The sequence below is a fragment of the Balaenoptera ricei genome, chromosome 3 (genome assembly GCF_028023285.1).
Source record: "Balaenoptera ricei isolate mBalRic1 chromosome 3, mBalRic1.hap2, whole genome shotgun sequence".
Taxonomy (NCBI): domain Eukaryota; kingdom Metazoa; phylum Chordata; class Mammalia; order Artiodactyla; family Balaenopteridae; genus Balaenoptera; species Balaenoptera ricei.
Window position 1 is genome coordinate 44,489,403 of NC_082641.1, and position 144,179 is coordinate 44,633,581.

Genomic DNA, 144,179 nt, shown 5'->3' on the forward strand with positions numbered 1-144,179 from the left:
GACTAAAGTGTGTACAGCTTGCCAAAGGTCACACAACTAATAATGGAAGAGCTGAGATTCAAACAGAGACCTGGCTAATACCAGAGCCCTCTTGTCTCTATGTCATGCTGCTTCTCCTATAGAAAGCTGTAAGTATTACAATGCATTAGTGAACAAAGAAAATTATACTGTGTTACTTAGGGTAGATTAAACTGCTATAACAAATAGATCTAAACAAGTAATGGTACAAGACACTAGAATTCTATTCCTTGGTCAGCAAAATAGATTTTTTTTCCTGGGGAGGAATTCAGGAGGTTGTCTAATGGGGCTGTCCTCTACCTAATCATTTGGGGACCCTTTTACTCTGTTGCTCTGCCATCCCATGGGGCATTATAGTCATCTGTATCCAGATAGTGCCATGGCGCATATCCTATTGGTGAGAACCAGTTGCATGGCCATACCTAGCTGCAAGGCAGGCTGGGAAACATAGTCCCTGGCTGGGCAGCTGCTTCCCAACTACAACTATACGCTAATGGATGGAGAGAGGGAATTTGGTGGGCAGCTAACTGTCTCTAACACATCTTTCCAGAGAATATTTAGGCTAGATATTAATTTCCATTTCTTTGTATAATAAATTTAAAGATCTATAGTAATTCAAAGGTAATTTTTATGTTTGATAGACAATGATTTTTTTCAAATATAAGATTTGAAACAGCTTGGAACTTTGGGTTAAAAAATAATACAGAGTATAATATCCTTTTTCCCATTCAAAGGGATGTGTTAGTAAAGATCCCCATGGTAAAATTTTCACTTGAGATGCTTAAATTATTGGGGAACAAAATTTCCCCATTCTCATTGAGGCAAGAACTCTGCAAGATCTCATGAATATTTTTATGGTCACTAAGAGAATGATATCTAACCAGTGAAAATCAACAAATATATTTAATATGTTATATTAGTATATATATCCAATATCTATAATGGATATAGATTGCATTTTTAAGATTTGAAGAACAGGCTGTGCAGCCAGAGCATGTAAGTTCAAACCCCACCTCCACCACTTCCTGGCTGAGTAACCTTGGTTAAGTTACTTAACCTCTCCGTGCTTCAGTTTCATCTGTAAAATGGAAATGATGATAGTGCCTACTTCATAGGGTTATTGTGTAGATTAAATAAGTTAACATATATGAAGCACTTATCACCATACTGGCATATAGTAAATGCTCAATAAATCATTTATAACTATAAACTTTCTAGGATCCTGTTACTACAAACTTTCAGATTTGTTTCATGTGTTACAGATATGGCTCCTTTTCTGCCATTCTCTTCTTCTGCATTTTAGATTCCCACTCCTCAGTTCGCTCTCATTTTCTCTCTGTTTCTCCCTTCTCTCCTTATGTCCCTCCTTCTCTCTCTCCCTCCCTCCCTCTCAATTATCCCCAATAAGAGACAATTAGAATGCATATAGAAATAAATTCTCACCTTCTTCTAAAGAAAGTGCAAAATTATATTTGCAGATGCATTCGTATCCTTTTAAGGAAAGAGAACTTCTCCCCCATTAGGGATGGAATGTTGTGATTGAAGCTCAAATCCTAAGGAGTCTTGGACAGTTGGTGTTTTGTAACAACTGGAGTCAACTCTTTTTAATTGAGCATCTACTACATGAAAGGCACTGCGCTAGGGGCTCTGGGGAGACAAGGATGATGAAGAGGAGATGGTTCCTCTCTCCAGGGTCTCATGAGCTGGTGGAAAATGCAGACACGGACAAAAGTGGCTCTCCCACAAGGGCAGGCTCTGGAAGTTCTCTGAGGGAAAGGGCATCATCTCACTTTCTCTACTCCCAGCACCTGGTACAGGGCCTGCTCATTAGCAGGTGCTTAGCAGTACCTCCCTCAGACCTGGGCAGGAGGATACAGTGCACCATGCATCACAAATCTGGAAAAACAAATTTATTGAAGAACACACAGCTGCCCTGGTCACTCAGGTCTGGTGTGCAGTGCTGGCTTAGCATGACCCATAACCCTAAACATCTGCTCTAGAGACCAGTGCCCTTCAGGCCCCAGGGAAACACTGCTTCACATGTCTTGTCCCATGACCTTGACATGTCAAGAAAGTCTGTGGCTGTGCTCCTGCCGATGTTGGACATCAACATTAATTTGCAGTCGGGGAGAATTTCACTAGTTGAAGTGTTCAGTAAGAGAAGAGATAAATAAGCTAACTTGTCAAATCTGCCCCTCTGATAACAGGAATGCAATGGATTCCTGAATAACAACGTGTCATATCCTCTTTGTCTGAGTGCTCATGTTCTTTCTTCTCTTTTTGACCTATTTCATAGGTCCTGAGCTACTCACCCATTAGGCCAGTATTCACAACAGTTGCTCACAAACGCTGAGAAAAATTTTGCAGTATTAAGCAATATGTATGACTTAGATTTGTATTTATGGAGGTATAAACAAAACGTGTGAAATATGTTGCTATTCCTTACATTGGCAACTGTATGGATGTTGAATGCTAGGATTGCAAACAGTTTTATCCTAATAAAATATTTGATGACATTTAATTCAATTTTCAAAGAGTTAAAGATTCAGCTTTATTTGAATAATTTTTATTTAAAATTTTGATATTCATCAAGTTTGTAGTTTAAAATAGAATTTTGCCTTTCAATAATAACAGATAATTGGATTGTCTCAAGTGATCAAATGCCAATTATGCGAAAATCCCAATTATAACAACATAATTAGTAATTTTCTTGAAATAAAAGTAGGAAGTTAATGTATGTCTTTATTTCAGTCCTCATCCAAACACTCTCGGCCCATCAATGGAACACCAGATATAAATACAATTGTTTTTAATATTTTGTTGCCAGTCATATAAAAATCACAACTTTACATGTAACATTCAAATTTGTCTTTATATATATCCAGGTGGAAGCCTAGAACATATTTTATTTGCTGTTGGTTTACAATTTGACTTTTAACTAATTTAAAATGTTGTATGGGGCCTTCATGTGTACTCACCCTGGCCCTCCAAATGTTAGGAATGGGCCAGGCCCAGGGGTAGTGGTGTCCAGACTTTGGGGGTGGGGTGGATTTAAGGAAGTGTTTTCAGAAGAAGAGGGCTCATGGGTGAAAGCATGGAGGAAAGAGAGCATGATCTGTTCCCAATCTGTGGCTGGAGCCCAGGTGCAGGACATGGTGAGCTGTGTTGAGAACTGAACAGTCAGTGGTGGAGGCAGAGGGACGTGGTAGACTGGGAGTGTGATGAGGGCAGATGGTAGGTCTACTCTGATCTCTGTGACATCCCTTGGCCTTGCATGGTGCCCAGCACATAGGAGCTAATGCATTTAATACTCACTGAATGAATGAAAGAAGGAATTTGGACCCTATACTCTATGTAATGTAGAACCACTAAAGAGTTTGAGGAGATGGGACAGAATCAGAACCGTAGTTTAGAAAGATAGCCAACAATGGTGCCTGAAATTTGTTTGAAAGTTTAGCTGCTGGAAGTAGAAAGACTAATATACTTAGTTATATGTTACCAATTTATATCTATTGTGATTCTTTATTTCCTGAACATACAAATGTGGATATTTAAAATTATACACTATTCTGGCCTAACCAGACATTTAATGGTCCATAAAACTCCTAAGTCTTAGGTACAACGGCTCTAGGGCTGTGCTGTCTGATAACACTGGCCATTATCTACATGTGCCCTTTTGAGCACCTGAAATGTGGCTCAAATGATGTTCAAGATGTTCTGAAGAGTAAAAAACACACCAGATTTCAAAGATCTAGTACAAAAAGAAATGGTAAAAGATCTCATTAGTAATATTTTACAATGTTGATTACATATTGAAATAGTAATATTTTAGATATATTGTGTAAAATAAAATATATTATTGAAATTAATTTCACTTGTTTCTTTTTAGTTTTTTTTAATGTGGCTACTAGAAAATTTTAAATTACACATGTGCCTTGCATTTGTAGCTTGCGTTATATTTTATCAGGCGGCACTGCTCTAGTGGATGCCAATTCTGTATACATTTTTGGAAGTTTGGACCCCAAAACAATGCAAGTTGATTGCAAAGTGAAGGTGCAAATGTTGCAAAGGATGCAGAAGTTGACTAAGCCACTGGAAGTGGTACTAAACTTCCCAGATTACATGTAAAGTCTTGTCAGCGTAGGATTTAGCAGAGTTGGATCAGTGGACCACAAAGGAAAAGAAAACCAACAAGGACACTGATTCAAAGAAAGAAATTGAATATTACAGGAGGACCTTGGGGAAACACAGGAAGTCTTCAAATATTTTTTTGCAAAAATGATAGTCATGATTAAGCCACAAAAGTTAAATGGGAAAAGAATATCTCATCATACATCAAAAAAAAAAAAAGCAAGCAACAGGGCTCATGCAAAGAATTCAAAGAATCAGTGCAGAGCTGTAAACGTAAGCAGAATTTTGCTAACTGTGAGATAAATCAAATTTCATTAGTTGTAGTTGTATTTTTAAATATAAAAATCCCAATTCAACTGACTTTCATTATTTACCATATAATTAGTTTCTGATTTTAAATACATGTAAATACATGCAAAATGTTTAGATGGCTGGTTAATAAAAAGGAATCTCATATATATGCATATATGTATATATAATAATAAAATATTTTCTTTTGGCTTAAAACATAAATAACAGGGTTTTGTTTTGTATAGTTGGGGGGTTTTAACCAATATTGGGCTGTAAGGCCTAGGTCTTTTGAGTGTGGGTCCACTATTCAGAGCCCTATGTATCTTTCTCCCATATCTCATTGTCGACAATTTTCACTTTTAATCTCTTTCAAGCAAAGTGAAAACTGATAGATACGTGCAAAGTTCTTACAGATTTGAATGCTTTTTTCCCCAATCTTTCACAATCATCATACCCACAACTAATTTGACAGAGATTCTTCTGTATCTCACCTTCATTCATTCTTTCAAAGCATTTAACTTAGTTTTCATTGGAACAACTTTCATTTTGCACTTACATACTCATGTTTAATAGTATTTAATTAAATTCCATAAGGATAGTTATAACAGGTATAGTCAGATTTGGGAACAAATATGATGGATTCTCTTGGGGTCCATAACTCACCTGGTGGGAGCAAAAGTGTGCAGGTGTCATGAGCATTCATTGTGCTGTGGCATCCCTCTGCCTGCTGCACACCACACCAGGAATGACAGGTATCTGTTACTGGATGAGTCAGCCAAGTGGAGGCTTGTTAAGAAACTTTTTACTATAATGTCACCTACAGTGTACTTGTAGAGGGCCAAGTATCCCATAAATGACAAGATTTCCTGACTTAGGACATCTGGAAATACCTGGGAATTATGGTGTCTGGAAAGAGCACAGAGAAACCAAGTTCCAGCCCCAATTCTCCTGCAAGTATTCCATAATAATATTGATAACTCTGATAGGACACCAGCTTTTACTCTCTTCTCAAGGTTATCTTCTTACTCTCTATGTCTACCTAAGACATAGATCTCACAGAGGAGTGAAACCACACACATTGATGGATCTGAAATTCTATCAGTCAGCCTGATAAATACCCACCAATAAAAATATTTGCAGACGGGAATGTTTTATTTATTTACTTTTATAAATATGAAAAACAACCAACAATATCCCCAGAGAAGAAGAAAACTTCTTGCATGTGCATAGTGGGTGTTTAATAAACACATGATGAATGATACATGGGCTGAAATATTTCTGCCAGTGCATATTAACTCCGTTCATTCTAATATCAGTGATGTTTATGCACCATGAGGAAACGCACCAATATTAAACTGGATCCTCCAAATGAATGTGATGTAGGAACTGAAGTGTGACTTAGGGATCCCCAGAAGCACCATGTGGAAGCAGTGATCTGTAAAGCACTGGCGTAAAGGTTACCATAGTTGTCATGGCATAAATGAAATCACTGCAACATGTGTACCTGAGTGAGGATAGAAATAAAGAGCTTGGACATAGGAACTGGAATTTTCAGTGTACGAGCAACCTTGGAAGAGACCCAAGTCTCCATTATGTCATTAAAGAAATCAAATTAAGGCAATTTGACATATGCCTTTATGCAGTAATATAAAGCAGGCTCCTACAGCACCAAACTAGAACTAGAATCTTAACCATGCTTAAGCTGCAAAAACTATGGTAGCAATTCCATGGGTTAAAATCTCTTCAAAAAGACTTTGTATCAACATATGGCAGAGGAAGAACACCCTTTTCAGTCAAGCATGTCCTTTGATTATTTTTCTATCTTAAAAAAATGTTTGTCCGTGTATAGATGCATGATGACAACATGAATATTTACCTAAAAGATTAAGGGGAAGGGCTTCCCTGGTGGCCCAGTGGTTAAGAACCTGCCTGCCAGTGCAAGGGACACGGGCTCCAGCCCTGGTCGGGGAAGGTCCCACATGCCGCGGAGCAACTACTGAGCCAGCGCTCTAGAGCCCGCGAGCCACAACTACTGAAGCCCTCGCGCCTAGAGCCCGTGCTCCGCAACAAGGAGAAGCTGCCGCAATGAGAAGCCCACGCACCACAATGAAGAGTAGACCCCGCTCGCCACAGCTAGGGAAAGCCCGCTCGCAGCAACGAAGACCCAACGCAGCCAGAAATAAATTAATAAATACATAAATTAATTACAAAAAAGATTAAGGGGAAAATGACTCAAAGTACCAAAAACTAGGTGAAAGACCAGCACTTAAGGTTTCTTCATGGTGGTGTGATGGATGGAGGTCAGAGAACTGTGGGTCGTTGATAGTGTTGTATTTGGTGCTCCTCTCACTTGGTTCCATTTTCATCACTGTACGAATGAAGAGGCAAAAGTAAATGTTTTGCTGGAATCCCATTCCACTTTTCTACCCTGGCCAAACTTCAAAACTGGAACAATTTTGAAAAGCTGAAGGCGTCTACTTACTTTTCTCATTTACAGTTACCTAAGTATGTGTGTGTAAATTTAAAGGTTTTCTGATCTAAATAGGAAAGAAAAAAGTTTATCCTTTCCAATGTAGGATTTGGTGGGTGTGGCAATCCGGGAAGACCTGGAAAATAACTACTGTTTTCTTTGGATGATACACTTGGCTACCGTTAACAGAGTGTATAATTATAGCCTAAATGTAGACTTAAACTTTTAACAGATTTATCTAAAGTTTCAAAATTTGTACCGTTGGATGTAATTATCTAAAACTATCTTATGGCAGATGTTGCAGTACTCAAAACACTGAGCTAATATGAAATCTGAACCCGCTTTAAAAATCCCTCGGATATCACCATCCTCCTCAGTTACCATTTATAGCCAGGAAGGAGGTTTTCATTTTATCTATTTCCAAAAAAAATCAAAGTAATTATTTTGTAGACAGTTTAGACTCCTGTCGAAATACTGAATACTGACAGGATAGCGCTCTCCTTTCTGTTCCTGAGGAGCCCTCTGCCTCCCCGCCCCCGCCCAGCCCCCGCCTTAATTCCTGTTTCACAAAATAAATCTAGGGACTCTGCTCCCTGGTTGTGGGAGATTTCTCATCACAGACAAACCGGCTGGAGGAAGAGAAGGGAGGGGAGAAATAAACGCGACACGGAAGCCTGAAGAAAGGTCGAAAATCATTAACATGTAAATGGTGCTTTTTCCATTCCAAAGCACCTTATCGCCAGACGTCCCCAGGGACTGGAAGGGTTCGGAACTCCGCGTTAGGCAGCTCGGGCCCTGCAGGGGCGGGGGCGGAGGGAACCCGGACGGTGGCCCGACCCTGCTGGGAAGAGGGACGTGCAGCTAGAGGCATAGGATTCGGGGAGGGCCAGAACCTGGCCGAGGATGACAATATCAAGCACTTCCTGGTTCCTTCCCCAAACGTGCTCTCTGTGGTCCTGTATATCGCTGCCTTCCCCAAACACAGCGGAGGACAAAATAGAAACCTATAGAGATACCCCGGACCCCGCCGCCCGCTCCTGTCTCCCTCTAGCCGGGGGCGGGGTAGAGGGTGAGAAGAGTGTCCCAAATCGGTGACTTCAGGTTTTGAACAAGATATTCCAGGAAACTTTTATTTGTAGCATGATTTTTGGGGGTGGGGGGGTGGGCAAAAGATGAGGAAAGCTTTTATAAAACTTGATTTTTTTGGTGCGCGGCACCACGGCCGCTGAACGTTGGTTTTCTTTCGCTTTGCAGCAGGCGACAGCCCTGGGCGCCACCTGCGCGCCCCGTGCGGCGTGGAGGCGGGGTCGGAGGGTGGGTTGGTCCGCGCCCGGGTTCCCCGATGCCCACTGCAACGGGCAATGCGAATGACAGACTGCAGACCCTCTCGCCTGCGTCCCCTTCAACGCCCCATACATCGAAGTTCGAACTGCAGCTCCCGTGAGGCGAGCCCCGGCCGAGCCGGGTCGAGATTGCGGCGGAGAGGAAGCGGCGCTCCTCCGCCGAAGCTCCTCCTCTCGCCGGTGTAGACCGGGACTACCTGGCGGCGCGGCGGGTGAGGCGCGCAAACCGCAGCGCGCCCCCGCGGCGGCCACCTCGGATCCCACCTTGCCGGCCGGCGCGCGGGACGGAGCGCACAGCCGGCTCTCCACCAACCTGCGGCCGGCTGTCCTTCCTCTACCGAACCCCGCGCGCCCGCGCGTCAGTCCCTGCCGGGAGCCCAGAGGGCCGCGCTCACGCAGTTGGCGCAGGCGGCCTTACGCTAGAGGCGCAGTGCCCGCCCGTCCGCCCGCCCCCTGCACTCTCCCCGCCCTCTCCCTCCCTCGCGGGGGCCGAGCGAATGTAGCCCGCGAGAGAAAATGGCGGCGGCGGCGGGGAATCGCGCCTCGTCCTCGGGATTCCCGGGCGCCGGGGCGGCGAGCCCCGAAGCGGGCGGCGGCGGAGGGGCCCTCAAGGCGAGCAGCACGCCCGCGGCAGCCGCGGGGCTGCTGCGGGAGGCGGGCAGTGGGGGCCGCGAGCGGGCGGACTGGCGGCGGCGGCAGCTGCGCAAAGTGCGGAGTGTGGAGCTGGACCAGCTGCCCGAGCCGCCGCTTTTCCTCACCGCCTCGCCGCCGTCCTCCTCCACTTCCCCGTCGCCGGAGCCCGCGGACGCGGCCGCTGGCGGGAGCGGTTTCCAGCCTGTGGCTGTACCGCCGCCCCACGGAGCCGCGAGCCGCAGCGGCGCCCACCCTGCAGAGCCGGCGGCCGCACCGGACAGCGGCGCCCCGAGCCCCGCGGGGGCCGAGCCCGGGGAGAAGCGGACGCCCGCCGCCGAGCCGCCTCTTGCGGCGGCCCCAGCCGGGTGAGCAGCGCGGCCGGGGGCGCGGCGGGGACTTGGGGGGCGGGCGGGCGAGGGCAATGAATGAACCCCGGGCACCGCGCAGGGCGTCCCGGGGCTCCGCGCAGCGAGGCTGCACGCCGCTCCCTGGGAGCCCTCGGGCACCCCCTTTGACCCTTCCGGCGTCGGGCGGCGCCCCGGACCTGGCCTGGGGTACGGGACGGGACGGGGACCCGGGGCGGGGACATGCGGGAGAGTTTGTTATTGTTTGCAGACATGTGACAGGCGTGCGAGCCGCGCTGCGGGGACCGGTTGAGATAAGGTGTGGGGGCCCGGGCTGGCTTTTGGGGGCTCCCGGAATCGGAGCTCTCCGAGGAGCCCCGGAGCGGGACCCTGGCGTTGCCCTCCGGGCCGGGCTGGGAGGCGGGCAGCAGTGCAGCGGCGGCGACCCCGGACGAGAGTCGCCGGGGGCGCCGGGGTGAGGCCCGAGCCTGCGGGCGGGCGGTGTAGGTGGGCGGGGTAGGTGGGGAGCCCTGCCCGAGGCCGGGGTGGGGGGGCCGGAGCGCGGCGGAGAAAGCGGTAGGGTCCCCGCGGCTGTGACAGGCAGAGTCTCTCGGCAGGTACCGGGGGCCGGGCCGGGACGAAGGCGGCGCGCCCGGAGCGCGGCCGCAGGGGGCTCCGGGTGGACGGCTCCGTAACGCCTGTCAAAGCGGTGTGGGCTGACCGGCTGCAAATGCACGGGGGCTTGCGGTCTTTTAGGACGTGGGGTTTTCTGATTGCGTCCCCCAGTGTCCTTGGGAATGAAGACTGCACCACTAGGACTTGAGTGACTTCTGTTTGGAGTTTGAATTTGGCCTTTGAGGTTTGCATTTGGCGGAGTGGTGTAAGAGCCAGGACCGGATGTGTCAGCCATTCAGTTTCAAAGCGGTGGTGACTGCTCCCCGCAGCCTCTCCAGCGTGGTTGGGGACCGCGGCGCGGGTGCGGTACTTCCTGCTCCGTGCAGCTGCGCGGGCCGCCGCCGACTGCCGGCTTCCAGGGGACGCAGTGCTGTGGCTCCGGCTCCGATAGAACCGTATTGCTTGTGCGCTACGGTGTGTGTAAGGTAACTCAGACCAACCGTTCCTGGCCTGACGCTTTTTGGCAACTGGAAATTTTTATGTTTAAGGAAATTCTTTTGAGTGTGACAGCCATCATCCTTGTTTTTAAAAGAATCTGACTAGTGTATGCAAAGCACAGGCTTGAGAGGTATTTTGAGTTGCTGGAAATGTTTTTGTGATAGTCACCCGTTTCCCTATAGGGTTTCCTGACCTTTATTCTAAAGACTGCCTTAGGTTTGTTTCCCCTGTGAAACGAATTTGACAGTAGGACTCATTGGCTTTGGTTAATTATCTAAAGTGTTTTTGGGGGGAACTTGGTTGTTTGTTTAAAACCACAGTTCGTTGATTCCTTGGAAGTTGCCCCTTTCCCTCTCCCCGCCTCAAATCCCCCCCCCCCCGCCCAAAAAAACAACTAAAAATATGGTCAGCACTGTGCCATGGCAATATTGAGAGGAAAGATTTGTGACTGTGGTAGCTTTCTGTGTGCTCTTGTCCATGTAACTTAGTCTTACAGGGTTATGTTCCCCTACACTACTGGTCCTGGGCAGATTGGATTAAAACTTGACTAGAATAATTCGTTGTAGGCAATTGTTACTACAAGTGAGCGCCAGATAAAAATATTAAACCCTAAATTTGAGAGATTAATTTTGTCTGTTCTCATGAGACCGAATTTTTGGATGCAGTAAATAGTTTAGCACGTGTCAGCATTCTAGTCATCTTAACGAGCTATTGAATATAGCAGAAGAGGAACTACTGTAAAATTAACATATAGATGTTGTTTAGTGTTGTCTCCACACAAAATAAGAGGACGAAGGTGTAAGCAGATAGAATTCAGGGGCTGAGTAATCCATGCTTAATTTTTGCATTTTGTAACCTAGGTTTCCCCACCTCTTTGTTTAAGGGGTGGATAATAATTGCACAGTATATGAAATAATGGGCTAATCAGCATAATCATTTTTTAAAATGAATTTCACTAGCCAGAATGCTGTTTGTTTATCCCAAATCTTATACCTAAACATTTCATTTATAGTAAAATGTTGAGTCCCTCTCCTTTTGAAATAGTGATTTTTTTTTTTTTTTTTTTTACAATTTCCTTGTTAATGGGGTTGAAATTCATTTGATTCTATATAAACACTGGTATAAACACTTTGTAAGCAGTTAGTAAAATCTCAATTGAACTTTACTTTTTTGACAGTAGTTACATTCATACTTTCAGGAGGAAAATCTAACATTGAGATTTTGAAATATTTTTGTTTCAGTGGTACTATAGGTCTGGAGACCCTTTCTGTTTAAAGACTTATTGTATTCTTTTAAAGAGAATTCTGTGAGTTTTTTAATTTCATAATTTCCTCCAGTTTTGATCTTTGGATGTAGAAATTTAAATTGTAGAAAATATACTTTTGTAGTATAAATTATATAAAGAATACACATATTAAAACAGAAGATTTTAAGTCCATCTCTTTTTTTCAGGTTAGTAACTGAAATCAGTGGAAGTTTTTTGCCTGTAAGTGGCGCCCAAGGGTTTGGGATTTTTCCTTATATTACAGAATTAGGGGCTTTTTCTTCCTATCTACTGTCTTTGAAGAGAAATTACAGTGTTACTCTCCATTGAACAGGCTATTGTGAGTTTGGTAGATATAATTACTCCATTCTATTTTTGTAACTTAAAAAAACCCAACTATCAATTTGCTGGCCCCATGAAAGAACAAGATATGCTGTACTTGTTAATGTTAGTTTTTGTTTAAAACTAAAGCTATTTCATAGGCTGCTTTTATATCCTCATAGAGCCCTCAGCTTTCAGTTCCTTTTAGAAGCTGCTAGACTATAAATATAATCTAGTGAATTTTTACTAGAGGAGGTATAGGAACATTATTACCCAAAAATAAGTTTAAAAAAAAATTAAGTTGGTGATTTTATAAAACAATAGAGGTAGTTACATAAGTTAGTCTTACATGAATTTGTAAGTTTTGTAGTTATGAATTGTCTCCAAGTTCTGTTTTAAATTAGGTAAGAAAATTAATGCATTCTTCAAAGACTAACCTTATTAAATATAATTCTGAAAAAGAAATATCAGAACTAGAATTGTTGCCAGCTTTTGTTGTCTTTTCATATCTGATTTTGGCAAGGGTGACTGGTTAACCAACATTCCTTAATATATTATCCCCAATACACTATAATAACTCCATTTTGTTAGATACAAAAAACAGGAAGTAGCTCTGTTCATTTATATTCTTTCACATCTCCTATAGCACCTTAAGCATATGTTGCATGTTTTAGAAATGGTCGCTGACTTATTGACATAAAGATTCCAAAATATGGAATGAAAGGAGTGTTCTTTGCTTTCAACAAGAACAGAAGAACCAGCTACAGCTTGCCTTGGCTGTCTGCTGATCAGCCCTTGACAGTTGCTGTGAGCATTCCAGAAGAAGAAATGATGGGGTGGCAAGGCAGTTAATGGGGAGTGGATTCCCCTGAGGAAAAATGTAGGGCATTCAGAAGTGCTCTGAGTTAGAAGGCACAACTTTTGCATTTTGTACCCAATTTTCTTGGGTTGAGAGTTATTTCTGTATGAAGAAGGCAATAGAAGAACGTGGCATGGAAAAGTAATAGTCTCCAGAGGCTACTTAAGAGCTGCAGTATATTGCACTTCTAACCTTGAAATGCCTTGCTATATCAGATATACCAAGTATATTCCTTAGACTTGGTTGTTTTCCTCAGTCTTGGCCTCTTTTTATATCCTAAGTCAAAAATTAGAGCTCCTTTAAAATGTAAACGGGTAAAAGATTAATGTGAGGAAATGTGCAGTATTAGGAATCAACCCAAGTTGTTTTTAAGAAATAAATTAAGAACATTTTTAAACGCGAAAGAAATAATCAGGAAGAGAATTAAATGTTCATTTACAAATGCTCATTGCAAAGCAGTGAGATGAGTCGGGGCTTCTTTTTTTATTTTTAAAGATTGATTGATTGATTGATTGATTGCTATGTTGGGTCTTCGTTTCTGTGCGAGGGCTTTCTCTAGTTGCGGCAAGCGGGGGCCGCTCTTCATCGCGGTGCGCGGGCCTCTCACTGTTGCGGCCTCTCTTGTTGCGGAGCACAGGCTCCAGACGCGCAGGCTCAGTAATTGTGGCTCACGGGCCCAGTTGCTCCGCGGCATATGGGATCTTCCCAGACCAGGGCTCGAACCCGTGTCCCCTGCATTGGCAGGCGGATTCTCAACCACTGCGCCACCAGGGAAGCCCGAGTCAGGTGTTCTTATTGCAAGAATATAAGAGGTTTTTTGCTGTGGCTAAACACGTTCATTGAGCATAGAGATATGTTTAGATACCTTTTATGTAGTCACTTTTCTTGCCTTCTGTGTGTCAGGCAAGTTATATATATTATCTCATTTCATCATCGCTGCAGCCTTGCAGTGCATTGTAATTTCTGTTTTCAAGAGGTGGAAACTCATGTGCAATGCCAAGGCCCCATTATCACACAACTAGAAGACAGGCTAGGATTCAAACCCAAGTTAGTCCCACTCCACAGTCCATTTCTTTTCACCACTCTCTGCTGTCTCCATTTTCTTTTTAAAGTTAATAATCAGATTAACTAATGATTTTGAAGGAGAAAGTTGTTCTTCAAGAGTCAATAAGCGATTGATAGGTTTCTACCCAGTGCCATTGCCAATACATTTGTCTCCTGATGTGTATATAATGGATAGCTTTCTGTAACCTGGCCTCATCCATGTAATACAAGTAAGCTGTGCTTAGATCACCTTATCATGTTAGGGAGAATAATTGATTAGTGTTGAGTGTTTTTTAGGTTTCTTGATTTGTGCTGTTTACATCGTAAGTGGAAGGAAATAAAGAAGCTGAAATAATATCACATATTTATTTTTAATCATCACACATGGAGAGAAACTGTTCCAGTATAGCTAGACCCTATCCCTTTGTACTTGTTTTAGATTTCATGCATCCAACATTTATGAACCTCTGCAAGGTGATGTTCTGGGTGGTAGAGAAAAATATCATCAATGCACAGCCTGTGTTTCTGTTGGCAGATTGTAGTATGAACATGTTTCACACTACCATGTTAAGCGTTGGTAAGAGAGATAGGAATAGAGGGGGGCATCCAGATTAAAGAGTAGTGCTATGAATCTCACCCACGACATTCCACACTGTATTCCTGCAGTGAATACAGTAGCACCTCACTAACTTTCTGAGGAATTAATTGATCTTCTAGGTTTGTAGTTAAGGGTGGTAGCTTTGTTCTGCTTTCTGCTTGTACATTAGGTCTGCTAGTTTTTGCTCTTTCCCTTTGGTCTCTTTCCCTTTTCTTAGGATAGATATATGCTGTAGCTTTTCCATTTCCACAGTAATGGCAAAAGGAATTTAGATACAGATTAGTTTCAAACTATTTCTGCCTACTCTTAAGAGGTATATGTACGGAACTGCAAGTTCAGACATGATTTTTTTTCTTTCTTGAAAGAGAAAATTAAAATGGGGGTATAGGAGCAAGAAACCGAGTATCTACCAATGCTGGCTTTAAAATTCAGACTTTATTATTAGTAATGGCGACTCTGCTAGTTAAGAAAACAACATTGGGAAATGTAAAATATGCTCTAGGATGTAAGATAATCAAGAAGATATCCTTGTCTTCATTTACTCTATGACGTGTCATGGTTGGTTTAGGTATGTTTGGTATGGAGAGGAGCTCTGTACTGTTAGTGATTGAATCCTTTGAAATACTAGTCTGGTTAGTTTTGGTTTAATAGATTGAGATGTTGTAGAGTGCCAAGAACTGTTCAAGTTCTTAAGACCCACCAAGCATGTATTTCTGTAAGTACAGTCTGTCACCTGGGAATTATTAATGAGACAGTCAGAATTCTTGAAGACTGGAGGAAGTGCCTGGCGCTCACACAGTGCTGTAGTTAGTGTGTTTACTAAGTTTATCACATGTAAGCATGACGGTGATGAGTATATGTGGAGTAAGGAGAGGGTGGATACTGGACGGTGGGTGGAGGTTGTACTCTTGACAGATAAGATGTGATTATTACCTTTCTTTATTGCTAAATAGCCATTCGACTGATGTAGCATCAAATAATCTTCAAACTGGTCTTACAGCATTCTGAATACTAAATATCAACTGCTAACAGACAAGGAACTCTGTCTTATTCTTTGTCATTGCTCAGCACCTAGGCTAATGTCTGGCACCCATGAATATTGGATGCACATGAGTGTTAGGATGAATTCATTTTCCCAAAGTGGTTATTTTTAAATAAGTGTATAAGAAGATACACTAACTCATGACTTACTGTGATGTGATTTTAATCATAATCTAGCTTGAGGCAAGTTTTGAAGGCAGGAACTATTTCTTATGAGTTTTTGTGCATTGCTTGGTATTTTGTAGCAGTAGTTGGTATTTAGCAAGCAGTAGTTAATAATAATGACCAATTTTATAGAATGTAAACCAAACAATAATTAGTTTAATAACTAAGTGTAGTTACAAAATAATTGGAGCCATGTATAAACTGTCAAATATTGAGAAAATTGAGTTTCTGGTATTTGAGTGTCTAGTTATTTGGGCTGATAGGTAAGCCCTCCTGATTTTCTTCTTAGCCCTGTGGCAACCCTTCCTGAATGGCTCCTCCTCATCTTTTTGAACATTAATATTAGAACATACTCAGGCCCAGGCCTTCTGTCATTTGCACTCTTCCACCCCCACCCCAGGCTCATTAATGCATTTAGATCAATTTTTGGCCATTCATGAATGATTGCAGAGTTTATTTTTCTAGCCATGATCTCTCCTAAATGCCACACCTGTCTACATGACACGTCCATACTCAGATATCTAAAACCAAATTTAGGATTTTCCCTGTACCTTGCCCTAGTAATACATTCCCTGCTCATGAAATGGCAGAACCAGAACCTAGGAGTTATCCTTGACAACTCCTAGTCTTCAGGTGATTTCATCTGTTATCACATCCCTAGTCCAAGCTTCCGTGATCTCTCATTTGGACTAATGTAATAGTAAGTAGCCTTCTAACTTGCTCACTCTCTCCTCCTTTCTCCCTTCCAGTTGGTTCTCCATATTATGTGGCCAGAGTGATCATTTTACAATGTAAATCTTACTATAACAATTTTCCTCTAGAAAAGTAAATTAAATTGAATTTTAAAACTTTCAGATGCTTTCCATTTGGATAAAGACCACAGAATCCTTAACATGCCCCACGGAGTCCCTGCCTGGCTTAGCCCCTGCCCGCCTCTCCAGGCGCGCCCTTGTTCTCTGAAGGATGGCCTTCACGTCCTCAGACTCAGCACACCACCTCCTGCCGTAGGGCCTTTGCACGCACCGCACACGCCCTCTGCCAGGAGCACTTTCCCCAGTCCCGAGTCAGCTCCTGAGTGTTCAGATCGTAGCTCACTGATGCTTCCTCAGGGAAGCCTTCCTTCCCTGATCTCCCAGACTGGCTTTGTAGCTCAGTGTCCCTACTGTCAACGTTGTGATTTTATATTTGTTATGTCATTTGGTGAATGGCTGCCTTCCCTGGAAGACTGTAAAAGCTGAGTGGGCAGAGCCTTTGGCTGGGTAGCAACCCAGCACCTAGCAAAATGCCTGGCACAGAGTAGACCGTCGATAAATATTTGTTGAATAAATGGATGAGGGTAATAATGACATGGCAAGTTCAACCTAGTGGATTATCTGTTCTTCCCCTTTGTCAGGTGTAGTCTGGGACCCAGCTAAGACGGGGTTAAATGGCAAAAGCCTTGTCGGTTTGTGATAGATTCATTAGGCCGTATCTGGACTATTAAACACACCAAGTGCCTCAAGTGGAGTAGGACAGCTTAGTGTGGTACAGAGGAAATAGCTATATGGCATGATTATATGCCGTAGGAAGAAGTGTTTGCTATGTGTATTTAGTTCTCCTGCTCTTACCAGGGAGTAGAGAGAGAGTATGTGTGTGGGCTCATGTGTGTGTGCATATATATGAATAAATATACACCTGAAGGTGTTATGCATTAATATAATGATTCCTTTTTCCGAGTTCTCAGTGTTATCTAAACTTAGGATACCACTTTTGGGATTTTTGTCCCAATAACCCTGCTTCATCCAAAATTTAATTTGTTATTGATAATAATTCAACTTGGGATAAGTAGTTCACATTTGCATTAAAGAGGAGGTTTGCTAGACAAGTACTATATGAGATTTCAGGAGCCAAGAACCCACGTAACAGAAAACCATTTACCGGTGGTAACTAAACCTGGCAGCCTCCCTTATCTAGAACATGGTTTAGCACTAAGAAGTAAGTAAAAAAGGCTCGGAGCTGCCAAAGGGCCTGTAACAAAATCTGCGCTTTGAAGTTCTTTGATTTTACACTTAGAAGAGTTCCAAGGGCATTCACTCAGAATTCGCTGACATTTATTTAAGTTATTATTCTTGCAGTCTTGTCCATTTGGCGTCCCTAACATGCAGCAATTAAAAGCAGCCAATTAGAAGGTGAGTCGTGTGAGCAAGCGACAGGTTCCCTGAAGGCAGCATATAAGCAAAGACCTGACAGGTGAGGAGGAGAGAGAAGGGAGGAGAAAGGGAGAGATAAGAGGACATTAAAACATTGCAGTTGGGGCCACCTGGTGTTCGAACGTTAGGTTCCACATACCTGGATTGCCTCTAAGATTTTAAATTTATTAAATCACAGCACTTTGCAACATTACTTTTCGGGCATCAGCTTCCTTATTTGTAAAATGAGAGCGATCAAGGTTATATGATTGGTTTTGTTTTTTGTAATGATGATTACTGTGGCTCATTATTGCAAGGTTGTTGTGTTTATAGTTGTAGAGAGTATTTTGATCCTGAGTGGTAAACATCTAAATTATCTGTAAGGGGTGGTCCTGTAGCCTTGATGATGCTGAATAAATACAGTGCTGTTTGGAATTACATAAAATTGGATGCTGCTCATTACAAATGTCTTGTGGATTGGCTTTGTGGGAAAATCATTTTGCTTTATTTGTTGGCCTGAGTCATTTTATATCCTGCAATTTTTAAAAAATGCTCGATAGTTAATCACCACCACCAGTATGTACTGCCCTTTCTCCTAGCTAGACTTTGAGAAGTCAGGCAGTAAGCGCCAGCTTTGCAATGTTGACCAAGTTATTTAATTACTGCAAGGACTTTGGTTTAATAAGATGGCTACTTGTGAAAGGATTCTTGATGTTCACGTGCTCTTAAGATGCTTAGTGTTTTGAAAAAGACATTTCACAATTCTTTTTTTCTCTTTCAAAATAATTAATTGGCTCTACCTGTTATTTATTGTCTGGATTTTATTGGTATTCTTAAATTCTTCTTGGGTAATAAATCAAATTATTTTCACTGAACCTTAGATTTTAAAAAAGATGTGACATACTAATGTAGATATTAATATTCCTGGAGAAGGTTTAGTGTCTTAATATAAATTTATTTTGAATTTTGAAAATATATTTCAATTATTCTGGTACACTGGCACCTCCACACTGTTATACAAGGTCCTTATGATTTCTCTGGGATTCAGAATTTATAGAATTAAACTTCATTAATAAAATGATTAGACAGTCCTTTTGAAAGCAGCAGAAAAATTTATTTTTTTAATTTATTTATCTTTTAACAAAAGAACAGTACTATGTAGACCGCTATACAGTTTGCTTTTTTCTTAATAGTATTTTGTTCGTTATCTTAATGATGAACGTAGAGCTGTCATTTTCCATGACTGCATAGCGTTCTATCATTTGGCTGTCTCATTAACCAGTTTCCTAATTTTAGACATTTATATTGTTTTGTTGTTATATCAAGCTGTAGTGACTACCATTGTGCCTACATTTTCATATGTTTGTGCATTTGGTTTTGTAAAATAAATATTCAGAAGTGAAATTGCTGAGTCAAAGGACATGTATATTTAAAAATTTCATCATATAGCCAAATTGCCCTGTAAAACACTGTGCCAGTTTACATTTTTCTCATGGTGAGAGTGCGCATTGCCCCACATTCTTGCCAGCGTTGGGTATTATCAGTCTTTCATTTTTGCCAATGTGGTGGATGAAAGATTTTTTTTTATTTTAATTTGCATTTCTTAGCTTTTTAGCATCATAGTACAACTTGTGTTTATTAACAATTTCCTACTTCTTTTGTGTATTTCCTTTCACACATGGGAGAGAATGGTTTGTTTTTTCTTATTGATTTTTAAGCATCCTTTGTATATTAGAATTATTAGCTCTGACATTTATTGGAATTGTTTTCTTCTACTTTTGTGTTACGAATTTCAATTATAGCATTTTTCCATAAAGAAGCTTTAAATATTCCTTCAAATTTCAATCCCTTCCTTCCTTCCTCCCTCCCCCCTCCTCTCCTCCCTCCCCCCTCCTCTCCTCCCTCCCCCCTCCCTCCCTTCCTTCCTCCCTCCCTCCCTCCCTTCCTTGCCTTCTAGAGAGGGTAGGCTGTGTAGTGGTTCAGAGTACAGATGCCTGAGTTCTAGTCAGAGTTTCACCACTATCAAGTAGTGTACCTGGGAAGTTACTTAACTTCTTTGCACTTAAGTTTCCTCAACTATAAAATGAAGATACTACTTCAGAGTTGTTGTGAGGACAAAGTGTTTCTGTAGTTCTTAAAACAGTGCTTGGTGCATGGCAAACACTGTATAGGTAATAGCTATTATTATTCCCTACTGCAAGATTTTAAAAATTCACCAGTCTTTTCTAACACTATTTTTCTAGGTTTTTTTAAAAAAAAAATCTCTGATCTGTATGAAGTTTAAGGGGTGACACAGGGCCCTAACTTTATTTTCTCCAAATGATTGGCTGGGTGTCCCAGCACTGCTTATTGATTAAAAGTTTCCCCTTTATCATATACTAAATTTTCAAATATTTTGAAGTTCCCAAATACATTTCTTTAGTTTAAGATCTTATTCTTGCACCAAGGGCCTAAATTCCTATATAACCACATTTCAAGTTTTGTACAGAGATTCTAAAAGAATGTCATTGACTAGAGAGAAGAAGATCTATCAGAAGACTATTAGCTGTGTATCTTTGCTGAATCGTTCTTATGAATATTTTGGTGCCTAAAATATCTTGGCTTCAATGACAGAGCCTCTGGGATCGCTTCCCCAGGAGGTACAGCTCTGCCAGGCACTGCAGCCAAGCGCAGTGTCCGAATTGAATCCCTGTCTTCCGCAGCCTGTCTGTCTTCCCCTTCGGCTCTCCTGGTCCTTTGGGGTGCCGTTGGTAATGCCTGTCACCGTCTCCCTCATCGCCGGGCTCTTACTCCTCTGGCTTTCTCACCCTCAGCTTCCGGCCAGTGTCCAGTTCCGTTGTTGCCAGCTGTCTGCTAGCCCTGGAATCCACCCGCGCAGCTGCTAACCCAGGGTCAGGCCTCTGTCACCTCGTCCCAGTTCTTGCAAACCTTCTTCCTAACCAGCCTCTGGCTTTTGGACATGTTCTCCTCAGTCGTTTCTCTACACTGCAGTTAGAGTGAGGCCTCTATGATGCAAGTCTGATCTTGACACTTCAGTAGACAAAAATCTAATCTAGTCTTCTCATTTTAAAAATGAGGAAACTGAAACACAGGCTTAAGCAGTTCAGATAGCTAATCAGTGGTAAAGCTGGGAAATCCCAAGTCTGTCAAAAATAATTGGCACTTTTTCTGGCATTCAAGAATAATTTCTATTCAAATATATGCATAATAGATTTTGCACCTTGTGAGTGGTGGATAATTTGTGTGATTTGAATTGCTGGTGGTCAGCATGCCTTCTACACACAAACTGAGGCCAGGAGAATGATGAAATGCTGTAGAATGAACTCCTGCTTACAGTATACTATACAGTTCAAAAGATGCTTTTGTATTTGCTGCCATCTAATTGAAATATATAGTTTATTATAATCTTTCAACCTGAAAATCAAGCAGTATCACTCAGCTTAGATACTGTTAGTTACTTGTGTCATTAGTGTCTTAATAAATCTTAAAATCTGCAGTTGTTTCTCTTAAGATACTTATTCATGTAAAGGAAATGTAACAATTCAATTTAATTCCCCAGCTTTATTCTGTGTTGATATTGTGTTCCACACTTTCGAATGGCTGTGTTCTATCTTTAGATAAATGAATTCAGGAGAAAAAAAAAAAAGCAACTTTTCTTCGTCCTGAGAATAAAGTCCAGACTCCTTAATGTAGTTCAGAAGCTCTGGTAATTGGCTCTGCTCCCCTCTCAGCTCCCCCTTCCAGAACACCCTGCTCCAGTCATTCAGTGCTATGTTCACATTTTTGTTTCCCCGGCTAACTCTTCTTTTCTCTCAATGTGCTAAATGTTGTTTCTTCTGTCTGGAACACTCATTTTGTCTCTGCTGTGAGATACTTTTTAATATGTTTTTAGTCCCTCTGCAATAAAGAATTATTGGTATCCTACTAAATATAAATGTGTCTATTTACAGAAGTCAGTACTGTATTGTGAATTTTGCTGAACTCTTTGATTTAAAGTTCCTTGGTATCTGAGTTAGATTTGCCACTTTTAAAACTTTTTAGTTTTTCCTCTGTCATTGCATACATCGTCATGTCTGACTGAACAAGTGTTTACGAAAAGTTCTTTTAAAATTATACATTATTGTAAAGTGAATCAGATTTTGCTGTTAATTTGTGTTAAAATTTCAGAGGTACAGTCTCAGGAAAATATTTTGGTGCCAAGCAGTGTACAGTCAGCCCTCCATATCTGAGGTTGCAGAACTCGCAGGTACCGAGAGCCGACTGTACTAAACAGTTTTATAGTATAAGGGCTTGAGCATCTGTGGATTTTGGTACCCGCAGGGGGTCCTGGAACCAGTGTTCCGTGGCTACTAGGGGACGACTGTATTGCTGTCATCCAGAATAGTCCAAGACCATCTCAAGTCAGAGAACAAATGTGCTCAAATGCTTCAGGCACGGAGCTTGATTGTGGCCTAGGCACATCCATCACAAGGTTTATATCAGCTGCCCAGCCTCCATGGGCAAGGTGCCGGGGAGCTGATAGGTTATAGGAAAACAAGCACGTCAGATGTAGGGTCATTCCAAATCTTTTTGTCTGGCCCGTGGGTGCTCTTTCTAGAAAAACGAAAGGGCAGAGTAGTAAACACCCCAGGATGAATGCCCATGGTCAGTGCTGTCATCGCCCCTGACACGGGCGGGGTCATGCCTTCATGAACACTCGTGGGGTGACTGCTGTGAGCCAGGCACCAAGGCGCTGGGGACCCAGCAGTGGGGAAGCCCATGAAGGAGTTTAACAAGGTAGCAGACTGCCTGGTGGCAAGGGTGGTGCTGACCTCAGTCAGCTGGGAATGAGGAGGGTACAGGGAGGGTTTTCTGGGAAATGCGAGGTCCACCAAGTCGTGAAGGATGCCGAGGAGTTAAACAAGTGAAAGGGACTTGGAGGGAGACTGTGGCCTGCGGGTGGGGTTGTGTGGAGAACACACACAGGCCCGGAAGTCCATGGTAGGCTTGTGCGCTGGTATGGAGAACTGCGAGTGTCGTTCAGGTAGCCCTGTCTGCGTGGGAGCAGGGCGCAGACAAGGCTCAGCAGCCAAGCCTGCGACAAGATTCCTGGCTCTGGCCAGAGAACCGTGCAGAGCTCTCTGCCTCCTCATTGCTGCCACTGGGCAATCCTTAGATCGCCATGCTTGGGACAAAATAAAAAGCCTTTGTAGTTTGGTAAGTAACTACAGTGCCCTAAGGGGGCCCAAAGGGGGAGTTACATCAAAGCTGGTGCAAGACAGTCTGAGTCTGAGATCACAGTCTGGGAGCTGTGTGGCTCTTGCATTTCCAATAGCTCCCCGTAGTTTCAGAGGCTCACAGATTGGGAAATGTACTCAGGCAAATGAATTCCATCCACGCTGGTCATGAATGTGGTTTTGGAACTGCACGATTACGTTTCAGGGGCAGCACAGGGTAGTGATGAGGGTGCGTTACCCGAGGAGTCAGATCCTCTTAGTCACAATCGCTGGACTCCAAAGAAGTCACTTAGCTTCTCTGAACCTCAGATTTCTCATCTTGAAAATGGGGTGAGTGGGGGTGATTAGACAGGATAATGAAGTGCGGTTCTTAACCCAGAAAAGCACTCAGTAAATATTGACTGTCTATAATATAACTGCAAGTAACTATGAAGACTCACTGCTTAAACCTTGACTGTACAGATGAGGATGAGGTAAAGAGACTCACGGTTCCCTTACTAGTTACCATTAATTTAACAAAGGCAGTTTGTATAGATTATGCATCATCTTGGGAGCAATATATTTTCCTTATTTTGAAATTATTAACGAGAATAATGGAAAATGCAACTTTCAATATTATGTGATGTGGGATAAAGCATGTCATCGGTAGGACGTAATGAGGGTTCTCATCACTTTGTGAGGACCTAAGGCTGGTCCCCTGGGTCTCTTTCTCATCTGTGAAAAGAAGAGGTTGGCTTACATAATTTTTTTATTTCCTTCAAGCTCTAGCAAATTATATTCCAAAATTTTAATTTGAAAATTATTTCTTGTGGCTAAATTTAGTTCTAATTATTGAAACAAGTAGATTTTTGAACTTATAAACTCTTGAAATTTTAAAGCTGGGTACCAACTATAAAAAGAAATGCAAATGAAAAGCAATGAAGGCTTAGAAAAGAGATAATCATATTTATTACCTGACATTATATGATGAGAAGTATTTATTTTTTAAAAAGCATATTAACTGTTGGGAGAACAGTATTTTGCAAAATGGAGAAAATAAATTAGGGCAAGGTCGTTTGCATGTTTGTGTTTAGCAAATATGCTTAGAGAGTAGTTTTGAAAATAACTTTTTACACCTAATTTTTAGTAACTTTACTGCTGTTAAAAGCTATCTTTTTTTCCTCAACTTTAATTATATAAGGAATGGACATTCCCTAGGGATAACCTGTAATAAGCAAAGCAATCCTTTGACTTTTTCCTGTGTTTATAAAGACCTTTTTGTAAACATGCATATGTATACATACTCTTTTGTTTAACTAAAACTTTTAAAAGACAGTTGTATTGTTTCCTAATTGTGAAAATTCAGATTTCATTCTGTTTCAGGAGTTCTTTTCACATGATTTGTATAGAGTTGGCAGTTGCTGGAAAGTATGAATTTCACTATGATTTTTTTTTTCGTTTTAATCTAGTAATTTGGGGCTCAAGTGGTAGAAAATCTTGAGTTTCAAATAGTTTTCGAATTGAACTTTTTAACTGATTTAATCATTGTGGTTACACCAATTTGAAGCATATTCACACAAAACTCTTGGCCGTCACTATTCTTCATATATAGAACTGAAGCTGCTTATAATTCATTGCAGAGCACCCGGACATCCAACAGCAATTACTGTTTGTCTTAGATTCCTGGTAGTGAAGAACACTTGACCCTTCCTCCTTCCATTAAAACCCACACAGCTCTCTAATTCTGATTGTTGTGATCAGTTATTCAGATATTTGGGAGCACTTACTGTATGCTACCAGCACATGATTTCCAGACAAGGCTGTGATAAGAAACAGAGCAAAGTCCTTTTGAGCCTTGGTTGCCTTAGCACCATTCTTCCAGCCTATTGTGACTGATTATGGTAACTGGCTATAGGTTTTGTCACCAATAAATAAGGCAGCTAGACTGTCATTCACACAATGCAAACTGAAATCATCCTGCAGTTTTATAAGTGGATAGTAGAACATTCCCTCCACTGCAGGATTTGCTAGGAGAGTCTTAAATAATGCCCAAAACACATGAGAACAAAACCTTCCCTTTTGGCACTTAGGTCCATAAAGGCAGTTTTGGCATCAAAGAGAAAAGGTTTATGTTCAAGAACTTCTTGATTTCTATTCTCCCTCATACTTCCTAGGCCAAGTTTTGGTGACAACATATAAAACCATTAGTGTGTAAAGTCAGCTTATCTCTAAATACAGCAACTTGAAAAAGAAATGTGTTCAGAATTACATTGTATAATATAATGCTTTACTTTTGTTGAAGATTCACCAAAATACTGAATGTATTTTAATTACTAAAAACAAATTAGTAGAAATTTCTTATCTAAGTAGAAAATATGGTCAGCCATGCACTGAGCCAAGATGAAATTGTTTTTTCTGAGTTGTGTCTTTCTTATTCCCCCAGTCCCCGACACATAGACTTGCCACCTCCCCCATACACACACACACACACACACACACACACACACACGTCTTGCTAAAGTACTGACTTTTCATTCCATGCTGACAAGTTGTGCTGGAACTTGCCATTACAGGGTCTTCAGTGAGCAACTTACACTGAATTCTGTGCTGTAGCAAGGCTCGTGTAGTGCCCGTGCATTCACACTTTTCCTTGTATTTCTCTGTTCTTTATTAAAAAAAAATCTCATTTTATAAATTATGTATTGAACATTTATAGGGTTTGCATTTTTTATCAAATCTGCTTTACACTTTAGATGACCTATACCATACTTTTACTCCTAGGCTGACTTCCTGTCCTTATACTGTTGGGTTACCCCTGCCCTAGTATATCATTTTGTGTGAATGTAGGGCATATACCCTGAGAAAACCATAATTCAAAAAGAGACATGTACCACAATGTTCATTGCAGCCAATTTACAATAGCCAGGACATGGAACCAACCTAAATGTCCATCGACAGATGAATGGATAAAGAAAATGTCGCGGAAAGATAGAGAAGATGAAAAGGCAGAGGGCTATGTACCAGATGAAGGAACAAGAAAAAACCCCAGAAAAACAACTAAATGAAGTGGAGATAGGCAACCTTCCAGAAAAAGAATTCAGAATAATGATAGTGAAGATGATCCAGGACCTTGGAATAAGAATGGAGGCAAAGATTGAGAAGATGCAAGAAATGATTAACAAAGACCTAGAAGAATTAAAGAACAAACAAACAGAGATGACCAATACAATAACTGAAATGAAAACTACACTAGAAGGAATCAATAGCAGAATAACTGAGGCAGAAGAACGGATAAGTGACCTGGAAGACAGAATGATGGAATTCACTGCTGCGGAACAGACTAAAGAAAAAAGAATGAAAAGAAATGAAGACAGCCTAAGAGACCTCTGGGATAACATTAAACGCAACAACATTCGCATTATAGGGGTCCCAGAAGGAGAAGAGAGAGAGAAAGGACCAGAGAAAATATTTGAAGAGATTATAGTCGAAAACTTCCCTAACATGGGAAAGGAAATAGCCACCCAAGTCCAGGAAGCGCAGAGAGTCCCATACAGGATAAACCCAAGGAGAAACACGCCGAGACACATAGTAATCAAAGTGGCAAAAATTAAAGACAAAGAAAAATTATTGAAAGCAGCAAGGGAAAAACGACAAATAACATACAAGGGAACTCCCATAAGGTTAACAGCTGATTTCTCAGCAGAAACTCTGCAAGCCAGAAGGGAGTGGCATGATATACTTAAAGTGATGAAAGGGAAGAACCTACAACCAAGATTACTCTACCCGGCAAGGATCTCATTTAGATTTGATGGAGAAATCAAAAGCTTTACAGACAAGCAAAAGCTAAGAGAATTCAGCACCACCAAACCAGCTCTACAACAAATGCTAAAGGAACTTCTCTAAGTGGGAAACACAAGAGAAGAAAAGGACCTACAAAAACAAACACAAAACAATTAAGAAAATGGTCATAGGAACATACATATCGATAATTACCTTAAACGTGAATGGATTAAATGCCCCAACCAAAAGACATAGACTGGCTGAATGGATACAAAAACAAGACCCATATATATGCTGTCTACAAGAGACCCACTTTAGACCTAGGGACACATACAGACTGAAAGTGAGGGGATGGAAAAAGATATTCCATGCAAATGGAAATCAAAAGAAAGCTGGAGTAGCTATACTCATATCAGATAAAATAGACTTTAAAATAAAGAATGTTACAAGAGACAAGGAAGGACACTACATAATGATCCAGGGATCAATCCAAGAAGAAGATATAACAATTATAAATATATATGCACCCAACATAGGAGCACCTCAATACATAAGGCAACTGCTAACAGCTATAAAAGAGGAAATCGACAGTAACACAATAATAGTGGGGGACTTTAACACCTCACTTACACCAATGGACAGATCATCCAAAATGAAAATAAATAAGGAAACAGAAGCTTTAAATGACACAATAGACCAGATAGATTTAATTGATATATATCGGACATTCCATCCAAAAACAGCAGATTACACGTTCTTCTCAAGTGCGCACGGAACATTCTCCAAGATAGATCACATCTTGGGTCACAAATCAAGCCTCAGTAAATTTAAGAAAATTGAAATCATATCAAGCATCTTTTCTGACCACAACGCTATGAGATTAGAAATGAATTACAGGGAAAAAAACGTAAAAAGGACAAACACATGGAGGCTAAACAATACGTTACTAAATAACCAAGAGATCACTGAAGAAATCAAAGAGGAAATCAAAAAATACCTAGAGACAAATGACAATGAAAACACGACGACCCAAAACCTATGGGATGCAGCAAAAGCAGTTCTAAGAGGGAAGTTTATAGCTATACAAGCCTACCTAAAGAAACAAGAAAAAGCTCAAGTAAACAATCTAACCTTACACTTAAAGAAACTAGAGAAAGAAGAACAAACAAAACCCAAAGTTAGCAGAAGGAAAGAAATCATAAAGATCAGAGCAGAAATAAATGAAATAGAAACAAAGAAAACAATAGCAAAGATCAATAAAACTAAAAGTTGGTTCTTTGAGAAGATAAACAAAATTGATAAGCCATTAGCCAGACTCATCAAGAAAAAGAGGGAGAGGACTCAAATCAATAAAATCAGAAATGAAAAAGGAGAAGTTACAACAGACACTGCAGAAATACAAAGCATCCTAAGAGACTACTACAAGCAACTTTATGCCAATAAAATGGACAACCTGGAAGAAATGGACAAATTCTTAGAAAGGTATAACCTTCCAAGACTGAACCAGGAAGAAATAGAAAATATGAACAGACCAATCACAAGTAATGAAATTGAAACTGTGATTAAAAATCTTCCAACAAACAAAAGTCCAGGACCAGATGGCTTCACAGGTGAATTCTATCAAACATTTAGAGAAGAGCTAACACCCATCCTTCTCAAACTCTTCCAAAAAATTGCAGAGGAAGGAACACTCCCAAACTCATTCTATGAGGCCACCATCACCCTGATACCAAAACCAGACAAAGACACTACAAAAAAAGAAAATTACAGACCAATATCACTGATGAATATAGATGCAAAAATCCTCAACAAAATACTAGCAAACAGAATCCAACAACACATTAAAAGGATCATACACCACGATCAAGTGGGATTTATCCCAGGGATGCAAGGATTCTTCAATATATGCAAATCAATCAATGTGATACACCATATTAACAAATTGAAGAATAAAAACCATATGATCATCTCAATAGATGCAGAAAAAGCTTTTGACAAAATTCAACACCCATTTCTGATAAAAACTCTCCAGAAAGTGGGCATAGAGGGAACCTACCTCAACATAATAAAGGCCATATATGACAAACCCACAGCAAACATCATTCTCAATGGTGAAAAACTGAAAGCATTTCCTCTAAGATCAGGAACGAGACAAGGATGTCCACTCTCACCACTATTATTCAACATAGTTTTGGAAGTCCTAGCCACGGCAATCAGAGAAGAAAAAGAAATAAAAGGAATACAAATTGGAAAAGAAGAAGTAAAACTGTCACTGTTTGCGGATGACATGATACTATACATAGAGAATCCTAAAACTGCCACCAGAAAACTGCTAGAGCTAATTAATGAATATGGTAAAGTTGCAGGATACAAAATTAATGCACAGAAATCTCTCGCATTCCTATACACTAATGATGAAAAATCTGAAAGAGAAATTATGGAAACACTCCCATTTACCATTGCAACAAAAAGAATAAAATACCTAGGAATAAACCTACCTAGGGAGACAAAAGACCTGTATGCAGAAAACTATAAGACACTGATGAAAGAAATTAAAGATGATACCAACAGATGGAGAGATATACCATGTTCTTGGATTGGAAGAATCAACATTGTGAAAATGAGTATACTACCCAAAGCAATCTACAGATTCAATGCAATCCCTATCAAATTACCAATGGCATTTTTTACGGAGCTAGAACAAATCATCTTAAAATTTGTATGGAGACACAAAAGACCCCGAATAGGCAAAGCAGTCTTGAGGCAAAAAAATGGAGCTGGAGGAATCAGACTCCCTGACTTCAGACTATACTACAAAGCTACAGTAATCAAGACAATATGGTACTGGCACAAAAACAGAAACATAGATCAATGGAACAAGATAGAAAGCCCAGACATTAACCCACGCACCTATGGTCAACTAATCTATGACAAAGGAGGCAAAGATATACAATGGAGAAAAGACAGTCTCTTCAATAAGTGGTGCTGGGAAAACTGGACAGCTACATGTAAAAGAATGAAATTAGAATACTCCCTAACACCATACACAAAAATAAACTCAAAATGGATTAGAGACCTAAATATAAGACTGGACACTATAAAACTCTTAGAGGAAAACATAGGAAGAACACTCTTTGACATAAATCACAGCAAGATCTTTTTTGATCCACCTCCTAGAGTAATGGAAATAAAAACAAAAATAAACAAGTGGGACCTAATGAAACTTCAAAGCTTTTGCACAGCAAAGGAAACCATAAACAAGACGAAAAGACAACCCTCAGAATGGGAGAAAATATTTGCAAATGAATCAACGGACAAAGGATTAATCTCCAAAATATATAAACAGCATATTCAGCTCAATATCAAAGAAACAAACACCCCAATACAAAAATGGGCAGAAGACCTAAATAGACATTTCTCCAAAGAAGACATACAGACGGCCACGAAGCACATGAAAAGATGCTCAACATCACTAATTATTAGAGAAATGCAAATCAAAACTACAATGAGGTATCACCTCACTCCTGTTAGAATGGGCATCATCAGAAAATCTACAAACAACAAATGCTGGAGAGGGTGTGGTGAAAAGGGAACCCTCTTGCACTGTTGGTGGGAATGTAAATTGATACAGCCACTATGGAGAACAATATGGAGGTTCCTTAAAAAACTAAAAATAGAATTACCATATGACCCAGCAATCCCACTACTGGGCATATACCCAGAGAAAACCGTAATTCAAAAAGACACATGCACCCGAATGTTCATTGCAGCACTATTTACAATAGCCAGGTCATGGAAGCAACCTAAATGCCCATCAACAGACAAATGGATAAAGAAGATGTGGTACATATATACAATGGAATATTACTCAGCCATAAAAAGGAACGAAATTGAGTCATTTGTTGAGACGTGGATGGATCTAGAGACTGTCATACAGAGTGAAGTAAGTCAGAAAGAGAAAAACAAATATCGTATATTAATGCATGTATGCGGAACCTAGAAAAATGGTACAGATGAGCCAGTTTGCAGGGCAGAAGTTGAGACACAGATGTAGAGAATGGACATATGGACACCAAGGGGGGAAAACTGCGGTGGGGTGGGGATGGTGGTGTGCTGAATTGGGCAATTGGGATTGACATGTATACACTGATGTGTATAAAACTGATGCCTAATAAGAACCTGCAGTATAAAAAAACAAACAAAACAACTAATACTAAACTTTCATTGGGTTATTTGTATGGAAACATGTTAATATAAATGTTTCAGACATTACATGAAATTTCTAAAAATCTTATATTTGTATTTGTATGGAAATATGTATGGAAATATGTTAATATAAATGTTTCAGACATTACATGAAATTTCTAAAAATCATATTTGTATTTGTATGGAAATATGTATGGAAATATGTTAATATAAATGTTTCAGACATTAAAAAAAAAAAAGAAAAAAAAAAAAAAAAGAAAATGTCGCACATACATACAATGGAATATTAGTCGGCCATAAAAAGAAACGAAATTGAGTTATTTGTAGTGAGGTAGATGGACTTAGGGTCTGTCATACAGAGTGAAGTAAGTCAGAAAGAGAAAAACAAATACTGTATGCTAACGCATATATATGGAATCTAAAAAAACAACAACAAAAAAATGGTACTGGTGAACCTAGTTGCAGGGCAGGAATAAAGATGTAGACATAGAGAATGGACCTGAGGACATGGGTGGGAGGGGGAAGCTGGGGCGAAGGGAGAGTAGCATCGACATATATACACTACCAAATGTAAAATAGCTAGTGGGAAGCAGCCGCATAGCACAGGGAGATCAGCTCGGTGCTCTGTGACCACCTAGAGGGGTGGGATAGGGAGGAGGGGAGGGAGACGCAAGAGGGACCGGATATGGGGATGTATGTATATGCATAAGGCTGATTCACTTTGGTGTACAACAGGAACTAACACAGTATTGTGAAGCAATTATACTCCAGTAAAGGTACATTTTAAAAAATACATTTTATTTAAAAGCCAGAGAGTTTTTAAATCTGTGGCAAAGGTTAGCCCAAAGACATAGAATATTGCATGCTATTAATTATTCATTTTTTAGATACCTAATCTAGGAATTTTTTTTTCAGTGTGCTGTGGATATTGCCTATGTTAAAAACATTGATAATAACACACAAGTTTTGTAAAAAGTTTTTACTTAAGGAATAACATATTTAAAATGTTGATTCATTCTTTACCATATGCTTAGGCAGCCATGTGTCAAATCTTTTTAAATACAATACTGTCTTCTTTCCATAAACCATTAAAACTTCAGCATTCCAGCTCTGTCTTCCACAACTCTTTTACCCATGAAAATAGGATAAATTTTTGGTTTGTTAGGATTATGTGTGTGAATTTGAGGTTCAGAGACTGTGGTCACTATGGTGATCTGACAGCCATCACCAGCTCTCCTCCAGGAGTATGTCACCTGTAATTGTCATGGGGGAAATGGTGACATCAGCACTCATAGCTGCTATAATTTCAGAATCTGCCTCACAGCCCAGTAACTATTTTGGAGTCTCTCCTATAGGTCTGGTCAGTGAAACATCACTAGTCTCATGTTGGATCCTGGGCAGCAGAGGAATCAGCTGCCGTGGTGCAGCTGAAGCCAGGGTGAATTCCTTGGTAGGGCTCATTTCAGATGTCTCTGAGAGCTGCACCTCCTGAACCAGGCTGGCTCAACAGGATGCCGAACTGTTCTTGCCTGCTGGAGCGTAGAAGCAGCCACCGGGACGTTTTTTAGGAGACAGGTCAGGAATGGGATGGAGAGCAGCAAGGGCAGGTTGTGGCGGCGGCTAGAGATCAGTCTCTAGAAGCAGTGAGCTCCGAAACCTCATCAGGCTGCTTCCAAGGCAGTTAGACTCTGAGAGAGGAAGGTGGGCCACAAAGACCTAGGCCTAAATTAGCTTTAACCCCTGATTTGTAACTTAAGTTTTCCTAATTGTTCATTTTGTAATTCAAGTTTAATCCGACTAACCACCAAGTGGGCCTTTAGACTGCCGTTTCAAAAAATTGGTAGCATGCTAACTTCCACACTTATTAAATATTTAGAATCATAGACCGTTTGTTTCCCTTAGAACTTTAAATATTAAAAAAAAAACTTTTGAACATTCTAGTCTATTCAAAATATCTATGATTGCTTATGTAGGACTAATAAAAAAATTAGAAACAAATGAATTCCACGATAATTCTTTTTTTTTTTTAATAACCATGTGGATAATACTTTAAAAACCAAAATTATTCTGATGCAAAACTTCTGTCTTTACTGTCTCAGGTAAAATGAAAAGCCTACTCAAATCGCAGTTCAAATTCAAGAGTTCCTTATGGACATATCTGATTCCTTCTTTCTCCCTTGTAACTATTGGATAGGGAATTGCCAGGTGTCTTTAGTTGAAAGGTACTTAACCTGCTTTCCAACTGCTTATTGTGGTGGACTAAGTGTTGGCATTGGCTCAGGCCCATCAGGCCCGTCTCCAGTATTGTCTTACCACTTCTGCAGGACATTGAGTAAAGTTATTGAACTGCTTTGAATCTGACTGTCCTCATCTGTGAATTAGAAATAATGATACTTTTCCTACTACCAGAATTTGAAAAGATCGAATGAGATGGTGGATACGAAATTACTTTAAAAGGGTGAAAATAAAGCCCTAAGGGACTTCCCTGGTGGTCCAGAGGTTAAGACTCCACGCTTCCAGTGCAGGGGGTACAGGTTCGATCCCTGGTCGGGGAACTAAGATCCCACATGCCACGTGGCACGGCCAAAAAATTAAATTAAAAAAAAAAAAAAGCCCTAGGATTTATGGTCACAGTATTTTAGAATTCAAGAGTACAACCTCCTGACTCTTAGAGTGGCATTAGAGAGGTTCCGTCATTGTCAGGAGGTTGAGCGGTGAAGTGCAGTGCGGGGCTAGGGTGCCCCCCTTCCTAGCTCACCTTAGTCCATCCTAGTTGAGCTGCATTCTCCTGCTGTGCTTGTCTTATTGGAAATATCAATAGTAGTTAATTTCCTCTGTGCCTGGTACACTGGTACATTATATAGCTTGTCTCATTTTAAGCCTTGTACTATCCTTGTGAAGTAAGTGCGGTTTTTATTCCTATTTTACAGATGAGAAAACAGAGACCCTGAGAGGTGAGGTAACCTGGCACCTAGTGGGTGGGTGAAGCCTGGGTGTGAAGCCTGGGTGTGAACCCTGGCAGTGTGACTCCAAGACTGTGCTCTTTAACCTTATGGTAATCTTTTATGCATATTTTAATATTTTTTTTAAATCAGGAGATGGGTTTGAGTTACATCAGAGAACACATTTCATTGTCTATTACTCATTTCCCTGTCTTGGCTGTTTAGGTCCTCCAAAATATGCATGAAGCATCAGTGAAATGTTTTAACATTTTTCGTTGTTATGTGAAGTTCTTATAAAATAAGACCAGTTGTAAACACACATTTATACTTCAGTGTGTTTACTGTACCAGAAAAGAGAGTAGGCTCAGGGTGCAGATGTGGCTGAACTTCCTTCACGCGCACACCTTTGCCAGCAGAATGGGAGACGTGCTTGGAGCGCGTGGCCCATGTTAACACTCTGGAGCCTTCACCCTTTACAGAGTGCTTGCCCAGACTGTCTCATCCTCGCCCTGCAACACAGGCATCTTCCTACTTTACAGCTGGTGGGAATACCTCAGAAAAGTTAGGGGGCAAGAGGCAGAGTGAAAACTCCTGACCCTCTGCTCTGTATATACACACGCTCCCTCCTCTGGGCTTCTCCTAGGCTCACACCTGCGTGCCCTAGTGCATGCTCTGAGGTAGCTGCCTTGGGTAGCTCAGGTATTTAAAATGTATTTGTTCACAACTAAACATAGCTGTTAGAGCTCTTTATAAATGGGTCATGAAAATAATAGCTAGTTTTCATTTCCAGTGGTTTTAAATTAAAGCTCAATTTAGACTTCGGCATTCTTTTAATTGGTGCGTTTTGAATGTCGGTTGTGCCTGTTTACTCATTTGAGTGAAGATACTAATTTCTAAGGCACACATCCAATATAGAGTTATGCCTAAATGGGCTTCAGTTCATTTATTCTCTTACTGTTACTTGTACTCTACTAGTAATATAAGTTAACGAATGCCTGCCTATCAAGTATTTTGTCTTCAGCAGGCATCTTCTATAATTAAAAGAGCTTAGTGGCTCTGAGAGAATTCAGTAATCTCCCTGACCCTATGCCTCCACAACAAACAAAGGAGATTATCTTTGAGTTTAACTAGAGAAAGGTCACTCAGGTAAAACTGAAATCTCCTTTAAGGCAAGATAAATATCTTTGCCCTTAACTGGGTCTCTAATATTCCATTATTTTGTTTCTTAAATAACAGTAGTAATGTGTTTGCAGTCCCAGAAATCTTATATATGTGCTGCTTCTGGAAACTTTCACTATCATTCCAAACTCAGTAATGTTTACTGATATACCATGCGGCTACTACTGTTCTAGGAACTGAGTTATCCCCAGATAAGAGCTGGTAGGTAACAAGATAATTCAGTTCTTGTGTTCTCTAGCTAGTTACTGATTACCAGTAGCTAGTTTCATGAGAAGCTCTTGGAGAAAACTGAGGAGTAGTTGTAGGTTCTACCTGGGTTTGACCATTTTCATGTACACACTGGATACGAGACAACTTCATGAATGCTGCCTGTTGATTGTCCTTTTAGGGTACAAATGATGTAGGCAATGAAGAAAAAAGATGAAGAAAGAAATACTGTTGCACTTTAAGAAAGCCCTCTTAATAAAAACGTGAGTTGACACCCCCCCCAAAAAAAAAAAATCAAGAATGATTGTGTCAGACTCCTGAAAATGATTTTATTATGTGTATTGTATTTATATACAGCTTTTAAGAAAACAATTTGTAGAAAGTAAAATATGCTTAGCTTTATATCTTATTACATTGATAGTAATTCCACCTCTGGGATTGAAGTTTCCTGGCTGAGACGCTTCTCTTTAATGGTACCTTTGCTCAGTTCAGTCTTGGGTTTCTCAGAATCTCTCACAATGGCCAAGGATTGAGGAATGAATGGGGACTTCCTATGGGCAATTTTGATTTCTTGATAGGTAGGCCCCGGCTTATATCCATACCTCTGAAAGGATAGTGGGGAATTCTAGCTCAGATTCCTCCGAGCAGTGCCAGGATTTCCTGGAAGAGAGCAGAGAAGAACCTGCAGGAAAATGATACCTGAGAGGCAGAGGAGATGATTTTACCCAAGGAGAAAATGGTCAGCAGTAGTAATGCCACTGGGCAGGATGCAAGGGTAGCTGTGACTGTCTCAAGGCCAGAATTTAGTGGAGTATTGAGCTTTGGAGCCACTGAGCTTCCTTAAGGGATGACAGGGCAGTGAGGAAGCCCAGGCTCCTCTTGAGAAGCTGGAGGAGGACGGAGTGGGAGAGAGGCAGAAGCCTAAAGATTTGCAAAAGCGGGGAAGCATTTTGGGGTTGGGTGGGTTGGGTTTTGCTTTAAGGCAAGAAGAAGGGAGAATGCTTATAGGCTGAAGAGACGGAGCAAAGAGGGGAGGTTTGTTGTTAAAGTAGTGAGTGTGCTTTCCTCAAACACTGACATTTCCTTAAGGAAGGGGCTTGGAGGGCACTTGACTGCATAGTGAATAGGAGGCCAGTCTGTGATTAAGTTTGCCATGGTTATGAAATATGTTGGTAGGAGTTTTCTCTGTGTTTAAATTATTATTGCTCATGGTGTAACAAAACATTCATCCACCTGACAAATTTACTAAGAATTGGCTACGTGCCAGGCACTAGGAATACAGCAGTGATGAAACAAGACAAAAATCCCTGCCCCCCATAGAGATTATGTGTTTACAAAAACATGGTTGTAAGTATTCTTGGAATCCATTTCATGGTTTCTACTTGCACTTTTTTTCATGTTTTGTGGCCTTCCCTTAGAATGACGTGAACACTAAAGTGACCTTCCTGCCCCGGATGTTCAGAGGATTGCTTTCTGTCCAAGCCTTCCTGGTGGCTCTTGCATTTTTCTACCCTCTTCCTAATTGCTGTTAGTAGTTACCTTACAGAAATACTGTCCAGGATAGTGGGGAATTCTAGCTCAGATTCCTCCGAGCAGTGTACTGTCCCATTTTAACTTGGGCAGCATGTGTACCTGACTGGTAGCCAGTCAGATTTTGATGTCGAAGGTGTGGGTGTGGCGATAGTCTGGGGAGGTAACCCAAGAATACTTTCTTAGTAATAATAAAATATCAAAGTTTTAAAATGATTTCTTTTTAGAAAAATAATTTAGGACATATTTAGCAATATCCTTGTAAATATTGCTTATTATCTTGCTTAACTGATAGACTTTCTTGGATGGAAAGTGGTAGAGACATGGCTGATACTTTGGCACTCAGGCAGTTTATCTTTGCTTCAGGTAGAGGGTGACTTGTTACTTACATGTCGCTAGTGGTTGTGCCATTGATAAACATTTGTTTATGTCCCCTGAACAGATCTGCGAAGTTTTGTCATATATGTGTGGTTGTCAAATTGTGGGAAGGCTGTTGAGAACAGCTGCTTTAGCTTATCGGTGAACATCCACTCGGCAAACTTCTGCTGAAGAGACAGGACCTGGGAGCGTGCTCTGCAGCCTGCCATTCTGGGAGTGCTTACTTGGAACCCTGAACAGAACTGATTCAAGTTCCTAGTCTCATAGTTTACCTTAATTCATTTGAATTTTATGTTTTAGTCATATTTGTATTTTTAACACAGAACTGTCACTGCACCCCTCTCCCAAATCTTGGAATAAAATTGACATTCTAGAAGCAGATGCTCTACTTTTTCATGCTTATGCTGTGGTTTCAAATGCATCCTGCTAGCCGTATCCCCCCCAAACTAGGAGAATCCAGGTTTGAGGAGTCTGGATTGGGGGTTCTAGCGCTGTCCCTTCCCTGGAGACACCCCATTCATTGACCTCCTCAGCTAGTTCCCTTTCTTCCACTCAGGTTTCTTCCTAATAGGGTGTAGTCTTGTGGCTTCTGCCTCTTCCCTCCCAGGCACAAAATCTTTTGGGATTTTCTTCAGAATTCTTTCTTCCTGTTAACTACAGGAAAATCAACAGATAGTAACAAAATTAGAGATATGGACAAGTTCCAGAGTTATGGAAAAGTTTTTTCCACTGAAATACATGTGTCTAGGCTTATGGTTTTGGGCTTCTTTTACTGACCATCTCAGTGTTTTACTGGGGGTGAAATCTGTCACTCTTACTACAACTGGTATTCCCAGCTCTTCTCTCTTTCTGCAGTGTTCCTAAAACTAGTGGTGGGGAGTTGGTTTACACAAAGGCCTCAGTGAAGCTTATTTACATCTTAGAGATCTTTCGTATTGGAAAGGTGTTATTTCCTCATAGCCTGCTGTGTACAAGTACCAGGCATTTGAGAGTCAGTACTGTTAGAGTGGTGGATGAGTAGGACATAGGCCTTGCCATCAAGAAAAAACACAGCCCGAGGGCAAAGATCAGTCTCTTCCTTTATTCAGCACATATTTATCGAGTGTCTGCCATATGCCAAGCTTTCTGCTAGGGCACGGAGCATAAAGTTAAGACTCATTTCTGCTCTCAAGGATCTCACAGTCAAACGTTGGAGACAGACAAGTAAGAAGCCATTATAACAGAGTGCTATTTGCTGAGTTGGGACCGAGGAAGGACTGCCCCCCCCTCCCCGACTGAGTTAGAGGGGCTGTGACCAGTGGGGAAGGCTGAAGGCAGCTTCTGGGATAGCTTCTCCAAGGAAGGGAGGACCCTAGAACTTGAGTGATGAGGTGGGAACTACAGGATATACCTAAGGAAAATTAGACAAATTTTATTTTTATTTTTTGCTTCTTCTGTATACTAGATAAACTCACATTTTATTAATTGTCAACACTGTTTCTGTTTTTCAACTTAAAAGTTTTGAGTTTGAGTATCAGCCAGAATGATAATGAATTTAGTCAGTTATTTTAATTAAAAAGAATATTAATATGCATGCTTATGAAAGAGTTGCTGTCATGTTTTAAAACAAAAAACAATAATACAATTTATAAAGTACAAGTATAGTTCTTTGCCCCATTTGCATTCAGGTTATTCTTTTATAATTGAATTCTTTAAAATTAGAAAACGGTTAGGAAGAATGGCTTTTGAAGCATATATCAGGCTAAATTATAAGTCCAAACCTGCCAGTTTAAAATGAATGCAATTCTTTGGTTCTCCTAAATTGTAGCTTTTGCTACAGTGAAAAGAAATTAGCATATTTATGAACACCTACAAAATTCCATTGAAATGAGAAGACATTATTTAGGTAGACAGAATGTAATGATTCAGACTATATTTGGGACAGGATATCGGAATTTATGTGGCTTCTCTTTCAAGTTATTTGTGGGCAGATGACATCTTTAATATTAATAATTGCCTGTTACATTTTTAAGGAAAGAGTGCCACCTATTGAATGAAGGTTTTTTTTCTCTCCTCCCATTCCATTCCTAGAATGTTGTTTCACTGTGAATCCTTGGTTTCTCCAACTGTGCACTATAATTAATTCCAATAGGTAATTTATGCCAGACAGTGAACAAAGAAGTTAGATTCACTCTTGATCCTATCTTCCAATGGATTAACTAGGGTGGCCAGTATTCTTAGAGGGAGTTTGTGCCTCCAAAACCAACTGTAGAAACAAAACCTAAATATAGGCATGATTCAGCACTTTGCAAGTTTCAAAACCTTCCCATTATTTTAATGTATTCTCTAGCTGAAGGGTTTTTTGTTTGTTTTAAGATGGGTGTATGGACACTCAGTGAATAGGAATTATTCCGGAATAATTGAAAGGGATTGAGGAATTTATGACATTGGTCAAGATCTACTGGGGAGACCTCAGTCTCCCAGGGGTATTAGTAGAGAGACTGTTGGATCTCACAACTTGGCCATAGGTCACTCTGAGAGATTCCTGAGGTTCAAATCCAAATACCTACTTCAAAATAAACCACGTGGTACTTTTCGGTAGTTCTTATCTGTGAAAGGTTGAGAACGTGAACACTAGCAAACACACCAGTATCAGAAGTAAAAGATTTCATTTGAGAATTTACGTGGCCATTATTTGTAGTTTATTGGCATGTTTGTGGTGTATTGGCTTAATACATTGCTAGCCATCAATTGTCTCCAGCTTTTCCACTTGTTTGTTGGACTGTGCAAGTAGGGAGTGATTTTTTTTAAAGGAGGTGAACTGTATGCTAAATTGATTTATACTTGCTGATGTAGACAGATTAATCGTACAACCCACTGAGGGATGATATTTTGTATTAAAATCCTAAAGTCAAAAACAAAAAAATATATTGCGTAAGGTATTAAAATTCATTCCATATAAAATGTTTAAGTTGTCTAACCCAAATATGTCAAGCTTATGTCCTAAATACCAGATGTAATTAACCAAAGATGAGTCACTTTTTTTTTCAGTTTAAAGAATAAATTGCATCTGAGAGAGTAGATCTTAAAAGTAAAATAAATAAGTAAATAAATTGCAGTGACATCTATTCATGTTACTTAAATAAGGAGTATTAATTGGCTGAATGGCAAGCATTCTCTGAAAATATTATGGTTTTTTAATAATACAAAAGCAAAAAAATTTTAGCAGTAATTGTGTTTTCAGATTAGCAGTCAGAATGACTCATTAAATGTTAACACTGTATCCCAGCTTTTCTCCATTTAAAAAACGCAAACTCTCACCTCTCTGACTTGACACAGATTAAGCATTTCTGAAATGATGATACCACATTATGGGAAAAGCAGGCTTTGTGGCTGCAGAGAGCCCTGGACTCGGGAGTTAGAATTCGGATTGGAACATTGCCACAACTGAAGCTGAGACTTGGCCAGAAAGCCACCATGCTTCATTTCTCATTTCAGGCTACTACTTCATATCTTTTTGACTCAGAGCACTTAAATATGCAAAATGGTTATGTGTCTTTTAAGGAAGAGAAATTTGTGGTTCTTTCATTTAAAAAAAACCCAAAAACTAGAAAAGTTAATGTTTTCAGTGTTTAAAAAAAAACCCTTGAAATCCATGTTTTGTGCTCTCTCCTTTCTTGAATGTTTCTCCTAACGGTTGTTTTATCTTTCTGAGAGAGCTTTGATAGAGTCCCTTGTACATAATACGTACCCTTTTTAGTAATTAGATTTGAATTGCTTTTATCATAGTGCCTATCAGGGGTACTGAGTCTAAAAGTTTAGTAATTTCTAGCCTGAGTTTTCACAGGGTCTGTGATTCCGTATTTGTTCTATGGTGTTGGTAATGTTGAGAAAGGATTCTCACATTTTAAAACACCAGGAGCCACTGGATTATAGATGTACAAAGAATATTTTATGCAAATAAACTATTGGGAGGTATTCTCCAGATATAACAATTAGAGGGAGTTTGTGGATCCTGCTGAGCTTTATATTTTTTGATATTATTTCTCCCTCACAGAACTATAGCATTTACATAGTGGCATTAATAAATGAATCATGTTCATTCTGGATGGCCCTGAATCTTGTAGTCTGATCTGATTTGGTAAATTCTTGAATTACAGAAAGGTTGTGAATTACTTAAGATTATGTAGCTGGCTAATGGCCTAGTTATGACTTGGCCCTTAATCTCAAGACTCCCCAATCCTGTTATTTTTCTTTGGTTCTGTGAAGCCTCCCACAATGTAGAGAAGAGTAATTCAGTAGCACATGTTTATTTTTAAGGAAATATATCAACCATACAGAGGGAAAATATTAGAGCATAATATAATGAACAGCCATAAAACCGTTGCCTGTATTTAATAAATGTTAATATTTTATCATATTTGCTGCAATTGGGTATCTGTGCTTTAAAGAAACGAATATTAAAGACACAGTTGGAGCCTCCTTTGTCTTCTTACCTCCCTCCTTGCACCCCACGGGTAGTGGGCCATGTAGTAGCCTTGTTTGGCAGTCTTCACATTCCAGATGTCTCTAATCAACATTGTTACCTCCTGAAACTAGAAAAAAATAGTTGTATTTTGCTATTTTCGTCTGTTTTTCAACTAACATATTGTTAAAAAAAATTATGTGTAACATAGACTAGAAGGAAGAGCACAGGGCTTTGAAGCCAGAGAGACCTGGTTTTGAAACAAAGAATTCCCACTTACTGTGGATCCTTAGTCAAGTTACTTATCTTTCTGTAAGAGTTTCTTTGTCTGCACAAGGGAGACAATGTGTCTTACATTGTAGCCTCGTGTGAGAGTTGGAGCCCCTGTAAGGATAGCACCTAGCATGATACCCAGTACAGAGGAGGTGCTCCGTAAAGAGTAGCAGATCATAAATAATGGTCATAGTAATAGTTGTAGTAGTTGCATTTATTGTGTGCTTACCATATACTTGGCACTATTTTAAGTGCTTCATCCATGTTCATTCATTTTAAAACTGTGAGATGAGAACTGTGTGCTAAGGGCCTAAAACAGTGAAAGGCACGTAGGAAGTACATCATAAATATTGGCTATTATCTCCATTTTACAGAAAAAAGAAATTAATGGAAGAAAATTAGGGAGGTGAACTTTCTTTTAAGCACTTTACCTATAAACTTATTTAATCCTAGTAGCCACTCTACATGGTAGGTATTATTATCCTTTTTACAGTGAGGAATTGAGGTACAGAGAGGTTAAATAACTTGGGCCAAAGGCATACAGCAAGTAGGTGTCAGACCTTGGATTTTAACTCAGGCATTCTAGCTCCAGAGCTCATGCCACTGATCACCATGCCATACGTCTTGATGATGTTTGTGGTATGACTTCTTTATCTACCCTATCCTAGGAACATGTCCTTCAAGTTATGTCATTTCTGTTGAATAAGAAGCCCTTTTGATTTTGCTATGTGTACAACCAAGATTTTACTGGTTTGGGTGGCTATTGCCCCATCAATGCCCCTAACAAACACGCCCGCCGTACTTTCTAAACTCCCCAGTGTGGGCCTGGCATGATTAGTGAACGAATTTGGTCAGTTCCCTGTAGCCATCTCTGGACAGCTCTGCCTCCTCGGCCATCGCCCTCACCTCTTTCAGCCACACTGGTCTCACTGCCTCTGCTGAGCACTGATGCTGCTTCTGCCCTGATCTGCTTCCCACCAGTCACTGCCAGGAGTGCTGTCATCAGTGCTGAAGACACACGAGTGCTTCCACTGTGCCAGAGCTCCAGGGGTTTGCAGTGAAGTGAGGACCGTGCCCCAGGCCACTTTTTTATTTCAGATTCTGGGGCTTTCCTCTAGGCATATAGAGATATTTAGAGCAAATTGCTTATCAGGGGTTTTTGGCTTTGTTTTTTTGGCTGATACCTTCTTCGTCTTCACCCCAGACCTAAGTCCTTGGCAGAGAGTGAGCAGACTGGGCCTGGGGCAAATCTTAATGACAAACTCTGGCCTCTGCTAGTGGTTAGATTGGGCCACGTTTGTATGTCTGACATCCACTTCTCTTAAGATGAGTTTGTACCAGGTGAATTTACTCATCTCAAGCTGGCTGTCAGATAATCTTTTTCCCACATATTTTGATTCTTGGAGACTTAGTTGCACTAAAGACAATTGCTGAATTTTATGATAGCTCGTGAAGCCTTATATTAAGACATTAAAACAGCTGGTGTTAGTTTCTTCTCTGGATTTTTCTTCTTAGACCTATTGACTCATTTGAGCCAGAAAGGATATAGAGATGATCCCGTACAGATTTCTCACAGTATATTCTAAGGACCACTACTCTGTCAAAGGTGTTTTGCTTAAAGGACTTCTGTGCCAAATAAGTGCAAGGAATACTGCGTTACCTTCTTTTTTTTTCCCTCTTGGAAAAATATGATGCACATAGGTCTTTAAATGAACGTGTTTATTTTATCTAGTGTTTCCTAAACAGCAGAATCATGAACTGTTTAATATTCTATAGAACATTATTTTCACCAGAGCTGTTTCTTTTGTCAGGAAAATCTTTCAGCCTTCATTGGCTCCAAGCCTGCCAGCCCTGTTCTTTCGCTGAATATTATTCAGGCATCACCTCCTCTGTAGATCTTTCTAGGACTCTCCTAGATAAAATTAAGATGGAGATCCACTCCATCCTTGCAACTATTTATGATATATTAAAATACTTCTATTATAGCAGGGTTGGCATCTGTTTTCTCTGTTCTGCTAGACTAAGCGCCTAGAGGGATAGAGATCCTGTCTTACTTTTCTTTATCCCACTTTGTATTTGTATCTCTGTTGCCTAGCCCAGAGCTTACACGTAGTAGGCGTGCCAACATTCATTGAACAGAGTGGTTTTCTAGCATTAAAAGCATAGAGAAGAAAAGCTACATTTGTCAGGAAGTCATTCTTCCTCAGTCTGAGCATCCCAGCTAACATGCCTTTCCACCAGCTAGGAGGAAGTACTGTAGAAATAGCGCTAGCTGTTCCACGGGGTTTGAAAGAAATCATTCTCCTAGCAAAAAGGCTGTAAGAGGGCTTTGTGCTCTACTTCAGCACTATATGCCTTCTCATCCACTAATCTGGGAATGTTAAAAACAGTCCAAGGGTTTTTATTAACACAGAAGGTACTCAAAATATTACATTTTAAACTTTAAACCACTTTTCTTAAACTGTGGGAGGGAAAATGTGCAGTAACATACCACTTTTGCAATTATTAGTTTTGTTCATTTGATCTTTTAGAATATTCAAACTGAAGCTGCCACATTTCTTTCAAGATAATTGACTTAGTAAAAATGTAATCACACACTCATTGGAGAAGGTTCCAAAGAAAAACATACATCAGAGCCCCCCAAAACACTGACTTGGGAGCTTTTTGATGAAAACAAAAATGGTGAAAGAGCAGCCATCTTTTCCCCCTGGAATACCTGCTTTGTCTCATAGATTATGTACCAGTGCCCTTAGATGGAGGACAGGACACATTGCTTTTCTGAAAACTGCCCCAATAGTAGTAGTGTAGGGAGTTCCGATATACTTCTGTAATGTAGTATAAAAGCTCACTTACATTTATGCTTCAGTTGTCTTTTACACATTCCCAACCCTAGATTTGTCAAGTAGCCTGAAAGGGGAATTCTTGAAAGGAAATACACATTTAGCCAAATACTGTAAAAAATTAGCATCCTTTTCCTTGCTTACTGATCTATATTCAACAATTAAAAGAAGAGGATGTTCATACGTCCCATTTTTTTCCCCAGAGGTTTCTAAAGGTTCTTCGCCAGTTATCAAGGACACAACAAAGGAAGGAATAAACAGTGGAATTTTTAGCACTGAATACTAAAAGAATACAGGCTTACAGAGTAAAAAGTATTTGAAGCTTTCATGGGTTTTTATTGGAAAGGAACAAATGAGAAATGCAACCATATTCGTCTTAAACTCCCCCTGTAAACAGTGACTCTTAAAAAATAGTTTACATTAAACCTGTAGATTTTCTTGAGTTCATGAGTGAGAAGAAAAGAATAGTGTGAATCTTATCCCATAGGAAGATGGGTAGAAGAACAGTAGTACTTAGAAATTTTGTTACAGAAGTGATTACTTTGATGAGTAAATAAAGTATTTTTGTAAAATATTTAGTTTAAGTAATAAACGTTCCAGGGACACCTAGCAACTTTTCAGTCCATTTGTTTTATCATTGGTAACAGAACTGCATTCAGTTTTTCTGTCACTAAGATATTCATATATTTTGTGACATGATGAATCTGACAAAATCACAAAATTCATTTCTGTCCAGTTCTGACTATTTTTACAATTTTCACTTGTCTGCATAAATATTGCCATCAAATTTCAGCTCATAATTTGTGACAAGTCAGTGAATTTCATTGAACTTGAATCATAAGACATTATAGAACTGACAACGTGTTGGTTTCACTTTAGTCTGATTTGTTTTCTTTTATGCCCACACATGAGGGGTGTTCACTTGAAGAGACACCTGCCCTCACCTTCTCTGGTTTTTCTCCTTGACTGCTTTTTTAAAAATAATTTTTTTTTATTTCAAATTGCTAAATCTTCTAGGATATTCATTTCCTTACTAACCTAACTTGATTACTGACTTGATTCATCTTGTTTCCTTTAATTTTCTTTATAATTCTTATCAATTTTAATAGTCATTGCATATACTTGATTGTCTCTACATAACTACTTCCCCCCTGAATTTGCTGTATGTTTGAGCTGTCTGAATTATCTTTTCCTCCTGACGAGTTGGTTTTTTTTTTATTAATTTATTTATTTAATTTATTTTTTGTCTGGGTTGGGTCTCCGTTGCTGCCCGCGGGCTTTCTCTAGTTGTGGCGAGCGGGGGCTACTCTTCATTGCGGTGCGCGGGCTTCTCTTTGTGGTGGCTTCTCTTGTTGTGGAGCACAGGCTCTGGGCGCGCGGAGCCTAGTTGTGGTGCACGGGCTTCAGTAGTTGTGGCTCATAGGCTCTAGAGTGCAGGCTCAGTAGTTGTGGCGCACGGGCTTAGTTGCCCTGTGGCATGTGGGATCTTCCCGGACCAGGACTTGAACCCGTGTCCCCTGCATTGGCAGGCAGATTCTTAACCACTGTGCCACCAGGGAAGCCCCCCTCCTCATGAGTTTTAACTTCTATTGCAGTTTGACATTTTTCTTGACTGGTCACCTGTACACTTGTCAATACATATGATTGTTATCTTATATATCCCCCAGCTTGATAAAGTATACATAATTAGTTTCATACTTATATTAATTTGATGATTTTTATATTCATCTGTTAACACATTCAGAAGGAAGAATGATTCTTTTTTTCAGATTTTGATAAAACATCCTGGTTCCATTATTGAGTGACATCACTGGGAATGCATATTAAACTGATTTGTTTGTGGTACATTAATAACTTGAATATAGTGACTTTTAATGGAATCTTCTAGCTACATTTCTGAGAGACACGGATGTCCCAAGGAAACATCTTAACCAAGTTTTTGCATTGCTGCTTTATATTCTTTCTGGGACTAGGCAGGTGTTGAGATGATTTGGAAAATCGTTTTGCATTGTATGTTTTTGTTTGTTTATCTGGGTTCTCAGCCACAAGAAACATAGCCCTTTTAGTTTAATAATATTTATTCATATATAAGCATGTCTACCTGAAAGTCTAGCCTTGATGTTTTACCTTAAATGTATCAATAACTTTTTTTTTTTTTTTAATTTATTTATTTTATTATTTTATTTTATTTATTTATTGTTTCTGGCTGCATTGGGTCTTCGTTGCTGCACAGGCTTTCTCGAGTTGCGGCGAACGGGGGCCACTCTTCGTTGTGGTGCGCGGGCCTCCCACTGCGGTGGCTTCTCTTGTTGTGGAGCACAGGCCCCAGAGCTCGCGGGCTTCAGTAGTTGTGGCACACGGGCTCAGTAGCTGTGGCTCACGGGCTCCAGAGCGCAGCCTCAGCAGCTGTGGCGCACGGGCTCAGTTGCTCCATGGCATGCGGGATCTTCCCGGACCAGGGCTCGAACCCGTGTCCCCTGCATTGGCAGGCAGATTCTCAACCACTGTGCCACGAGGGAAGCCTGTATCAATAACTTTGAAGGCTGTTGAAATCCATCCGAAATGTTTATATGTTAATTTTACAAGATTTACTTTTCCTGCAAGGCAGTTTTATCAAATTCATTTGAATATTCCTATGAATATTTGTGATCAAGAAAGGTGTCTTTTAGTCATTAAGTAGTCTTGAGTAGAATTAAACAAAAAAATTAAACAAATATGATTCATAAAATAAAAACTAGAATCTTTTTTCTTTCTTCACTTAATATATCCTCTTAATCATAATAGTGTCCTAATTGGTAGTTATCAATATTTTATGTACATTAAAAAATACATATTTTAATGGTGTCTGACTGAATTTGTAGCACACTGAGTTGTAATTACCAGAAGTAATTTACGTATCAATCTGTAGAGTTTACTCATTATTCTGTAGAATATCAGTTGCTTTAAATATATTCATACATTTCTAGCATACATATAAAAACATACAGTATAGAAGAACTATACAGTTAAAATACAGTTTTCTTTTTGATTCACTTGTCTTCTTTAAAGGGAGACTTTGAGGCATGTAGTTTACTCCATAGACTTGGTCAAAGGTAATTGACTGCAAAAAATACTTCCATAGAGTTGCTGCTTTTAAGAATGGTTTAATACTGTCTAGTAGCTCTCTGCATTTTGTAAATTCCCTGTTACTATATTTGTACAATGATTGTTAAACCAGTCTTTTATGAATTACTAATTTAGAAGTAGGAAGACCTTTCAACTATTCTTCCTGTTCTCTTTGAAATTGTTTATATGTCCCAAAGGCACTCATTTGTGGTAGAAGTTACAGGTTAAGCAGGCTGTGTGTGTCCATTACATGTGCTGGAATGACATCTGCAGTGTTATTTCCCAGGTCCTTTTTTTTTAATGTATAAATTTATTTTTTTTAAATTTATTTTTATTTTTGGCTGCGTTGGGTCTTCGTTGCTGCACACAGGCTTTCTTTTAGTTGCAGCAAGCGGGGTCTACTCTTCGCTGCGGTGCGCAGGCTTCTCATTGTGGTGGCTTGTCCTGTTGCAGGGCATGGGTTCTAGGCGCACGGGCTTCAGTAGTTGTGGCTTGTGGGCTCTAGAGCGCAGGCTCAGTAGTTGTGACGCACGGGCTTAGTTGCTCCGTGGCATGTGGGATCTTCCCGGACCAGGGCTTGAACCCATGTCCCCTGCATTGGCAGGCGGATTCTTAACTACTGCGCCACCAGGGAAGTCCTCCCAGATGTTTGTTGATTTGAAGTGATAACCAGCTGCTCTGACTCCAAATCATTGGTTGCTTATCAAGTCCGTGGCATCTGTTGCTCTGGGTGCTTTGTTTGTGGCGGCAGGGCATGCCAGGGGAAAGGACCTGCCCTCAAAGAACTTGCACTTTCCTTGTCTAGGCTGACCTAGGTCAGCTAGAGAGCGAGTATTTGCAGTATGATTATCCACTAATTTTTTGGTTTAATTTTGGTTAATTTCAAACATACTTATCACGATTCTATACCATGTTCTACTTTTCAGAATCCTGTAATTTTTAGTGGAGAATAATTATAATCTTAAAACTCAAATGGGGTGATATTTTAATAGAAAGGAATCCTTGATATCAGATAAGTTGATTTTTAGTATGTGCAAGACAATTTAGAATAATTTATAAATATGAATCAATCAGAATAACTAAGGTGGTATTAAGCTGCTTGTAATCATTGTTGATAGTAAGCTATATTGTCATCTTTGTTATTTGACCTCCATATTATTTAACTTTTGATGTAGTTAACCAGAACATGAGCTTTTTGAGGATGAAATTCTGTGCGTGTATCCTTCAAAGGACTAAATAGGAAGGTTTGCACACAATACTAGAAATAGTTTTTCTCACCCTGATGAAGATTTCTGATAGAGATTCAACATATTATAAAACTGATTATACCATGACCATACCCATATTAAGAAATCAACAGTCCTTTGCTGTGCTAAAGAGAGGATATTTACTCTGTACTGAGGGGAAAAAAAAAAGTAGTTGCCTGTTTCTTGGTATAAATAAATAGGAGTTGTGCCATCTTTAGTTCTTAGGGCCAAACATTACCGAGCACAACCTGGAATGAAATGTTCTGGGGACTAATTTTCATAATGTGAGCCACTTTTATATATTATTTCTTATGTAAAATTAGACATGTTGTAAATGTTGCATTACATAAAGATGGAAGGGTTGGCCTTACCAATGATTTTATCTAATCCTTCTTACTCAGAAGAGGGGAAAGGCCAACAGTTGCCAATGACAGTATATCTCTGGAGAAATTATCTTAAGGAAAAACAGAGTTGTTCCATCACTGAGATACAGATTTTTTGGCCTCAGATATAGGTGTATGAATTTTAAGCACTTGTAAATACTAAGTTTGCTTTTGCCCTGGAAATCATTCATATCCGAGTTAAATCCGGTATTTTTCACATACAGACTTTATCACCTTGGACACATAACCTCCCTGCTTTTTTTCTTATCTGCCAGTGGGATAGTTACGAGTCCCATTCTCACGAGAATTGACTGAGCTGACCCACTGTTAGACAGTGCCCTGTCGATGGTAAGGGATGGTTAGCCTCTGTTGTTAGCCTTTATGCTTCACCACATTCTCGTCGTCCTTTCCGAAGTCATTCCTTCTTTTGCCTTTTGCCTGACAACTTAAATTTTAAGGTTCCCAGAGTGGTCTAGTTTTCTTTTGGGAGATAGTTCCTCCCTTGCTCTCTCTCCTCTTGGTAACAAAGCTTGTGGGTTTTAGTATGTGAATTCCTGCTGCTAAGATAACTTCACAAGCAGACCTCAGTTGCGTGGCTCTGAACTGTGCCTGTCCCAAATAATTCAGTGCATTTTCCAGGGTTCTTTGAGATTGCTTGGACACTGAGAGAATTGAGATTCTCTCTAAATAAAGTTATCCATAATCTAAACTATTCTGGAAGTCTCTATGTATACTAAGGTTAAACCCCATTAATTTCCAGAAAGGTTTCATATAATCATTATAGTCTTTGTTACTCCTATTACAGTGACGTACTCTACTAATGAATAAAATTAATGTGCTTCTATAATTCTTATAACGAAAGTCATCATTTAAAAAACTTGTTTAAACTTCTTTGAATCCTCATCAAGTAGATATCAACTTAGATATCTGATGCTGACTCGCTGTAAAAACAAAATCAGATTTGACAGTGACCTGCTAGACCAGTGAAGAGCACGGGCTTCAGAGTCAGATCGAGTGGGGTTTGAAGCCTGTTCCTACCACTTAAAACTGTGTGACCCTGGGCTTGTGACCCAGCCTCTCCAGACCTCAGATGGTAAAGACCTGAGAGGGCTGTCGGGAAGATGAAGTGAGTTAATACTCGTGAAGCACCTAACACCTTGCCTGACACATAACATTCACTTTTTCTGTTATGACATAAGTCTGGCAGTTACTTCTCCGATCACTAGTTGTTGACTAGTATTATATTTTCATGCTAAAGATGAACCATTTAAGAAATACCTTAAAGAAATTATAGTAAACTTGTAGGATTCTGTTTTTCAGTGTTTATCGAATGTCCTCTGTGTGCCAGGGAATGTGCTGAGTTAGTGTTTTCATCCGGCTCTTCGGGGTTGCAGGGAAGAGAGACATGTTAGGGTTTATTTCAGTGCAAAATAAAGGACCCGTGAAGTTTCTCCGCATACATGTGGCCTCTGGAGAACATGATGATTCACCACCTGGGGAGGTATATATAAAAGTAGCTCCAGTTGGTTGACATCATGGACAGGGGACCCAGGTACAACTCTTATGTTTATTTTATTGCTTATTCCCTTCTCCCTGTCTCTAACTACATCTTCCTTCTGACTAATTTCTCTCTCTTCTGCCTTATTTCTGTCTCATTGCTCCTATTTACTACTTTGCTCTTTTTCTCTATTTTGATGCCATTCTTCCTGCCATGACACTCTCCATGTATCTTGTACTCAAACTCCCATAGAGAGAAGGTCTGGTTAAGATGTATAGCACCATCCAGTGTAGAGGGTGTTTGGATCAGGGCACATTCTTACACCAGCCAGCTGTGGACTGCAGGATGGGTTCAAATATATAAAGCATGGTGCCCCGGGTGTCAGACACCACCCTGGGAAGAGGAATTGGCTATGGCTGGATAGGCCCTCTGGCTTCTTGTAGGGTGCCGTTTGTGGCCTGTCCAGGACATTTGGCACTGATGATAGAAGAATGAATAAGATGTGGCAACCTGTCCCAGAAGAGCTCCCAGTGTAGTGAGGGAAGCAGATATTTAAACAAATACTTGAGTTTATGCTGTATGATAATTAATACTAGCATACGGGGAGGGAATGGCTAACTGCTATAGAATGGTGGTAGGAAATTCTTTACTGAAGGCATATGAGATGACAAAAGGCGTATTCCTTTCAGGATATAAATCATCTGCAAAGAGTGAGAGATGTGAAATATCTTGGTGTGCTTAAGAAGAGAGTATTTTAGTGCTGTGAGAAGAGGGCAATGGCTGGCATTTAAGGGGTTCCAGGAAGAGGGTCTAGTATGTGATACCAGTGAGGTTAGTCAGAGTGTTAGAAACAGAACTAGGGAAAAATCATCTCCTGGAAAACAGGTGGGGGAGAGCTACAAGGGTGGCAGTCTAATCAACAGTGGCTGGTACCACAGTGGGTCAGATAAAGGCAGGACTGAGTGGCTTCATTGAGAAGGGGCCATTGAAGCGTCTCGTTTTATAGCAGGTAAATTCTGTAAGTCTAGAAAGAGTCTAAACTAGAAACCTAACCTCAGGGGAAAAAGGTTTTTTTGAAGCTCTAGGTCAATCACAAATTCATTCTGAGGAATGTTTAGAAACCAAAAAAAGCAAGAAACCTCATGTTTTCTAAATAAATAGGAAAGGAGGATAAAGCTTATTAATCTGTAACAATGTTAAGTTTCTCACAGTTATCTGAATAAAATTTTATTAGCTCTTCAAAGTAGTTTCTCAAAATATGTATGTTTTGCTAAAAACAGAAATATACAAGCTACTATTTTAGTTAAAATAAGAAGTATGGTTCTAGGTAATAGATAGGGCAAGAATAACTCTCTTATTCATGTTTAACCAAAATGGATTAGAGGCCCTCTAATCTCACAGTGATTTTGCAACTATCTGTTTAGATTAGTTTGTGTTTTAAAAAAAAAAAAAAACTTTCCTGCTATAGCTATGATATTAATTGGATAAGATGACTCATCACTGCTATATACATGCAGACATACACACATAGCTGGTAAAAATAAAAACCCTGTTTGTGTCTGATCTGTGAAGACTATATGTTAAGGTTATAACAAAACGATAAGTATGTAAGAAAAACTTGTTTTTCTTCCCAGTTTTGAAGCTAAGTAGGTATGATTTTTTTTTTTTTCCTGGCAAGTAGAATAGAATTTACTGTATATGTCATTGAATCTAAGATTCCATTGGTTATAAATTGTACCATTATTTTCTATACCATGAAGAAATTTTTAAAACCCTGTCCATTAAATTATAACAGCATTTGATTCTAAGAGGCATTCAGATTTCAGCAATATTAAAATGTGAGGCACAGGCATGGGAAAGTTGAACTAAGAAAGGAAAGTTTATACAAGTTTAGTGGAGGAGGTGGCAATGGGGCCCGGGACCAGGGGCCCCCATGGCAGGCTCGGAAGAGCTGGGGCTCCAGGAGGACACGCTGAGGGTCCTAGCTGCCTTCCTTAGGCGGGGTGAATTTTTTTTTTTTTTGATGTGAAAAAATACACATTTTAGAATTAATGATGTATAATTATTACTTATGAAGACATTAGAAAAAACACTTAGGTTTATATTTGCAGATCAATTTAGGAACAACAAAAATTGTTCTACTGAATAAGATCTAAATTATAAACTGAGTCTTAATTACAGAACTGTAAAAAGATTAAATAACATGAGTAATCATTAAATTTTCAAACTAGGAAGATCCTTAGAGCTGCCAAAGATGTTAGTAAATGATCATTCATTTAATATTTGTTTTAATACCTATTGTAAGCCAGACATTGTTAGATGTTGGTTGTATAGCCGCGGATGGAAGACTCACTGTTCCCTACCTTTGTGGAGCTTACATTTTGGGGGGATGGGGTGCGGTGGTTTACAGGTTTGCAAATTGCAATGAGTATTTAAAGCAAAAGTACGGAGCTGTGAAAGAGTGGAACTCGAGATTCCTAATTTGAGATTGGGAAGGTCTGTAAGGAGTTGAAGAAAAGCCAAAGAGTGGGTAGAAATGAACAAGGTGTAAAAAGTAGACAAGTAAGAAACAGCCTGTGCAAAAAACCCGAGCAGGAAAGATGTTGGAGCCAGGCAGAGAAAGAAACAACAGAAGGGGGTGGGCGGTCCGGGTGACTTCAGTTGAGGTAAGACTGGATGATGCGGGGCATCACAGGCCATAACATTTTGGTTTTTAGTCTAAGCCCAGGGGGAAGCCACCAGAGGGTTTTAATGGGGGAGGTGACCTTGGCTGCTCTGTGAAGCCTGGATTGGAGTAAGATTCAAAGTGAAGAAGCTGTTGCTAGTTCAGACCAACTAAGTTGGCAACTTGACCTGGGCGTTTTGAATGGAAGATCTGTTTTCTTGAAAATAATTTGTCAGTATTATCTGAAGTCTTAATTTGTGTACATTTGGACCCAGCAATTCCATTTCAGGGCATTTATTCTAAAGAAATAATCTTAGATGTGTGCAGAAGTTGAGCTACTAGTATGTTTATCCTCTATTATTTATAATAAGAAATTGGTTTGAAAGATTACAGTATTTTGAAAACAAGTGGAAAGGAAAGAGGAAAATCATACTGACTTTAAGGAAGCCACATCATCCAGGAAGATTTGTTTAGATAAGGAGAGTTCTCTGTGTGTTTGAGCGGGTACTAGGGAAAAGACACTGAAAATACAGAATTGAGAAGAGATGCTCATAAAACAAATTTGGGGGAGGAGAGACATCTAGGACCAGGGGAAAGATAAGCATCTTTGTCAGGGAGTGCTGCACCATCTGGTGTAAAAATGCACTGCAGTTCTACAGTGGGACTTACTAGCCTGGGAACCTAAGCCATGCCTTGCAACATTGTTACAGGGGGGAAAGTGCTTTTCAAACCAGAGTTGTAAGTGAATTTTTAGTATGCAATCAGCCCATGAATTTGATTGCCTATAAATCTGAGCTTCCCTGGGTAAGTATTGACTGAGCAGGATGAATTTTTGAGAAAGTATTTCTCTCTCTCTACCTTCCCTGCCTTCTTTCCCTCTCCCTTACTTTTTCCCTTCCCTTTCCTCCCTCCCTTCCTTCCTTAGCCTCTCATCCCTCCCTTTTCCTCTGAACCCACCCCTAACATTTACACTTCATGATATATTCAGGGAAGGAAAAACAGCCAAATACTTATAAGTAAATGATAAAATCAACTTCTTCCCTCGTTCCCTCCCGTCCTTCTTCCCTCCCTCCCTCCCTCCCTCCCTCCCATATTGCCTCTTTCTTTGTGACAGTTTTTGTACCTGCGTGGTGGAAATATTTTACTATACGGTCTTAATGCCCCTTTTTGCAAGTTTCAAATGTTAGTGTTCTTTGCATTACTAAAGATATCTAGGCCAGTCTCTGGCACAGAGGTGTTTAACATACTGGTTTTCACTCCCCTCACAGTGTTGATGCTTAAGTAAAACCAGTTAACTGTTATTTCCTTTCTAGTGCATATTTAGTTTTAAGTAGGTTCTTTTTGTCTTGTTTTTTGGGGGGTTTTTTTTTTTTGGCTGGTTCTTTGCAAATACTGCTCCTTTATAGTTATGATTAGCTGGAAAATTCCTAGAGGAGTTTCAATTGGACTTTTTGGTAAGCTTGCAGTTATCATCTCTGGTATTTCCTTGAGTATTTCCTTTTCCTATCAGTGTAAAAAAATAACTATTCTGTAGCTTTACAGAATTTCCAAAATAGTTACTGAAGTTAGCTTAGTATTTTTAAAATGGTTACTTCTCCCAGAATGCAGTTGCTTTAACTCTTTCCTTATGAACCAGTTTTAAAACCCATGCCTGTATATATTGTGTGTTGCATATATCCATGTATGGATATGAGTGTATTTTGAAGTTAGTGGATGTTTTACCTATTAGGCTTTGTAGAAATAGTTCTCAAAAGTTACCAGCTTGCAGGTTATTTTATTATGGTAACCCCACAATATATTATGGGGTAAAGGTCAAAATGTTTGTACCAGATAATTTTTACTATTTATATATGGAGTACCCCAAGTACTATATCATGTTCTGAGAAAACAAATCTAATCATTGAGGTGTTGAAAAAATATTGTGGGATCACAGAAGATGTGGTTAGGTTTCACTTAGCTTATTAAATATTTAGCTGATTTCAGCAAATGAGCATATATCCACCAGATTTTATCTATATTGACTTAAATTGTTGGAATTCCTGGGATAAATAGTAGTAAAATACTCTTCTAAATATTTGTCTGTTATATACTTGAGTATGTTAGAATGCTGTAATTAGAAACAGTGCAGTTTTCATGAATGTATTTGTTAATGCAGTGCTTAATGTCTTAGGATGCTTTTTATTAACTACCTAGAAACAAAGGTCTGCATTAATATTACTAGTAAGCCTGCACCTTCTAAATAGAACCTTTCTTTTTTTTTTTTTTATAAATTTATTTATTTATTTACGGCTGTGTTGGGTCTTCATTGCTGTGTGCAGGCTTTCTCTAGTTGTGGTGAGCGGGGGCTACTCTTCGTTGTGGTGCATGGGCTTCTCATTGTGGTGCTTGTTGCAGAGCACGGGCTCTAGGCACACGGGCTTCAGTAGTTGTAGCATGCAGGCTCAGTAGTTGTGGCTCGTGGGCTCTAGAGTGCAGGCTCAGTAGTTGTGGCGCACGGGATTAGTTGCTCTGCGGCATGTGGGATCTTCCCGGACCAGGGCTCGAACCCGTGTCCCCTGCTTTGGCAGGTGGATTCTTAACCACTGCGCCACCAGGGAAGCCCAGAACCTTTCTTGTTAAAGGCTAATATTATTAAACTCATGTTATCAGGCAACATTCAACACTATCCATGTTATAATTTCAACAATAGTGTGATTCACAATGATATTTTCATATCTTGCTTAAATCATTTGGGGGTTTTAGCAGTTATCTTTTTAGTTACATGTCCATTGAAAGTATGAAATAGAACCGTATTGTTCTGTTTGTTCTTGGAAATTTTTTTTCATATATAAATCTCATTCTCCTTCCATTTTAGGCGTGAGATGGAGAATAAAGAAACTCTCAAGGGGTTGCACAAGATGGACGATCGCCCAGAAGAACGAATGATTAGGGAGAAACTGAAGGCAACCTGTATGCCAGCCTGGAAGCACGAATGGCTGGAAAGGAGAAACAGGAGAGGCCCTGTGGTGAGTGACTGTGGGTTACCTGCTAATAAGGAAGAAAGCATAGGAGGAAATGAAAAATTACACATAAATAGATCCTCTTGTAAGCTTTTTTTTTCCTTCTTCATTTTTTAAATGCAGTGGTTTTATTTGCCTTGATATTTTCTAGACACTTGAACAAAACAGCTAAAACTATTCTCATTAAGCAACTTAAACTGTTCTAAGAACTAATCCCTTTGATTGAGTGGGAGAGGTAATGCTTAAAGCAACACTGCCCTCTAATGTCAGTATCTAAAATCCTTTAATTAGAGATTTACATTGTACTTAAAAAAGAAAAGCAATTTTTCCAATTTTATTTTGATGTTTTATCTCTAAGGTAGGATCTAAGGATCTTAATTCCAAATCTTCTAAAATCATGTATGACAACATTTTAAAATGTGTTATGTATTATCAACATTTAGTTGATAAAGCCTAAATGACTAAAATCTGTGTGGGTAAAAAATAGTCTTCATTTATGGCTTAAGGTAATAATAAAGAGAAGTTGATATATTGTCTGTTGTATTTGTATAATACTGCATAGTAAAAAACTCACTGAGCTCATGCCTTAGTCTGATGTTCAAATTTACTTATTTTTTTTTATGTTTTAAGTAATAAAAATATTGGCATTTTAATTTAGGTGGTAAAACCAATCCCTATTAAAGGAGATGGATCTGAAATTAATACCTTGGCAGCTGAGTCTCAAGGAGAGGGCCAGGCAAGCGCTGCTTCCTCAGCTCCCAAAGGCCGACGCAGTCCTTCCCCTGGCAGCTCCCCATCAGGCCGCACAGTGAAATCTGAATCTCCGGGAGTAAGGAGAAAAAAAGTTTCCCCGGTGCCTGTAAGTTAATGCTTTTAAGTTTCTACAATCTTTAAACTTATTTATAACACAGAAAAGATTGGCTAGCCGTCTATTAGAGCAACAATTCCCAAAGTATGGCCCACAGACCCTTGCTTGGGGGAACCTGCCCTGAGATGATTCCTGTGGATCCATTAGGTCAAAACTAATTTTGTAATAAAACTGAGATGTTATTTGCCTCTTTCACTGCATTGACATTTACAGTGGTGGGTAAAACTGCTGGTGAATTTGCCTGAATTAAAGCTATGACTGTAGAAACTGTATTCTTCACTTGGGTATATGGCAGACATTTTCCTTAAGAAGAATTAAGTAAGACTCACTTCAAGGAAAACAACTGATATGTTTCTTCACTAGTGGTAAAATTTGAGATTTCAAGCAAAAATTAAGAGTTTTGGAAAACTCATATCCACCACTGTAAGCTTGAAAGCTTCCTAATACTTAGACTTTTCTATAGACCAGTGATATTATCAAATGTGATTTTTTTTTTGTATATTGCACAATGAAATGTATGAACTTTTAGAAGATCTGCATAACTTAGTGAACCAGAATTTTCCATATGACCAGTGAATGATGAAACAAAATCATTCTTTAGTAAATGATCCATTCCAAGTATATAAAATAAACCATCTAGATTTTAATGTAACAGTAGGAAAAATTTGTTTATGTGGTTTCAGATTCCACATTACAGCCTCCTTTAAGGAAACCACTCCTTTGATGTAGTATCAAAGAAGAATATTCATCATTATTTGAAAAGGATTTTCCAAATACGTATCTGTGTGAGGCCAGATTTTCTTCATGTACTTTAACCAAAAACACCGTATCACAGCAGATTGAATGCAGAAGCATAGATGAGAATGTAGGTGTCTTCTGTATTGAGCCAGACATCAAAGAGACTTATAAAAAGATAGGTGCTAACCCTCTGAGAGAGACAGACAGACTTCCACTGGCAGAAAGCAAGTTAAACTTTCTAACCTTGAAGAACAAATGAGTGAATGGCAAAATGACTGAGATATAGTGACCACAAGGGGAGATTTGGTTTTCCTCACATCTGAGGTTGTTAAAGCATATAAATACTTCAAAAAGTAAAAATTTTTACAGTAAAGCCCAAAATTCTCAATAGTATTTATTGGCTTTATGTGGACACACCTTTAAATTAGCTGCTCAAAACAGGATCATTTATTAGCTCATGAATCTACAAATTGGGCAGGGCTCAGCAGGAGTGACTTATGTCTGCTCCCCATGGCATCTGCAGAAGCTGGAATATCCAAGACTGCTTCTTCACTCACATATCTGGTGCTTCACCTCGAACAGTTGGGGGCTGTTGGCATCTCTTTCTTACAGTATGGAAATTGGGTTGCAACAAGTGTTTCAAGCTAGGAAAGCACATGGAACAGATTCTCTCTCACAGCCCTCAGAAGGAACCAACCCTGCCAGCACCTTGATCTTGGACTTCAAGCCTCTGGAACTATGAGACAATAAATTTCTAAGTCCAAAAAAAAAAAAAAAAGTGATTCAAGAGGGCAAATCTTATCAAGCCACCACTTGCATCATGTTTACTAATGCCTTATTGCCCAAAGCCAGTTACATGCCCAAATCCAGAATCAACGTGGTAGAGGACTACAGAAGGGTGTAAATACTGGGAGGTGTGGTTCATGGGGGCCATCAAAGTAAAAAGTCTACCACAAGTAAATACAGAATTGTGTCTCCCCTCCCCCTACACCTATTTTGGGATGTGCTAGACAAAGTTACTTCCTCATTCTTTATAACAGCTACCTAACATTTCATTATCTGGATAAATCATGGCTTATTTGGTGAACTACATACTAATGGACATTTATATTCCTTCTTAACTTCCATTACTAAAAACAATGCTGCAAAAATATTTTTTAGGCATACATCATTTTGCACATCTTTGAGCATATCCATAGTCTGAATACTTAGCAAGTCTAATAGCAGATGCATGTGTACTTGTTTTTGGTTTTGTTTTACTTTTTAGTAATTGTCTATTAAAAAATTATGGTTTTATTAAGATATAATTCATATAATGCACAATTCACCTGTTTAAATTGTACCGTTCATTGAGTTTTGGTATATTCACATAGTTGTAGCCATCACTACAGTAAATTTTAAAACACTTGCACCACCCCAACAAGAAACCCCAGGCTAATTAGCAGTCTCTCCCCAGCCCTAGGCAACCACTAATCTACTTTCTGACTATATATAATTTGCCTATTCTGGACATTTTATATAAATGGAATCATATAATATGTATGGTCTTTTGTGACTGGTTTTTTGCACTTAGCATCATGTTTTCAAGGTTCATCTATGGTATAACTCCATTCATTTTTAATTGTAGAATAATATTCTATTATATGGATATACATATTTTGTTTATTCACTTATCAGTTGATGGGCATTTTGTTTCCACTTCTGGCTGTTATGAATAATGCTACTGTGAACATTTCAGTACACATTTTTGTGTGGACATATCTTTTCATTTTTCTTGCGTATATACCTAGGAGTGGGATTGCTGGATCATATGTTTCACAAAGCAGCTACACCATTTTACATTCCCACCAGCACTGTATGAGGCTTCTAATTGCTTCATTTTCTTGCCAACTTTTATTACCTTTTAACTATTTAGTTAGGCATCAAAAAGAACTAGAATTTCCACTGGGCACTGATGGAAAGACCAAGTTCTAGGGGAATCAGTGAAGTGGAGTGAGAGCAACATATATCACCCTCACCACAGGAGAATTTTTATCAGCCTCCAGTGAGATGTCTTAATCTGGGAAGAGTCACTTGCCACTAGTTCTCTACAGAGTGTACCATCGGGGGAATTCCATGGAGCTGTTTGTAAATTACCAGTCACAAAAGAGCATTTAGTAGTCCCTTAAGTGGAAGCCAGGAAATTGGATGCTTAATTTTTATCACTAGAAACAAATCATTTTACCTGCTTATAAGACAAATTTTCTGTGCTTTTTATTTTGATTTACATAATACTTTTCAAAGAAGTCAAATACTTAGACAGTAATTCGTAAAATTACCACATGGTTGTCTCTCTCGGCCAAAGATTTATTATTAGTTATAGGGGTGACAGATTTTAGAAGTTTACTCATAACGAGTATGTCAGACAAATGCATTTGCAAAATACATTTTGTCCCATCATATTATATATTGAGGCATTTTTTCAGCATATGAAAATGGTGTCTGTTATGACCTTTTTTAGGTAACTTTTTTCTAATGGAGAAGTGAGCAATTTACCTAATTTTTATTTTTTTAAAGCATTTCTTAATTTTTAAAAAAATTTATTTATTTTATTTTATTTTTGGCTGCATTGGGTCTTTGTTGCTGTGTGTGGGTTTTCTCTAGTTGCGGCCAGCGGGGGCTACTCTTGTTTGCGGTGCGCAGGCCTCTCATTGCGGTGGCTTCTCTTGTTGCGAAGCACAGGCTCTAGGCACACGGGCTTCAGTAGTTGTGGCACGTGGGCTCAGTAGTTGTGGCTCGCGAGCTCTAGAGCTCAGGCTCAGTAGTTGTGGTGCACGGGCTTTGTTGCTCTGCGGCATGTGGGATCTTCCCGGACCAGGGCTCGAACCCGTGTCCCCTGCATTGGCAGGTGGATTCTTAACCACTGTGCCACCAGGGAAGTCCCCTAATTTTTAAATGTTGTGAAGTTTCAGAGCGGGAGAATCACACCACCTCGAAGAGCCCCTTCACCAGATGGCTTCTCACCATACAGCCCTGAGGAAACAAACCGCCGTGTAAACAAAGTGATGCGGGCCAGGCTGTACTTACTGCAACAAATAGGGCCCAACTCCTTCCTGATTGGAGGAGACAGCCCAGACAATAAATACCGGGTGTTTATTGGGCCTCAGGTAGGAATTGTCACCATTTTACATTTTATTAGGATCTGGTACTAACTCTGTGCACTGTAACATTCTTAAATTTAGATCAGTTGTGTAATTCTCTTTAGTAAACTAAAGAGAATTCAAATTATATTTTGGGAACTAATAAACACTTTTATTTAACGTGTTTAGGAAGGGTTTTACTATGATTTAACATACTTCAGAATACAAATTTGGTCTTTTTAATAAACCAAAAATAAGAGATTAATTCATGGAGATAGCTGTAGGCTTTTCTTGCATATCCTTATATATCTTATTATATAAGGATAATGAAGCAAATTATAGAAAGTTTAGTATAATAAGCTTGGAAATATTTAAAAGTGATCAACTTAGGAGTTTAATAGAACACAGATTTATTAAACTATAGGTTTGTGTTTTTTTTAAACTCTTTAGAACTGCAGCTGTGGGCGTGGAACATTTTGTATTCATCTACTATTTGTTATGCTCCGAGTGTTTCAGCTAGAACCTTCAGACCCAATGTTATGGAGAAAAACTTTAAAGAATTTTGAGGTAATTTTTTAATAAATGCTTTACAGTAAAATTGTCAACAGATTTTTATGATATTCCTGACATTTTTCCATGAGCTTTAAATAGTGGTCATTTTAAAGGTGTGAAGAAGGTATGTAAGGATTACTTGATGTTTGTAAATAGTTCTCTTATAATCTATTGACAAAATAGTTTTTTCTTCTAGACTAAAAAAAAGTCAACACTGACCTGCTGTAAAAATACTATCCTTAGTAAGCTATATGTATTCTTATTTTTGAAGCCCTTAAATTGGCTTTGTGAAAAACTTACAAAATAAAAGGCAAATAATTCAATCTCTAGAACACTTCATATGTATATTATGGCACAAATGTCATTGTTACTGTCTTTTTTCAATGTTAGGTTGAGAGTTTGTTCCAGAAATATCACAGTAGGCGTAGCTCAAGGATCAAAGCTCCATCTCGTAACACCATCCAGAAGTTTGTTTCACGCATGTCAAATTCTCATACATTGTCATCATCTAGCACTTCTACATCTAGTTCAGAAAACAGGTTAGTACTTTTTAAGGAATTAAAAGCATTAATCCAGTGTTACTTTTTAATTTTAGGGATAATTTTTATATATATACTTGTTAAGTTGCTCTAAAATGATTTTAATTATTGAATCTTGGCTTTCAAGGTAAAATCAAGGGTAAAAAATAATAAAGGTCATCTAAGTATATATATTTGGATATTTTGTCCTGAAAACTACAGTGTTGAAAATGGCACCTTAAATATCAGAATGTAATGTCCATTTCACAAGAAAAATCAGGTGGCAGGTATAAAATAAGTGGCTACTGTTTATCAGTCATTACTTTGTGCCAAGCACCTAATATGTTGGTCTCATTAGGTAGGTTTTATCACTTCTGCAGATAATGAACCTGAGGCATTATATAAAGAATATGTCTATAATTTTTTGATATAAATAAATTATGTACAAGGCAAAGTGGTTATCCAGAATCACTTTGAAATATAGGATGTTTAAATTTCATGACATCACTACTTCTCTCACAGATACTCTCAGGGAATCCTCATTACAGCCTGTTTTACATGTGAGAACATAAGCAGGCTCTTCTGAACAAAGAGACTAATCAGTTGCAATTAAGAGATACAGTAGCTGTTAATCATAGTTGTTCATTAAAATCTGCAGTGCTTCTCAAACTTCTCCATTGCCTAGTTGCTGATAAGAATAAACTCATAACCCTGAAGGATCTGAGATGTAGCCCAATATGACAGGTGTGAAAAAATTAAGAGTATTATCATAAAAAGTCATGTCAGTTTTCTTTCTTTTTTTTTTTTTATTTTTTATTTTTATTTATTTTTTTTTATTTATTTCTTTTATTTATGGCTGTGTTGGGTCTTCGTTTCTGTGTGAGGGCTTTCTCTAATTGTGGCAAGCGGGGGCCACTCTTCATCGCGGTGCACGGGCCTCTCACTATCGCGGCCTCTCTTGTTACGGGGCACAGGCTCCAGATGCGCAGGCTCAGTAGTTGTGGCTCACGGGCTCAGTTGCTCCGCGGCATGTGGGATCTTCCCAGACCAGGGCTCGAACCCGTGTCTCCTGCATTGGCAGGCAGATTCTCAACCACTGCGCCACCAGGGAAGCCCGTCAGTTTTCTTTCTTCTCCAAGATTTCTTTATTGCTTTAATGAAAAAATGAGGTTCTTAAAAATTACTCCAGAAAGGAGTGCTGCTTCTCTTAGGAGGGCACCCCCTATGTGTTCCCAGGAACCTCAGTCTGAGAAGCACTGGTCTGAGTGCTTTTATGTCTCATTCTCATCCCATCAATCTTTTAAGTATTGTAACTACTTCAGAATTCATGAGGAATAGAAAGTGATGATATCAGGACAAGGGCATAATGAGGTAAAGAATTGAGAGAGAAGTTTTTTCATCTATGGAAAAAGTAAATGTTTGAATTTTATTATTTTTTATTAAATGAATTGATTTTAGAATGAGAGTTTTATGAGTTTTTTTGGACATTAGAGATTTTCCAGTTTTTACATGATTCAGTGATAAATAAAGCCAGAAGAGGTCATTTGAACAAAGGCAGAACTGGAACCTGAGTATCCTGATTTCTAGTTCAGGGCTCTTTCTCTTACCTGTTATCTCTTCTAAATAAATGAAAAAATTAGCTTTACTTCTCAAGCTTCCTTAACCAAACTTCTAGAGCCTTTCTCCTTTTGATTGATATTCCTGTAGCTTTTTATTTTGGATAAAAATAATAACTGCTTAAAACCAGGTGGCCGAAGTTAAAATAGACAGTGTCTCTCTCTAAGATGAAAAAAAGTACCCTTTAAATATGGGCTGGCCATAATTTGGGGGTTTTATTGATTCATTTGAATTTTTTGTATCCAAGCGGGGAAACCAAAGAAGTTGTAATCTTCCTAAGATTATACTGTGTAGTAAGTAGGTTGTTTCATGTAATCACAAATTTTTATGTCTAAAATAAATATTTTAAGACTAAAATTAATAAAAAGAAAATTTATCTGGAGAGCTTATTGCAGTATATTAATTTTAAATGGTATATAAGAAACAATGAAAAACAGAATTTGGGAAAGATTGAATATGCATATAAAAAATAATTAACAAAACCTTACCAACAAAATAAAAGCTGCCAACAGAAACCTGTGGTCCAGTACATAAATGGGCAAAGGACATGAAGAGAATTTTCACAAAAGAAGAATTTCAGGGTGCTGACAAACATATGAAAACTGTTCAGGCAACCTAATAACTAAGGAAATGCTCATTTTAAAAAAATACATATATATATATATCAGATTTATTTACAGAATTAGTAGATCTTTTGTAATGTGACAATTCAGTTCTTATAAGATGCTTTACTGTATGTAAAGTGGTATAGCCTTTCTGGAAAAAAATAATGTGACTTTTTAAAATGTTTATAGTCATTGATCCAGTAAATGTATTTTTTTTTTAAGAAAAAAATTTTAATTTGAGAAATGTACAAGACTTAACATATATGGCTGTTTCTCACAGTACTATGGTGAAAAATTGGGAACAACTTAAATATCCAGCAAATGAATGGTTAAAATATACCCATATTATGAATATTTCATGCAGCCATTAGAATTATGCTTTTGAAGAATACTGAGTGGCATGAAATAAAATCCAGATTATAATACTGTCATGCATGAACCCATTTTTTATATATAAAAGGTATTGTAGGTGCATAAATACTGAAATGAATAAAAAATTTAATGGTTATTAATGGGTGGTGTTATGACAGGTGACATTTTTATACTTTAAATACTTTGGGCTTTGAGGGTCATTGGGTCTCTGTCACAACTATTCAGCTCTGCCCTTGTAGCTGAAGTAGCCGTAGACAATATGTGAATGAATTGGTGTGGCTGTGTTCCAATAAAACTTTATTTACAGAAGCTTGACTAATTTGATCCCCCTTTAGTTCGCTAATCCCTGCTCTCTACTCAAGTGATTTTACTTCTGAAGAAACTGCTAGAAAGAAAATCTGAAATGTCAAAAAAGAGGGCACAAAGATGTTTCTGACGGTTTCTTAAAATGTGGAAACAACTCAAATGTCCAGCAATAAGTGGGTGCTTAAGAAGTTAGGATCTGTCTAATCAATGAAAAATTATGCCACCACTTGAAGAGTTTAAGAAGAAGAATTTTTACGATAAATCTCTTAAGAACATGAAATTGTATATGTATATAGATAAATGATCTGAATAATGTTTACAAAATACGTACTTGGAAGGAAAAAAGGCAGAAAATACCCCAGAATGGAATATTTTTAAGTCAGAAAAGCATTTTAAGAAATAAGTTGCACTTGCAATTTGACTAAATTGTGGAACTTTATTTTTCCTGTATTTAAGTCTTTTGAATAAGCTAATTTTGGTGTAATTATTTGAAAAATTATTTGATCTTGTGTCATCTTTGCCATTAGTATTTTTATTATAGATTGTTGTGTAAATAATTTCTGCAGTGTTTTCGTTAATTTTTGTCATTAATACATGCATATTTTAATAGCTTTCCCCCCCTCCTCATAGCTCCATAATTATGAAAAGACAGAGAGAGACAGGATAGATAACTGGGAGGGAGAGAGACTAGTAAGTGTGCTTCAGCTCAGGAATCACACATCGTGACATTGATGACATATTTGTTCAGCTTTCAGGGAAGTTTTTGGGGAACTGTTATTTGCTGTCAGTCACTCAGACCTGTTTTTCAGGAATTATAGCTTAAGATAGTAGAAGTGTAATATTGAGCCCAGGGGAAAGCCTGAGCTTCGTAGAAACACGAATTTGTAGGGATAAGTAGGTTATGGGATATTCTCCTCAAATTAAAGCCAAATGATAGATTTGCCACGAACTGTTCTGTGATCTTGGGCAGCTTACTTATAATACCCCAGAATACCCCAGAATCTTGTCTTTATGTTGTAATGGAAATATTGTTACTGATTTTAAAAGCTATTCATCACATCATGAAGGTTCAAACAAAAATTTGTAAAATAGAAACAAACCCCCCCCCCCAACCGCCTCCAGTCTGGGCTGCACACAAAATGACTACTGTTAACAGTTTTTAATACATCTTTTAAAATTATATAAAGCAAGGAATATAAAACTCTTCTCTGCATTCTATGAGTATGCAGACACACACACCCCCCAATACTTCTCTCATCTTTCCTACTGTTAAGCAATATAGTCATGACATATATTTTGATCTGCAACTTGCTTTTTAAATTTAAAAACAATTTTTACTTTATATATCAAGAACATTTTCCTCAATACAAAAAATACACACTACTTCAGCTATATAAGATTGTATGGATATGACACAATATATTTTGCCCTTGCCATAATTAATGGACATTTAGTACGCCTCTAATTTTTTGTTGGCCTATTAAATGCAATAAATTTTATATTTTTTTGTTTACATAAAATATTTCTGAAGGATAGAATTCTAGAAAATAGGTTTTTTTAGGTCATGGATATATACATTTAGTATTTTAAGAAGTACTAGCAAATTCCTTTCTAAAAATTTCAGGGTTTTATTACTCCCACCAGTAGTGTATATGAGAGCCTGTCTTCCTATGCCATTATCAACCTACTTAATTTTTGTCAATCAGATTATCCCATTCCCCCCACAAAGACAAATAAAATAAGATAGAGCTTTATTAATTTAACATGTATTTTGTACTTCTCTTTTCACATTTATTGGCTATTGGTCTTTTTTATTTCAACTGCCTTTTTATCTTCTTTGCTCGTTTCACTGTTGAGTTGTTAATATTTTTCTTACTGATTTTATATTCACTTTGTATATAATAGGAATAGTCAAATATATACAATATAATTCAGATACACATAATAAAGTTACAATTTTGCCATAAATGGAACCATTCTATACAAGTTTGAATTCTGTCATGTTATCTGCTTTTTTTCACCATATGGTATATTATGGATATTTTTCTTTGTCATCATTTATGGATCTCTGATCCTTTTCAAAGGCTTCATAGTGTCTGGGTGTACCATTTTTTTAACCTTCTTTTGATGTTCCTTTGGTTGATTTTTTTCCTTATGCTAAATAGTTCTGCAGTGAACATTCTCACACATACATCTTTATTATTTGTCTCTTTATTTCCTAGAAGTCTAGTTGAAAGGTTGTGTGCATTAAAAATGTGACATACTCGTTTCTAGGAAAGTTGGACTACACACGCACCAAAATTGTCTGAGATGTGTCTTCATACTTAAGGATGTGGAATAGATGAGCTCTACAGTCCTTCTAATACTTGAAATCTTGAAACTGTTGGCATGTAGTATGTTTGTACATAGTCAAATCTTACAGCAGTTTGTTTATTCAAAAGGTACAATAACAGAATTTTGGGGATACATATCTCTCTAAGATTGCAGTTCATAGGTTGAATTATATTCATAGCAAGGAAAGGTTAAACCATATCCACAACCTATAAATAACATGGTGGTATGAGTCTGATTCAAAATTACTGTATATTAATAAGAGAAATATTTCTCAAATAGTTCATATACAACACGCTCCTAAACAAGAATTTCTAATTAATTTTTTCATAGTCTAAAGAAGCCACAATTGTTTTTAGCATATGGCTTTAATTCTGTTACATTCTTTTGTGGTTAATGCTTTTGTTTCCCCTTCTTTATAGTATAAAAGATGAAGAGGAACAGATGTGTCCTATTTGCTTGTTGGGCATGCTTGATGAAGAAAGTCTTACAGTGTGTGAAGATGGCTGCAGGAACAAGCTGCACCACCATTGCATGTCAATTTGTATGTGGCTCTTTTTCTGTGTTTACTCAACGTGGTTATTACTCTTATCAGCTAACTATATCATTTAGGATTTTAACGTGGCCTTCAGCGAGACTGGTGAGAGAAGAAAAGAAGTATACCTAGGCCCTGTAAGAAGTTTTCAACAAGCAGGAGTTTAGGATCTCTTAGGGATGAGCAAAGAAATGTTATAAAGTGTGACACGTGGTAATGGAAGGCGTGCACAGAATTAGAAACAGTTCTGATCTGGAAGGTGCACATGGAGGGAAGGAGGTGGAAGAAGGTCTGGTCAGGCCTTCCAGAGAGGGTAACACCAAAGCAAGTTTTGGAATAACATTACCAGGTTATCAAGTGGGCAGAATGTTTTGAAAAACAGTAAACAAAGTGCATGTTATATATATAGCATGTTTAATTAAATAGCATTTGCAACAATTAAAAGCATCAGAATAATTTAACCTTCCGTGTTTGCCTGCGTTTAGGTAAACATATAATGTTTTGAGGTTCCTTCCATATAAATCCCATACTAGCTATTATGAACAATTATTACATAAATGCTTAATGTTAAACATTTATACTTTTCTAAGTATTTTTTCCATAATTTTTCAGGGGCAGAAGAATGTAGAAGAAATAGAGAACCTTTAATATGTCCCCTTTGTAGGTCTAAGTGGAGATCCCATGATTTCTACAGGTAACAATTATGACCTAATGATTTGGGTATGTTTAATAAAGAATAAAAAGGCTCCTGAAGTGTTGTTTAAATCTGCTCATTACTTTAGCAAGCTTCGTCACTTTTTCATTTAGCCACGAGTTGCCAAGCCCTGTGGATTCCCCTCCTTCCCCGCGAGCCGCCCAGCAGCAGACCACGCAGCAGCATCCCTTGGCCGGATCACAACGAAGGGACCAAGAGAGCAATTATAATCTTACTCATTATGGAACTCAGCAGATCCCTCCTGCTTATAAAGATTTAGCTGAGCCATGGATTCAGGTAAGTAGTTCTTGTTCTTCATTTCTCAAAGGAACATTTATAGACTAATTAATGTAGTTGTCTCCCCAGTTGTTTATAATTTAAGAAAGTACTTTTGCTTGCCTCCATCATGACTCGTATTCCATTGAAAATTTTAATTTTACCTTTGATGTTAATACTCTGCCACTTATTATAGAGCTTAAACTTCAAAATTTCTTTGTAATCTCACCTCCCATCTCTAGAAACATCTTTCTAAACTAACAGACATAAAAGGTTATTCAAGGATAGACACTAGAACCATTTAATGCTAAGTTTCTCCAGTGTTTAATCCTGCCAAGAATTTGTCATTTTTCTTATTTGTTGCCATTTAAACTCAGTTTCTCCTATTCATATTCTCATGGCATATGTTAGGTACTCAATAATTGCTGAGGGGATGAATAAGAAAAGAATGTGGTATTTACCTTGTATTAGTCATTTTTATTTGTAAGGACAGTTTCTATTCCTTTACTTTCTCTTCTGCTTAAATACTTTTTCATCCTTAGTAAATCGGAATTTCGGTTGGTTGGTTGGATTCTAATGATTTTCTTTGTTGTTATCTGCTTAGTCCATTATTTTTTAAAATGTAGAATCCAAAACCAGACAACATCTCCAGTAGATTATAGTGAAGTAAAATGTTTTTGATAATCTGGTAAATTCTATTAAATTCGTTAACAGACACAGTAACTCATTAAGCTTATTACATCAGAAGGATTTATCTCCTTTTTCTTTTGTGACCATTATAGTCCTGCAGCTTTTGAATTCTCTTTTCTTAGCATGTTAACAGCCTAATAGGAATCTAATAAAATTTACAAACTTAATAAATATATTATTTATTTTATCTAGTTCATTAATGGTATTTTAACATAGGCCCTCACCTGCCCCTTCATGAGTCCTCAAGAAAACTCTCAATTTGATACTGAGCTATTGGATGCCATTTTTTCAAGGCAGTGGTTCAGGTTTGTTTTGCTTAAGCTTTAGGTTGGCCTAGGCTATATATTCCTAGTTTTTTTAATTAGGAATATCATATAAGACATAATTAAGACTTATTGGTATGCTGTTTGTAACAGTGCCAGGCATACAACAAATTCACTATACTCTAATTGATTTATTCTCCTTTACTATCACTTTAAAACAGAACACATAAAAAAGTCATGATTTATTTTCCCCAAAAATGTGTTTATTCATCCCTAATATTTAGAACTTTTTCAAATGAAACATTGTCTTAGATATTAAGTTTACTTTTAGCTAACTGGTCCATAATGTCAAGACCATGCACCCTTTCTTTTCTTTAGGGATTCTCTGGCTTTGCAGATGTGATAATGATGACTATAATGACATGCACTTTAACTATAAGTCTTTCATTAGCCTTTGCTGATCTGAACACAGTGTTTTTGTTTAGTCTTGATTTTTCCACTCCATTCATTATATTTTTTCTAGTTAACCGAATAAGAGCCTTTGACTTACTACTGTCATTGGTAGGAGAAATACTCTTATCTCTTGAACACCTGCCCCAGTGCCTTTCTTGATCTGGCTTTTTTTAATCTTCAGTTTTTTCTCTGTAAACTACCTTAACACAAATACAAATTTGAGGTTCTTCACAGATATGTTTATTTTGTTTTGTGGTAAGCGCCGGAGTACAGAAATGCATATATATCCATCTAATTACTTAGTGGTGTTCACTCTTAGTTTTACTTGAGCTAATAAATGTTAAGGACTTTTGCTAATTACCAGTTAAACTTGAGTATGTCAAGAAATGTCCAGTTTTCCTTTAGTAACCAAAAATCATACTTAATTCAAAACACTTCAGTTTTTCTTCACATTGAATTCATTTTGTTTGTTTGATTATAGGTATTTGGAATGGAACTCGTTGGCTGCTTATTTTCTAGAAACTGGAATGTAAGAGAGATGGCTCTCAGACGTCTTTCCCACGATGTTAGCGGGGCTCTGCTGTTGGCAAATGGGGAGAGCACTGGAAATTCCGGGAGCAACGGCGGGAGCAGCCCGAGTGCTGGAGCTGCCAGTGGGTCTTCCCAGACCAGTGTCTCAGGAGATGTGGTGGAGGCATGCTGCAACGTTTTGTCAATGGTCTGTGCTGACCCTGTCTACAAAGTGTACGTTGCTGCTTTAGTAAGTAGCTTTATTCTATAACTATAGCGTTATGGGTTTCTTGGGTTTTTTTTTTTTTTTGACAGTTTGCAGATATCATTTTTAAGATTCAGTAAAACTACTTTACCTAATTTAATTTTGGAAAATCCAAAAATTTTTTTGATTCCATAATCCCAGGAAATTGCAATCTTCCCTTTAATCTCTTCACTTGGATTTTACTCGTTTTAATCCGGTCACCTTTTCTTATATGCTGTTTACTTTTCTCTACTCTAAAGTAGCAATAGCAGGACTTCCCTCATGGCGCAGTGGTTAAGAATCGCCTACCAATGCAGGGGACACGGGTTCGATCCCTGGTCTGGGAAGATCCCACATGCCGCAGAACAGCTAAGCCCGCAAGCCACAACTGCTGAGCCTACATGCCACAGCTACTGAGCCTGAGTGTCTAGAGCCCATGCTCTGCAACAAGAGAAGCCACTGCAACGAAGCCTCTGCTCGCCGCAACTAGAGAAAGCCCACACGCAGCAATGAAGACCCAACGCAGCCAAAAAAAAAGCAATAGCTTGCTAGTCATACCGTCACGTTTGCCTTACATTATACATGACCAAATTAAAGATTCTTTATGGGATAGCAAAGTAACCAGAGTTACTTTGATTTTTTTTTTTTAATTTGATATTAGTAGACATTAAGAAGAACTGATTTTGGGGACTTCCCTGGTGGTCCAGTGGTAAAGAATCTGCCTTGCAGTGCAGGGGATGCAGGTTTGATCCCTGGTCAGGGAACTACGATCCCATGTGCTGTGGGACAACTAAGCCTGCATGCCACAACTACTGAGCTCACACGCCTCAACAAGAGAGCCCATGTGCTGCAAACTACAGAGCTGACACACTCTGGAGCCCGTGAACCACAGCTAGAGAGAGAAAACCCACACGCCACAACTAGAGAGAAGCCCAAGCGCTGCAACGAAAGATCCCACGTGCCTCAATGAAAGATCCCGCGTGCCGCAACTAAGACCTGACACAGCCAAAAATATAAATAAAATAAATAAATATAAAAAAAAAAGAACTGATTTTTAATGAACGTTGTATGGAAATTCAGAAACCTTTTCACAAAAGAGGATTCCATGACATAGATTACTGAGTAGTTTTTCTAGTTTAAACTGTTAGAAGTTGTCTTTCGTGAGTGAGATGGAATGACAAGGAGGCTGTTCTGTTTGTAATTTTGTAGGATAAAATTTGACTTTCTCCATTATGAGTATATATATCTTTAGAACAGGGTTTCTCAACCTCAGCACTTACTGACATTGAGACATAATTATTTGTTGGGGGCAGGGGTGCTGTCTTATGCACTATAGGATGTTTAGTAGCATCCCTGGTCTACACCCACTAGATACCAATGGCCACCCTGTCCTCCCCTAAGTCATGACAACCAACAGTGTCTCCAGGCATTGCTGAGTGTCCCCTGAGGGTCAAAACTGCCCCCAGTTGAGGACCACTGCTTTATTTATTTATTTATTATTTTATTTTTTTATACAGCATGTTCTTATTAGTTATCTATTTTATACATATTAGTGTACTCATGTCAATCCCAATCTCCCAATTCATCCCACCACCACCACAACCCCGCCCCCCCCACCACTTTCCCCCCTTGGTGTCCATACATTTGTTCTCTACATCTGTGTCTCAATTTCTGCCCTGCAAACTGGTTCATCTGTACCATTTTTCTAGGTTCCACATATATACGATAATATATGATATTTGTTTTTCTCTTTCTGACTTACTTCACTCTGTATGACAGTCTCTAGATTCATCCACGTCTCTGCAAATGACCCAATTTTGTTCCTTTTTATGGCTGAGTAATATTCCATTGTATACATGTACCACATCTTCTTTATCCATTTGTCTGTTGATGGGCATTTACGTTGCTTCCATGACCTGGCTATTGTAACTAGTGCTGCAATGGACATTGGGGTGCATGTGTCTTTTTGAATTAATGGTTTTCTCTGGGTATATGCCCAGTAGTGGGATTGCTGGATCATATGGTAAATCTATTTTTAGTTTTTTAAGGAACCTCCATACTGTTCTCCATAGTGGCTGTATCAATTTACATTCCCACCAACAGTGCAAGAGGGTTCCCTTTTCTCCACACCCTCTCCAGCATTTGTTGTTTGTAGATTTTCTGATGATGCCCATTCTAACTGGTGTGAGGTGATACCTCATTGTAGTTTTGATTTGCATTTCTCTAATAATTAGTGATGTTGAGCAGCTTTTCATGTGCCTCTTGGCCATCTGTATGTCTTCTTTGGAGAAATGTCTATTTAGGTCTTCTGCCCATTTTTGGATTGGGTTGTTTGTTTTTTTAATATTGAGCTGTGTGAGCTGTTTATGTATTTTGGAGATTAATCCTTTGTCCGTTGATTCGTTTGCAAATATTTTCTCCCATTCTCAGGGTCGTCTTTTCGTCTTGTTTGTAGTTTCCTTTGCTTTGCAAAAGCTTTTAAGTTTCAGTAGGTCCCATTTGTTTATTTTTGTTTTTATTTCCATTACTCTAGGAGGTGGATCAAAAAAGATCTTGCTGTGATTTATGTCAAAGAGTGTTCTTCCTATGTTTTCCTCTAAGAGTTTTGTAGTGTCCAGTCTTACATTTACGTGTCGAATCCATTTTGAGTTTATTTTTGTGTATGGTGTTAAGGAGTGTTCTAATTTCATTCTTTTACATGTAGCTGTCCAGTTTTCCCAGCACCACTTATTGAAGAGACTGTCTTTTCTCCATTGTATATCCTTGCCTCCTTTCTCATAGATTAGTTGACCACAGGTGTGTGGGTTTATCTCTGGGCTTTCTATCCTGTTCCATTGATCTATGTTTCTGTTTTTGTGCCAGTACCATATTTTCTTGATTACTGTAGCTTTGTAGTATAGTCTGAAGTCAGGGAATCTGATTCTTCCAGCTCCATTTTTTTTCCCCTCAAGACTGCTTTGGCTATTCGGGGTCTTTTGTGTCTCCATACAAATTTTAAGATTTTTTGTTCTAGTTCTGTAAAAAATGCCATTGGTAATTTGATAGGGATTGCATTGAATCTGTAGATTGCTTTGGGTAGTATAGTCTTTCTCACAATATTGATTCTTCCAATTGAAGAACATGGTATATCTCTCCATGTGTTTGTATCATCTTTAATTTCTTTCAACAGTGTCTTACAGTTTTCTGCATACAGGCCTTTTGTCTCCCTAGGTAGGTTTATTCCTAGGTATTTTATTCTTTTTGTTGCAGTGGTAGATGGGAGTATTTCCTTAATTTCTGTTTCAGATTTTTCCTCATTAGTGTATAGGAATGCAAGAGATTTCTGTGCATTAATTTTGTATCCTGCAACTTCACCAAATTCATTGATTAGCTCTAGTAGTTTTCTGGTGGCATCTTTAGGATTCTCTATGTATAGCGTCATGTCATCTGCAAACAGTGACAGCTTTACTTCTTTTCCAATTTGTATTCCTTTTATTTCTTTTTCTTCTCTGATTGCCACAACTAGGACTTTCAAAACTATGTTGAATAATAGTGGTGAGAGTGGACATTCTTGTCTTGTTCCTGATCTTAGAGGAAATGCTTTCAGTTTTTCACGATTGAGAATGATGTTTGCTGTGGGTTTGTCATATATGGCCTTTATTATATTGAGGTAGGTTTCCTCTATGCCCACTTTCTGGAGAGTTTTTTTTATCATATATTGGCGTTGAACTTTGTCAAAAGCTTTTTCTGCATCTGTTGAGATGATCATATGGTTTTTATTCTTCAATTTGTTAATGGTGTATCACATTGATTGATTTGTGTATATTGAAGAATCCTTGCATCCCTGGGATAAATCCCACTTGATCATGGTGTATGATCCTTTAAATGTGTTGTTGGATTCTGTTTGCTAGTATTTTGTTGAGGATTTTTGCATCTATATTCATCAGTGATATTGGTCTGTAATTTTCTTTTTTTATAGTATCTTTGTCTGGTTTTGGTATCAGGGTGATGGTGGTCTCATAGAATGAGTTTGGGAGTGTTCCTTCCCCCGCAATTTTTTGGAAGAGTTTGAGAAGGATGGGTGTTAGCTCTTCTCTAAATGTTTGGTAGAACTCACCTGTGAAGCCATCTGGTCCTGGACTTTTGTTTGTTGGAAGATTTTTAATCACAGTTTCAATTTCATTACTTGTGATTGGTCTGTTCATATTTTCTATTTCTTCCTGGTTCAGTACTTGGAAGGTTATACCTTTCTAAGAATTTGTCCATTTCTTCCAGGTTGTCCATTTTATTGGCATGGAGTTGCTTGTAGTAGTCTCTTAGGATGCTTTGTATTTCTGCAGCGTCTGTTGTAACTTCTCCTTTTTCATTTCTAATTTTATTGATTTGAGTCCTCTTCCTCTTTTTCTTAATGAGTCTGGCTAATGGTTTATCAATTTTGTTTGTCTTCTCAAAGAACCAGCTTTTAATTTTATTGATCTTTGCTATTATTTTCTTTGTTTCTTTTTCATTTATTTCTTCTCTGATCTTTATGATTTCTTTCCTTCTACTCACTTTGGGTTTTGTTTGTTCTTCTTTCTCTAGTTCCTTTAGGTGTTAAGGTTAGATTGTTTGAGATTTTTCTTGTTTCTTGAGGTAGGCTTGTATTGCTGTAAACTTCCCTCTTAGAACAGCTTTTGCCGCATCCCATAGGTTTTGGATTGTCATGTTTTCATTGTCATTTGTCTCTAGGTATTTTTTGATTTCCACTTTGATTTCTTCAGTGATCTCTTGGTTATTTAGGAACGTATTGTTTAGCCTCCATGTGTTTGTGTTTTTTTACGTTTTTTTCCCTGTAATTGATTTCTAATCTCATAGTGTTGTGGTCAGAAAAGATGCTTGATATGATTTCAGTTTTCTTAAATTTACTGAGGCTGATTTGTGACCCAAGATGTGATCTATCCTGGAGAATGTTCTGTGCGCACTTGAGAAGAAAATGTAATCTGCGGTTTTTGGATGGAATGTCCTATAAATATCAATTAAATCTATCTGGTCTGTTGTGTCATTTAAAGCTTGTGTTTCCTTATTAATTTTCTGTTTGGATGATCTGTCCATTGGTGTAAGTGAGGTGTTAAAGTCCCCCACTATTATTGTGTTACTATAGATTTCCTCTTCTATAGCTGTTAGCAGTTGCCTTATGTATTGAGGTGCTCCTATGTTGGGAGCATATATATTTATAATTATTATATCTTCTTCTTGGATTGATCCCTTGATCATTATGTAGTGTCCTTCCTTGTCTCTTGTAACATTCTTTAAAGTCTATTTTATCTGATACGAGTATTGCTACTCCAGCTTTCTTTTGATTTCCATTTGCATGGAATATCTTTTTCCATACCCTCACTTTGAGTCTGTATGTGTCCCTAGGTCTGAAGTGGGTCTCTTGTAGACAGCATATATATGGGTCTTGTTTTTGTATCCATTCAGTGAGCCTGTGTCTTTTGGTTGGAGCATTTAATTCATTCACGTTTAAGGTAATTATCGATATGTATGTTCCTGTTACCATTTTCTTAATCGTTTTGGGCTTGTTTTTTAAGTCCTTTTCTTCTCTTGTGTCTCCCACTTAGAGAAGTTCCTTTAGCATTTGTTGTAAAGCTGGTTTGGTGGTGCTGAATTCTCTTAGCTTTTGCTTGTCTGTAAAGCTTTTGATTTCTCCATTGAATATTGTCGGGTAGAGTAATCTTGGTTGTAGGTTCTTCCCTTTCATCACTTTAAATATGTCATGCCACTCCCTTCTGGCTTGTAGAGTTTCTGCTGAGAAATCAGCTGTTAACCTTATGGGGAGTTCCCTTGTATGTTGTCATTTTTCCCTCGCTGCTTTCAATAATTTTTCTTTGTCTTTAATTTTTGCCAGTTTGATTACTATGTGTCTCGGCGTGTTTCTCCTTGGGTTTATCCTGTGTGGGACTCTCTGCGCTTCCTGGACTTGGGTGGCTATTTCCTTTCCCATGTTAGGGGAGTTTTCGACTATAATCTCTTCAAATATTTTCTCGGGTCCTTTATCTCTCTCTTCTCCTTCTGGGACCCCTATAATGCGAATGTTATTACGTTTAATGTTGTCCCAGAGGTCTCTTAGGCTGTCTTCATTTCTTTTCATTCTTTTTTCTTTATTCTGTTCTGCAGCAGTGAATTCCATCACTCTGTCTTCCAGATCACTTATCCGTTCTTCTGCCTAAGTTATCCTGCTACTGATTCCTTCTAGTGTATTTTTCATTTCAGTTATTGTATTGTTCATCTCTGTTTGTTCTTTAATTCTTCTAGGTCTTTGTTAAACATTTCTTGCATCTTCTCGATCTTTGCCTCCATTCTTTTGCTGAGGTTCTGGATCATCTTCACTATCATTATTCTGAATTCTTTTTTTGGAAGGTTGCCTATCTCCACTTCATTTAGTTGTTTTTCTGGGGTTTTATCTTGTTCCTTCATCTGGTACATAGCCCTCTGCCTTTTCATCTTGTCTATCTTTCTGTGAATGTGGTTTTTGTTCCACAGGCTGCAGGATTGTAGTTCTTCTTAGGACCACTGCTTTAGAATAATTCTTATCTGGTCTGGTTTTTTTTTTTTTTAATTCTTCCACTTCATTTTTTAAATTAATTAATTTATTTAATTTATTTGTTTTTGGCTGCGTTGGGTCTTCGTTGCTACGCACAGCCTTTCTCTAGTTGCAGTGTGCGGGCTTCTCTTGTTGCAGAGCACGGGCTCTAGGCGTGCAGGCTTCAGTAGTTGCAGCATGCAGGCTCAGTATTTGTGGTTCGCGGGCTCTAGAGCGCAGAGTCAGTACTTGTGGCACACGGGATTAGTTGCTCCACGGCATGTGGGATCTTCCCAGACCAGGAATCAAACCTGTGTCCCCTGTGTTGGCAGGAGGATTCTTAACCACTGTGCCACCAGGGAAGTCCCTGGTCTGTTTTTAAAACTCATTTCATTTCTCTGCCTCCACTCTTAATCTTTTTATAATCCATCCTATAACAACTATGCCTAGCAAATCTTCTTTTTGAAATGTAGTATAGTATAGTGTTTATGAACATTAGTTTGGAGTCAAAGTTGAGTGACCTCATAATTTATCATCCCAACTGGGATACTTGAATAATCTGCTAAACTGGGAGTAGCCTAGGCAATCTGGATATATGGTCAAAATCAGAGGGACTTTGATTGGAATTCTGGTTCTCCTGTTTGCTAGCAGTGTAACTTTTTAGGACTCTTAAACTTCAGCTTTTCACCTATAAAATAATGAAAATATGTACCTCTTGGTTTTGAAATGAGATTGTGTAGATACCTCTAACTGTAATGTCTAGTACATTGTGAGAACACTGAATATAATAGTCATCATTATTCCTTAAATGCCACTTTATTCCCCAGCTCAGAAACCTATAGAGGTTTCTGTTTCTTCAACAGTATTTCCTGAGGCATATTCTGTGGAAGTTTGGCTGGATTATGAAAAGTTCCTTCCCTTTCTTCCCTGAAGAAAGAGCTCTGTGTTCAGTTAAAATTGGTGAATACTAAATTACATGAGGTTAAATGGGTCTGTTCACTGAAAGGCTTCTAGGAGCCTTCATAAGTTAACATACATTGGGAATCTAATCATGGCATGATGCATTATTTCCCAAATTTATCTTAACCGTGGTCTGTTTTTTCATATAGCATCTTGAGGGACCAACATACTACAGAATACTATAGAATAAAGACCAGCATACTGTAGAATAAAGACCAGTGTTCTTGGCTCAACTTTTTACCTCTTTCTTCTTACTACTTTCCAACACAAACCTTCAGACATATTTGACTGTTCAATATAATGCCTTACTATCTGGTTGTTTATTATCACTTCACATGGTTTCCCAATGCGTTCATGAGCTCCTAGAGTGCAGGGACTCTGAATGATACTGTATTCTGATTCCTCTGCAGTTATTTAGTGTGCCAGGCACAGTGAGGGCAGACATGGTTCCTGCCCTTAGAGCTCTCCCTTCCCTTTCTCCCCTCCCTCTTGCCCTTCTTTGTTTTCCCTTCCCCTCCCTCCCCATATATAATTTTTTGCTGAACCATTTGAAAGTTATGTGCAGGCATCATGACATTTCACTTCAAATACTTTAGCATGTATCTCTTAAGAACAAATAACATTCTTCTGTATAATCACCATGCAATCAGCAAACTCTGAAAATTTAGCATTAATAACAATATTATTATGGACTATAAAGTCCATATTCATATATCCCCAAATTGTCCCAACAGTGTCCTTTTCAGCTAAACTACAGACTTTATTCATATTTCACCCATTTTTCCATTAATGTCTTTTTTCTCTTTTAGGATCCAATCCAGAATCTCACATTGCATTTAGTTATCATGCCCCACTCATCTTCCCATCTGTGACAATCCCTCAGTCTTTACTTGTCTTTTGTAGACCTTGACACTTTTGAAGTGTATTGGCCAGTTATTTTGAAGAATGTTCCTCAATTTGGGTTTATCTGGTATTTTCTCAGGATTACATTGTGCATTTTTCGCAAGAACACCAGAGGTGATGTGCCCTTCTCAGTGCATTGTTATTAGGGGGCATATCATGTCAGAGTGTCTTATTATTGGTGATGCCATCCTTCGTCACTTGCTTAAGGTGCTGTCTACTGGGTACTGTAAAATTACTATTAATAAATGTCTTGGGGGAGATACTTTGAGACTATGCAAATATCCTGTTTCTATTCACAGATTTTAGCATTTGTCAGTGGATCTAGCCTACAGCAATGACTACTGTGGTGTTCTAATGGTGATCTTCTATTTCCCATATTCCTCCTTTATTAGTTAATTGGAATTTGTCTATAACGAAGAGCCGTCTCTTCTCTCCCATTTATGTATTTATTCAGTTTTTTATTTCTATCACCATAGACTCATGGCTATTTATTTTATTCTATGGGTTATAATTCAGTACTGTCATTTACTTTGTTGCCCAAGTTATTCCATCTTTAGCCATTGGGAGCTCTTTCAAGTTGGCGCCTTTCCTCATTTTCTTTTTAAAATAACTTTTTATTCTGAAATTAATTCAGACTTTTAAAAATTACAGAAATAGTTGAGAGTTCCTTTCTACCTTATCTATTTATTTATCCAATTTTTTATTTGTATCAGTATCAACTCATGGATTCTTATTTATGGGTTATAATCTATTCCTATCATTTTATTTCTCAAATTGTCTCAGATTAGGCCATTGTCTCTGATGCTTTTTAAATGTAGTTAAACTGACCTTCAGTTTTTTTCCCCCAGAAAACGTTGAGAGCCATGCTAGTATATACTCCTTGCCATAGTTTGGCAGAAAGAATCAAACTGCAGAGACTTCTCCGGCCAGTTGTAGACACCATCCTAGTCAAGTGTGCAGACGTCAATAGGTAAGGCGCCCTACAAATGAACTGCTTCAAACCGTCTTGTCCTGAAAGCCTAGCACAGAGCCTCACACCTAGTGAGTATTTGATACATACTTACTAAATGAGGCTTTGAATATTGTTTTCTAATGTGAGATTTGAAATTAACATGCAACATTTAAAGCTCTTAAGGACTAGGAAGAAGAACTAATGGCAAGTAAAAACCAGGCTAACAAACTGCATGGACCTCCACATTATTGTATTGTGATTGATTCTCTTTTATTTTAAAGTAATATTCTTAAAACTGAAGTCCAGTTGATAAGAACAGCAGCTGATATGTGAGATATTATCTCATTTTAGAGAATGAGTTACACAGGATAGGAACCAATAAAATCATTATACATGCTTTGCATTATCAGGGCCAAAAAACCAAAACCAAAAACCCCATTCCATTATTTTCTTTGTGATGGAATTTTACTCTAACTGTGATAGTTTTGTCAAATAACAACAACAACAATTCCATATATCCCTGCAATATCCTTAAAAATCAGCAAGGAACAGGAACAGCCCTAACTGGAGGTAGAGAAATGAGGGTATGGTGATAGGGAAAATGAGCACAAGCTATGCTTTTATTAGACCGCTGGTTCTCTCTCTCTTTTATTTTTTCCCTTTCCATAAAGTGGGAGACCACTTTTCATATAATGAGCATAGCTACAGTAAACACTTTTTTGGCAGTTCTCATCTCTTCGTGTCCCAGCAGATCTCAGGTGGTAAGAAGCACTGACTCTCCCTTGGTTTGCCTCTGCCATTACCTCCCTTTGGAGCTTTTCTAGTCCAACTTTGTCTTCCTCCCTAAGTCACATGATGTAGTCTGTAGAGGATCTCAGAAATTAAGCACTTAACTTTGACTTGTTTCTCATCTCATAAAGTCTGTCTTTTGTCTCCATTGTTTCTCTACACAAGCCTACAGATTGTAAGTATTAGAGGTTTTCTTGTTGCTTAGAGAGAATACTATAAATATCTGAAAAAAATTAACAATTTGCAAAATGCATAGAAAAATCATTTCATTTCTTAATATTATAATAGGGTTTTTTTCCCTAAGAATTTCAATGCCTTTATGGCATTTGTTTTGTTGTCCGCTTTCTGAAATTCTAAAGTTAGGTTGTTTACCTGGTCACTTGAATGAACATCATAAGAAATATGGTAAAGAGATTTTATGATATTTAGAAGTCATTCTGGCTATATAAAGAGAATATAAAGGTTTTGGATGGGAAGATTTTGTTTTTAATTCAAGAGAACTTAGTGAAAATTCAGAAATCAAAATGTCTGAGTCTTTTCTTTCTTATTTTAACAAGATATGATAATGAAAATAAGCCTTTTATCTGGTTTCATTTTTAAATTAATACTTGCTGTTTAAGAGCCAGTAGTGAAGATTCTGTGCTTAACATAGAAGATAAGGTAAAATTTATGAAATTAGACCTAATAATAAATATTATTACTTATAGTGACATCATTAATTCAGTTTTAGTGGTTGAGAAGCAAACACTCCTAAAAACATTTTTTCCCACCTTTTCACAAGGCATTACATTACTCCTCTCCTTTTAATATGTATTTTATCCAAGATTCAAGTCTGATGTTGCTTCCTTTCATTTTTAGTCGCACAAGTCAGCTGTCTATATCAACGCTATTGGAATTGTGCAAAGGCCAAGCAGGAGAGTTGGCCGTTGGCAGAGAAATACTTAAAGCTGGTAATAACTTTTTACTTAAAATTAATATAGCATGTTTTATCATTTTCCTTAGACGGTCTAATCTCATAATCTCTAATAGGGCAGTTACAGGATTTTGAAATAATTTTGTAAATTGACTCAGCTAACATTAGAAATGGAATTAATCTAAAAGGGAGATTCTTGAAATTAATATAATTCAAGTATTTTTGTTAACCTTAAACCATTTGATCATGTTTTGTTTTAGATTTTAATATCACTGTTCTTCAGTTATTTTTACTTTCCTTTCTGTAGGATCCATTGGTATTGGTGGTGTTGATTATGTCTTAAATTGTATTCTTGGAAACCAAACTGAATCAAACAACTGGCAAGAACTCCTGGGCCGCCTTTGTCTCATAGATAGACTGCTGTTGGAATTTCCTGCTGAATTTTACCCTCATACTGTCAGTACTGATGTTTCACAAGCTGAGCCTGTTGAAGTCAGGTAATTTTTCTTCTGAAAATACGTTTCTTTTCCTCCTCTTACCTACCCCATCCCACCACCCCCTGCCACACCCATCCAAGAAGGACACATTTTAGATGAATGAAAGACTCAAATTACAGCGCACATGTAGGTTACTGATACCTTAATATTTGATTGGCAAACACCTGAAGTCTAGGCTATTTAATTAAAAATTTATACATCCTTTTTACTGATTTTTTTATGTAAAAGCTGTGAATTAGTACCGTTTTCTTTATTTGTATATATTTTGCAGTAATTTTAACTTGTTTCATAATTGAATGTGTTTTTTCTTTCAGGTATAAGAAGCTGCTGTCCCTCTTAACCTTTGCTTTGCAGTCCATTGATAATTCCCACTCAATGGTTGGTAAACTCTCCCGAAGGATATATTTGAGTTCTGCAAGAATGGTTACTGCAGTACCCCATGTATTTTCAAAACTGTTAGAAATGCTGAATGTTTCCAGTTCTACTCATTTTACCAGGATGCGTCGTCGTTTGATGGCTATTGCAGATGAGGTGGAAATTGCTGAGGCCATCCAGCTGGGCATAGAAGACACTTTGGATGGTCGACATGACAGCTTTTTGAAGGCATCAGTCCCTAACAGCTGTCCAGAAGCCACAGAGAACAGTTCCTTTGAGCGCACAGACCATTTACAGAAAACTGGAAAAGGATTGTGTGCTACAAAATTGAGTGCCAGTTCAGAGGACATTTCTGACCGACTGGCCAGCATTTCAGTAGGACTTCCTAGTTCAACAACAATGGAGCAGCCAAAGCCAATGGTTCAAACAAAAGGCAGACCCCACAGTCAGTGTTTGAACTCCTCTCCTTTATCTCATCATTCCCAACTAATGTTCCCAGCCTTGTCAAGCCCTTCTTCATCTGCCCCATCTGTACCACCTGGCACCGTAACAGATGTCTCTAAGCATAGACCTCAGGGGTTTGTTCCCTGCAAAATACCTTCTGCATCTCCTCAAACACAGCGCAAGTTTTCTCTACAGTTCCAGAGAAACTGTTCTGAAAACAAAGACTCAGATAAACTTTCCCCAATCTTTACTCAGTCAAGACCCCTGCCCTCCAGTAATATACACAGGCCAAAGCCATCTCGACCTACCCCAAGTAATACAAGTAAACAGGGAGACGCCTCAAAAAATAGCATGACACTTGATTTGAACGGTAGTTCCAAATGTGATGATGGCTTTGGCGGCAGCAGCAATACCAGTAATGCTGTTATACCTAGTGATGAGACAGTGTTCACCCCAGTAGAGGAGAAATGCAGATTAGATGTCAATACAGAGCTCAACTCCAGTATTGAGGACCTTCTTGAAGCGTCTATGCCTTCAAGTGACACAACAGTAACTTTTAAGTCAGAAGTTGCTGTGCTCTCTCCTGAAAAGGATGAAAATGATGATACCTACAAAGATGATATGAATCATAATCAAAAGTGCAAAGAAAAAATGGAAGCTGAAGAAGAAGAAGCTTTAGCGATTGCCATGGCAATGTCAGCATCTCAGGATGCCCTCCCCATAGTTCCTCAACTACAGATTGAAAATGGAGAAGACATCATCATTATTCAACAAGATGTAAGTATAGTCTTTAAGAGGTTAGAGAATTTCCTCGGGCTGTGCTAAAATAAAACTAATTCAGAAATACAGCTTTTAACATGAGTTAACTGTTAGAAGCAGATTTTTCACATAGAATTAATTATACAACAGTTTTTGTATCATTATTTGAACAGAAATACTCATTGCCTATTTCAGAGGTGCTTCTGGTTGATTCTACAATGGTGATCACTTATGCATTTGACATTGGTCACCAACACTGTCCCTTCAGAGGTCAAGTTTATAGGTGATTTGGGAAGCCAGACTGAACAAGAGTAATATTTTGCCAGGCTGATTTCACAAACTCTTACTCTTTTAACTTAACAGTAAAAGGATTGCTCTCATTTAATATGCAGACACCAGAGACTCTACCAGGACATACCAAAGCAAAACAACCTTATAGAGAAGACACTGAATGGCTGAAAGGTCAGCAGATAGGCCTTGGAGCATTTTCTTCTTGTTATCAGGCTCAAGATGTGGGAACTGGAACTTTAATGGCTGTTAAACAGGTAAATATCTAGTGAGCATATAAATGATTAAAATTATAAAAGTGAAAAATGAGCAAATAAAGGATATATCCCCGTATGTATATATTTTAGTTTTTAAAGTTTTCAGAAACCCAAATTTCTTTTTTTTAAATATTTATTCTATTTATTTATTTATTTTTTTGCTGCATTGGGTCCTAGTTGCGGCATGCAGGATCTTCATTGCAGCATGTGGGCCTCTCTCTAGTGGTGGCTTGCAGGTTTTCTCTCTCTAGTTGCGGCATGCAGCCTCTCTTGTTGAGGCGTGCAGGCTCAGTAGTTGTGGCGCGAGGGCTTAGTTGCCCTGTGGCATGTGGGATTTTAGTTCCCCGACCACAGATCAAACCCACGTTCCCTGCATTGGAAGGCGGATTCCTTACGACTGGACCACCAGGGAAGTCGTGAGAAACCTAAATTTTAACGTAGATGTTGCCACAGCACCAAAAGTATCATAAGTTCTATTTGAAAGTTGAAGCATGATTATTGTCATGGTTCATCAAGATGAAACATCAGGATAGGCCCTATAAAGGTTGCAGTTTTTGTTTGCACTTTTTTATATTTATTAGAGGTATGGTTTTATACTCCCTTCAGCAAAGTTACTGGTGCAGTGTCATCTTGGGATTTCTGTGGTTTACTTTTTTTTTTTTAATTAATTAATTAATTAATTAATTAATTGTTTTGGCTGTGTTGGGTCCTTGTTTCTGTGCGAGGGCCCTCTATAGTTGCGGCAAGCGGGGACCACTCTTCATCGTGGTGCACGGGCCTCTCACCATCGTGGCCTCTCTTGTTGCGGAGCACAGGCTCCAGACGCGCAGGCTCAGTAATTGTGGCTCACAGGCCCAGTTGCTCCGCGGCATGTGGGATCTTCCCAGACCAGGGCTCGAACCCATGTCCCCTGTATTGGCAGGCAGATTCTCAACCACTGCGCCACCAGGGAAGCCCCTGGTTTACTTTTTATAATGAGCATGCTTATCAAGATATGACAATAGTTGGGAACTCCCTGGTGGTCCAGTGGTTAGGACTCGGCGCTCTCACTGCTGGGGCCCGGGTTCAATCCCTGGTTGGGGAACTAAGATCCCACAAGCCTCATGGCGAGGCCATAGTAAAGTTTTCATGTTTAAGTCATGTTGGTTCTTATGATTGGGCTTTTCTCAATTTTTTAGTCTGTCTTCAGACAGTTTTGAAAGATTGGTTATGTCCCAGTCTCTTTTCATCTCCTGATATTTTACTGCTGCTTGTTAGATTCTTATTATTTAAAAGAGTTTGACTTGGTTTTTTAATAAAGTATCTACATTGCATTCATGAGCATAAATGCCTTCTATTGATACATAAGTTAATTTGGGTTTGTCCATTTTAGATTAGATTGTTAGTGAAAATTATAAATAGAAACGCATCAGAATTCAAAACTTTGTAAACATGTTTACTGAAATAGGTGACGTATGTCAGAAATACATCTTCTGAGCAAGAAGAAGTAGTAGAAGCATTAAGGGAGGAGATAAGAATGATGAGCCATCTGAATCATCCAAACATCATTAGGATGTTGGGAGCCACATGTGAGAAGAGCAATTATAATCTCTTCATTGAATGGATGGCAGGTATGTTCATGTTTTAAATTACAAATAGTAATACATAGATTTAACTTTTGCTTGATATTAAATTTAGGAGAAACCGTTTAATGAACACTTATTTTTATTAAATAGTTTAGATTCCTAAAAGTAAATTGCCTTAACATAGTAGTATGAACTGTAAATAGTTTGTCTTTTCATTTAAATGTAAATAAAATATTCATTACCTCTACCTTTTAAACTTTTTCAGTGTGTCTTTTAAAATGATTGTGTATCATTGTTTTATAGGAATAATTTTTTTAAACCTGCCATGGTAAGATCCATATTTGTCCAGTTGGCCATCATTAATAGGACAGATTTAGGAAATATTTTAACATAACACTATAAAAATAAAATTAATTAAGATATAGCTTTAGAAACTAACAGGTAAACTAGCACTGAAGCGTAAAGTTGAACCTTGTCATCTACTTGAACAAATAGAGACAGAGTTTTATTTTGTATTATACCGTATATACAGTAAAATAAATGACTTGGGACGTAATGAATACATAAGCGCTTGGTTTAACTTCTTAGATTTTTTTGTGTTTGAAGAGTGTATTTCTATTTACAAATCAGTTCTTTAGTACATTCTCTGATGTTGGTTGTTACCTGGGTTGATGGTTGTATATAGGTTGACTATTATAAACAATTTTAGATGAGGCTTACTGAGTTTGTGACTTGTCCTAGGTCAGAGCTGGTAAATAGTAGGATATGAAGCCTAACTCTGGGTCTTCTGGCTCCTCCCATTCTTTTTACCTTCTGTTAAATAACATGTTACCACTGTTTACTTACGTCATTAAGAAAGAGATTTTGTATATCTTGGTCAAAAAGACAGAGAGGTGAATTGTACATATGAGAAATAGTTCCATCCAAAATTGTTAACTTTTAAAGCTTTCTGAAATCTTGACTTTCCAGAAAACCAGTTCCTGAGGGTTCCATGAAAATGTCTCCTAATTGATAGGTCTTAAGATTACTAGAATGTGTTAGTTTTTAAACCAGTTTCACTTCTGAAGCAGATGATAAATTTAATATTTCAAATGTAAATGTGAGCTCATGCAGTGCAAGCTTATGTAACCAAAGTGTAATAAACAATTTTAATTTTGGCTTAAGTTTATGACAAATTATTATTATTACATGTTTAGGGGGATCTGTGGCTCATTTGCTCAGTAAATATGGAGCCTTCAAGGAATCAGTAGTTATTAACTATACTGAACAATTACTTCGTGGCCTTTCATATCTCCATGAAAACCAGATCATTCACAGAGATGTCAAAGGTAGGAATTCTTTTACTTATCTTCTTATTATCAATAAGCAGAAAACAAATGTAATTTTAAAACTTAGACCTTTGTTGATAGTTTCTAACTTGAAATCAACTATGGGATTGTTTCTCCTGAGTAACTAAGATCACTAGAATTATCAGAGGTGAAAGGAGTGAAAGGAACTTTCAGGGTAATATATTCTGCCTTCCTTAGGCTGAGACTTTTCCACAGTCTTACTGCTAATTGATGGCAAACCAAGTACCGAATCCAGGTCTCTGATTCCCCTGTCTTGGTCTCATGATGTACTTAACTGCCTCCCCAAAGGTTCCTGTTCCTGGCTTTATTTAAAATAACTGGGATATTGTAAACTCCTTTTAAGAAAAATCCTCTCAAATCTTTTGCAGTTTGGTTTATTAAGAGCAACTTCGGGGAATTCCCTGGTGGTCCAGTGGTTAGGACTCCACGCTTTCACTGCCGGGGTGCAGGTTCGATCCCTGGTCAGGGAACTAAGATCCTGCAAGCTGTGCGGCCAAAAAAAAAAGAGAGCAACTTTGGTTTTCTGACATGAATGCCTTTAGGATTTGATATAACACATTCAAGTAATTTTATAACATTAATTTTTTATTAAGCTATAATTATGAAATTATAGTATAAACTCTGAATTGGTCTAGGTCAGTATGTTTCAACAGAACTTTGTCTCAAAGTGTAAACTACACTAAAATTGGAACTTTGAGGAAAGATTTTGCTAAGGGTCATTATATTAAAGGTTTAACACAACTATTTTTAAAGTTTTATGAAATCTCCGCTTTTGTTCCTTATGCCTTGATGCTTTGTCTGATTTTCCCTCTGAGGCTTTGGATTTTTTTTACACTGCAGAGACCTATGTGCCTTTACTAATGAAGTGAATTGAGAGGAAGAGTAGATTTCTCTGACACACAGTCTACTTTCTTTCGTTTGTCATTGTCCTATTTCATTAGTAGTATTTTACTGAGTTTTTAATCTGTTCTTTTGTTTTTAATAAGGTCATTTGCTGTTTTTGTTGACAGGTGCCAATTTGCTAATTGACAGCACAGGTCAGAGACTGAGAATTGCTGATTTTGGAGCTGCAGCCAGGTTGGCATCAAAAGGAACTGGTGCAGGAGAGTTTCAGGGACAATTATTGGGGACAATTGCATTTATGGCACCTGAGGTGAGAAGCAGCTTTGAGTGTGATGAAAGAAAATATTTTAGAGTTCTGTGTGACAGCATTACACCAAATAATTTTGCAGTGTTATCCACTATGTGCTTACTAATTAGAAGTCCACGGCCCTAAAACTAAGGTCTTAATGATATCCTTGATTTCAGACCCTTAATCCCTGCGTTTCCATAGCCTTTAAGCAAATCTATTAAAACCTATTTCTAACAAAGAATTATTCGGTAATTTATAGTAGTTGTTTTCTAGTAAACCCAAGGTGCATATAATTGCTGTTCTGAACTTGGCCTCTTCTGTTATGTTCAGAACTCTTCACGTTCATACGTAGTGATAATTGGTTGTCCTCTTGCTCTGTAGTTTACTACGCGTACTGAGGCGGCTTTGAAATTCTATGATATGACTCTCCTTCAGAACCTCACAATTCTCCAAAGTATTTTTGTCCCACATAGGAGATTGAGCGTGTTGATGAAATAAATGAGACATCAGGTAGTCTGTGGAACTGTTCTTTGTACATTGTTTTGCTCTGAAGTAAAAAAACCAGAATCCATAACTACAGAATAGCTTTCTCTTTTTCTAATGAGTCATATTTCCAAATTAACTCTCTGCTTTATTTTAGGTCCTAAGAGGTCAGCAGTATGGTAGGAGCTGTGATGTATGGAGTGTTGGCTGTGCTATTATAGAAATGGCTTGTGCTAAACCACCTTGGAATGCAGAAAAACACTCCAATCATCTTGCTTTGATATTTAAGGTAATCATGAGATAAAAATTACTTCTTTCTGCTAAAATTGGCAGCAGGCAAATTTTCATGGGTTCTCCTTCACTGTCAATCTAACGTGAAGGCATATCTTCCTTGAAATAAATGCATGTGTATGTATCTCCAGGAATTGATACGGTGTGGGGAATGTGGGCAGCATTAACAGTCAGTTCTCGTTATTCACGGTAGTCATGCTCTATCAAGTCACTGCAAACACTGAATTAGCAAATACTGAATCATTGCTCCTGGGTGAAATATGTACATATATATATATATATATATATATATACACACACACACACACACCCGAACACCAAACTTTTAAATTAAAATACTTGAAGCTCTTTATGTATTGTACTGTCACAAATTTTTTAATCTGTTATTTCCTATATTTAAAAAATTCACACCTAAGTCAGAGGCCAAGGCTGTTCTACCCTTCTGACAACTCTCAAATCCATTCTCTCCATTTCCACCAGAGAATAATGTAATGTTTGAGATTTTTAGCGTTTGAGTTGCACATGTGCTCATTTAAAAGCTTGGGCTTTGTGGTCATACAGACCTGGTCCCAAACCCTGGTTCCATCCTTTAACAGCCATGTGACTAGGAGAATTACTTATTCTGTCTACCCTCTGTTTTCTTGTTATAAAATGGGTGTAATAATAGCACCTCCTTGATGAATTATTTATATTATATATTATGAGGATAAACAGAATTACCTCTGGGCCTGAGTAAAGCACTTAAAACACACAGTCACCTCTGTGCAGAGTGGGTAGTAGTAGTCCTCCGAGCTGATCCCCAGCACCTCTCCCCTGCCATAATCTCCTCCAGGTCTCCCCATGCTTATATAACTTCCTCAGTCACCTGAAAATAAAAAATCAGTGCAGTTGTGTTTCTGATGTACTAAATTGACTGGCCAGGTTTAGTCTTACTTACTCTGAATAGCTCTCTGTGCTGAAAAAAACAGAAAATGTGCAATGAAGCAAAGAGGACAAACCATTTTGGAGAGTGAGTATGAGGAAAGCAGAATTGATTTGAGTGAATATTTCACCTGCCTAATCATTGTGATGCACTTAGCCTTGTTCATTTGAGACAATAAAGAGAACTGTTAGCTCCATCTGATCAGCATGTATTTGGTCAAATTCATGAGTTTTTCCATAGACACCTTGTTAGCAAAAAGTCCACTCACTTTTAATTCCTCTATGTATAGGATGCATATATAGAGGTTATGAAATATACGCCCATGTACTTGTGTATCAGAAGCTCCAGTTGTGGAGAACTTTAACCCTAGTGTTTTCTCTTACAGATTGCCAGTGCAACTACTGCTCCATCAATCCCTTCACATTTGTCTCCTGGTTTACGAGATGTGGCTCTTCGCTGTTTAGAACTTCAACCTCAGGACAGACCTCCATCAAGAGAGCTACTGAAGCATCCAGTCTTCCGTACTACATGGTAGCCAATTATACAAATAAACTGTAATGGAGACAGGATGCTCAACAAGAGAAAAAACTTTTGTGGGGAACCACATTGATAATCTGCTGGCCTTCATGCCACTGAACAGCTATGAACAAGATCAGTGGGGAACCCTTACCTAAGTATGTGATTGACAAATCATGATTTGTACCTAAGCTTAGTATGCAAAAGTCCACAATTTGTGCAGAAACTGTAAACTGTGCCTTTCAAAGAACTGGCCCTAGGTAAACAGGAAAGCAATGAAGTTTGCATGATTAATTAACAGAAGCATAATTTTTTGGAGCACTTTTTCAGCAATATTAGCAGCTGAGGGGCTCAGGATCTGTTTTAATGTTTCAGTTATTCTTCCATTTCATATTGTGATCACAAGCAGGGGGTTCTGCAGTTCCTTTTTTTTTTTTTTTTTGGTCACTGGCTATAAAAATCAGTATCTGCCTCTTTTAGGTCAGAATATGCTATAAGTAGCAGTAAATAAATATATTTTTTAAAGTTGATAACTTCTTTATGACCCACAGTTGACCTTTATCTTTTTAAATGCCTGGGCAATTGTGGTTCATTGTGCATTTTACTGTTGGCCCATTCATTTCGTTTTTGGAAATTATGGTTCTATATTTTCATTTCACCTTCATTTATGTTTAATATTCAGGGAAAGGTGATCTTTTCAAACAAGAAAAAAAAAAAAGAACTAGATGTGAACCAGAGTTTATTAAATATCTTGCTACTGCAAGAGTTTTTTAAAATACAGGTTTAATTTTGTTTGTTTTTAAAATTGGAATATGATAAAGTACTACCTTCATTGAGTCAGTCACTGCTCTTCTCATGCAGGTTAAATATAAATTAAGTGAAAATCAACTGTTCTCTGTGATGCAGCTCACAACCAAGATCAAGATGACCTTGAAATGTATTTGAATTTTTTTAATGTATCGGTTTCTTTTGTAGGAAACTTCACACCATTTAAGTCTTACTCTGTATGTAATTATCCATCATGCATCATCACCACTGATAACAACATTAACTGCTATTTTCCTTCTACCATGCATTATCTCTTTACAGTAGGCCTGGCTGATAGATAGATAAAGAAAAATTAACTTACTCAACTACGAACGAGTGTTTCTAAACAATAAATTTGCTCTGAACTTGGAAAATGTGTTCAGAAAGAAAAGTGAAATTGAATTTCATTTACACACTAATTCCTTGGATTTTGCACAGTTATCTAATGGTTTTTGTCTAAACTAAATTCAGATGCATGGAATCCTGAAGGAAAATGGCAGCTCTTTTACCCTTTTTTCTGTGAGTCTTTTAAATTAAGTACTGATTAAGTATTTAATACAGCTTTTTGAGATGTTAAGTTTTAACTCTTCAGAAGCCAGTTGAATTGTTGCAGAGTTAAATAAAATTGGTTATTCTCAAAGACTCAGGATAAGCTAAATAAGCTATATAGAGTACATTTTAAATGTACAACACAAATTGGAAGTAAAATAAGTTACAAGATAAGTTTACAGGGATATATTGCATATAATTTTTAAAAGGCAGTTTTTTTTATATGAATGTGTTTCTTAGTGAAATTTTACATTCCTTTGGTTGGAAGATTGGCAATATTTGAAGAGTTAAACATAGTACAGAAATGTGAAGTTTGGTAGCTCTAAATGTGTTGTATTTTCTTTCTTTTTTTTTTTTTTTGACTACTTAGAATTTTCACAGTTCTAATGATTGTTTCCAAGTCTCTCACGTGCAAGCTTTAAAGGATGCACTCTTGCCATTTTATGTACTGGAAGATCATTGGTCAGATTAATACTGTGTCTGACAGAGATGTAAACTGTATAAACTGAGGAACCTCAGCTAATCAGTATTACTTTGTAGATCACCATGCCCACCACATTTCAAACTCAGACTGCCTCTAGATGTCAAAAATCCATTGTTTGAGTTTGTTTGCAGTTCCCTCAGCTTGCTGGTAATTGTGGTGTTTTGTTTTTTGTTTTGTTTTCAATGCAAATGTGATGTAATATTCTTATTTTCTTTGGATCAAAGCTGGACTGAAAATTGTAATGTGTAATTATTTTTGTGTTCTTAATGTTATTTGGTACTCAAGTTGTAAATAACGTCTACTGCTGTTTATTCCAGTTTCTACTACCTCAGGTGTCCTATAGATTTTTCTTCTACCAAAGTTCACTTTCACAATGAAATTATATTTGCTGTATGACTATGATTCCTAAGACTTCCAGGGCTTAAGGGCTAACTTCTATTAGCACCTTACTGTGTAAGCAAATGTTACAAAAAAAAATCTCTGGGTTAAGATAATTTGGCTTAAATGTATCCTTTGTTATTTTAAATATATCAAGATATTTTAATTAAAATTTTTACCCCATTGAACCACTTTTATAGTATTTGTACCTATTTTGGTGTTTTGTCTTTATAGTAAATAAAAGTTTTTGAACAAAGGCTGTTACTTTTATTTATTTTGAAATAATTTCATACTGACAAAAAAGTCCTAAGAACACCACAAAGTGCTCCCATATATACCTTTCACCCAACAGCCCCATTCAGATTTTGCCAGCAGCCCAGTTATATCCTTTATAGCAAAAGGATCCAAACCAAGATCAGCTTTGCTCTTGGCTATGTTTCTTGAGTCCCATTCAATCCAGAACCATTCCTTACTCCTTCCTTGACCTTCACGACCTTAATTTACTGTTTTATAGAAGTCCCTCAATTTGCATTTGGTGATTGCTCATTATTCAATTCAGAGTATGCATTTGTGACAGGAATATCTCAGAGATGATGGTGCAGGCAGTGTTCTTTTCAGTGTCTCCTATCAGGAGGTATACAAGGTCAGTTTGTCCCACTGCTGGTGATATAAACTGTGATCATCTGAGAAGGCTTTGCCACTGTAAAGTTACTCTTTCCCTTTATAATTAATATCTACCTTTATATTAAATATTTTGTGGAGGTGATACTTCGAGGCTACATAAATAGCTTGTTATTCATCCAACTTTAGCTCTCTGCTCTTAGCTTTCTTGCCTGACTTATTACTCTGATGGTTGCCAGATACTGGTTTTCTGATTCCTGCACTCCTTCTGTATTCTGTTAATGGGCATTTTGCTATAAGGAAAAGCTTTCTCTTCTTTATTATTTAGATATATCAAAATGGGTTTGTGGATTCCTACTCAGTGAGATAAAATCCATTACTGTCATCACATATTTGCTCAAATTGTCACACTTAGCCATTGGGAGCCTCTCAGAGCTAGCTTCTCTATGGACTGACAAGCCACGATTATTCTTTGAACACTTCTATACTTTCAGACCCATCTCCTGAGTTTGGTTCATCCCTGGGATCAGCCATTTTTCCAAAGAGCCCTGATTGGTATTTTAAAACGGGGTGCTAGGGCTTCCCTGGTGGCGCAGTGGTTGAGAATCTGCCTGCCAATGCAGGGGACACGGGTTCGAGCCCTGGTCTGGGAAGATCCCACATGCCGCGGAGCGACTGGGCCCGTGAGCCACAACTACTGAGCCTGCGCGTCTGGAGCCTGTGCTCCGCAACAAGAGAGGCCGCGATAGTGAGAGGCCCGCGCACCGCGATGAAGAGTGGCCCCCGCTCGCCGCAACTAGAGAAAGCCCTCACACAGAAACGAAGACCCAACACAGCAAAAATAAATAAATAAAATACTAGATGGAAATTTATTTTAAAAAAACAAACAAAAAAACTGGGTGCTAGATACACTCATTACTACTGGGTGTCACTGCTCCCAGGCCCTCTTGGTAGACAAAGCTAGAATATATGTTTTTTTGCATACATATGCAAAATACATATACATATACCTACCCATACACACACATAAACCATGAGTTCACACCAACCTTTCCATTTCAATCTACCACCACCCAGGTTCATTCAAGCTTTCCCTCTTTCCATATTTGTAACTCCTTTTCTGGACAGTAAGAAACCTGGCTCCCATTTGCCTCAACATATTGACTTACTTGCTCAAGCTCTCCACCCACCCATGTAACCCATCTCCTGATCCCCGTTAGGCTGCCACCTCAGTCGGCTGCCTTCTCTGCAAGGGCCCCAACCCCTGCTGGACTGCCCTTGTTCCAGCTTACCTAAAGCCATACATACACGTATGTATACTTTATTTTTTAGGGCAGTTTTAGGTTCACAAGAAAATGGAGCAGAAGATTCAGGGACTTCCCCCGTAACTCCTGGACTCCCATACTGCACGGCCTACCCCACTATCAACACTGAAGGGCTTTCTGACAAAATAAAGGAAAGCTTTCTTTTAAAATTGTTCTTTTAAAAAAAAAAATTAACTGAAAATTATACCTTTTTAAAAAAAATCTTATGTGGTTTGACATGTTATATACTTGCACATAAATACTACTACTGTTCCCAGACGGCACAGATTAAACTTAATTGATCCTGTTCATACAACTCTTTTTATATCAGACATAAAAAAGCATAAAAACCATCCTCTTATGTTAAACTGTTGGGAATAGGAATAAAGATTTATTCAACAGCTACTATTTGTCAGGCATACTTTACAACACAGTGATTATATTCCATTTTACAAATGAGGAAATAAGGCAATTTCAATCATTCTGCAATTCAGGCTGTACTAGGGAACTCACTTGGCCTACCCCAGAGTTTTAGTCTTAGATTGTACCTTGTGGTTGTGTGTTACTGTTTTCTACTTTCATCCTTCGTATTTCTGCTCAGTAGTTGTTTCTCACATGATCACCCTGCAAGATAGGTAATGTCACTGAAAACTCTGAGTTCAGAAGCTATCTTGTGTCTCTACATTTGTTTTAAACTTTCTGTATAATGTGATTTAAAATGTACACCTTTTAAATAGGCTCTGGATATTTTCCCTAAAGGGCACACTTCAGTCATTTCAGGAAAATATTAACTTTGAGAAAAGCTTTCTGTTTCAGAGGAATTAATAAATTAATTCTACTGTTCCTTGATTTTACTTCAGTGATATTAACAGTTTTACAAAATGACCAAATCTGCAGGTTAGATGGAATCTAGAAAAATGTTGGGGTATCATGCCCACATGGAAATGCCAATGAATGCATTTGTGAACTGATACAGTAATTCACTTGTTATAAAACAAAATGCATGAAATACTGCAGTCACTGGAGAACACAGTGACAAACGTATGCAAACTGCCATATTTCCATGTCATGACAATGTTTAGGTTTGTCATTTTTAAAATTTTTGCTATAAGCAAAAATCGCATGTTGAATTGACATAAGGGAGGAAAGGATGGGTCTTTTAAAGTAGGTGATGATGATGGACTTCATGACCACAGAGCCTGAGACATCACCTGGGTCCAATCTGGCTCTGCCACTTGCCAGCCGTGTGACCCCTGTTTGACTTTCTGAACCTCCATTTCTGCATCTGTAAAATGAAACCAACAGCTTTGTGAGAAGTAAGAGAACCTATGTAAATCACTAAGAACAGTACCAGGCACAGTGGATGCACAATATGTATTTTATGAACGAATGAGTGACCCAAAAGTTACAGACTCAAATGCCTGTGGGCCTAGAAGTGTCCTTAGCAGAGCTTTTGGCTGACCTGAGAGTTCATGCCAAATTCATGTCCAAGGGGGTCCATGATTGCCATGTTGGAAGGAAAAAAAAAAGTCCAGTGTTTCCAAAGCCTCTAAATTTTCAAAAGAAGCTGGAGAGATCTGGATTTTACATGCAATTTCTTGATGTTTACACATTGGAAACTAATTTTAAATTTTATAAGGAACAGTAGGCTAAACAAAACTCATATGCTTGATCTGGCCTGTGACTAGCTACTTTTTGACCTCTGACCTGGGTCCAGGCTTATAAAACAAAAAATGAAGTAGAAAATCAGAGTGAAATCTCAGCTTTAGGAAACTGGATCCAGGACTTTTGTCTTCTGAGATATATGAGATAAGGGGGAAATGGAGATGCTGATTATAGATGCTAGAGAACTAACCTATGAAGAGAAAATTAATGTCTAATTTTATGCACTAATGTGAAATGCTTACTGCTAAAGCCTAATTATTATGTAGCAAACTATGTAGATAGCATTCAAATATGCAGGACTTCCCTGGTGGTCCACTGGTAAAGAATCCGCCTTACAATGCAGGGGACATGGGTTTGATCCCTGGTCTGGGAACTAAGATCCCACATGCCGCGGGGCAACTAAGCCCGTGGGCCACAACTACTGAGCCCACGTGCCTAAACTAGAGAGCCTGCATGCCGCGAACTACAGAGCCCACGTGCTCTGGAACCTGCACGCCACAGCTAGAAAAGAGAAAACCCACACGCCACAACTAGAGAGAAGCCCGCGTGCTGCAAGGAAGAGCCCGCACGCTATAACAAAAGATCCAGCATGCCTCAATGAAGATCCCGCAAGCTGCAACTAAGACCCAACGCAACCAAAAACAAATAAATAAAATCTTAAAAAAACAAACAAATATGCCATCACAGTGGTATAGCTAGTCTGTGAGTTTCATTTTACAGTAGGTACTCTGCATGATCTGTAACTAAAGAACTTCATCCACAACTGAAGCCGGTCTCATCACTTGGAATCAACCTGGTATTACTGTGGCCCATGCCCCATGGCCCTCAGTTCATAGCTTTGCCAAACCTGTAGAGATAAAACTAGGCTAAGCCGATGACATAAGAGGCAAAGTCTTCATGCCCCAAAGTTCTTTTCCCACAACGCTGAAATTCGTATTGGAGTTTATTTTTGAGATAACTAAGTGCTATTTTCCCTTAAAGTCAATTTGCTTAATTAAATCTCACAACATCTACGTAGACATACTCAGAGGATGAGAGTTGTAACTAGGATGAAAGGGAAAGAAAGAAAAGGAGGAGGAATAATGAGGTATGGGGAAATATTGAAAAATCTTTGGCAGGGAGTAGCACAACCATATTTGCATTTTATAAAGATCACTCCAGCAGTATCTTGAACAAGGAATCAAAGGGGCGGTACCAGAGGCAGAAAGAAAGTCCGAAGACAACTGCATTATCTAGATAAGAAAGTATGAGGGGAGAGTGATGTCAGCATCAGGGCAGAATACAATGTCCCTAACAACACTGAATCATGAAGAAAGAGAAAATCTGAACAGACCAATAACAAGTAAGGAAACTGAATCAGTAAACAAAAACCTCTCAACAAAGAAAAGCCCAGGACCAGATGGTTTTGCTGGTGAGTTCCATCAAACATTTAAAGAATTAACGCCAATCCTTTTCAAACTCTTCAAAAAAACTGAAGAGGAGGGAACACTCCCAAGCTCATTTTATGAGTCCAGCATTACCCTGATACCAAAGACAGATACGGACACTACAAAAAAGAAAACTACAGGCCACAGGTGGTCCAGGATGGTGGCGTACGAAGATCCTGAACTCACCTCCTCCCACAGGTACACCAAATCTACAACTACATATGGAATATTTCCCTCTGGAAAAGACCTGAAAACTAGTTGACCAGCTCCTTCACGACAAATGATAAAAGGGCCACATTGAGGCAGGCGGCAGAGGCAGAGAAGTGATCTCACTAAAACCCCTTCCTCAGTGCAGCAACCCACAGTCAGGAGGGATGTCAAAAATGCAGAGCTTCTCCCTGAGGAGTGAGGGGTTTGTGCCCCACATTGGGTGCCCCAACCCTTGGGACCTGCAGTGGAGAGATGAGCCCCCAAAAGGTCTGGCTTAGGAAACCAACAGGGCTCACGTCCAGGGGACCCAAAGGGCTGTACGGAACTGAGACATTTCTCTTAAAGGGCTCACGTGCAGACTCACTTGCCCTGGGGACCAGTGTAAAAGCAGCAGTTTGAAAAGTGCCTGTTCTCCACCGTGCCTGTATCAACTTACATTCCCACCAACAGTACAAGAGGGTTCCCTTTTCTCCACACCCTCTCCAGCATTTGTTGTTTGTAGGCTTTTTTTTTTTTTTTTTTTTAATGTTTGTAGACTTTTTGATGATGGCCATTCTGACTGGTGTGAAGGGGTACCTCACTACAGTTTTGATTTGCATTTCTCTAATAATTAGTGATACTGAGTATCTTTACACGTGCCTGTTGGCCATCTGTATGTCTTCTTTGGAGAAATGCCTATTTAGGCCTTCTGCCCATTTTTTTGATTGGGTTGGTTTTTTTGTTTTTTGTTTTTGATATTAAGCTGTATGAGTTGTTTATATATTTTGGAAATTAACCCCTTTTTGGTCACATCATTTGCAAATATTTTCTCCCATTCTGTAGGTTGTCTTTCTGTTTTGTGTATGGTTTCCTTTGCTATGCAAAAGCTTTTAAGTTTAATTAGGTCCCACTTGTTTATTTTTGTTTTTGTTTCCATTAATCTAGGAGACAGATCCAAAAAAAATATTGCTGCAATTTATCTCAAAGCGTGTTCTGCCTATGTTTTCCTCTAGGAGCTTTATAGTATCCTGTCTTACATTTAGGTCTTTAATCCATTTTGAGTTAATTTTTGTATACGGTGTTAGAGAATGTTCTAATTTCATTCTTTTACATGTAGCTGTCCAGTTTTCCCAGCACAAATTATTGAAGAGACTGTCTTTTCTTCATTGTATATTCTTGCCTCTTTTGTCATAGATTAATTGACCATAAGTGCGTGGTTTATTTCTGGGCTCTCTATCCTGTTCCACTGATCTATGTGTCTGTTTTTGTGCCAATACCATACTGTTTTTTTTTTTTTTAAACATCTTTATTGGAGTATACTTGCTTTACAATGCTGTGTTAGTTTCTGCTGTATAACAAAGTGAATCAGCTATACATATACATACATCCCCAACTCTCCTCCCTCTTGTGTCTCCCTCCCACCCTCCCTATCCCACCCCTCTTGGTGGTCACAAAGCACCGAGCTGATCTCCCTGTGTACCATACTGTTTTGATTACTATAGCTTTACAGTAATTTATAGTATAGTCTGAAGTCAGGGAGTGTGGTTCCTCCAGCTCCATTCTTCTTTCTCAAGATTGTTTTGGCTATTGGGGGTCTTCTGTGTTTCCATACAAATTTTAAAATTATTTGTTCTAGTTCTGTGAAAAATGCCATTAGTATTTTGATAGGGATTGCACTGAATCTGTAGATTGCTTTGGGTAGTATAGTCATTTTCACAATGTTGAATCTTCCAGTCCAAGAACATGCTATATCTTTCCATCTGTTTGTATCATCTTCAATTTCTTTCATCAGTGTCTTTTTTTTTTTTTTTTGGCTGCACCAGGTCTTAGTTGCAGCATGTGGGATTTTTGTTGCGGCATGTGGACTCTTTAGTTGCAGCATGCAGTCTCTTAGTTACAGCATGCATGTGGGATCTAGTTCCCTGACCAGGGATCGAATCCAGGCCCCCTGCATTGGGAGCACAGAGTCTTAACCACTGGACCACCAGGGAAGTCCCTTATCAGTGTCTTATAATTTTCCAAGTATGACTCTTGTATCTCTGTAGATAGGTTTATTTCTAGGTATTTTATTCTTTTTGATGCAGTGGTAAATGGGATTGTTTCTTTAATTTCTCTCTCTGATATTTTGTTGTTAGTGTGTAGAAATTAACAGATTTCTGTATATTAATTTTGTATCCTTCAACTCTACTGATTTCATTGATATGTGTTCTAGTAGTTTTCTGGTAGTGTCTTTAGGATTTTCTATGTATAGTATCATGTCATCTGCAAACAGTGACAGTTTTACTTCTTTTCCAATTTGGGTTCCTTTTATTTCTTTTTATTCTCTGATTGCTGTGGCTAGTACAAAAGTGGTGAGACTGGGCATTCTTGTCTTGTTCTGATCTTAGAGGAAATGCTTTCAGATTTTCACCATTGAATATGATGTTAGCTCTGGGTGTGTCATATATGGCCTTTATCATGTCAAGGTATGTTCCCCATATGCCCACATTCTGGAGAGTTTTTATCATAAATGGATGTTGAATTTTATCCAAAGCTTTTTCTGCATCTATGATCATCTCCATATGAGACGATCACATGGCTTTTATTCTTCAATTTGTTAATGTGGTATATCACATTGACTGATCTATGGATACTGAAAAATCCTTGCATTCCTGGGATAAATCCCACTTGATCATGGTGTATGATCCTTTTAATGTATTGTTGAATTTAGTTTGCTAGTGATATTGTGAGGATATTTGCCTCTATGTTCATCAGTAATATTGGCCTATAATCTTCTTTTTTGTGATATCTTTGTCTGGCTTTGGTATCAAGGAGATGGTGTTCTCATAGAATGAATTCAAAAGTGTTCGTTCCTCTGCAATTTTTTAGAATAGTGTTAGAAGGATAGGTGTTAACTCTTCTCTAAACTTTTGGTAGAATTCACTTGTGAAGCCATTTGGTCTTTTGTTTATTGGGAGTTTTTAAATTACTGATTCAATTTCAGTATTCATAAAAGTTTTAGGTCATGAAAAACAAAAGCAGGGGTAGATTAAATTAGACTAGATTAACTTTGACCCAGTTTAAAAAACAAATAATAAAAGAACAAACAGTTATAAAAGGTATTTTTGAAATTAGAGAAACTTAAATATGGGCTATATTCATGATATTGAATTACTGTTCACTTTTAAAGATATAATGGTAATGTGATTATGTAGGAAATGTCATTCTTTTTTTTTTTTTAATTATTTATTTATTTATTTATTTATTTTTGGCTGTGTTGGGTCTTCGTTTCTGTGCGAGGGCTTTCTCTGTTGCGGCAAGTGGGGGCCACTCTTCATCGCAGTGCACGAGCCTCTCACTGTCGCGGCCTCTCTTGTTGCGGAGCACAGGCTCCAGATGCGCAGGCTCAGTAGCTGTGGCTCACAGGCCTAGTTGCTCCGTGGCATGTGGGATCTTCCCAGACCAGGGCTTGAACCCGTGTCCCCTGCATTGGCAGGCAGATCCTCAACCACTGCGCCGCCAGGGAAGCCCGAAAATGTCATTCTTATATATGTGTGTGTGGAGAGAGAGAGAGAGAGAAAGAGAGAGAGAGAGGAATTGTTACAAAATGTTAACAAGTGGTGAACCTACATAAAAGATATATGGTTGTTCACTGCACTTTTCTGTAGGTTAGAAATTTTCAAAATAAAAAATTGGGAAAATATTTATGTTTGTATATTCTTTGGTTTGGTGTCATTTCTTCTTTTGTATTTTACCTTAATTTCCTTTTTTTTTCTTTTTTCTTTTCCTGCAGCTGGGTTCCTGCATTTCAGTGGCAATTCAGCCTACACTAATTGACCACCAGTGAAAGAACTATTTAGGGAATTACACAACATCCAGAAGAGGGCAGCAGAGTAAAAGTTTTCTTTAATTAAAGGATGATCTTAACAGTGTACTAACTTTGCCAAATATCTGAAAATCAGAGTTTACATCACCTCTTTCTCAGGAATAAGCAGTTAGCTCAGTGTTCCTCTTAGAAAACTAAAAAAACTAAGGCAATTCACTTATAATTAATTCCATTTTTCCAATCAAAAACTTAGACTCAGTTTAAGAATAAGAACAGGACATTCTTATTCTCCTATCCCCTTCAGACAAGAGTAACAGTTACAACCAAGGAGAAGTCCTAAAAAGACACTTGATGCCTTTTTCCTGGTTTCCTGTTCTCAAGACTACCTTGCTCTTGAATTGCCACCCACCCACCCATCCAGCCATTCACCAATCCATCCTGCCAACCATTGTTCGTCTGAGCTTCCCAAACTATTCCTACATGCTAGCGCTCTGCTTAAGAACCTTCAATGACTACCTACCGCTTACCTCAAGATTTTCTAATGGTCTGATCTTACTCTGCCTAAAAATTTTATTGCCTACTATTCCTAATGCAAATTTTTGCTCTACTCAGATTGTTACACTCTTGTTCTCTGAACCCACAGTATTCATTCCCACCTCTGCAGTTTTGCTCATGCCAATGGTTCTCAAACGTTTTGGTCTCATACTCCGGTCTGAGAAGCAGCTGAGAGCCAATGGCATAGAATCTTCCAGCTGATATATTCAAAACTGCCATAACCAACTGTGTACTAATACACAGCTCTCTAGGGCATCATTCCTAAATATCTGTATAGTTATTATAATCATTTTCCACTAGATGGCAGTAAAGTGGCTGGAGGCAGAGGTGAGTTCTGCTAATTCACAGACTAGTAGAGACCATTTTTTTCTTCTCCTTTTTATGCAGTATTTTCTTTTCTTTTACTTTTACTTTTTTTTTTTTTTCAGGGGAGAGCATGAACACAGTCCCCCACTACCACAAGTTATGCAGTCAAGTTTTCCACATTTGGGGAAATCACAGGGGTCAACACATCCAGAGTACAATGGATAAGCCTCGCCATGGGAAAACCACCTTTGGGATCATGGTATCTCCCCTGCCAGGTAAGTATTTCATGCAGTATTTTATAAATTTATTTATTTATTTATTTTATTTGTGTCTGCATTGGGTCTTCGTTGCTGTGTGCGGGCTTTCTCTAGTTGCGGTGAGCGGGGGCTACTCTTGTTGTGGTGCGCGGGCTTCTCATTGTGGTGGCTTCTCTTGTTGCAGAGCACGGGCTCTAGGAGCGTGGGCTCAGTAGTTGTGGCGCACGGACTTAGTTGCTCTGTAGCACGTGGGATCTTCCCGGACCAGGGCTCGAACCCGTGTCCCCTGAATTTGGCAGGCAGACTCTTAACCACTGCACCACCAGGGAAGTCCCTCATGCAGTATTTTAGATCCTAAAGCACAAAATAACTTTGAAATACTTTGTGTCTAATTTTATCAACATGCAATATACTACTGTAATTCATAGAATTGGCATTAACTTCAATATCCAAAGTTAATGAACTGCCTTGTCACAAACTTTCCTTCTCAAAATTTTGCATCACAGTATGTGGCTCTAACACTCAATTCTCAAACGTTTTTGTCTTCAGACCCCATTATACCTTTAAAATTTACGAGAATCCCCAAGGAGCTTTTGTTTATGTGGGTTATATCTATTGATATTTATTGTATCATATTAAAACTGATAAATTTTAAAATATTTACTTATTAACTCATTAAAAATAACAATTAAAAAATCTATTACATGTTAATATGGATAACTTATCTTTATGAAAAATAGCTAAATCCCCCCCAAATAGTGAAAAGAATGGCATTTTAATATTTTTGCAAATCTATTTTATTTCTGCTTAATAAGAGATAGCCAGATTCTCATATCTGCTTCTGCATTCAATCTGTCTTACCACATATCATGTAACCCCTAGAAAATGCCACTGTACCCTTGTGAGAGAATGGGAATAAAGGCAAATAACCTTTTAGTACTAATATGAAAATAGTTCTAACCTTGCCAATCTCTAAAAAGATCGTAGGGACCCCCAGCGTCCCTAGGCTACACTTTGAGGACTGCTGGTTTATGCTATCCCTTCCTTTCCACCTCTCTTCTATCTATTTCTCTTTGAGGCACTCCTTAACTCCAGTAATTCATACTCAAATTCTATAGTAATTAATATTTAATTTTTTCTAAATTATATGTTTTCCAACTACACCATAATCTTTTGAAGCTGTACCTAGGCACATAGTTATCAATGAATAAATATTTGCCAGTTATGTTACCCACATGAGATGATGTAGCTATTCAAATAGCCTCCAGAATACCCACTAACTTTTAACATCCACTCTCTTACAGCAGAGAACTGTGAAATCATGATTCATGCAAAGTAAGCCTGTCCTCCAGTTTATAGTTTGAAAAACAGTTCTTTCTTGGACAAAGTCAAAGCTCTTAGTTATTTACTGATCTTGCCCATAAAGAATATTAAGTGGATAAATACTGCCAAGAATTCATAAAATGTTTGAATATCTGCTAGTCTGTCAACATAAACTCAGTCTTTTCATCACTTTCCACAGAGAAAAAACCTTAACGCCCTCCTCTAGGGGTGGGAAGAGGACCCTTCCTTGCTTGCCCAGGAGCAGATAAACATTGGTGGGTTCACTCAAAGTAGTTCAGCAGTTCCCTCCTGCATTTCCCTACAAGACTGGCTTTCCAATTCTGGGCTATTTTAAATCTTACCTTCTCATCTCAAACCTCCAATATTCCCCTGTAACTATTCTCAGTTGAAGATCTTGCCTCATAGGTCAGTGAGAAACTAGAAGCCACCAGATTTAGCCCTCAACTTTCTCCAACCAAATCCCCTAATATCCATTGAGCCCAGATTCTCCTCCTTCCCTCTTACTACAGTTGAAGATGTATCCCTGCTCCTGTCAGAGGACAACCTCTCCACTTATGCTCTGAATCCACTCCCACCTTTTCAAGAACTTTATTCTGGAAATTACTCATACATCTATATAAATTTCTTTCTTTCTGTTGGATCATTCTCATCAGCACACAAATATGCTATAGGATCTTTCATCTTACAAAATTTCCCTTCACCTTTGGCTCCATTTCTCTGCTTCTCTTTCAGTAAAACTTACTAAAAGAGTTGTGTACATTTGTTTCTCCTTCCTCACCTCACATGTTCTCCCCAACACACTCAAACTTTTCACCAAAACTGCTTTTAATCAAGTCATCATGGGCCCGCATCTTGTAAAACTCATGGTCACTGATCCATCTACATTTTTGCCGTCTCCTTTTTCTTCATGTCCTCTGGCTGAAGACTCTGAATTTTATCTCCAGCTATGGCTTCATTTCAAAGCTCCAGATATGGATATTCAACTAGTTACTTGTCATTTCTCACAGGTATTTTAAAACTTCACCCTCCCACACCCAATCCATCATCAAGTCCGGCCAGCTCCTCCAAAATATAATCCTAAGCCATCCACTCTCTCCATCTCCACAGCTACCACTCTAGTCCAAGCTATCATTATCTGTCACCTAAACTACTGGACTAGCCTCCTAATTAACCTTCCTTGTGTGGTAACTGCCCATCTAATTGTCCATAAAATACTCAAAGTGATCTTTTAAAAACAAGAATCAAATCATGTTACGTCTCTGCTCATAACCCTCCAATGACTTCCCACGTACACTAAGAATGCTAAATCCTCACCCAAACCTCCAAGGCCCTCCATGATTTGGCCACTTCCCTGACATCACCTTTCCCCTCTCCTTTACTACCATGTTCCAGCCATGTGGCCCTCTTTTCCTTGCTTGAATATATCAAGCTCCTCCCCACTTCAGTGCCTTTGCATTTCCTATCCAGAGACTCTCCCCATAGATCTTCCCAACTTTGGTGCCTTCTTGTCATTTAGGTCTCAGTCATACATGGCACCACCCTAGCCAATGTTGCTACCCCTATTCCCACCCCAAGTGACCCTTACAAAGAGGCTGAAGTCCCAGGAGGAAACAGATGACACACACAAAATTATTCATCCCACTCCCTTCTCAGTACCCTACCTCATTTTCTTCAGGGCACTAATCGCTATCTGATATTATTTATGTGTTTAGTATCTGTCTCCTACACTAGAGCCCGAGATGTAGTAGGTGTTCAATAAATTATTTGTTGAAATCATTTTGAACTCTGGAAGTTACAATCCATTTAGGGACACTATTTGTGGATTTTTAGGATATTAATAATAAAGTTTATCTATCCTACATGGCATTTTTGTGATTAATAGCATAAATGGCCTTTAAATGAAAAAATACAGCACACATATCTTTAGTTGGGTAGAGTATTTCAAGAGACTGGAAACAATAGGAAGTAGGGGTAAAGAATCAGAGCGAAGAGGGCAATTTTGGACAGCAGCACATCTCTATGCCTACCAATGCTAACCTTTTGCTTGTTGTATATTATATATTAGAAAATTGTCTGCCTGTCTGTTGTTTCTCATTTATTTGTATTTAAAATTTTATGTAAATCATTAAAGACAAAACAACTACAAAATATATACTCTTTTCAACTGCATTTGGTATGTTCATCAAGAGAGAGCATATCCTGGGACATAAAACAAGTCAATACATTTAAAAGAACTGAAAACATACTTGTTCTCTGACCACAACAGAATTAAGAACCAATTACAATAAGATATCTAGGAAAATCCAAAATATTTGGGAATTAAAAACACTTCTAGGGACTTCCCTGGTGGTACAGTGGTTAAGAATCCGCCTGCCAACAGGAATAAAGACGCAGACATAGAGAATGGACTAGAGGATACGGGGAGGGGGAAGGGTAAACTGGGATGAAGTGAGAGAGTGGCATGGACATATATACACTACCAAATGTAAAATAGATAGCTAGTGGGAAGCAGCCACACAGCACAGGGAGATCAGCTCAATGCTTTGTGTCCACCTAGAGGGGTGGGAAAGGGAGGGTGGGAAGGAGTCGCAAGAGGGAGGAGATATGGGGATGTATGTATATGTATAGCTGATTCACTTTGTTATACAGCAGAAACTAACACACCGTTGTAAAGCAATTATACTCCAATAAAGATGTTAAAAAAAAAAAAAAAAAGAATCCATCTGACAATGCAGGGGACATGGGTTCGAGCCCTGGTTCAGGAAGATCCCACATGCTGCAGAGCAACTAAGCCCGTGCACCACAACTACTGAGCCTGTGCTCTAGAGCCGAGCCACAACTACTGAGCCCATGTGCCACAACTATTGAAGGCCGTGTGCCTAGAGCCCATGCTCTGCAACAAGAGAAGCCACTGCAATGAGAAGCCTGTGCACCACTACGAAGAGTAGCCCCCACTCACCGCAACTAGAGAAAGCCTGAGCACAGCAATGAAGACCCAACGTAGCCAAAAATAAATAAATAAATAATAAAATATATTAAAAAAATAATAAATAAAATAAAAAACACTTCTAAATAATTCATAGATCAAAAAATAAATCACAAGGAAATTTTAAAAATATTTTATACTGAATGCTAATGAAAATACAATATATCAAAATTCCTGGGATTCAGCAAACAAAATGCTTGGAAGGAAATTTTTAACTTTAGATGCATATATTAGAAAAGAAGAGAATTACAGTAAATATTAAACTCGATTAATATCAGTGATGTTAAGGTTCTACTTTAAGAACCTAGAAAAAGGGCAAAATAAACCCAAAGTAAGTAGGACATATAAAATAATAACAAAGAGAAATGGCCAAAATAGAAAATAGACAAACAACAGAGAAAATTAATAAAGTCAAAAGCTGTTTCTTTGAAAAGATCCACAAACTTCCAGTTACAATGATGAAAGAAAAAAGAAAACACATATCACCAAAATCAGGAATGAATTATCACTACAGATCATATAGACATTAAAAGGATAGTAACATTATATTTATGAACAACTTTATGCTACCAAATTTGACAACTTAGATGAAATGAACAAAATTCCATGACTAAACTTGAAACAAGATGAAACAGAAATTCTGAATAACCCTACATCTTTAAAAGAAATTGAATTCATTATCAAAGAAAACTAGAAACCCACAGTTTCACCAGAGAATTCTATCAATATTTAATAAAGGAATAACACCAATCTTATATTAAAAAAAATTTTTTTTTAGAAAGTAGAGAAGAAAACACTTCTTAACTCATTTTAGGAGGTCAGCATAAGCTTAATACCGAAACCTGAAATAAAACTACAAACAAGCCATGAAACCAAAAATTTTAAAATACTTCAAAATAAACATGAGATGACAACAAAAGCATATAAAAACCGATAGGGTATGACCAAAGTATTACTCACAACTGAGTAGGGTTATCTCAGGAATCCAAGGATGGTGCAACATTTGACAGTGTGTCATTATAATTCACTCTATTAACAGGAAAACAGAGAAAAATCGTGATCATCTCAATAAATAGCAAAGAAAAGCATTTGATATTCATCATTCATTTAAAACTTAAGACAAAAATTCTTGACAAATCAAAAATAGAAGAGAACTTTTTAAACTCTATAAATTATACCTACCAGAAAATTACAGTAAATATTAAACTCAAAGGTGAAACCTCAGAAACAGAAGAATGAAGTATATTCATACAAAATAATAAGGGGAGATTCCAAAATATATCTTTAATAAATAAAAGTTGAATATACAAAACACACTCACACACAATTCTATGATTTTCTACAGGAACATACACAGATAGGTACATACATAGAAATATGATTGGCAGAAAACACATCAGCCCGATAACCTCTGAGGAGAGTGGTAAGCACCAGGATTGCTGGAAGCACAGGTTACAGGGTGTGGTTATAGGAGACTTTTTAGCCTTATCTATCGTGTTTCTATTTGTTATAAGGAGAATGCTGTTTTCATGAATTACTTAGATAACCAACAGGTAATTTTAACACCATAAATTTAAACTCAACATAGTACTGGAAGTCCAAACCAGAACAATTAGACAAGAAAAAGAAATAAAAGACATCCAAATTAGAAAGGAAGAAGTAAAACTGTCACTATTTGCAGATGACATGACATTATATATAGGAAACCCTAAAGACGCCACCAAAAAACTGTTAAACTACTAAACAAATTCAGTAAACTTGTGGGGTACAATTTTAACATGCAAAAATCTGTTGCATTTCTATACACTAATAAAGAACTAGCAGAAAGAAAAATTAAGAAAACAACCCCATTTACAACTGCATCAAAAAGAATAAAATACCTAGGAATAAATTTAACCAAGGAGGTGAAAGACCTGTCCAGTGAAAACTATAAGACATTAATGAAATAAACTGAAGATGACACAGATGGAAATATATTAAATTATCATTGATTAGAAGAATTAATATTGTTAAAATGTCCATATGATCCAAAGCAATCTACAGATTCAATGCAATCCCTATCAAAATCCCAATGGCATTTTTCACAGAAATAAAACAAACAATTCTAAAATTTGTATGGAACCACAAAAGATCCCAAATAGCCAAAGCAGTATTGAGAAAGAAGAGCAAAGCAGGAGGCAAAATGCTCCCTGATATCAAACTATATTACAAAGCTATAGTAATCAAAACAGAATGGTATTGTCATAAAAACAGACACACAGATCAATAAAACAGAATAGAGAATCCAGAAATAAACCCAGGCATATAAATAAATTTACAACAATTAATTTACAAGAAAGGAAAGAAGAATATACAATGGAGAAAGGACAGTCTCTTCAATAAATATTGCTGGGATAACTGGACAGCCAACATGCAAAAGAATGACACTGGACTACTATCTTACACCATACACAAAAATTAACTCAAAATAGGTTAAACACTTGAATGTAAGACCTGAAACCATAAAACTCCTCAAAGAAAATATAGGCAGTAAGCTCCTTAACATCATTCTTGCCAGTGATTTTTTGGATCTGACACCAAAAGCAAACTCAACAAAAGCAAAAATAAATAAGTGGGACTACATCAAACTAACAAGCTTCTGTACAGCAAAGGAAACCATCAACAAAATGAAAAGGAAAGCTGCTGAATGGAAGAAAAGGGGTTAATGTCCAAAATATATAAAGAACTCATACTTGGACTTCCCTGGTGGCGCAGTGGTTGAGAATCTGCCTGCTAATGCACGGGACAGGGGTTTGAGCCCTGGTCTGGGAAGATCCCACATGCCGCGGAGCAACTAAGCCCATGAGCCACAACTACTGAGCCTGCGCGTCTGGAGCCTGTGCTCCGCAACGGGAGAGGCCGCGACAGTGAGAGGCCCGCACACCGCAATGAAGAGTGGCCCCCGCTCGCTGCAACTAGAGAAAGCCCTCGCACAGAAACGAAGACCCAACACAGCCAAAAATAAATAAATAAATAAATTTATTTTTTTTAAAAAAAGAACTCATACTTATCAACAGCAGAAAAACAACCTGATTTTTAAAATGGTCTCAAGATCTGAACAGATAGTTTTCCAAAGAAGATATCTAAATAGCCAACAGGTACATGCAAAGATGCTCAACGTCACTAATCACCAGGGAAATGCAAATTAAAACCACAATAGATATCACATCACACCTGTCAGAATGGCTATTATCAAAAAGACAACAAAAAACAAGTGTTGGTGAGGATGTAGAGAAAAGGGAACCCTTGTACACCATTTGTGGGAATGTAAATTCGTGCAGTCACTATGGAAAACAGTATGGAGGTTCCTCAAAAAATTAAAAATAGAACTACCATATGATCCAGCAATTCTACTTCTGGTTATGTATCTGAAGGAAACCAAATCACTGTCTTGAAAAGATTATCTGCACCCTCACGTTCATTGCAGCATTATTTACAATAGCCAAGACATGGAAACAACCTAAGTGCCCATCAATAAATGAATGGATAAAGAAGATGCTATATATATATATATATATATATATATATATATATATATATATATATATATATATATATACAATGAATACTACTCAGCCATAAAAAAACACGTTATCTTGCTATTTGCAACAACATGGATGGTCCCTGAGGGCATTATTAAGTGTAATAAGACAGAGACAGACAGCGTATAATCTCACTTATATGTGGAATCAAAACAAAAAACAAAAAAACAGCTTCATAGAAACAGAGAACAGACTGGTGGTTGCCAGGAGTTGAGGGGTGGAGGAAATGCATGACGGGGGTCAAAAGGTACAAACTTCCTTTTATAAAATAGTAAGTCATGGGGATGTAATGTACAGCATGGTAACTATAGTTAACAAAATTGTATTGTACATTTGAAAGTCACTGAGAGTACATCTTAGACGTTCTCATGACAAGAAGAAAATTTTCTAGATATGGTGACAGATGTTAACTAGATTATTGTGATCATTTTGCAATATATACAAATATCGCATCATTATGTTGCACACTTGAAACTAGTATTATGTTATATGTCAATTATACCTCAAAAAAGTAAAGAAATAAGTAAATAAGTAAGGTCTGGGCAAAACGGTCCTTTGTACCAGAGGTACATTGTAGATGATTAAACTATATGGTAAAAATTCTAAAAGCACTGCAAATATATACAAAAACTACATTTTTGTTTTTAAAGATAAGTATATTACTATAGGTAAGAAGTCAACTAGCTCCTTTTAGCTCCTTTTAAGTTTGGAGACCTTAAAGTTACTCTTTGAATGCCGTTTGTTACACATTCTGGAACTGAATTGCCCCCATTTAGCAAATCAGGTAAATCTGGAGGATGTCAATTTACCAAACACAACACCTGACAGCACAGCCTCTAGAGTTTGCCAACTATCCTATATAGTAGAGTGAAATAGAAACTTTGACAGATATTTTTTTCTTTCTTTTTATTCCTTTTTGGAATAGAACAAATTAGTCCTAAGGCTACTTGAATTTGCCTGAATTTTCACTAGATCTGACTAGTTCAATTTAGACTTTTAGGTTAGGATTTACCCTCACTCTCAGGCAAAGAACAGGAAAGCAGACTTTCCAGACTGAGGAAACGGCATCAACACATTTATTTTTTAATAAACACCTGCTGATTTGAAGGTGGTTGAGTTATTCTAGTAGTTCGCCCCTCCAGCAACTAAGCGTGGTCTAATTAATCCTCTCCTAAACGTGCGCGCGTGGGTGTGAAAATAGACGAGCGAATGGAGAAAGGAAAAGGGAATAAGGAGCCCTCCTACAGCTCTACGCACCTCTGTTTCAGCGAGCTGGGGTCAATAAAGCAGAGGCACGGAGACACGGCGACAGGAGGCCAGGGGGTAGCAGGGCCGCCGAGCGCGGCACTGAGTGCTGAGACCGCGAAGGGGAGGGACGGCGCGGCCTCTGCTCCTCCTCGGGTCGGGGCGGGCCCGAGAAAACCCGCCTCCCCCGTGCCGTCCTCGTCACGGCGCCACAGGACAGCCATGCCGGGCCGCCTGCTGCGGGGCCTCTGGCAGCGATGGCGCCGTTACAAGTACCGCTTCGTACCCTGGATCGCGCTGAACCTAAGCCACAACCCGAGGTGAGAGGGCGGGGCGGCTCGACCAGGGCCGTTTTCCTCTAACCCAGCGACGCCATCTAGGCCGCTGGGACTTAGGCTAGCGGGCCGAGGTGGGCGGAGCTTCCGGTGGGCGGAGCCTCGAGCAGGCGGAGCCTAAGACGACACAGGGACCTGAGTGGGCGGGGCCCGAGGTGGGTAGGGCCCGAGGTGGGCGAGGCGGAGGCTGATGGAGTCCCAGTTGGGCTGGGGGCCTGAAGAGGGCGCGGGGCTTTTAGGTGGGCGGGGCCTAAGGCCTATTTCCCGTCGTCCCCGGCGCGGCGAGGTCCGCCAGGACCCGATCGCCCGCGGGCTTTGGCTCGAGTCCTCGCTTTTGCTTCTGCAGGGGTTGGGGTGCCTGGGTTTGGGGAAAAAATAGGAACTTTTGAAAAAGAAAAGAACTTGTACAGCGTGAGGGTGCGTGGCCTTCTCTCCGCCAAGGCAGTGAGGAGCTTGAAGTTCCTTAGAAAAGCCAAACCGTGGTTTATTTTCACAGCTCCGTAGTTGGTATGGAGAAAACAGCGCAGCTCGGCTGTGAGGATAATAGCTTGGAGTAGCTGATGTATAAAAACGAGCAAAAAGCCACTAAAAGCATGTCGGAATATTGGATTTAGAATACGGATTCAGCGCTTGAAGAAGGGGATCTAGCTGAGTGGGTGGCCGTAGGATCATTGTTATTGCCGGCTTTAGTAAGTGGCCTGCTTGTGATCTGGAAGAAGTCAACGTAATGCTCACTTAAATAGGCAAACGAGCTCCGTTGAAGGCTGGTTAATAACCAAAGAGCTTTCCCAGAGTTTCATACTACGGAAACGTGAATTCAGCTGCATCATTACTATCGAATTGTGAGGCGGAAATTGGTTCCTTTAAGTAAACCAAGAAGTAAAAGTAATACTTAAAAATTATTTACGGAAATAAAAAGTGATCATTAAAGAAGTAATTACTGTGGTGGTGTGATGAATTGGGAGATTAGGATTGACATGTATACACTAATATGTATAAAATAGATAACTAATAAGAACCTGCTGGATAAAAAAATACATAAAATTAAATTAAAAACAAAAAAGAAGTAATTACTCCTGGGAGAGAATGTGACAAAATACATAATGTTAACTTAAATTTGTCTTTGAAACTACACGCGTGTGAAAAGAGCCATTGCAATATGAGGATTCTCATTATGTAATAACATTCACATAATGGCTTTGGGTGTAGTGGGGAACTAGCCCTGTTTCCGTTTCTGGCTCTCCCATTTACCCGCCTTCGGACCAAGAGCAAGTTCCCTAACATCTCCAAGCTTGAGTTTCCTTGTCTGCAAAAATGGGGTAATGAATGTAAGGACCCAACAGAATTTGGTATGTAATGGGCCTTTCGTAAGCATTAGCTGTTGTTGACTTGTGTAGGTATTGTTCGGAGTCAGGTAACTAGAACTAAACCTAAAAAACTCTTTTCTGAACTTCTTAGTTTTATGCCCTTCAAACACATGAGAATAATCTTCATACAGGCCAGTAACCCAGAAGACATCAAGACAGTCTGGCTTTTATCAGTTGAGGGTAGTGAATAGAAACTTTTCCCATTTTCAGGACCCTCCGATATGTTCCAGAGGAATCCAAAGACAAAGTTATCTCAGATGAAGAGGTCCTAGGAACATTACTGAAAGTTTTCCAGGCTTTATTCGTAAATGATTTCAATAAACAATCAGATATCTTGACTGTGCTTCCAGAACCTGTTAAATCAAAATATCAAGACCTACTGTCAGTTCAGCATCCAGGGGTGAAACAGCTTGAATACAGACATCAACAGCAAAATACCTTTACACCAGAAGAAATTCTTTATAAGACATTGGGTTTCAGTGTCACCCGAGCACCTAGCACATTGATTTCGGCTGGAAAAGGTGTCTTCGTTAACAAAGGATTGGTACCAAAAGGCGCGGTTGTATCTATGTATCCTGGTAATGACATAATTAGTACTTGGCCAAGAGTATCTTATAAAAAAATATAAGTTCAACAAAATGCCTATCCCTGTAATCCTTAGAGTAAGGGGTTGTATTGGAAACTCTGATTTCCACAGATTTTTCTTTTTTCCACAGATTTTTAAACCCTGATTTGGAAATTAACTGTTTGTAAATTATCTCATGTATTAGAAAGTATCCTGGAGTATTTGTTGGGATAAATGCATTTTTCTTTTAAGGAAATTTTTCTAATCAATGTTTAAATTTAGGAGATTATAGTATGGCCTACTTTGTTAAGACTGATTACTTAGAAATCACTAGAGAATAAGTCAGTTTGGCTTAGCTAATTAATAATTGAAGGTAAAAATGATATGGGTTAAAACATGAAAGATAAAATTTAAACCTATAAATCACTGAATAAAGATCTTCCTGCCATTTCTAAACTTGAAAAGTAAAGAAGCTTCTTTTCAGAAGATCATTGACTAGAATGCTAAGTAGAATGTTACTTGTTAAACATATTATTTGGTGTAGTGGAAAGTATACGTGAATGTTTGTCAGATAGACCTATGTTTTTAAAAAGTCATTCTACTATTTTTTAATTCTGTGTCCCTAAGCAAGTGAGTCTCAGTTTCCTCCTACACAACTATCCTAACTCCGTAAAGACTAAATAGGACAAGCCAGCAACAAACAAATTAATAGTAAAATAAATAGATTAACATGCCTGGAACATAGGAAGCGCCTTGTAAATATTAATTTTCTCCTTTCCTTCATTGCCAATGAAAGGAAAAACAACCTGAATGTCAGACTCATCTATTCCCGTATATATCTACATTATTTAATTGATTATTAATAAAATACTTTTCTTAAAAGGCTCTTGAATAGATGACAAATCACACTCTACTTTAAAAAATAAAAATAAAAACAAAAACACAACTTTGTAAAACTGAACCTAAATTGTGGTGTTCACATTTTTTTAACCAAAATAGTCATATTTTATTTGGCTGTGTGGGCAAGTTGGTTCTGTGCTCCTTCTGCTATTGGTCACTCTTTAATGAGGGAAGGTAGCCAAAGAGAATCTGATGGTCCAGACTGGAGGTGAAACTTTAGAAAAAGGCAGAGAAATTAAAACAAATTCTTCCACGTTATGTTTATGTTCCAGAGAAAGGTCCTTATCATGATGTTTATGATTTTTATAGGTTGCTATAATAATGTCTTTGTCTTGTATACTAGGTACAGTATATCAAAAGTACGAGCCAATCTTTTTCCAGTCCATTGGAAATCCATTTATTTTTAGATGCCTGGATGGGGTACTCATTGATGGAAATGACAAAGGAATATCAAAAGTCGTGTATAGGTAAGTTGGTGCTGCCATGTTCAAATTTAATTATAGGAGGTAGAACCACACCACAATGACTCTGACCACTAGCGTTTGTACTTTAAAGAAAAATCATTTAGGCAGCTGCCCTATTGATTAGACAAAAGTTTTTTAAGAAAAATTTCAGTGTTCGATTCTAGTGTTAACTTTCAATTTTAAGATACAGAGGAGCAATCTCTTAGCTAATGCTTTCACCTGTTTCAGATCTTGCAATGGGAGGGATCAGCTTGGCCCTTTAAAAATGAGTGATAGTACATGGCTAACGTCAGAAATTCATAATCCACTGGCTGTAGGGCAGTACGTCAACAATTGTTCAAATGGTAAGTTGGCACCTTGGGGCTGTGAGATATAAATACAGCAGGGGTAATGCTCCTCCTTTGCCATATGACTGAGTGCCAGAGGCAGTTGAGTTAACATTTCAGCTATTCTAAGCCCTTGAGTAAACTCTAACTTTATAATAGCTGATATCAAAGAGAGAATTTGGGGAGATAATGATATACATTAACTGGAATTCTTTAACTTACTATTTTTATTCTGATTTTTCAGTAAATACAGGCAACTGATAACTGCCCTTTCGATCATTATTATTTTAATAGTTTTTAATAGTTAACTTAGAGATTATTTTGTCAGTGTCTCAACATAGCGTTATAGATTAATCACTAGACACTAGACTGGTATCCCCTTTCTGTTGCTAAGTTTGTGAGTTACCTACCTTCTCTAGGACTTAACTTTCCTACAAGTTTGATCATCTGGCTACATTTAACATAGACTTTGGTATTAGGGAGACATGAATTTGAAGCCTGATTCTTCTACTTAACCTTTACCCTTTCTGAACCTGTTTCCTGATCTTCAAAAAGTAAATAAAACATCCAAACATATGTATATAGATATATAATCTAGCAGTGCCTGGAACATAATAGTGATTATTAATTTGAACATTTTCTGATAATTTAGAAAACCATATATCAAGTGCCATAATTCAGTACTGTTTTCCATGACCTTATAAAATGTCTCTATTTCTAAAAATTTTGTACTTGTTCCTAGACAGAGCAGCTAATGTCTGTTATCAGGAATTTGATGTGCCTGCAGTTTTCCCTATAGAACTGAAGCAATATCTTCCAAACATTGCGTACAGCTATGACAAACAAAGGTTAGTCTTCTGGAAGAGCTTTTCCTATCTTCTGTCTTATGCTGTACCCAAAAAATAAATATTTTCTATGAAAAAACTATATAAAGATTGGGGTAAGTTTTTTTTAGTGAAAAATTATAACTTAGATTTTTATGTGCATCACACTTTAATGTGTTAATGTAGGTTATTTGAAATTTAAAATTTTCCATTAACTTAGCTCATTCTGCTTATTATTACCCACTTTTATTCTGTGTAGTATTTTATAAGTTATCAACCTTAAAGTTTGTTTCAGGTGACTCTGTTGTTTTTCCTACCTACAAAATCTTCAAATAAATTTTACTTTAATTATTTTAAGCATCCTGTTCTCCATTTTACGTGGAAGCACCCAGTTGAAGAAAGGGACCAAATTAGACTATTACTTCTTTTGCCTACTTCACTATTAGGTTCAGAAACTTAGTCAAAAAAAAGGAAATATTCAGAAGATATGTATTTTTTTTTTGCTTTTGTTTTTACCATAATTTATTTTTTATACAATTGTTAAAGGTTACTTTCCATTTACAGTTATTACAAAATATTGGCTATATTCTCCACGTTGTACAGTATACCCTTGTGGCCTTACACCCAGAAGTTTGTACCTCTCATTCCCCCACCCCTATATTGCCCCTAGTAACCACTAGTTTGTTCTCTATATCTCTAAGTCTGCTTCTTTTTTGTTATATTCACTGGTTTGTTGTATTTTTTAGATTCCACATATAAGTGATAAGAATATATGTATTTTTTTTAATAATGTTATTTATTTTTGGCTGTGTTGGGTCTTCGTTGCTGCGCACGGGCTTTCTCTAGTTGTGGCGAGCGGGGGCTACTCTTCGTTGCAGTGTGCGGGCTTCTCATTGTGGTGGCTTCTCACTGCAGAGCATGGGCTCTAGGTGCGCGGGCTTCAGTAGTTGCGGCACGTGGGCTCAGTAGTTGTGGCATGCGGGCCCTAGAGCACAGAGGCTTCAGTAGTTGTGGCACACAGGCTCAGCAGTTGTGGCTCGCGAGCTCTAGAGCACAGGCTCAGTAGTTGTGGTGCACGGGCTTAGTTGCTCCGTAGCATGTGGGATCTTCCCGGACCAGGGATTGAACCCGTGTCCCCTGCAGTAGCAGGAGATTCTTAACCACTGTGCCACCAGGGAAGTCCCTGTATTTTTATTGTAACATTTCTTCTGTGATCAGTCATTAAGTGGAAAGTCTACCGAGAATACTCAAGTAACAATTTTTAAATATAAGTAATTCTGTAGAGCTAAGAGTTCTTTATTAACAATGCTATAGGAAGATATTGTCTTTATATCATTTCACTGAGCTGCCAATTGCTGGCAAACTTTATTTTGTACAGGTCCTATTAAATTGTCTTTTGAAGATGAATGATATTTAAAACTTAGACTATTCCCTGTACTTAAACCTTGATAACTTTCATGTCTCTCTATGTGTGTGTGTATTTAACAATGAGGTTTTTTTAGCCTTATACTCTGGGGCATAATATTATTACTGTTCAACAAGTACAGGAAAAGTTAAATGAGTAGGAACATTGAACGTGTGCATTATGTCTTGTTGTGTCCATAAAAAGTATTTTTTAAAATTCCCATAAATTATAATGTTTCCAGCTTTGCAGAATACAAAGATACAAATTAATTTTTTTAAAGTGTTGAATTATAATAAATGTCATTTTAAAATGCTTTTTGTGATACCAGTTTTGAGGGCTTGAACATAGAAACAACATTTTCAAAAGAAGTAGTCAGTTGTATAAACTTAATTGATTTGTGGTCTTTTTAAATAATACAAAATAAACATACTCTAAAATGCCTTCATCAGTGATAAGAACTATTTCCTCATGGAAATCAAATACATGAAGTAAGATGATAGTAAGGAATCTGAATAAAATTCTCTCTCTAAAATCCATATTGGTTGTATTAAAACATGAGCTTGTATCTGTTAATACTCCTAATTTTGTCTATGTTTCTTTTTGTTTTCAGTCCACTTCGATGTGTCATCCTTGTCGCACTCAGGGACATCAAACAAGGAGAAGAGCTTTTTTCAAACTACTATACAATTGTCAGCTAACTGTATGAAATTAGGTTTTCTATTCAGCTATTGAGTTAATTCTAAATGTTTTTGTTGTTCCTCTGAGTTCCACCTGCAGAGCAAATATTTTGAAACCTAATTGGAGTGGGAACTTTTTTTTTATTGATATTTGTGTTTCAATTCCATCATAAAAGCTATTTGCTTCACTACAATTTCAAATTTGTAATGCAATTGCAGTGTTAATTGGTTTTCACCTAAGTACACAGTAGTTTACTAAATTAAAACCCACTGTCTGAACTTACAGTTTCAACTTTTCTTTTGCATTATTTTGATTATCTCTGTGGTGGTTTATCAAATTTTAGCCAAGTCATCAGCAATTCTTGTACTATTGATGTGTACTAACTTCCATAAAGACTTAATTTTTCCAGAATATTCTAAAACCAAAAATATTTGTTGTGTTGTCATGAGTTAATTGGGGTGTGTTTGTCTGTGTGTGATTTAAAGATTGTTTTAGGGACTTCCCTGGTGGCGCAGTGGTTAAGAATCTGCCTGCCAGTGCAGGGGACATGGGTTCGAGCCCTGGTCCGGGAAGATCCCACATGCCGTGGAGCAACTAAGCCCGTGAGCCACAACTACTGAGCCTGTGCTCTAGAACCTGCGAGCCACAACTACTGAGCCTGCATGCCACAACTACTGAAGCCCATGCACCTAGAGCCTATGCTCCACAACAAGAGAAGCCACCACAATGAGAAGCCCGTGCACCACAACAAAGAGTAGCCCCGGCTCGCTGCAACTAGAGAAAGCCCGCGTGCAGCGACAAGGACCCAACGCAGCCAAAAATAAATAAAATAAATTTATTTTTTTAAAAAATTTAACAGAAACAAAAAATAAGATTGTTTTAGCTGGTTAAGGGAAAAATGGGGGGGTCCTCATACTATTTACTTTATGTGAACATTTACACACACACACAGTTTAAGAGTGTAAGAGAGATTGTTTTGGCATGGAATTATAGTTAAAAGATGGTGGTGGGAGGAACACCTATCCCCTATTCCACATTTCTCATATTTGGACGGCTTCCATTAGTATTTCTCCTGCCTCTTTCTCCACCCACCGGAGAAAGAGTGATTTTCTGAGATTATCTTTAGAGAAGAACTAGGCACCCATGGCCCAAACCCCTCTAGTTCCTTCTCTGTGGACTCTCCCAGCTGAGTCTGTGCTGGGCTGCTCTCTGCCCTGTGCAGGGAGCAGCCTGTAATCAGCCCAGCCAGTGAAGGAGTGAGTCTAGTTCAGAGGTGGAGTATTAGTGAGCTGACCTGGCCTCAGCTCTGAAGCCACATTCTCCAGTTTTATTAGTAAGAGTTACTTTGATCTCCATCGACCTGACTCCTGCATCCCTCAGTTCCAAACTTGGATAGGAAGGAGGGTGTTATTTATTGGGCCCCTCAAATCCTAACACGGCACCTATACAACCAGATTCTGACCATCTTCACTGCTGCACCAACAGCTTTTTTCAGTTTATTGCTATTTCAGTGGCCTCCTAATTGCCTTCCATTCCTGCCCCCTTTACAGAATAGACCACCGAGAGGGATTCTTTCAAACACAAATCAGATCCTAACCCGCCTCTGCTCATAACTCTTTGATTACTCCTGCTTTGGAGTAAATGCCGGTCTTTCATTACCTCTGATCTCACGTCTTGCTCACTCCACCCAGCCACACCTGCCTCCTTGCCACTCCTTGAGCTTGCCAGGCACCCTCCCACCTCAGGGCTTTTGCACTAGTTCTCTCTGCCTCCGAAAACCTCCCCCAGATAGCCATACAGCTCATTCCCTGTCACCTTGCCTAACCAACCTATGGAAATGTACAATCCCCAACCGCCAACCCCTAAAATCCCCATTCCATTTCTTCTCTGTAGCATTTATCACGTATGTCCATGTAAATCCATGGAAGCATCTCTTTTTCTCAGGCTCATTTGTTTTTTATTTGTGCCGCCAAGATTCTGAGAGGCCAGGGGGACTCATATTGTTAAAAAAGCCAAGCCACTTGATCAAGAAGATCCTATTACTCAGAACTTTATGTAAAATACAGAAACTTACCTCCTGTGGCCATATTAGGTATTTAGGACTGAAGTATTGCAATGTCAAAGACTTTTAAAAAATAAGTCAGAAAAAAATGCATATTATATAGAAAGAGAACAAATATGGTAGAAAGTTAATTGTTCAATCTGGATTGTTCTTTATACTGTTATTTTTACTTTTGTCTTAAAAGTTTTATTAAGTTGGGAGAAAAGTCACCATCAGCTTAAGAGTCATCGAACATTTAGTGAATGCCTACTATGTGAAGGGTCCTGGAAGATTCAAAGAATAAAACATAGTTCCTGCTGATAAAATGCTTACAATGGGACTATAAAGCTTGCCCAGTACCATGACTTGGTCTGGACTGGAGAGGTGAAGTTATTTTAAAAAAATAAAACATTGATTTTTTTTTTTTTTAAAGAACCACTTTCTCCTTACTAGAATTTTTTAAGGTTTATAAATGGCATATCATTTCTGACATGCTTATGAAATGCTTTTATTAATTCTACACCAGGAAACAACTTTGTGGCAGTATTGGCTTTACCTGTGTAAAAACAATCTCATCAAAATCGAGGTACACTATAGAGCATGTGTCTCTCTAAAGTGAGTATGCCAGCTATAGCACATTAAACCTTGAAAAATGTGAGCATTTCTGGTCTAGGACTATGACTTCAGTGCCCTGTGCACTGTTTTGTCAGAGAACCCAGATAGCCACAGAAAAGAGAATAAAGATCAGAGATCACTTACCTGGGTAGGAAATTGTAAACAGTGCGATATCCCAGGGAATAATTTAAATTAAAAATGGAAGTGTGTATAATGAAATACCCAATTTACAGATGACATGAAATCTTTGAGAAGTCAGAGAAGCAGCTGGCTCAAAAAGCATACCATTGATGGAAATTATGGCCAAAATGGGTAAGGTCTACAAGAGACTAGATTATTCTGCTCCCACAAGGCTCTCCTCCCTCCCCTAAAAGACTAAAGCACTATGCTCTTATATGGCGTTTGGCTGCCCTCTTGGCTGTATTCAAAACACTGGTCCTGGCTTCCCCGGTGGCGCAGTGGTTGGGAATCTGCCTGCCGGTGCAGGGGACACGGGTTCAAGCCCTGGTCTGGGAAGATCCCACATGCCACGGAGCGACTGGGCCCGTGAGCCACAACTACTGAGCCTGCGCGTCTGGAGCCTGTGCTCCGCGGCAAGAGAGGCCGCGATAGTGAGAGGCCCGCGCACCGCGATGAAGAGTGGCCCCCGCTTGCCGCAACTAGAGAGAGCCCTCGCACAGAAACGAAGACCCAACACAGCCAAAAATAAATAAATAAATAAATAAATTTATATTAAAAAAAAAAAAAAAAGAATGGAACTAGAGAGAGAAAGCTCTGGTCAGAGCAAGTGAAATATGGGGACAAACTTGTGAAATTAGGCTAAGGTGAGATATTTAGCTTGAAAAGATGAAGACTTAGGGAAGATATTTCTAGAGTCTACTAAACTATGAATATTATAATAAGACTAGTTTACTATAAATATATTGTCAAATAATAACATCTGATCAAATTTCAGATTTCATGTCTTCCTAAATGACAACAGTTACTGAGAACGTTGTTTGAAACATAACAGACATTCAATAAATACTTCCTGAATGAAACTAAAAGTACGTACAATCCTCACTTTGGGATAGCTAGAATTTTGTTATAGATGGAAATTTATTTTAGAGGAGTTAAAGAAAACTTATTTTATCTACCAATTTTATTACTTACCTATCAAATATCTTATTTACTACATCTAAAACCAACTTAACAGTGGTTAAATATCTACCCATGTGTTATAGCGTAAGAATTATTAAATAAAAATCTATTTGTGGCAAATACTCACACGAACCAAGAAAAAAAAAGATTTCCAGATTTTTATTTCTGGAACTGTACACCAGGTATTAAAGTACAACAAATACAAAATAATGCTCAAAAAAATCAGTGTTTATGTACAAATATTAAAATCAATGCAATAGCAACTTCCTCTTGAACATCTGATACTAAAACTTGTTCTGATTGTCACTAATCAATCTCATACTCACAGCGTACTTATTTCAAACTGGGACAATTGGAATCACTGGTCATCTAAGAGGAGTTTTCATATCTACCATATTTAACAATAAAACTAATAGTTTCCTCCTTTTAGTGAAAAAATTAAGAACTTTTTAAAAAACATAGTAATGTCAATATTTTTATAAATTATTTCAATTTCCATTTGTAGACAATGTGCTTTGAAACTCTGGGCGAACAATCTCCTTGGTGGTCAGGTTTATTTGTTGGTTTACATTCAAAGTTGAAGTATTCACTAGAGACTTTGGTTAAATTAAATAGTATCACTATGCTCTATTAGATCTGACGTTCTCAAATATTATGACCCTCAATTGTAAAAATTAAAAAGGAAACAATTGCACAATTCTTTGACCTAATTGTACACACTTTAGTATTGTTTAAACAGTATTCTACCTCCTTCAAGTAAATTCAGCAGTTGACCATGACAAGAGGAAAACTAAACACTGAAAAAGGTAGCATGAAAAAGTGGAGTACAACTAACAAAAGTAAAGTATTGCTATAATCACAGCACCAGTTTCACTTCTAAATGAATCCGCTGTCCTCTTCAAACCCCCTGTACATAAAAGACACATCAGCCAACACTGCAACTGCTCACCATGGATTTTTGGTTTGTTCATACAAAAATAATATGGCAAAGGAAAAAGAAAAAAGAATTTATCACAGTTTGTTATAAGAATTGTGCTTAACACTTGATAATAAAGGCATTATTGTTTCTTCGTATGACTGCAAATCAGTTATTTTCATGCTCTCAAACGCAATTCTTCTAATAAACAGTAACAAATTCTCTGTTAAGATGCTTAAACGGAGAGGAAAAAACCCAGTAAATCCAGATTTAAAAGGAAATTCAATAAATAGCTATTTTACATGAATAAAGTCATAGTGGTACAATTTACGAATGTCACATCAAGCATGCACAAAAATGGTATTATACATGGAGGAAGCAGTCAGAAAATATTGAATTAGATCTAAAAAGAGATGAAGACTTTACATATATATACAAAAATCTTGCAAATTATTGCCTCATTTTAACAAGGAATTAAAAGTAAACGTTACCAGCTAGTTAGCACTCTCTAAGAGGCTAAAATCAGATTGGCGTTTAAAAATCTATTAAACTAGCTGGAAATTATTTTTCTCTCATATCATTTCTGGATTTTGGTCAAAAGTCTTTATTTAAATAACTAAAGTGTCCATTCAACTTGCTGATAATCAAAACTTTAGATAAGAAAACACTGTTTCCATCTTATATCAAGATCCCAGCAATGCATAGATAAACTGAATATATTACTGCATCAGCTACTGAGAATGGGCATGTTCATTTAAGTGCAACTGGTATTAGCATTCAGTCATCTTTGTGTAAATTATTTTATACAGACCAGCCACTGTAAACCCAGAGTAAAAATTAAAGTTATAACAATGGAAGATTATGGCCAGTATCTTACTAAATTATAGGTGTATTCATTTTTAACAGAAGAAATTAGGTTCAAAGTTTAGCACAACACCACAGCAATAAGAAGCTGACAACTTGGAAAAAAATATCTGAAAGCAACATAGAACTCAGGCTACCCATTATTTACTGTGTGCATACAGGAATGCTAGACTTTAGATGTATAAATTAGAGCCTGACTTTAAGTTATTAATTTAACTACTTTTCGTCCACTGTGCTAAACTAACTTTTATAGTAAATGTGCTAATGCGTAAACACTTCAAAGCAATCTTCATTAAAATGCTGCAAAGAAAAGAATACACATCATCCAAAACTAAGGATGTCATTGCAGTTCACAGTTTGTATAATAAATACCCTCCCTTTCCATCACTACTAAGGTAACTACATTCTATCTATTCATCAGCACAACCTTGAAGCGACTTATACTTACAAATATCAGCAATGTAGCCAAACATTTAAGTTTCTGCAAAGCAAGACAACTAGTAGAAATTGAAACAATTAATTAAGACAGTGCAAAAAAAAAAAGAAAAAAAAGTAAAATTCTGTGTTTTAACTGAACTATAAAAGCAAAGCTTATCACATCCTAATACTGCATTACATATTGTTTGAATTCACCTCATAACTTAAAGATGCATGTCTATACAGCAAAAATGGCCTAAGTTTATGACAATGGCTTCTCATTCACAATGTTTGGAATAAAAATAAAACTGAGTTTGAGATGCAACTGAACGTCAATCACTTTTTAAAACTTAAAGTGGTAACGTACCATTCTATTTCAGATAGGAACTCACATTTTTCTTGCCAGTAACTGTTCAAGCTAAACAGAAAAGTTTAAATATACTTCAAGGTTCTACTGCATTTTATGTCTAAAATCTAGAAATCCCTCCTAAATATTAACACTTTGAACTGCACCGCTATAAAACAACTTAAGAGGTGTCCCAAAATGTAAACCAATGAGTGGCAACATCCTAGGCTTTGTAGACTGTGCCCCGCAAGTCAACTGCCTCAGGATAAACTAAATTATCAATGACTGGTATGATTTTTATGATTACAATCTTGATAATGGTGGACAAAACCCCATCTAAACACCACACCTTCAAATGCCAAATTTTTAGCCAATAAATGAAGTTACACAGAAATCTTCCGGCAGTAAAATGACCAATTCTGTGTAAGGTAGCCCTGGTCTAGAATTCTGAAACAGGATCCAAGCAAGCGTCTTCATAATTTGCACGCAGTTCCTCGTGCTGGCTTCCATAAAGATGGACTTGCTGTTTTGTAAACTGAAGTGCTCTAGTTGAACAACATGAGAGAAGTTTCCATTTTTAAAAAAATCCTTGCATGTTTGTGCAGTTTAAAGAAACCTACCCCTGCTTTTATTTAATTAAGAAAATAAAACCAAAAAATGCTACATTGAGCAGGGATCGGGATCGGTACCTGTAAACATTGTTATTCCACTGCATCCATTACGGCAAAAGGAATTTACATGAATAGAAGCCACTCCATTCAGTTCAGAACATCTGTGCTGGTTTTGAGCTGGTGGCCTCTGTCTACAGGTTTTAAAATTGGGAGTGAGGGCAGTGGGGAACAGAAAAGAATAGAAAAAGAAGGGAGTGGGGAAGAGGTATCAGGGATGAGGAAGAGATAAGCAGAGCTTAAAGCTGCACCACAGAGTTCAATCTTAGTTCCCAACTCTGCTGATCATAGTTCATTTCCACATTTATGGATTGAAAATGAAAATACTCTTGATAAATCAAGATATAGTTCTATACATACTGACATCACTGATGTCATAGTGAAAAAAGTTCAAACTTCCAGTGAAAGACTAAGCAAACCTGATACTTTCCTGGTACTGGTACTGCACACCCACTGTTTCTGGGCCCCTCACTCATGTCACTCAGAATGAAGGGCGGCGTGCTGATGCAGAGCGTGGGCACTGATGAAACCATTGGTCTCGCTGGCAGACAGACTGCCAAAGTCAGCCACAGATACGGCCATTTTGGCACTGGTGATATGATGTGTGTGATTTTCAAAGTCCACACCCAAATTATTTGCAGAAACCTCATTCATAAAGGATTCAGGAACAGCAATGCCCATTTTCAATCTCTTTGCTGGTCTTTCTGACTCTTCACTGCACATGTTCATGGGGTTTAGCTCTGAGTGATAAAATCCAGTCTCAAATAAGTTAAAACAATCACTTTCCCCGTTGCTGGGCAGGGTGAGTAACTCCTCTGTTCCAACAGGCACGTGATTGACTTGTCCACGGGGCGTGCTGCCCAGTGGAGGAAAGCTATCATCCAAACAAGTCACATCCGCTGGATCGCAGACGGTCGCTACACTGCTGGTCAAAGCTAAAAAAGAGACGGAAAATGGTTTAAGTAAGCGGTCTGACGTCATGCCACAAAGATGATATAAGGTTGCCCCAAGCTATGGTAAAAAATGCAAAAAGATGTTCATGTTACCTGTCAAGTCACTGGCAGTGAAAGAGTTGAGAATGTTCAGCTGTTGATCAGGAACAGGCTCAGGTCGGTTAGATGTTAAGGCTGAAGAATTTACTGTCCCACCCAGAGCTTCTGTTTCATCCACCAAACGATCCATATAGTCCCTAAAAAACACACCCCAATAATTTTATGACTGCATATCACAGTTGAAAACAAAAATCCCGGAAATCAATCCCACAGTACTTACGTAACTCCAGGGTGATGGTTATATCGTTTCTTTCCAAATCTTGTCTGTTGAGCAAAGTAATCATAACGTTCAGATTTCTTCCACATATAGTAGAATGCTACACATTCAGCAACTGTTCTAGTTCTCACCTAACAAAAAAAGTTGCATTTTTAAAAATCAACATATTCTATGCATTTTTTAATAACTATTTTTTTTTACAACCCATAGGTCTTATTTTCTATCTTCCTAATTATGAAATTCTGAACATTTTATTAGTGAACTGTCTTTACATTTACACTATTTAATAATGAAGCTGCCTTCAAAAGCCCAAGGCTTTTTATTTAAATCAGAATGTAATAATAATAAAAAATGCGTATCCAGAAGTTATCTTACACCTTTACTGAAAATCTTAAAACACTGACAATCCTTTACTTTTCTTCACTGAACTTTCACTGTGATTCTGACTGTAGCAGGGGTCCTTCTTAACCCTGAGGGATCCATGAATGAGCTTCATTGGGATCTATTAACTCCCAAAATTTCATGCACGTACACTTTTCTGGGGAGAAGGGTGCAGCTTCATCAGATTATCAAAGGGTTCCATTGCCCAAAAGAGATTAAGAACCGTTTGCAAAGGGATCAGTACTCTACCGCATCTGGAATTTAAGATGATTGCCAGATAAAGGCAGAATTTTTTCCTTTAACATGCATTTGGCTCTTAGCGCCAACAGAGTTTGGTAAGAACAACAACAACAGTAAAATTTGAGCCTCATTCAACTTGGTTCCACATGCAGACTAGGGCTCTTCTAACTATATATAGCTAAAGGTATGAGTTCAGATGTACGCAAAATTCTGTATCTTTACCCAATAAACACTTTCTCCCCTGCTTAATCAGTACCCAATAAGGAAGTTTCAGAATCTCTATCCTGATTAGTGAGCATGTTGTGATATAAGATCATAATACAGGAACAAGCTTTTTAAACCAAGAAATAAGGTATACCTTTCAATAAGCACATTAGCCATAAGTCTTCAAAAAGAATATAGGCTTCTTGGGAACAGAGACCTTTCCTGTCTTATTCACTGATTTATCTCTAGAGCTTAAAATAATATCTGGTAAATGATAGAGCTTATTTGTGAAATAAATGGATATATTTCATAAGTCATTGCAAAACTGAGGTTTTATTTTGACTTAAAAGGGCAACTGTTTTATCTTTCAATAAATTAAACACTTAATCTCATCTCTGAGAAAACAACAGGTTTTCATACATACAAAAAAGCACTGAAGTATTCAACATCATACTGGAAGATCTAGCTAAATGCAATAAGAAAAGAAATAAAAGGTATACAGATTGAGAAGAAAGAAAGAAAACTGTCTGTTCACAGATGACATGATTGTCTATATAGAAAATCCTAAAGAAGCAACAAAAAACCCTCCTGAAACTAATAAATGATTATAGCAAGGTTGCAGGACACAAGGTTAATATGCAAAAGTCAATTGCTTTCCTATATACCAGCAATGAGCAATTGATATTTGAAATTAAAAACACAATACCATCTACATTAGCGCCCCCAAAATGAAATACTTAGGTATATACCTAATAAAATACATGCAAGATCTATATGAGAAAATCTACAAAATTCTGATTAAAGTAATCAAAGAAGATTTAAATAAATTGAGAGATATTCCATGTTCACAGATAGGAAGACTGATTATTGTTAAGGTGTCAGTTCTTCCCAACTTGATTTATAGATTCAGTGCAATCCCAATTAAAATTCCAGCAAGTTATTTTGTAAATACTGACAAATTAATTCTAAAGTTTATATGCAAAGGCAAAAGACCCAGAATAGCCAACACAATATTGAAGGAGAAGAACAAAGTCAGAGGATAGATACTACCCAACTTCAAGACTTACTATTAAGCTATTGTAATCAAGATAGTGTGGTACTGGTGAAAAAATAAACAAATACGTTAATGGAACACAATAGAGAGCCCAGAAACAGACTCACAGAAATATAGTCAACTAATCTTTGACAAAGGAGCAAAGGCAATTCAATGAAGGAAGGATCATCTTTTCAACAAACAGCGCTAGAACAAGTGGACATCTATATCCACCTTTCACAAAAACTCAAAACGGATTATAAGACCTAAAAGTACACTACAAAACTATAAAAGCTCCTAGAAGATAACACAGGAGAAAACCTAGATGACATTGGGGATAGTGATGACTTTTTAGGAACAACAATACAAGCACAATCTATGAAAGAAAAATTGATAAATTGGACTAATTAAAATTAAAAACTTCTACTCTGCAAAAGACACTGCTAAGAAAATGAAAAGACCAGCCAAAGACTGGGGGAAAATATTCAAAAATCACACGTATTTTTTTGGACTGTTATCCAAAATATATAAAGAACTCTTGCAATTCAACAATAAGAAAACAAACCACCCAATTAAAAAATGTGCTAAAGACCCTAACAGACACCTCACCAAAGAATATATATAGATGGCGAATAAGCATATGAAAAAATGACCCACATATGTCATCAGGGAAATGCAAATTAAAACAAGATACCACTACACATTTTAGAATAGCCAAAATCCGAAACAATGACACCACCAGATACTGGCAAGGATGTGAAGCAACAGGAACTCTCTCATTCATTGCTGGTAGGAATGCAACGTGGCACAGCCACTTTGGAAGACAGTTTGGCGGTTTCTTACAAAACTATCCATACTTGCTTAAAGGAAAAAAAAAAAAAAACAAAACCATTGTAAAGCAATTATACTCCAATAAAGATGTTAAGAAAAAACTACAGAAACATATCATCCAACAATCACACTTACTGGTATTTACCCAAAGGAGCTGAAAACTTATGTCCAAAAAAACCCCTGCACACTGATGCTTACAGCTGCTTTACTCGTAACTGCCAAAACTTGAAAGCAACCAAGATGTCCTCCAAATGGTGAATGGATAAACAAATTGGTAAATCCATACAATGGAATATTATTCAGTGATAAAAAGAAATGAGCCACACTAAGACTCCATGCTCCCAATGCAGGGGGCCCAGGTTCAGTCCCTGGTCAGGGAACTAGATCCCACCTGCTGCAACTAGAAGTTCACATGCAGCAACTAAAGATATCGCGTGCCGCAACTAAGACCAATATAGCCAAATAAATAAATAAATTTTTAAAAGAAAAAAAAGAGAGAGAGAGAGAAATGAGCCACAAAAAAACATGGAGGAACCTTAAATGCATATTACTAAGTCAAAAAGCCAATCTCCAAAGGCTACATACTGTATGATTCCAATTATATGACAAGGGATTTTTTGATCAGTGAAACTATTCTTTATGATACTACAATGGTGGATAGGTGTCGTTATAACAACACAAAGAGTGAACCTACTGTAAACTACGAACACTGGGGCATAAAAACATGGCAAAGTAGATTTACCAGTTGTAACAAGTGCACCACTCTGGTGGGGGGGCTGGTGGGGGGAAGCCGTGTGTGGGTGGGAGCAGGAAGTACATGGGAACTCTCCATACTTTCTCCTCAATTCTGCTGTGAACCTAAAACTGCTCTAAAAATAAAGTCTATTTTTAAGAAGTGTGTGTATATTCTAACAGTTTGGGATAATTAAATCTCATTAAAATATGCTTTGCTTATTCTTTCTTTTTGTCCTAAGGAACATAGGATTCTAAAATATTTAGGTGGATAGGTCAATATTCTATGCCTATTGCTTTTTAATTTTAAATTTATTTATTATATTTATTTGTTTTTGGCTGCATTGGGTCTTCATTGCTGCACGCAGGCTTTCTCTAGTTGAGGTGAGCGGGGGCTACTCTTCCTTGTGGTGTGCAGACTTCTCATTGCGGTGGCTTCTCTTGTTGTGGAGCATGGGCTCTAGGTGCGCAGGCTTCAGCAGTTGTGGCACACGGGCTCAGTAGTTGTGGCACGCGGGCTCTAGAGCGCAGGCTTAGTAGTTGTGGCACACAGGCTTAGTTGCTCCGCGGCATGTGGGATCTTCCCGGACCAGGGCTCGAACCCGTGTCCCCTGAGTTGGCAGGTGGATTCTTAACCACTGCACCACCAGGGAACCCCCACCTACTGCTTTTTAAACTAGATTTTATATTTCAGAGCAGTTTTGGGTTTACAGAAAAATTGATCAGAAAGTAACAGAAACGTTAATAGCAGGGGAGCATTAACAAGTTATAGCTTTTTTTCCCTACCCAAGAGGCTCATAAATTAGTTGCTTATATTCATTGTATTTAGTAAGCAATTTCTCTATACTAATTTGCCTAACTTACCTTATTCTTCTGTATAAGATGAAAATCTTTTCCAAAAAGCATGAGTGCATGTTCAAAGCTCCGGCATTCTTCTTCTGTCCATGCAGTCATTCCTTCTAAAGAAATTTTAAAACAAAATAAATTGGCCTCAAAACTCTTATATATATAAATGACTGATTTACTTTCAGTATGTTTTCCTAATAGAAAGGCTATAAACTTCTACACACACACACACCCAGACAAGTTCTTTATGTGGAGGTTTTAGTTAGTAATCTTAACTAAAAAAATCTAGAATACCAAAATATAAACAACTGGTTTTTTTCCTCTGCATGATGAGACAAGGATTTTATATTTTTTACTATAATTCATGCACATTGTTTTTCTGATTTTTTTAAACAATGAGCATTTTTTTTTAATTAGGGGAAAAAAAGGTTATTTTCTTTATAGAAAAAAAAAGCCTTACTTTGGTCTTATGTCAAAACCATAAGCTCTTTAGAGACCATAAATAATCAACACATATTTATTTAGAGTCAGTTTGCAGAGTGCTATACGGTAGGAATATAAAGGGAATACAAAACAGCCCATGCTCTCAAAAGACTAAATCCCATTCAACTTCCTGGCAGATGTCAATGTTGATGAATCAAATCTACTTGGGGCAGAGGAGACTTGAAGTGCCTCACTCACAATGGGGACCAGGTCCCCAAAGCCATTAAGAGTAGCCCACCACAAACGTGAAAACTTTGTTCAGAGTTTTGAGAGCATAAAGTAATTTTTTCAAAGAAGCAGCTTTTACAAGGAAACATTTCAATAGACTATCTCACCTACAAGTTTAAATGTATTGTTTCCAGCTTTTATATTTTTCCAAGTCATTTATATAATATTAGTAAGCATTATTTCACTCTACATATACTTAATGAAAGCTATGGTGCATGCAACTGATTTATATAATGACAAAAATACTGAAATTAAAGTTAACCATTTTCCTTGACACACACAAACCAAAACCTAGGCACTGCAAAAATGTTATCACATGATTATTAAACATACACTTCTTGCAATAAATTGAATGGAATATATTATACGTTTCTTTTTTTTAATCTTTAATCTCCTTTTCATTTCCTGTCTGGTTTAAGAAAAAGAAAAAACAACTTTTTTCCCCCAATGAAATCATAAAATCATTCTTATTAATTACTTTGGATATATTGTCATCTCTGGGGTCTGCTTTGTTCTGGAGGTGACAGGGGGGTAACTAATTTGTATTTGAACAATCTCTGGTACGTCTAAAAATAGAGGGCAAGAAAAGGAAAAAATTATTTGCTATGAAGATGAAAATAGATCTTATACAAAAGTGTTATAGGATTGCTCCGTCCTTTATACTTTGCTTATTCTGATCCCCAAATGACCATCCCCTGTCGTTTCCCTCTCTTGATCCCAAGTGTTTCTTACCTTGAGAGGCCTTTCCGTTGCAGCAGTACCTTTCAATTGCTTCCTTTATATTATGGTTACACTTGAGAAGTTCATATAATGCCTAAGGGCAAGGGGAAAAAAACTATTCAATAAAACTTACCAAAAGTTCATACTTAAAAAAAACAAACAAACCCCAAAACAAACAAACAAACAAAAACAGGTGTATTATAAGAGTCCTGACAAATACTAGCTGAAGTGCTCTCTAATTTCAGGACATTTGAAGCGTATGTTTGCCCAGACATTTAATCTACGTAACTATGCTGTAGATTGACTCTGGTACCCAAAGAGTTTGTTCATTCTGACTCCACCTCTCAGAAGTCATCTACCAGTATCATTCCTCACTTTTTTTTATTGCCAGGCCTTCTGAGCTGGGAGAATATCCCTATTTTAGATGATTATTTCTAGTCGGGAAAAGTCAGAATTATGGTCTTCTCTCTTGATAGCACCTTCTGCCTGCCTTTTAGAGTTTTCATAAAAGAGAATAGCAGCAGGCCTGGAATAGAAGGATGGATATTTCAGTGACTGGAGTTTATAGTTATTTCCACCTACTATGGAAGATATCATTTTTTAAAAATCAGAATTTCTTCCCATTAAATCTGTTTGGAATTATGAATATACTAAATAGCAGCAGACAGAACTCAATTGAAAGTTAAATAATAATCCACCTTCCCAAGTAAGTTTCAAGAAAGGCAAGGATATTAGTAAACCTATTAATACATCAATAGGTTAATAATCAATACATTAATAATCAATCATTAAAAACAATCTCAACAGCTGCTAAAAAAGCTTCAGATAAATCAGTACCCATTTCTATTTTTAAAAAGACAAAACCTGTAACGGTTTTAAGTAGATGGATACTACCTTACTATAAGAAAGACAGCCTGTATCAAACCAAGGCTGGTATTATTCTTTTTTTTTAATTTTTGGCCCCTCCCCGTGGCATGTGGGATCTTAGTTCCCTCACCAGGAATTGAACCCGTGCCCCCTGCATTGGCAAGCGGAGTCTTAACTGCTGGACTGCCAGGGAAGTCCCAAGGCTGGTATTATTCTTAATGTAAAAACCTTACATGTATTATCTTCCATCAAAAGCAGGCCTCAAACCACTGTAACTACCAAAAGTCCCTGAGAGTTATAGCTAATGCGGTAAGACATATTACAGGAATAAGAGATATAACAATGGTAAGGAAGGAACAAACGTATAATTCACTTTAAAACTAGAAAACCTAAGAGAAACAACTGAAAAATCATTATACTAAATTAAATAGTTTCAGTAGCTTGAGAAAAAAATTTTTTAATTTATATTTCTCTAAATCAACAATATACAAAATACAAATATAATAGTGATCCCATTTACAACAGTGCTAAATACTGTATTTAAAAATAATGAGGAATTAATTAGATGCATGTGGTATTTAAACAAGCAAAAACATTTGCGTGATTAAAAAAAAAGTCAAATACATAGAGAATCAGAACATGCTCTTGAAGTAGAAGGTTTTATGTTTTAAAGGTACTAATTCTTCCAAAATTAATTTATAGTTTTAATGGAATATCAGTAGAAAAAGCCAATGAGATTTCTTTTTGACAGCTGACAAAACTCCTTTGAAGTTCAGCTAGTTTGACTTCTCTACGTTATTCGGAAATTCAAGTTTGAGTCCACCTATCTCTGGGCACTCATTAGTTAGGATTAGCTAGGCTGGAGATAGAGTGAAAAGGTATATGAGAGGGGCAAACAACGTCAGAGAGAAAAAACCCTAATAGGCAATACTTCCACCCTTATCCCACACACCATCAGGAGTGTACTCCATCTACAAGCACACAGTATTTAACGAATGCTCCTAAAGCAAATTTATACACTCTTAATAGACATAAGCTTTAATCACATCCTGAATAAAGTTCAAGAATAATCCAAAAAATAACTTTAACATAAAATCTAAAAGTCCGACCACAGAGAATGTTTAAATATACAATGGAACATACAGACATCAAGAATGAAGTATTAAAGAAATCTCAATGGCAAAGAAAATAAGACTAAGTGATTAAAAGGATATAAAATGGTAGGTAAAGTAAAATATATGTGTGTGTATACAGAAAAAAAAGCCCAGAAGAAGACATGAAACAATAGAACGGTTATTATTAGGTCTTGGGATTTTTTTTAAACCAGTATTTTCCAAGTTTTAAAAATCAGAAAGAGATAGCCAGTTCACATGTAAGAAATATTTGAATCAAATATAAGAAAATCAAGAAGATACTATATTAGTTAGCTGCTGTTTCAACAAGAGTGATGTATACCTGTTCATTGTCCCTTGTGTGTGTTCCTGCAGAAATCCTATCCATTATTTTTTCATTTCCAGTTCTTAATGAGGTCTCAACAAGGTACTCCTTAACTTTGCTCTCCAAAACCACACCAGGAAGCCAAAGTAATTGGTCTTCATTTTCATACACTGACAAAGAAAATCCCATCAACACATTAAAAGTAGTGAACACACTTAAAGATGTATACAAAACTGTTTTTCCTCTTCCTATACAAGTAACTAACTTTGAGGACACCAGTAATTTGATTGTCTGGCAAGCTGAGTCTTTCATTAGTAAAGGTTTAAAACAATTTTTTTTTTTTTTAACTTCATTAAGGTCCAAGTATTCCAGTCACTAGAGCAAGTAGCTTTTTTGGTGATTGGATTTACTAACAAGTTAGAAGGCTTTCTATGCCTAGTAGTCTAATATAAAACCTGGTAGTGGTGTCTTACATTCTTCTAATGAGGGGGTAAAAATAACCTGTGTAAATTCTTTAATAACCTTATTGCAATTTTCTCTTAAACTCCCTAAATGGCTCTATGAAAATGTCTAGAGGTTAAAAATAACAATCAAAATATCTGCCAATACTGAAATACCTAGGAAAGATATATTTTTCCTTTACTGATTTCTTCCCAAAAGGTAAATTATTTTAAAAAGGAAGCAAAAAAACTAAAATAAAATAAAAAGGAAGCAGACTAATTAAAAATGGAAAAAAAATGATAAACAGTAAGATAAGTAAACTTTCCACCTCTTAGAGAAGCTGATATTTAATAAGCGAAATGACACTAAAACAAACTATGTTTTATTAACGCAAACACTGCTGCCATACTGAAGGTTTCTACTTCACACAATAAAGTCATACAGATAGCCCAAGTATTTAACCCATTGCTTCAACTACAATCCATCCTTCAACTGTAAAATAACTACTAAATATAGCGAATAAAAGTAATTTACTGAGAGCTCACTATGCAGCAGAGACCGTGGTAAGTGCTTTACATTCACAACTGTATAAGGCAGGCATTTCTATTCCCAATGAGCAGGAAAGTTAAAAATAAAGTGTGCCTGTGAAGCAATAAGACTGACTTTTGAGGTAAGTTTCTGGAACCAGTTTCATAAAGAAACTTTGGTCAAAACTGAAATGGGTAATATAGTTTGAGTGTATTCCCTCAAAAGATAGAGAAGGTATACGTTCCTTTCTGAAGGTGTAGAACTGAGAGAATATTACCTCTGCTCTGTTTCATCTAAGGGCCAGCAGCTGCTGAGCATGTACTTTGCCCATGGCCAAATCTACGTGTTTCCCAAGTTCAGCTAGGAAGGTGTACCTGGATTTTTACTTCCCACCACCTCACCCCTCCATATTTTCAGAACCAGCTATAGTTGGAATCTACCAAAAATGTGAGGAAAACTGATTACACTTAAGTAGGGGTATATAACAAAAGCAACAGAATCTTTACATTCTACCACCTAATCTTTCAGGGCTGGGGCAAGAGAATTTCTTCTAGTTTCTTTTTTCCTTAAGCGTTTCTTCCCAAGAGGATTATATTCCTAACGTTCTCATTATCTCAGGTGATAGGATGCTACCAACTTCCACTGGAGTGGGATGTAGGCCAAAGAGTTGCACTTGAAGAGCAGCTCCACCGTTTTAACAGGTGCTTAGCATACTGGGTAAGAAGCACCGTAAGGGGCCAGGGCTGGGGGAAGCGGGCGGTAGTTCTCTGAGTCTCACGATACATTACTCCTAAGTCAGGCCTAATTCTTCCCTGACTCCAAATCTATCTTTATACTCACAGGATGAGCATACAATCAGATATTCAAATAAACATATTGAGCGGTAATTTGGCTTACCAAATATTATCAAAATTAAAAGCCTTCCTTACCTTTCTCATTACCAGCATACTCTCCAAGATAAGGTGGAATCTCTGCTTGATATTGTAAACCAATCATTATTTCCTACAGGAAAATTCAGAAGTAAAAACAACTTATTACAAAAATAAATACTGAAAAAAAAAGTTCCAATTCATTAATCAGTTACTACAAATCTAAAGTTATCTCGCAAAATTATCATAAATTGTTTCAGAAGTGTTTTTAAAAGCTACTTTAATCCAAATGGTCTACTAAATTATGATGGCAACTTAACATACCTTCCTCAAGTCTTCAGGTGAGTTACCACTGTCTGTTTCAACATCTTCAACCTCTGATTCTTTATCTCCATCACACGTAGTATTTGCTTAAAAGAAGAAAGTTAAATTTTTAAAAAGGGTTTTGTTGCCTATTTTTGCAGCACTTGAAAGAGTGCCTGATATTTTATATTTTACTTATGATAAAAATTTGTTTAATAAATGAGATCAGCACAAATATACTAAACCTCTTGTACTATTCTCACATTTTGAAACTAGTCAAAACAAGACACTGAAAACATGAAGAAAGTGCATAGTAACCTTATAATTATCTGGTGTACAGTCATATAGTTTGGAAAGGCAAGAGGAAAACCACTATGGTCCCCTTAAAAAAAGAAGGTAAAGCACTGGATTACACTGATTACATTAATCTAGAGTGAGACATACACAAAGAGCTGCACATTGAGTCCATAAAAATTATCTTTTTGCACACATATGTGTGTGTGTATTGGAACTTGTTATCTGAACCGTTCTTCTACCATAAAAACACCTGAGAAATAAGCAAGATTGCATATAAGAAATTATTTCAGTTCAAAGACCTTTTAAATATTACTGATATACATTAAGGGATAACACCAAGAACTAAAAGAAAAGGATTAAATAAATCACTAAAAATAAAAAATACTTTTGGAGCAACTGATGGTAGTTTTCAAACTGATGGTAGTTTACCAGGAGAGTAAGAGCCTTTTAACAGAAATCCAAAAAATGTCTATAAAATTTCATGGCTGAACTAAGATTGGTTGCCATAGCAACAGATGAGTCTTGGGAAAGAAAACAGCCCTGCAAAACCAAGCAAATGCTTTCGTTTTTAAAGAGCATATTAGTTTACATCTCCCCCAATAAAAAGAGGTTATAATCCTATTCAGATTATAATAGTATTTTACTTCAATTAAGTAAAACACTCAGATATTCTGACATAAACTACTGAATGTAACAAAATGTACTCAAGCTACAGTATCAGTGCTACTACTAATCAGTAATGATTGGATTTCTTACATCGTAAAGGTCTAGGGAAGAAATCGGAAGTTTCATGGGAAGTCACAGATGGTGTCAGATCATCTGCAGAAGACTGAGTTTCCTCATCATCACCTGACAATAGGTCTTTTGCTATTTCCTCCTATAAGAATAGGAATGCAATGCTAGGGTTAGAAATGATTACATCCCATCAATTTGGAAAAAAAAGGTCTCTATAACACTATTCATAAACATTATGGTATTATAATACAATTAAGAACTAACTGAAGTCTCAGTTTTGAGAAAAGTAGAATTGAAATTCTATAATTTACTTCACGTACATAATTAGTTAATAACATTTACTAGTTAATTATATACAATATCTAATGCTATACTATTATACATTTATGATATAACAAACAATTTGCTTAATTTGTGGGTATGTAGAGAACTTATCTGAAGCGGTAGACTTTTAGTGAATTTACAACAAAAATAATCTTACTTCTAAGTGGTTAAAAATTAAACTCACTTTCTGCCAACTTAAATAACTAAAAGAAAACAAAAAAGTCTCCAAACTCCACTCTTCCGATAATTTTTTAAAAGTCCAACTAATGCACCACTCCGACTAGTGATATAATTTTAAAAGAAACAGTTCAGAATTAATTTTTATGTAAGTATATAGTCATCCTTGTGCCTGGTACATAGTAGGCACTCAATATTTGCTGAATGACTATGGTCATTAAGGTTTTTGGTACATTAATATCACATTTAATTGAAAAGTGGAAACAACATAACTCACAGGAAGATGTGGAGTCCTCTCCCTGCCTGAGACCTGAAAGATGAGGAAAGTTTCCCAGGGATCTGTTAGCAGAGACCATGACTGAATTCTCCTTGGCAGGGACTAGGCCTCCCCTACAACCAGCCTATGTTAAAAGACGTATCACTGAGGCCTTGGCTGCTATGGCCTCTGTCACTCCCAGAGCCCAAGAAAACAGAACTTCTCTCCAACCACTCCATGCCTAAGCCAGATTGGTTTGAAAACTTCTGGGGGATTCATTAATCAATGCATTCAAGTGTCCACAGGATCAAAAGAAGTTAGGGCAAAATCTAAGTTTAGATATAATATGTCTACACAGGAAAGATAAAAAGTTATGGAAGAATACTCAAATATGCAAAGTATTATGAAGCTATTACTACTTTTAAAGTAGTGAGATCAAAGCCAAACAATATTCAAATCAGTCACCAAAATGATAAGAGCAATGCATGCATAAGAAGTTTACAATTCAGAATTATGAAATGCTTTAAATTAAATAAACTAATAAAAACAGTCAATGGTAACAGATCTGGAATTTTTTTTTCTACATGCTTGTACTTACTTTGTCTAGTGTCATATCTGGTAGTTCATCTGCAAGTTCACTTGGGGAGCTATTTGCACTGGAATTTGCAACTGCTGGAATTGTAGGTTCATAGCCATAGAATGCCAATAAATCTTCTAGAGGCATGTTTCCTTCCTATTCAAGCCAGAACACAAACATGAACTCAGCAGATGCCACAATGCTGAACCTCAGATAAACCTTGATGCCATTAATGTTCATAAAGCACATTATCAAAACAGCAGTACCAAATCAAAACCAAGTTTTAGTTTTGCTTTTTGTAACTGTATCCAGAAAACAGGATCAAACACCTAGAGCTATAATTAATATATGAACAAAAGTCTAACAATTAACATCTTAGTTTTCATTTTCCAGCATCATTTTACTTTTTAAAAACTTCCTCAAATATTTGCCTTAGTGCAGACTTTTTTTTCGCTTTTACATTACTATAAAGATTCGCCTTGAGAACATTTCCAATTAATCAATCAATAACTTCACATAATTTTTAGCTTGTTTCCTTGCAATTAACAGTTGACCACTTGGTTTATTCTTCATGTTATTTAGAAGATACCTAATGAGAAACCTTTGCTGAACATTTACTAACACTATTATGTTTATATATTAATGTTCAAGACACACTTATCCTTTGATATTCCTACTACTGTATCTATATTTTGTACCAGTTGTTTTTTTCCCACAACTGTCTGATGAAGTTTGCATTACCACCATCTTACAGATGAGGAAATTGAGGCTGAGTTCTGGGTTCGAATCCCAGGCCCCCAAGTTCTCTTACTGGCAGTGCTGCTCTGATAAAATTACAGACTCTGGCTGCAGGGCTACCTGTGTTATGAATACTCACGCCATGCCACATAGTGGCATCCAGTCATTGTTTTTTCCCTCCACTAATCTGAAAATAAGTGCTATATTTCCTTTTTTAAAGTATTTTAATTCAACCACTAAAATGCACAGAACTATTTAAAATTATCATTTAAATAACTTCAAAACCATATATTCATGAACTAGTTAATTTCTTAAATATTTTAAAGATGTTTATGTCCATCTATTAAGAGATTCACTTTTAAAACTAGCTTACGGTTTAATTTTCCCTTTAAAAAAAATATCTAAGTCATGAGCACACAGCATGAAAACGTGAAAGCAGAGTATGCAAAACATGCCTACAGTTGATCACAAAGTGAGCTGAGGAGAGCCAGTGATGTCTCCCAGAGAGCCAGCTGGCTGCCCACCAGGGCCCACAGGGGACACAGGTTCTGGGGGTCCCTAAGAATTGGCCTTCACCTTTGCAGTATAGAACTTACGTTTTTCACTATGCCTGAATGAAACAGATTCATGTTATGAGCTTAGAATAAGGTGTATGACAGAATGCTAATTTGTGAATTTGCAGTAGCAGACATGCACCTTTCCAATGACCATGCCACTCAGGAAATCTTTTCAGCTTGGAACTGAAATCAGTAAAAAGCTGCTTTGGGAGCATGGACAAATTCAGCACAAATTAAGTTGGATGGTCAGGATGGACAGAAATTCACCCATGCCACGGGAAAACCTCATTAAGTATTCTTCTCCCAAATGAAAGAACCCCTCGAAGGTGCCAGAACCACATTGAGAGTTTCTCCAGTCCTGCTCCTTGCAGAGTCCATGCAGCCCATTCCCTTTGGTTCACACTAGTTGTAAGAGGAGACAGGTTACAGCCTTTGCCAACCACCTATTAGCAATATTTCTCCAAAACTTTACAGTTTCAGATTCCCTCCACGAACTGGTAGACGGCAACTTTCACTCACCAGGCACTGACAGTCCACCTTCCCATCAATACAGCATTTACTGAGCTCTAGGTACCACGTGGAGGACTACTGGCTATGGGTAAAGAAATAAAATTTCCAAAAAAAAAAAAGAAATCCCTGCTCTCAAGGAATTCAGTCTTGGTGGAAGGAACTGATAAGTTAACAATTGTAAAACACTGTGATAGCTGCTTTAATCAGTTCTGGAATTGGTGCTATGAAATGGTAGGTACAGAGAAGGGAAGACCTACGCTCCAGGAATAATAGTATATGGTAGGGAAATATCACACAGAGGACAAAGACTGAGCTAAGCCTTGAAAGATGAAGAGGCTTTTAACAGATGAGGGTTGTGTGCTAGGGACTTGTGGTTCATCGTCAGACACACTGACTGAGCAGTGACTGTGCCAGGAGCCCACTGTGCCAGGTGCTGGTATGAAACACAGGTCTTGCCCTTCTACAACTTACAGACTAGGGGGATACCAACAATACTCAAATATGGAACTGCCAATTAAGATGAGCGCAAAAGAAATCAATAGGGTCCTGAGATACAGAATTATGTGGAGGGCCTACTGTCATAGGGTTACAGAGGAAGACAGTGAATGACTTCAGCTGAGGCCTGAAGTCTGAGAAGTGACCAATACTGTGAGGGGCATTCCAGGCAAAGGAAACAACACACTTGAGGCCTGAATATGGTTTTCCACTAAGCCAATGGCCAGAGCACAGAGAGTAGAATGAAGAACGGCTCAAGAGGAGACTAGAAAGACAAGCAGAGGCAGATCACAAAAGGCCTCATGGGAAAGAAACTTGGACTTTATACTCCCAGGGCAATGGGAAGCCATTGGAGAATTATAAAACTGGAGTGACATGACTTTATTTCTTCTTAAATCCTGGGCAGCTGTATGAAGAAAAGTTTGGGGAGGTGAAGAGAGAAGAGAAAAGCAGGGAGACCACTTAGGAATTGCATGCTGGGTTAGGGTAGTGATACAGACACGGAGAGAAGTGAACAGATGAGATGTATTCTGAGGTGGAATCAAATGGGCTACCGGAGTAAAAGGGAGAAAGAAGGACAACTCCCCAGATTTCTATCTGAGCAACTGCCTATCGTGGTTACTTTTACTGAGATAGAAAAGACTAAAGGAAGGAAAAGGTTTATGAAGGTAAAAAATTAAGAGCTGTGCAGAGAGGGCTTCCCTGGTGGCGCAGTGGTTAAGAATCCGCCTGCCAATGCAGGGGACACGGGTTCGAGCCCTGGTCCGGGAAGTTCCCACAGGCCGCAGAGCAACTAAGCCCGTGCGCCACAACTACTGAGCCTGTGCTCTAGAGCCCATGAGCCACAACTACTGAAGCCCGCGTGCCTAGAGCCCGTGCTCCACAACAAGAGAAGCCACTGCAATGAGAAGCCCACACACAGCAACGAAGAGTAGCCCCTGCTTGCCACAACTAGAGAAAGCCCGTGTGCAGCAACAAAGATCCAACTCAGCCAAAAATAAATAAATAAATTTATTAAAAAAAGAAAACCAAAACCCAAAATGTTTGAGAGGAGAAGAATACGGTGAATTTCATAATTAAAAAATAATAATAAAAAAGAGTTCTGCAGAGGACACAAAGTTAAGTTTGAGAGGACTATGAAACATCCAAGTGGAAAAGTCAAGTTGGCTAAGAGCCTGGAGCTCAGAGGATCAGGCTGGGCTAAAGATATAAATCTGGCATTCATTAGCATCTAGATGATATTTAAAGCCACAGGAGTAGATGAGCTCACTCAGGGAGAGAGTAAAGAGAAGGGGATCTATGCTTTATTAGAAGAATTTTCAGATATATTACCTTATAGGCAATGGGACACGTCTGGAAAATTTTAGATATGATTTGCATTTTGAAAAAAACATCCTAGGGGGAGTAGAAGAATAAGAGCCTGAAC

General features: G+C 38.0%; 3 protein-coding genes, 1 long non-coding RNA gene and 1 other non-coding gene across 9 annotated transcripts in view; 2 read left to right on the forward strand and 3 right to left on the reverse strand.

Annotated features, from left to right (window-relative positions):
- Nucleotides 1-8,434: 8,434 nt before the first annotated feature.
- On the forward strand, nucleotides 8,435-93,775 carry MAP3K1 (mitogen-activated protein kinase kinase kinase 1). Of its 2 annotated transcripts, XM_059916394.1 has the most exons (21): nucleotides 33,927-34,039; nucleotides 35,494-35,575; nucleotides 56,530-56,680; nucleotides 57,333-57,533; nucleotides 61,226-61,426; nucleotides 61,850-61,966; nucleotides 62,342-62,490; nucleotides 68,123-68,244; nucleotides 68,848-68,929; nucleotides 69,043-69,226; nucleotides 71,093-71,371; nucleotides 80,618-80,739; nucleotides 82,369-82,460; nucleotides 82,731-82,920; nucleotides 83,235-84,516; nucleotides 84,891-85,043; nucleotides 86,491-86,653; nucleotides 87,805-87,936; nucleotides 88,968-89,110; nucleotides 89,730-89,861; nucleotides 91,171-93,775. In XM_059916394.1, exons 2-21 carry the CDS (start codon nucleotides 35,526-35,528, stop codon nucleotides 91,318-91,320), a joined length of 4,095 nt encoding a protein of 1,364 aa, XP_059772377.1. In that variant the 5' UTR covers nucleotides 33,927-34,039; nucleotides 35,494-35,525; the 3' UTR covers nucleotides 91,321-93,775. The 2 variants fall into 2 exon arrangements, with proteins under 2 accessions (XP_059772376.1, XP_059772377.1); XM_059916393.1 differs by lacking the exons at nucleotides 33,927-34,039; nucleotides 35,494-35,575 and adding an exon at nucleotides 8,435-9,251.
- A 2,511-nt stretch (nucleotides 93,776-96,286) lies between these two features.
- On the reverse strand, nucleotides 96,287-113,218 carry LOC132362243 (uncharacterized). 2 transcript variants are annotated; one of them, XR_009502313.1, is made up of 3 exons: nucleotides 112,817-113,218; nucleotides 108,939-109,007; nucleotides 96,287-96,729 (listed from the first exon to the last, which is right to left on the reverse strand). It is a non-coding gene; the product is annotated as an uncharacterized LOC132362243 (long non-coding RNA). The 2 variants fall into 2 exon arrangements; XR_009502314.1 differs by lacking the exon at nucleotides 96,287-96,729 and adding an exon at nucleotides 101,769-102,247.
- On the reverse strand, nucleotides 103,511-103,674 carry LOC132364182 (U1 spliceosomal RNA). Its single transcript, XR_009502735.1, has one exon. It is a non-coding gene; the product is annotated as a U1 spliceosomal RNA (small nuclear RNA).
- On the forward strand, nucleotides 112,866-120,479 carry SETD9 (SET domain containing 9). Its single transcript, XM_059916396.1, has 6 exons — nucleotides 112,866-113,124; nucleotides 114,717-115,084; nucleotides 116,315-116,438; nucleotides 116,664-116,779; nucleotides 117,504-117,609; nucleotides 119,601-120,479. The coding sequence occupies exons 1-6, from the start codon at nucleotides 113,027-113,029 to the stop codon at nucleotides 119,686-119,688; spliced, it is 900 nt and encodes a 299-aa protein (XP_059772379.1). The 5' UTR covers nucleotides 112,866-113,026; the 3' UTR covers nucleotides 119,689-120,479.
- Nucleotides 120,480-123,607: 3,128 nt separating this feature from the next.
- MIER3 (MIER family member 3) overlaps nucleotides 123,608-144,179 on the reverse strand; it is a 30,047-nt gene continuing 9,475 nt past the window's right edge. For 2 of the 3 annotated variants that reach the window (XM_059916397.1, XM_059916399.1), the window contains exons 4-13: nucleotides 140,475-140,609; nucleotides 139,141-139,261; nucleotides 138,109-138,194; nucleotides 137,845-137,917; nucleotides 135,965-136,116; nucleotides 133,655-133,736; nucleotides 132,230-132,324; nucleotides 127,948-128,075; nucleotides 127,722-127,864; nucleotides 123,608-127,610 (exon numbers count right to left, since the gene is read on the reverse strand). In XM_059916397.1, coding sequence (XP_059772380.1) covers nucleotides 127,153-127,610; nucleotides 127,722-127,864; nucleotides 127,948-128,075; nucleotides 132,230-132,324; nucleotides 133,655-133,736; nucleotides 135,965-136,116; nucleotides 137,845-137,917; nucleotides 138,109-138,194; nucleotides 139,141-139,261; nucleotides 140,475-140,609 — 1,473 coding nt within the window. In that variant the 3' untranslated portion in view covers nucleotides 123,608-127,152. The remainder of the gene's footprint in view (nucleotides 127,611-127,721; nucleotides 127,865-127,947; nucleotides 128,076-132,229; nucleotides 132,325-133,654; nucleotides 133,737-135,964; nucleotides 136,117-137,844; nucleotides 137,918-138,108; nucleotides 138,195-139,140; nucleotides 139,262-140,474; nucleotides 140,610-144,179) is intronic. The other variant, XM_059916398.1, reaches the window with a different exon arrangement.

Excerpts from the sequence above, each read along its gene's own strand:
- MAP3K1 (XM_059916393.1), top strand. The coding sequence starts at position 8,770 with ATGGCGGCGGCGGCGGGGAATCGCGCCTCGTCCTCGGGATTCCCGGGC. Across the intron at positions 9,252-56,529 it reads CTTGCGGCGGCCCCAGCCGG|GCGTGAGATGGAGAATAAAG; the intron begins GTGAGCAGCGCG and ends CTTCCATTTTAG. Across the intron at positions 56,681-57,332 it reads GAAACAGGAGAGGCCCTGTG|GTGGTAAAACCAATCCCTAT; the intron begins GTGAGTGACTGT and ends ATTTTAATTTAG.
- SETD9 (XM_059916396.1), top strand. The coding sequence starts at position 113,027 with ATGCCGGGCCGCCTGCTGCGGGGCCTCTGGCAGCGATGGCGCCGTTAC. Across the intron at positions 113,125-114,716 it reads AACCTAAGCCACAACCCGAG|GACCCTCCGATATGTTCCAG; the intron begins GTGAGAGGGCGG and ends TCCCATTTTCAG. Across the intron at positions 115,085-116,314 it reads GGTTGTATCTATGTATCCTG|GTACAGTATATCAAAAGTAC; the intron begins GTAATGACATAA and ends CTTGTATACTAG.